Raw genomic sequence first — 144,179 nt, 5'->3', positions numbered from 1 at the left:
GATAATACTGTGCAGGAGCACATAGTCATATAATACAGGAGGAGGGATAATACTGTGCAGGAGCACATAGTCATATAATACAGGAGGAGGATAATACTGTGCAGGAGCACATAGTCATATAATACAGGAGGAGGGATAATACTGTGCAGGAGCACATAGTCATATAATACAGGAGGAGGGATAATACTGTGCAGGAGCACATAGTCATATAATACAGGAGGAGGGATAATACTGTGCAGGATCACATAGTCATATAATACAGGAGGAGAGATAATACTGTGCAGGAGCACATAGTCATATAATACAGGAGGAGGGATAATACTGTGCAGGAGCACACAGTCATATAATACAGGAGGAGGGATAATACTGTGCAGGAGCACATAGTCATATAATACAGGAGGAGAGATAATACTGTGCAGGAGCACATAGTCATATAATACAGGAGGAGGGATAATACTGTGCAGGAGCACATAGTCATATAATACAGGAGGAGGATAATACTGTGCAGGAGCACATAGTCATATAATACAGGAGGAGAGATAATACTGTGCAGGAGCACATAGTCATATAATACAGGAGGAGGATAATACTGTGCAGGAGCACATAGTCATATAATACAGGAGGAGGATAATACTGTGCAGGAGCACATAGTCATATAATACAGGAGGAGAGATAATACTGTGCAGGAGCACATAGTCATATAATACAGGAGGAGGGATAATACTGTGCAGGAGCACATAGTCATATAATACAGGAGGAGGATAATACTGTGCAGGAGCACATAGTCATATAATACAGGAGGAGGGATAATACTGTGCAGGAGCACATAGTCATATAATACAGGAGGAGGATAATACTGTGCAGGAGCACACAGTCATATAATACAGGAGGAGGGATAATACTGTGCAGGAGCACATAGTCATATAATACAGGAGGAGGATAATACTGTGCAGGAGCACATAGTCATATAATACAGGAGGAGGGATAATACTGTGCAGGAGCACATAGTCATATAATACAGGAGGAGAGATAATACTGTGCAGGAGCACATAGTCATATAATACAGGAGGAGGGATAATACTGTGCAGGAGCACATAGTCATATAATACAGGAGGAGGGATAATACTGTGCAGGAGCACATAGTCATATAATACAGGAGGAGAGATAATACTGTGCAGGAGCACATAGTCATATAATACAGGAGGAGGATAATACTGTGCAGGAGCACATAGTCATATAATACAGGAGGAGGGATAATACTGTGCAGGAGCACATAGTCATATAATACAGGAGGAGAGATAATACTGTGCAGGAGCACATAGTCATATAATACAGGAGGAGGGATAATACTGTGCAGGAGCACATAGTCATATAATACAGGAGGAGGATAATACTGTGCAGGAGCACATAGTCATATAATACAGGAGGAGAGATAATACTGTGCAGGAGCACATAGTCATATAATACAGGAGAAGGGATAATACTGTGCAGGAGCACATAGTCATATAATACAGGAGGAGGGATAATACTGTGCAGGAGCACATAGTCATATAATACAGGAGGAGAGATAATACTGTGCAGGAGCACATAGTCATATAATACAGGAGGAGAGATAATACTGTGCAGGAGCACATAGTCATATAATACAGGAGGATAGATAATACTGTGCAGGAGCACATAGTCATATAATACAGGAGGAGAGATAATACTGTGCAGGAGCACATAGTCATATAATACAGGAGGAGAGATAATACTGTGCAGGAGCACACAGTCATATAATACAGGAGGAGGATAATACTGTGCAGGAGCACATAGTCATATAATACAGGAGGAGAGATAATACTGTGCAGGAGCACATAGTCATATAATACAGGAGGAGAGATAATACTGTGCAGGAGCACACAGTCATATAATACAGGAGGAGGGATAATACTGTGCAGGAGCACATAGTCATATAATACAGGAGGAGGGATAATACTGTGCAGGAGCACATAGTCATATAATACAGGAGGAGGATAATACTGTGCAGGAGCACATAGTCATATAATACAGGAGGAGAGATAATACTGTGCAGGAGCACATAGTCATATAATACAGGAGGAGGGATAATACTGTGCAGGAGCACATAGTCATATAATACAGGAGGAGGGATAATACTGTGCAGGAGCACATAGTCATATAATACAGGAGGAGAGATAATACTGTGCAGGAGCACATAGTCATATAATACAGGAGGAGGATAATACTGTGCAGGAGCACATAGTCATATAATACAGGAGGAGGATAATACTGTACAGGAGCACATAGTCATATAATACAGGAGGAGGATAATACTGTGCAGGAGCACATAGTCATATAATACAGGAGGAGAGATAATACTGTGCAGGAGCACATAGTCATATAATACAGGAGGAGGGATAATACTGTGCAGGAGCACATAGTCATATAATACAGGAGGAGGGATAATACTGTGCAGGAGCACATAGTCATATAATACAGGAGGAGAGATAATACTGTGCAGGAGCACATAGTCATATAATACAGGAGGAGGATAATACTGTGCAGGAGCACATAGTCATATAATACAGGAGGAGGATAATACTGTGCAGGAGCACATAGTCATATAATACAGGAGGAGGGATAATACTGTGCAGGAGCACATAGTCATATAATACAGGAGGAGGATAATATTGTGCAGGAGCACATAGTCATATAATACAGGAGGAGGGATAATACTGTGCAGGAGCACATAGTCATATAATACAGGAGGAGGGATAATACTGTGCAGGAGCACATAGTCATATAATACAGGAGGAGGGATAATACTGTGCAGGAGCACATAGTCATATAATACAGGAGGAGGGATAATACTGTGCAGGAGCACATAGTCATATAATACAGGAGGAGGATAATACTGTGCAGGAGCACATAGTCATATAATACAGGAGGAGAGATAATACTGTGCAGGAGCACATAGTCATATAATACAGGAGGAGAGATAATACTGTGCAGGAGCACATAGTCATATAATACAGGAGGAGGATAATACTGTGCAGGAGAGCACATAGTCATATAATACAGGAGGAGAGATAATACTGTGCAGGAGCACATAGTCATATAATACAGGAGGAGGGATAATACTGTGCAGGAGCACATAGTCATATAATACAGGAGGAGGATAATACTGTGCAGGAGCACATAGTCATATAATACAGGAGGAGGATAATACTGTGCAGGAGCACATAGTCATATAATACAGGAGGAGGATAATACTGTACAGGAGCACATAGTCATATAATACAGGAGGAGGGATAATACTGTGCAGGAGCACATAGTCATATAATACAGGAGGAGGGATAATACTGTGCAGGAGCACATAGTCATATAATACAGGAGGAGGATAATACTGTGCAGGAGCACATAGTCATATAATACAGGAGGAGGGATAATACTGTGCAGGAGCACATAGTCATATAATACAGGAGGAGAGATAATACTGTGCAGGAGCACATAGTCATATAATACAGGAGGAGGATAATACTGTGCAGGAGCACATAGTCATATAATACAGGAGGAGGATAATACTGTGCAGGAGCACATAGTCATATAATACAGGAGGAGAGATAATACTGTGCAGGAGCACATAGTCATATAATACAGGAGGAGGGATAATACTGTGCAGGAGCACATAGTCATATAATACAGGAGGAGGATAATACTGTGCAGGAGCACATAGTCATATAATACAGGAGGAGGATAATACTGTGCAGGAGCACATAGTCATATAATACAGGAGGAGGATAATACTGTACAGGAGCACATAGTCATATAATACAGGAGGAGGGATAATACTGTGCAGGAGCACATAGTCATATAATACAGGAGGAGGGATAATACTGTGCAGGAGCACATAGTCATATAATACAGGAGGAGGATAATACTGTGCAGGAGCACATAGTCATATAATACAGGAGGAGGGATAATACTGTGCAGGAGCACATAGTCATATAATACAGGAGGAGAGATAATACTGTGCAGGAGCACATAGTCATATAATACAGGAGGAGGATAATACTGTGCAGGAGCACATAGTCATATAATACAGGAGGAGGATAATACTGTGCAGGAGCACATAGTCATATAATACAGGAGGAGAGATAATACTGTGCAGGAGCACATAGTCATATAATACAGGAGGAGGGATAATACTGTGCAGGAGCACATAGTCATATAATACAGGAGGAGGATAATACTGTGCAGGAGCACATAGTCATATAATACAGGAGGAGGGATAATACTGTGCAGGAGCACATAGTCATATAATACAGGAGGAGGATAATACTGTGCAGGAGCACACAGTCATATAATACAGGAGGAGGGATAATACTGTGCAGGAGCACATAGTCATATAATACAGGAGGAGGATAATACTGTGCAGGAGCACATAGTCATATAATACAGGAGGAGAGATAATACTGTGCAGGAGAGCACATAGTCATATAATACAGGAGGAGGGATAATACTGTGCAGGAGCACATAGTCATATAATACAGGAGGAGGATAATACTGTGCAGGAGAGCACATAGTCATATAATACAGGAGGAGGGATAATACTGTGCAGGAGCACATAGTCATATAATACAGGAGGAGGATAATACTGTGCAGGAGCACATAGTCATATAATACAGGAGGAGGGATAATACTGTGCAGGAGCACATAGTCATATAATACAGGAGGAGAGATAATACTGTGCAGGAGCACATAGTCATATAATACAGGAGGAGGGATAATACTGTGCAGGAGCACATAGTCATATAATACAGGAGGAGGGATAATACTGTGCAGGAGCACATAGTCATATAATACAGGAGGAGAGATAATACTGTGCAGGAGCACATAGTCATATAATACAGGAGGAGGATAATACTGTGCAGGAGCACATAGTCATATAATACAGGAGGAGGGATAATACTGTGCAGGAGCACATAGTCATATAATACAGGAGGAGAGATAATACTGTGCAGGAGCACATAGTCATATAATACAGGAGGAGAGATAATACTGTGCAGGAGCACATAGTCATATAATACAGGAGGAGGGATAATACTGTGCAGGAGCACATAGTCATATAATACAGGAGGAGGGATAATACTGTGCAGGAGCACATAGTCATATAATACAGGAGGAGGATAATACTGTGCAGGAGCACATAGTCATATAATACAGGAGGAGGATAATACTGTGCAGGAGCACATAGTCATATAATACAGGAGGAGGGATAATACTGTGCAGGAGCACATAGTCATATAATACAGGAGGAGGATAATACTGTGCAGGAGCACATAGTCATATAATACAGGAGGAGAGATAATACTGTGCAGGAGCACATAGTCATATAATACAGGAGAAGGGATAATACTGTGCAGGAGCACATAGTCATATAATACAGGAGGAGGGATAATACTGTGCAGGAGCACATAGTCATATAATACAGGAGGAGAGATAATACTGTGCAGGAGCACATAGTCATATAATACAGGAGGAGAGATAATACTGTGCAGGAGCACATAGTCATATAATACAGGAGGATAGATAATACTGTGCAGGAGCACATAGTCATATAATACAGGAGGAGAGATAATACTGTGCAGGAGCACATAGTCATATAATACAGGAGGAGAGATAATACTGTGCAGGAGCACACAGTCATATAATACAGGAGGAGGATAATACTGTGCAGGAGCACATAGTCATATAATACAGGAGGAGAGATAATACTGTGCAGGAGCACATAGTCATATAATACAGGGGGAGAGATAATACTGTGCAGGAGCACACAGTCATATAATACAGGAGGAGGGATAATACTGTGCAGGAGCACATAGTCATATAATACAGGAGGAGGGATAATACTGTGCAGGAGCACATAGTCATATAATACAGGAGGAGGATAATACTGTGCAGGAGCACATAGTCATATAATACAGGAGGAGAGATAATACTGTGCAGGAGCACATAGTCATATAATACAGGAGGAGGGATAATACTGTGCAGGAGCACATAGTCATATAATACAGGAGGAGGGATAATACTGTGCAGGAGCACATAGTCATATAATACAGGAGGAGAGATAATACTGTGCAGGAGCACATAGTCATATAATACAGGAGGAGGATAATACTGTGCAGGAGCACATAGTCATATAATACAGGAGGAGGATAATACTGTACAGGAGCACATAGTCATATAATACAGGAGGAGGATAATACTGTGCAGGAGCACATAGTCATATAATACAGGAGGAGAGATAATACTGTGCAGGAGCACATAGTCATATAATACAGGAGGAGGGATAATACTGTGCAGGAGCACATAGTCATATAATACAGGAGGAGGGATAATACTGTGCAGGAGCACATAGTCATATAATACAGGAGGAGAGATAATACTGTGCAGGAGCACATAGTCATATAATACAGGAGGAGGATAATACTGTGCAGGAGCACATAGTCATATAATACAGGAGGAGGATAATACTGTGCAGGAGCACATAGTCATATAATACAGGAGGAGGATAATACTGTGCAGGAGCACATAGTCATATAATACAGGAGGAGGATAATACTGTGCAGGAGCACATAGTCATATAATACAGGAGGAGGATAATACTGTGCAGGAGCTCATAGTCATATAATACAGGAGGAGGATAATACTGTGCAGGAGCACATAGTCATATAATACAGGAGGAGGGATAATACTGTGCAGGAGCACATAGTCATATAATACAGGAGGAGGATAATACTGTGCAGGAGCACATAGTCATATAATACAAGAGGAGGATAATACTGTGCAGGAGCACATAGTCATATAATACAGGAGGAGGATAATACTGTGCAGGAGCACATAGTCATATAATACAGGAGGAGAGATAATACTGTGAAGGAGCACATAGTCATATAATACAGGAGGAGGATAATACTGTGCAGGAGCACATAGTCATATAATACAGGAGGAGGATAATACTGTGCAGGAGCACATAGTCATATAATACAGGAGGAGGGATAATACTGTGCAGGAGCACATAGTCATATAATACAGGAGGAGGATAATACTGTGCAGGAGCACATAGTCATATAATACAGGAGGAGGATAATACTGTGCAGGAGCACATAGTCATATAATACAGGAGGAGGGATAATACTGTGCAGGAGAGCACATAGTCATATAATACAGGAGGAGGATAATACTGTACAGGAGCACATAGTCATATAATACAGGAGGAGGGATAATACTGTGCAGGAGCACATAGTCATATAATACAGGAGGAGGGATAATACTGTGCAGGAGCACATAGTCATATAATACAGGAGGAGAGATAATACTGTGCAGGAGCACATAGTCATATAATACAGGAGGAGGATAATACTGTGCAGGAGAGCACATAGTCATATAATACAGGAGGAGGGATAATACTGTGCAGGAGCACATAGTCATATAATACAGGAGGAGGGATAATACTGTGCAGGAGCACATAGTCATATAATACAGGAGGAGGGATAATACTGTGCAGGAGCACATAGTCATATAATACAGGAGGAGAGATAATACTGTGCAGGAGCACATAGTCATATAATACAGGAGGAGGATAATACTGTGCAGGAGCACATAGTCATATAATACAGGAGGAGAGATAATACTGTGCAGGAGCACATAGTCATATAATACAGGAGGAGGGATAATACTGTGCAGGAGCACATAGTCATATAATACAGGAGGAGGATAATACTGTGCAGGAGCACATAGTCATATAATACAGGAGGAGGATAATACTGTGCAGGAGCACATAGTCATATAATACAGGAGGAGGATAATACTGTGCAGGAGCACATAGTCATATAATACAGGAGGAGGATAATACTGTGCAGGAGCACATAGTCATATAATACAGGAGGAGAGATAATACTGTGCAGGAGCACATAGTCATATAATACAGGAGGAGAGATAATACTGTGCAGGAGCACATAGTCATATAATACAGGAGGAGGGATAATACTGTGCAGGAGTCTATAGTCATATAATACAGGAGGAGAGATAATACTGTGCAGGAGCACATAGTCATATAATACAGGAGGAGGGATAATACTGTGCAGGAGCACATAGTCATATAATACAGGAGGAGGATAATACTGTGCAGGAGCACATAGTCATATAATACAGGAGGAGAGATAATACTGTGCAGGAGCACATAGTCATATAATACAGGAGGAGGATAATACTGTGCAGGAGCACATAGTCATATAATACAGGAGGAGGATAATACTGTGCAGGAGCACATAGTCATATAATACAAGAGGAGGATAATACTGTGCAGGAGCACATAGTCATATAATACAGGAGGAGGATAATACTGTGCAGGAGCACATAGTCATATAATACAGGAGGAGAGATAATAATGTGCAGGAGCACATAGTCATATAATACAGGAGGAGGGATAATACTGTGCAGGAGCACATAGTCATATAATACAGGAGGAGGGATAATACTGTGCAGGAGCACATAGTCATATAATACAGGAGGAGGGATAATACTGTGCAGGAGCACATAGTCATATAATACAGGAGGAGGATAATACTGTGCAGGAGCACATAGTCATATAATACAGGAGGAGGGATAATACTGTGCAGGAGCACATAGTCATATAATACAGGAGGAGGGATAATACTGTGCAGGAGCACATAGTCATATAATACAGGAGGAGAGATAATACTGTGCAGGAGCACATAGTCATATAATACAGGAGGAGAGATAATACTGTGCAGGAGCACATAGTCATATAATACAGGAGGATGGATAATACTGTGCAGGAGCACATAGTCATATAATACAGGAGGAGAGATAATACTGTGCAGGAGCACATAGTCATATAATACAGGAGGAGAGATAATACTGTGCAGGAGCACATAGTCATATAATACAGGAGGAGGATAATACTGTGCAGGAGCACATAGTCATATAATACAGGAGGAGAGATAATACTGTGCAGGAGCACATAGTCATATAATACAGGAGGAGAGATAATACTGTGCAGGAGCACATAGTCATATAATACAGGAGGAGGGATAATACTGTATACATATACATAATACATACATACACATCTTATATATATGAGGCTCATACACATCTTATATATATGAGGCTCATACACATCTTATATATATGAGGAGCTCATACACATCTTATATATATGAGGAGCTCATACACATCTTATATATATGAGGCGCTCATACACATCTTATATATATGAGGAGCTCATACACATCTTATATATATGAGGAGCTCATACACATCTTATATATATGAGGCTCATACACATCTTATATATATGAGGCTCATGCACATCTTATATATATGAGGAGCTCATACACATCTTATATATATGAGGAGCTCATACACATCTTATATATATGAGGAGCTCATACACATCTTATATATATGAGGCTCATACACATCTTATATATATGAGGCTCATACACATCTTATATATATGAGGCTCATACACATCTTATATATATGAGGCTCATGCACATCTTATATATATGAGGCGCTCATACACATCTTATATATATGAGGCTCATACACATCTTATATATATGAGGCTCATACACATCTTATATATATGAGGCTCATACACATCTTATATATATGAGGCTCATACACATCTTATATATGAGGCTCATACACATCTTATATATATAAGGAGCTCATACACATCTTATATATATGAGGCTCATAAACATCTTATATATATGAGGAGCTCATACACATCTTATATATATGAGGCTCATACACATCTTATATATATGAGGCTCATACACATCTTATATATATGAGGCTCATACACATCTTATATATATGAGGCTCATACACATCTTATATATATGAGGCTCATACACATCTTATATATATGAGGCTCATACACATCTTATATATATGAGGCGCTCATACACATCTTATATATATGAGGCGCTCATACACATCTTATATATATGAGGCTCATACACATCTTATATATATGAGGCTCATACACATCTTATATATATGAGGCTCATACACATCTTATATATATGAGGAGCTCATACACATCTTATATATATAAGGAGCTCATACACATCTTATATATATGAGGCTCATACACATCTTATATATATGAGGAGCTCATACACATGTTATATATATGAGACTCATACACATCTTATATATATGAGGCCCATACACATCTTATATATATGAGGCTCATACACATCTTATATATATGAGGCTCATACACATCTTATATATATGAGGAGCTCATACACATCTTATATATATGAGGAGCTCATACACATCTTATATATATGAGGCTCATACACATCTTATATATATGAGGCTCATACACATCTTATATATATGAGGCGCTCATACACATCTTATATATATGAGGAGCTCATACACATCTTATATATATGAGGCGCTCATACACATCTTATATATATGAGGAGCTCATACACATCTTATATATATGAGGCTCATACACATCTTATATATATGAGGAGCTCATACACATCTTATATATATGAGGAGCTCATACACATCTTATATATATGAGGAGCTCATACACATCTTATATATATGAGGCTCATACACATCTTATATATATGAGGCTCATACACATCTTATATATATGAGGAGCTCATACACATCTTATATATATGAGGAGCTCATACACATCTTATATATATGAGGCTCATACACATCTTATATATATGAGGAGCTCATACACATCTTATATATATGAGGCTCATACACATCTGATATATATGAGGCTCATACACATCTTATATATATGAGGGGCTCATACACATCTTATATATATGAGGGGCTCATACACATCTTATATATATGAGGAGCTCATACACATCTTATATATATGAGGCTCATACACATCTTATATATATGAGGAGCTCATACACATCTTATATATATGAGGCTCATACACATCTTATATATATGAGGAGCTCATACACATCTTATATATATGAGGCTCATACACATCTTATATATATGAGGCTCATACACATCTTATATATATGAGGCTCATACACATCTTATATATATGAGGAGCTCATACACATCTTATATATATGAGGAGCTCATACACATCTTATATATATGAGGGGCTCATACACATCTTATATATATGAGGGGCTCATACACATCTTATATATATGAGGCTCATACACATCTTATACATGTGAGGCTCATACACATCTTATATATATGAGGCTCATACACATCTTATATATATGAGGCTCATACACATCTTATATATATGAGGCTCATACACATCTTATATATATGAGGAGCTCATACACATCTTATATATATGAGGCTCATACACATCTTATATATATGAGGCTCATACACATCTTATATATATGAGGAGCTCATACACATCTTATATATATGAGGCTCATACACATCTTATATATATGAGGCTCATACACATCTTATATATATGAGGGGCTCATACACATCTTATATATATGAGGGGCTCATACACATCTTATATATATGAGGGGCTCATACACATCTTATATATATGAGGAGCTCATACACATCTTATATATATGAGGCTCATACACATCTTATATATATGAGGAGCTCATACACATCTTATATATATATGAGGAGCTCATACACATCTTATATATATAAGGAGCTCATACACATCTTATATATATGAGGCTCATACACATCTTATATATATGAGGCTCATACACATCTTATATATATGAGGAGCTCATACACATCTTATATATATGAGGGGCTCATACACATCTTATATATATGAGGCTCATACACATCTTATATATATGAGGAGCTCATACACATCTTATATATATGAGGAGCTCATACACATCTTATATATATGAGGAGCTCATACACATCTTATATATATGAGGAGCTCATACACATCTTATATATATGAGGAGCTCATACACATCTTATATATATGAGGGGCTCATACACATCTTATATATATGAGGCTCATACACATCTTATATATATGAGGCTCATACACATCTTATATATATGAGGCTCATACACATCTTATATATATGAGGAGCTCATACACATCTTATATATATGAGGGGCTCATACACATCTTATATATATGAGGCTCATACACATCTTATATATATGAGGAGCTCATACACATCTTATATATATGAGGCTCATACACATCTTATATATATGAGGGGCTCATACACATCTTATATATATGAGGAGCTCATACACATCTTATATATATGAGGCTCATACACATCTTATATATATGAGGAGCTCATACACATCTTATATATATGAGGAGCTCATACACATCTTATATATATGAGGAGCTCATACACATCTTATATATATGAGGCGCTCATACACATCTTATATATATGAGACTCATACACATCTTATATATATGAGGGGCTCATACACATCTTATATATATGAGGAGCTCATACACATCTTATATATATGAGACTCATACACATCTTATATATATGAGGCTCATACACATCTTATATATATGAGGAGCTCATACACATCTTATATATATGAGACGCTCATACACATCTTATATATATGAGGAGCTCATACACATCTTATATATATGAGGAGCTCATACACATCTTATATATATGAGGAGCTCATACACATCTTATATATATGAGGCGCTCATACACATCTTATATATATGAGACTCATACACATCTTATATATATGAGGCTCATACACATCTTATATATATGAGGCTCATACACATCTTATATATATGAGGAGCTCATACACATCTTATATATATGAGGCTCATACACATCTTATATATATGAGGCTCATACACATCTTATATATATGAGGCTCATACACATCTTATATATATGAGGCTCATACACATCTTATATATATGAGGGGCTCATACACATCTTATATATATGAGGGGCTCATACTAGAGATGAGCGAACATGCTCGTCCGAGCTTGATGCTCGGTCGAGCATTAGGGTACTCGAAACTGCTCGTTACTCGGACGAATACTTCGCCCGCTCGAGAAAATGGCAGCTCCCGCCGTTTTGCTTTTTGGCGGCCAGAAACAGAGCCAATCACAAGCCAGGAGACTCTGCACTCCACCCAGCATGACGTGGTACCCTTACACGTCGATAGCAGTGGTTGGCTGGCCAGATCAGGTGACCCTGGGATAGACTAGCCGCTGCCCGCGCTGCTCGGATCATTCTGTCTCTGGATGCCGCTAGGGAGAGAGCTGCTGCTGGTCAGGGAAAGCGTTAGGCTGTTCTATTAGCTTACTGTTAGGCAGGAGTGATTCTCCAAGAACCCAACAGCCCTTCTTAGGGCTACAATAACGTTCTACTTTTTTTATTTTAATTTGCATCTATTACCATTTTGTGAGGAATTAGCAGGGGGACTTGCTACCGTTGTGTTTAGCTCTTAGTGGCACACATATCCATAGCAAAGACCGAAGTGGCAAAATTCAGTAGGGGTTGGATTTCTATTAGGCAATAACTCAGTGTCATCTCATCTGGCATAGTAGTGTGCTTCCTTTGATACTTGGCTAGAAAATAGCCATAGGAGAATACAAACAGCTTCTTGAAGCCTACAGTAGCGTTCTATATATTTGATTTCTGGTTGATCTGCTGGTGGCTGTAGTTTCTGCAGTGCATGTACTTGCCAATTCTGAGCAATTTGTAGTGAGACTTGCGACCGCTGTGTTCTGCGCTTAGTGGCGCACATATCCATAGCAAAGGCCGAAGTGGGAAAATTCAGTAGGGGTTGGATTTCTATTAGGCAATAACTCAGTGTCATCTCATCTGGCATAGTAGTGTGCTTCCTTTGATACTTGGCTAGAAAATAGCCATAGGAGAATACAAACAGCTTCTTGAAGCCTACAGTAGCGTTCTATATATTTGATTTCTGGTTGATCTGCTGGTGGCTGTAGTTTCTGCAGTGCATGTACTTGCCAATTCTGAGCAATTTGTAGTGAGACTTGCGACCGCTGTGTTCTGCGCTTAGTGGCGCACATATCCATAGCAAAGGCCGAAGTGGGAAAATTCAGTAGGGGTTGGATTTCTATTAGGCAATAACTCAGTGTCATCTCATCTGGCATAGTAGTGTGCTTCCTTTGATACTTGGCTAGAAAATAGCCATAGGAGAATACAAACAGCTTCTTGAAGCCTACAGTAGCGTTCTATATATTTGATTTCTGGTTGATCTGCTGGTGGCTGTAGTTTCTGCAGTGCATGTACTTGCCAATTCTGAGCAATTTGTAGTGAGACTTGCGACCGCTGTGTTCTGCGCTTAGTGGCGCACATATCCATAGCAAAGGCCGAAGTGGGAAAATTCAGTAGGGGTTGGATTTCTATTAGGCAATAACTCAGTGTCATCTCATCTGGCATAGTAGTGTGCTTCCTTTGATACTTGGCTAGAAAATAGCCATAGGAGAATACAAACAGCTTCTTGAAGCCTACAGTAGCGTTCTATATATTTGATTTCTGGTTGATCTGCTGGTGGCTGTAGTTTCTGCAGTGCATGTACTTGCCAATTCTGAGCAATTTGTAGTGAGACTTGCGACCGCTGTGTTCTGCGCTTAGTGGCGCACATATCCATAGCAAAGGCCGAAGTGGGAAAATTCAGTAGGGGTTGGATTTCTATTAGGCAATAACTCAGTGTCATCTCATCTGGCATAGTAGTGTGCTTCCTTTGATACTTGGCTAGAAAATAGCCATAGCAATAGGATAGGATTGTTTGGTTTTAAAAACTCAAAAAAAAACAAAAAACACAAAAAAAAAAAAAAAACACAAAAAAACACAAAAAAAACCAAAAAGAAGTAAAAAAAAAAAAAAAGTTATAACTCTCATTTTAAAAATGTTTAACCCGAGGGCTAGGGGTAGAGGACGAGGGCGGGGACGTGGGCGTCCAACTACTGCAGGGGTCAGAGGCCGTGGTCCTGGGCGGGGTGAGACACCACCTGCTGATGAGGGAGCAGGGGAACGCCGCAGAGCTACACTCCCTAGGTTCATGTCTGAAGTTACTGGGACTCGTGGTAGAGCACTGTTGAGGCCAGAACAGTGCGAACAGGTGATGTCGTGGATTGCTGACAATGCTTCGAGCAATTTGTCCACCACCAGTCAGTCTTCCACGCAGTCCACCCATGTCACCGAAATCCCCACTCCTCCAGCTCCTGCACCTCAGCCTCCTCCCCCCCAGTCTGCCCCCTCCCAGGAAAATTTGCCATTTGAACCGGCATACTCTGAGGAACTGTTTTCTGGACCCTTCCCACAGTCACAAACCACTTGTCCGGTTGCTGCTGAGCAATTTTCCGATGCCCAGGTTTTCCACCAGTCACAGTCTGTGGGTGATGATGACCTTCTTGACGTAGTGGAAGTGTGTAAAGAGGTGTCCGACGATGAGGAGACACGGTTGTCAGACAGTGGGGAAGTTGTTGTCAGGGCAGGAAGTCCGAGGGGGGAGCAGACTGAGGGATCGGAGGATGATGAGGTGACAGACCCAAGCTGGGTTGAGAGGCCGGGTGAACACAGTGCTTCTGAGACGGAGGAGAGTCCTCGACCTGAACAGGTTGGAAGAGGCAGTGGTGGGGCCAGACGGAGAGGTAGGGCCAGAGCTGGTGCATCAGCGCCACTGTCAACTAGTGAAGCTCCCGTGGTGAGGGCTCTTGCGGCGAGGGCTAGATCTTCAGAAGTGTGGAGGTTCTTTAAGGAAACACCGGATGACCGACGGACTGTGGTGTGCAACCTTTGCCAAACCAGGATCAGCAGGGGTTCCACCACTACTAGCTTAACTACCACCAGTATGCGCAGGCATATGAATGCTAAACACCCCACTCAGTGGCAACAAGCCCGTTCACCTCCGGCCGTGCACACCACTGCTCCTTCCCCTGTGTCAGCTGCTAGTCAGCCCCCTGCCCAGGACCCTGGCACAAAAACCCCATCGTCGCCTCCACGATCCTCCACAGCATCCACCAGCGTTCAGCTCTCCATACCCCAGACGCTGGAGCGGAAATGCAAATATAGTGCAACCCACCCGCACGCCCAAGCCCTTAATGTGCACATCTCCAGATTGCTTAGCCTGGAGATGCTGCCCTATAGGCTAGTAGAGACCGAGGCCTTTCGCAACCTCATGGCGGCGGCCGCCCCTCGGTATTCGGTCCCCAGCCGCCACTACTTTTCCCGATGTGCCGTCCCAGCCCTGCACCAGCACGTGTCAGACAACATCATCCGTGCCCTGACCAACGCCGTTTCTGACAAGGTCCACCTGACCACGGACACGTGGACGAGTGCTGCCGGGCAGGGCCACTATATATCGCTGACGGCACATTGGGTTAACTTGGTGGAGGCTGGGACCGAGTCTGACCCTGGGGCTGCTCATATACTGCCGACGCCGAGGATTGCGGGGCCTACCTCGGTCCAGGTCTCAAAGGCCTACTATACCTCCTCCCACCCCTCCTCCACCTCCTCCTCCGAACTACCATCCGTGGGCACGGCGCCATCAGTCGGTAGCTCTAGGCACAGCAGCAGTGCCGTCGCTAAGCGACAGCAGGCGGTGCTCAAACTGCTGAGCCTAGGCGACAAAAGGCACACCGCCCAAGAGCTATTACAGGGCATCACGGCGCAGACTGATCTGTGGCTGGCACCGCTGAACCTCAAGCCGGGAATGGTTGTGTGTGACAACGGCCGTAACCTGGTGGCGGCTCTGCAACTCGGCAGACTGACACATGTGCCATGCCTGGCCCATGTGTTAAATCTGATAGTGCAGCGTTTCCTCAAGACATACCCCAATCTGTCTGATTTGCTCACGAAGGTGCGCCGCATCTGTGCGCATTTCAGGAAGTCCAGCCCAGATGCTGCCACTCTCAGGGCAGCGCAGCGCCGCCTCCAACTGCCCGCTCACCGACTGTTGTGCGACGGGCCCACGAGGTGGAATTCAACACTGACCATGTTATCCAGAGTTTACCAGCAGCGCAGAGCGATTGTAGACTGCCAGATGTCAACTTCCACCAGAACTGGTAGTCAGGTCAGTCAGCTTCCTCAAGTCTACAATGAGGAGTGGACGTGGATGTCTGATATCTGTCAGGTGCTGAGTAACTTTGAGGAGTCAACACAGATGGTCAGTGGCGATGCCGCCATCATCAGCCTCACCATCCCGCTGCTTGGCCTGTTGAAAAACTCTCTGGTCAGCATGAAGTCGGAAGCTTTGCGCTCGTCACAAGAGACGGGGGAAGAATATTCCCTTGTTGATAGCCAAAGCACCCTGAGGTCTGTTTCTCAGCGCATATCGGAGGAGGTGGAGGTGGAGGAGGATGAGGAGGAAGAGGAGGAGAATGTTGGCGAGACACAAGAGGGGACCATTGTTGAGTCCTTCACTGTTCAGCGTGTATGGGCAGAAGAAGAGGAGTTGGAGGAGTTGGAGGAGGAGGAAATGGACAGTCAGGCCAGTGAGGGGAGTGAATTCTTACGCGTTGGTACTCTGGCGCATATGGCAGATTTCATGCTAGGCTGCCTATCCCGTGACCCTCGCGTTCAAAGAATTTATTCCAGCACCGATTACTGGGTGTTCACTCTCCTGGACCCACGGTACAAGCAAAATCTTTCCACTCTCATCCCTGCAGAGGAAAGGAGTGTGAGAATGCATGAATACCAGCAGGCCCTGGTGCACAAGCTGAAACAGTATTTCCCTTCTGACAGCGCTAGCGGCAGAGTGCGTAGTTCTGCGGGACAAGTAGCGAGGGAGAGTAGGCGAGCAGGCAGCTTGTCCAGCACTGGCAAGGGTACGCTTTACAAGGCTTTTGCCAGCTTTATGTCACCCCAGCAAGACACTGTCACCTGTCCCCAGTCTCGGCAGAGTAGGGCTGATCTTTACAGAAAGATGGTGAGGGAGTACGTAGCTGACCATACCATCGTCCTAAATGATCACACAGCTCCCTACAACTACTGGGTTTCAAAGCTGGACATGTGGCACGAACTGGCGCTGTACGCCTTGGAGGTTCTTGCCTGCCCTGCCGCTAGCGTCTTGTCCGAGCGGGTTTTCAGTGCAGCTGGTGGCATCATCACCGATAAGCGTACACGCCTGTCGACTGACAGCGCTGACAGGCTGACGCTTATTAAAATGAATAAAGGCTGGATTTCTCAGAATTTCCAATCTCCACCAGGTGAAGGAAGCTCAACCTGAATAATTGATCCACTCCTCCTCCTCCTCCTCATTTTCCTCCTTCTCCTCCTCTTTGTACAGTAAAGCAGAGGAAAATGGCTATTTTTTGACAGGGCCCACTGGCTCTTGCTATAGTACTTCATGCATTTAATTTTTCTGGAGGGCCACCTACCCGGTCCTCTGTTTGAAACAATTTTTGTGAGTGCCACATACAGGCACTCAATCTATTCCATTTTTCTGGAGGGCCACCTACCCGGTCCTCTGTTTTAAAAAATTTTTGGGACTGCCACATACAGGCACTCAATCTATTCCATTTTACTGGAGGGCCACCTACCTGCTCCTCTGGTTTGAAACATTTTTGGGACTGCCACATACAGGCACTCAATCTATTCCATTTTACTGGAGGGCCACCTACCTGCTCCTCTGGTTTGAAGAATTTTTGGGACTGCCACATACAGGCACTCAATCTATTCCATTTTACTGGAGGGCCACCTACCTGCTCCTCTGGTTTGAAACATTTTTGGGACTGCCACATACAGGCACTCAATCTATTCCATTTTACTGGAGGGCCACCTACCTGCTCCTCTGGTTTGAAAAATGTTTGGGACTGCCACATACAGGCACTATCCAAATTAAATTGTCTCCATAGCAGCCTCCACACGTTGTCTCCATTGCTACCTCCAAAAGTCGTCCATATAGCTGCCTCTATACATCGTCCCTTTATCAAACGAGGTGTGTCAGGCAGAAATTTGGGTTGTTTTCATGGATTCCACATCAAAGTTGTTAACTTTGTCGCCACCCTGCTGTGTTATCCACAAAATATACTGGCAAACTTTTACCATTTAGGGATATTATTTCAGCGCTTCTTGCGCATCTGTTTACATTCCCCTCACCTGGCATATCCTAAACTTATAAGAACGCTACTACACTTGATCTTATACAAAAGGTTCTTAGAAGTGCTGTTTGGGGAGTAGCCTAGAGACAGGGGCTTGGATTGGCGAAAGCTCGCCTGGCAGCGGAGCGCCAGCTCCATGCGCATCATGCGCTTCTTGCGCATCTGTTTACATTCCCCTCACCCACCATATCCCAAACTTATAAGAACGCTACTACACTTAACTTGGTGCAGGCTGGGACCGAGTCTGACCCTGGGGCTGCTCATATACTGGCGACGCAGAGAATTGCGGGGCCTACCTCGGTCCAGGTCTCAAAGGCCTACTATACCTCCTCCCACCCCTCCTCCACCTCCTCCTCCTCCGAATTACCATCCGTGGGCATGGCGCCATCAGTCGGTAGCTCTAGGCACAGCAGCAGTGCCGTCGCTAAGCGACAGCAGGCGGTGCTGAAACTGCTGAGCCTAGGCGATAAAAGGCACACCGCCCAAGAGCTATTACAGGGCATTCCACATCAAAGTTGTTAACTTTGTCGCCACCCTGCTGTGTAATCCACAAAATATACTGGCAAACTTTTACCATTTAGGGATATTATTTCAGCGCTTCTTGCGCATCTGTTTACATTCCCCTCACCCGGCATATCCTAAACTTATAAGAACGCTACTACACTTGATCTTATACAAAAGGTTCTTAGAAGTGCTGTTTGGGGAGTAGCCTAGAGACAGGGGCTTGGATTGGCGAAAGCTCGCCTGGCTGCAGAGCGCCAGCTCCATCACAAGATCCAACTAACATAGTTGCAGCACCTTTAATCTACTACTAGTTCACTGCCTCCATAATAATAATAATCTTTATTTATATAGCGTCATCATATTCTGCAGCGCTTTACAAATCATAGGAAACAAATACAAATGTAATGTAACAGAGCACAACATTTGTATGGAACAACAGGAGTGAGGTCCCTGCTCGCCAGAGCTTACGGTTTATGAAGATGATGGGGTAACACGAGGTAAAAGAATATTTAATGGTCAAGCCATTCTTCTTAGGGAATAGAAAAAAATATAATAAATGGAATTGCTGTCGCTTGAAACACTCAGCCGTCATCTTATATACCAGGTCCAGGGTGAATGGGACTGCAGAGAAGTCTGGTGCCTGTTGGTTGCTGGATAACAGATGGGAGGACGACACAGGACGGGTTAGTAGAAGAGTTAAAACTTCATGCAGTTAATGAGTGTTATAGGCTTGCCTAAAGAAATGGGTTTTAAGAGCACGTTTGAAACTTTGGAGGTTAGGTATTAGTCTGATAGTCCGGGGCAGAGCATTCCATAGAATTGGTGCAGCTCTAGAGAAGTCTTGGAGACGCGAGTGGGAGGTCCGCACTAGGGTAGAGGTTAATCTAAGATCACTGGCGGATCTAAGAGCACGGGTTGGGCGATAGACTGAGATAAGAGAGGAGAGGTAGGGGGGTGCAGCATTATACAGAGCTTTATGGATGAGGGTTATTATTATTTTAAACTATTCGAAAGGAGACTGGCAGCAAGTGCAGCGACTGGCATGAACTGTAAGCATACATGGTCCCCTTATCAAACGAGCTGTGTCAGGCAGAATTTGGGGTTGTTTTCATGGCTTCCATGTTAACTTTGTCGCCACCCTGCTGTGTAATCCACAAAATATACTGGCAAACTTTTATCATGTACCGATATTATTTGAGCACTTCTTGCTCACCTCCTTTGGTTCCTCTCTGCCACCCATTGGTTTGAAGCCTGAGTCCATTTAGGGTATGTCGCCATGCCACTCTCTAGCCTGCTGCCGCTGCCTCTGCATGCCGTCCCCTATAGTGTCAGGGTCAATTATTGGATGTTTTAGATGCTATCTAGCTTCATTCTGTCACTCTGTCATGGCCATGCTGTTGCCCATAATTTTGGCATAATGGTGCGATTAAGCAGCCTCAGAGGCATCCATGCATGCTGCCCCTGCTGTTTCCTGTCCATTTCCGTGGTGTTTCCATCCTTTTCTGAGGTTCCCAGGTGTTTGGCCAAGCTTTCCTGTGCAGAGCCTTGGTCCCCTTGAAAAATGCTCGAGTCTCCCATTGACTTCAATGGGGCTCGTTATTCGAGACGAGCACTCGAGCATCGGGAAAAGTTCGTCTCGAATAACGAGTACCCGAGCATTTTAGTGTTCGCTCATCTCTAGCTCATACACATCTTATATATATGAGGCTCATACACATCTTATATATATGAGGAGCTCATACACATCTTATATATATGAGGAGCTCATACACATCTTATATATATGAGGCGCTCATACACATCTTATATATATGAGGCGCTCATACACATCTTATATATATGAGGCTCATACACATCTTATATATATGAGGCGCTCATACACATCTTATATATATGAGGCTCATACACATCTTATATATATGAGACTCATACACATCTTATATATATGAGGCTCATACACATCTTATATATATGAGGCTCATACACATCTTATATATATGAGGAGCTCATACACATCTTATATATATGAGGCTCATACACATCTTATATATATGAGGAGCTCATACACATCTTATATATATGAGGAGCTCATACACATCTTATATATATGAGGCTCATACACATCTTATATATATGAGGAGCTCATACACATCTTATATATATGAGGCTCATACACATCTTATATATATGAGGCTCATACACATCTTATATATATGAGGCGCTCATACACATCTTATATATATGAGGCTCATACACATCTTATATATATGAGGCTCATACACATCTTATATATATGAGGCTCATACACATCTTATATATATGAGGCTCATACACATCTTATATATATGAGGCTCATACACATCTTATATATATGAGGAGCTCATACACATCTTATATATATGAGGCTCATACACATCTTATATATATGAGGAGCTCATACACATCTTATATATATATGAGGCTCATACACATCTGATATATATGAGGCTCATACACATCTTATATATATGAGGAGCTCATACACATCTTATATATATGAGGAGCTCATACACATCTTATATATATGAGGAGCTCATACACATCTTATATATATGAGGCTCATACACATCTTATATATATGAGGCTCATACACATCTTATATATATGAGGCTCATACACATCTTATATATATGAGGCTCATACACATCTTATATATATGAGGCTCATACACATCTTATATATATGAGGCTCATACACATCTTATATATATGAGGCTCATACACATCTTATATATATGAGGAGCTCATACACATCTTATATATATGAGGCTCATACACATCTTATATATATGAGGCTCATACACATCTTATATATATGAGGCTCATACACATCTTATATATATGAGGCTCATACACATCTTATATATATGAGGCTCATACACATCTTATATATATGAGGCTCATACACATCTTATATATATGAGGCTCATACACATCTTATATATATGAGGCTCATACACATCTTATATATATGAGGAGCTCATACACATCTTATATATATGAGGCGCTCATACACATCTTATATATATGAGGAGCTCATACACATCTTATATATATGAGGCTCATACACATCTTATATATATGAGGCTCATACACATCTTATATATATGAGGCTCATACACATCTTATATATATGAGGAGCTCATACACATCTTATATATATGAGGCTCATACACATCTTATATATATGAGGCTCATACACATCTTATATATATGAGGAGCTCATACACATCTTATATATATGAGGCTCATACACATCTTATATATATGAGGCTCATACACATCTTATATATATGAGGCGCTCATACACATCTTATATATATGAGGCTCATACACATCTTATATATATGAGGAGCTCATACACATCTTATATATATGAGGCGCTCATACACATCTTATATATATGAGGCTCATACACATCTTATATATATGAGGCTCATACACATCTTATATATATGAGGCTCATACACATCTTATATATATGAGGAGCTCATACACATCTTATATATATATGAGGCTCATACACATCTGATATATATGAGGCTCATACACATCTTATATATATGAGGAGCTCATACACATCTTATATATATATGAGGCTCATACACATCTTATATATATGAGGCGCTCATACACATCTTATATATATGAGGCTCATACACATCTTATATATATGAGACTCATACACATCTTATATATATGAGGCGCTCATACACATCTTATATATATGAGGAGCTCATACACATCTTATATATATGAGACTCATACACATCTTATATATATGAGGGGCTCATACACATCTTATATATATATGAGGCTCATACACATCTTATATATATGAGGCTCATACACATCTTATATATATGAGGCTCATACACATCTTATATATATGAGGCTCATACACATCTTATATATATGAGAGGCTCATACACATCTTATATATATGAGGCTCATACACATCTTATATATATGAGGCTCATACACATCTTATATATATGAGGCTCATACACATCTTATATATATGAGGGGCTCATACACATCTTATATATATGAGGCGCTCATACACATCTTATATATATGAGGGACTCATACACATCTTATATATATGAGGCGCTCATACACATCTTATATATATGAGGCTCATACACATCTTATATATATGAGGAGCTCATACACATCTTATATATATATGAGGCTCATACACATCTGATATATATGAGGCTCATACACATCTTATATATATGAGGAGCTCATACACATCTTATATATATATGAGGCTCATACACATCTGATATATATGAGGCTCATACACATCTTATATATATGAGGGACTCATACACATCTTATATATATGAGGGACTCATACACATCTTATATATATGAGGCGCTCATACACATCTTATATATATGAGGCTCATACACATCTTATATATATGAGGCTCATACACATCTTATATATATGAGGCTCATACACATCTTATATATATGAGGCTCATACACATCTTATATATATGAGGCTCATACACATCTTATATATATGAGGCTCATACACATCTTATATATATGAGGCTCATACACATCTTATATATATGAGGCTCATACACATCTTATATATATGAGGCTCATACACATCTTATATATATGAGGAGCTCATACACATCTTATATATATGAGGAGCTCATACACATCTTATATATATGAGGAGCTCATACACATCTTATATATATGAGGAGCTCATACACATCTTATATATATGAGGCTCATACACATCTTATATATATGAGGCTCATACACATCTTATATATATGAGGAGCTCATACACATCTTATATATATGAGGAGCTCATACACATCTTATATATATGAGGAGCTCATACACATCTTATATATATGAGGCTCATACACATCTTATATATATGAGGCTCATACACATCTTATATATATGAGGAGCTCATACACATCTTATATATATGAGGCTCATACACATCTTATATATATGAGGCTCATACACATCTTATATATATGAGGCTCATACACATCTTATATATATGAGGCTCATACACATCTTATATATATGAGGCTCATACACATCTTATATATATGAGGCGCTCATACACATCTTATATATATGAGGAGCTCATACACATCTTATATATATGAGGAGCTCATACACATCTTATATATATGAGGAGCTCATACACATCTTATATATATGAGGCTCATACACATCTTATATATATGAGGCTCATACACATCTTATATATATGAGGAGCTCATACACATCTTATATATATGAGGCTCATACACATCTTATATATATGAGGAGCTCATACACATCTTATATATATGAGGAGCTCATACACATCTTATATATATGAGGCTCATACACATCTTATACATATGAGGCTCATACACATCTTATATATATGAGGCTCATACACATCTTATATATATGAGGAGCTCATACACATCTTATATATATGAGGAGCTCATACACATCTTATATATATGAGGCTCATACACATCTTATATATATGAGGGGCTCATACACATCTTATATATATGAGGGGCTCATACACATCTTATATATATGAGGAGCTCATACACATCTTATATATATGAGGCTCATACACATCTTATATATATGAGGCTCATACACATCTTATACATGTGAGGCTCATACACATCTTATATATATGAGGCTCATACACATCTTATACATATGAGGCGCTCATACACATCTTATATATATGAGGCTCATACACATCTTATATATATGAGGAGCTCATACACATCTTATATATATGAGGAGCTCATACACATCTTATATATATGAGGCTCATACACATCTTATATATATGAGGCGCTCATACACATCTTATACATATGAGGCGCTCATACACATCTTATATATATGAGGAGCTCATACACATCTTATATATATGAGGCTCATACACATCTTATATATATGAGGCTCATACACATCTTATATATATGAGGCTCATACACATCTTATATATATGAGGCTCATACACATCTTATATATATGAGGCGCTCATACACATCTTATACATATGAGGCGCTCATACACATCTTATATATATGAGGAGCTCATACACATCTTATATATATGAGGCGCTCATACACATCTTATATATATGAGGAGCTCATACACATCTTATATATATGAGGCTCATACACATCTTATATATATGAGGCTCATACACATCTTATATATATGAGGCTCATACACATCTTATATATATGAGGCTCATACACATCTTATATATATGAGGCTCATACACATCTTATATATATGAGGCTCATACACATCTTATATATATGAGGAGCTCATACACATCTTATATATATGAGGAGCTCATACACATCTTATATATATGAGGCTCATACACATCTTATATATATGAGGAGCTCATACACATCTTATATATATGAGGGGCTCATACACATCTTATATATATGAGGAGCTCATACACATCTTATATATATGAGGCTCATACACATCTTATATATATGAGGCTCATACACATCTTATACATGTGAGGCTCATACACATCTTATATATATGAGGCTCATACACATCTTATACATATGAGGCGCTCATACACATCTTATATATATGAGGCTCATACACATCTTATATATATGAGGAGCTCATACACATCTTATATATATGAGGAGCTCATACACATCTTATATATATGAGGCTCATACACATCTTATATATATGAGGCGCTCATACACATCTTATACATATGAGGCGCTCATACACATCTTATATATATGAGGAGCTCATACACATCTTATATATATGAGGCTCATACACATCTTATATATATGAGGCTCATACACATCTTATATATATGAGGCTCATACACATCTTATATATATGAGGCTCATACACATCTTATATATATGAGGCGCTCATACACATCTTATACATATGAGGCGCTCATACACATCTTATATATATGAGGAGCTCATACACATCTTATATATATGAGGCGCTCATACACATCTTATATATATGAGGAGCTCATACACATCTTATATATATGAGGCTCATACACATCTTATATATATGAGGCTCATACACATCTTATATATATGAGGCTCATACACATCTTATATATATGAGGCTCATACACATCTTATATATATGAGGCTCATACACATCTTATATATATGAGGCTCATACACATCTTATATATATGAGGAGCTCATACACATCTTATATATATGAGGAGCTCATACACATCTTATATATATGAGGCTCATACACATCTTATATATATGAGGAGCTCATACACATCTTATATATATGAGGCTCATACACATCTTATATATATGAGGCTCATACACATCTTATATATATGAGGCTCATACACATCTTATATATATGAGGCTCATACACATCTTATATATATGAGGGGCTCATACACATCTTATATATATGAGGCTCATACACATCTTATATATATGAGGAGCTCATACACATCTTATATATATGAGGAGCTCATACACATCTTATACATATGAGGCGCTTATACTCTCGCCCGTCTTTTTGGTTCTTTCTCCACCTCTTGGGTTTTGGATTATCGCTTGGACCTGATGACACTACATTTATGACCCTATATATGTGACCTGTGACCTGGCGCTGGTGATGGAGATAAGTTGGGTGCTGGTGACCGGTGGGGTTGAGGTTCTCGCTGCGTTTTCTTTGTCTCAGGACGCCGTCCCGGTGCAGCGCGGTAACACGGAGGAGCCATTGCAGTCCACAGGGAGGAGATCTGGTGCGGAGGCAGGGGTGACCTGGTGTAGGACTCGTTAGGGTTAGCACGAGGGAGGTGCTGAGCGACATCCTCACCGCTGCTACAAGACAGCGAGAGATGGAGTGAGAATGGGAGGGAGAGGGGGAAAGGAGAGAAAGTGGGAGGGGGAGAGACACAGACACAGGATCCTCACCACCAGACGCACGCCAGGCGCTTTGTGTCGGGGGGCGGGCGGGTGACGGACCCCTTCTAGGGTGCACTATTCTGCGCCCCCATCCATTTCCCTAACTAACCCCAGGAGACTGCAGGAGAGGACAGAAGGAGAGAGAGGAGGTGAGACGCCCGGAGTGACGGGAGGGGCAATCGTACGCTATGGGCATGTAGCTGGGGTGCATGGGCTCTGTATTGGGGGGCTATGCTGGGGAGGGGCAGGTGTGGATATGACATGTAATCTCACAGCTCTGCATTTTTTGGGTGCATTATAATGATGTCTCCTTATATATGGGAGGGAGGGTACAGACTCCTCTGCTTACTATACAGGATTGGGAGCACATGCCGCGTAGGCACAGAGGGGCACACACGTACACGGGCAGCACCCAATTTTACACGGGAAGCGCACAAGTACACAGGCAGCACCCGCATGTACACAGGCTGCACCCACATGTACACAGGCAGCACCTACATATACAAGAGCAGCACCCTCATTTACACAGGCAGGGCACACAGGCAGCACCCACATGTACACAGACAGCACCCACATGTACACAGGCAGCACCCACATGTACACAGGCAGCACCCACATGTACACAGGCAGCACCCACATGTACACAGGCAGCACCCACATGTTACAGCGCAGACTTCACACACCTGACACATGACACCCCAGGGGTAAGACAGGGCGTCCGGCACACGCACAGTTAACATCTCATTCATCCCTTGTCCAGGTGAAGAGCTGACTCTGCTCCGCATCTTCATCGTCCCCCTCCCCCGCTCCCTGCATCTCATCTACATCCACATCTAATGGGTCCAGGAGCTGCAGAGAGGAGACAGTGCGGGCTCACCATGTGTCCGCACAGCAGCCGTCTGCTTTATACTGTGTACATACAGTATGTGCCGGGGCGGTGTATGTACAGTATGTGCCGGGGCAGTGTATGGGGTGTGTGTACAGTATGTGCCGGGGCAGTGTATGGCGTGTGTGTACAGTATGCGCCGGGGCGGTGTATGGCGTGTATGTACAGTATGCGCCGGGGCAGTGTATGCCGTGTATGTACAGTATGCGCCGGGGCGGTGTATGCCGTGTATGTACAGTATGCGCCGGGGCGGTGTATGCCGTGTATGTACAGTATGCGCCGGGGCGGTGTATGCCGTGTATGTACAGTATGCGCCGGGGCGGTGTATGCCGTGTATGTACAGTATGCGCCGGGGCGGTGTATGCTGTGTATGTACAGTATGCGCCTGGGCAGTGTATGGCGTGTATGTACAGTATGCTCCGGGGCAGTGTATGGCGTGTATGTACAGTATGCTCCGGGGCAGTGTATGTCGTGTATGTACAGTATGCGCCGGGGCGGTGTATGGCGTGTATGTACAGTATGCGCCGGGACGGTGTATGCCGTGTATGTACAGTATGCGCTGGGGCGGTGTATGCCGTGTATGTACAGTATGTGCCGGGGCGGTGTATGGCGTGTGTGCACAGTATGCGCCGGGGCGGTGTATGGCGTGTATGTACAGTATGTGCCGGGGCGGTGTATGCCGTGTATGTACAGTATGTGCCGGGGCGGTGTATGGCGTGTATGTACAGTATGCGCCGGGGCAGTGTATGCCGTGTATGTACAGTATGTGCCGGGGCGGTGTATGGCGTGTGTGCACAGTATGCGCCGGGGCGGTGTATGCCGTGTATGTACAGTATGTGCCGGGGCGGTGTATGGCGTGTGTGCACAGTATGCGCCGGGGCAGTGTATGCCGTGTATGTACAGTATGTACCGGGGCGGTGTATGTACAGTATGTGCCGGGGCAGTGTATGTACAGTATGTGCCGGGGCGGTGTATGCCGTGTATGTACAGTATGCGCCGGGGCGGTGTATGTCGTGTATGTACAGTATGCGCCGGGGCGGTGTATGGCGTGTATGTACAGTATGTGCCGGGGCGGTGTATGCCGTGTGTGTACAGTATGTGCCGGGGCGGTGTATGCCGTGTGTGTACAGTATGTGCCGGGGCAGTGTATGCCGTGTATGTACAGTATGTGCCGGGGCAGTGTATGGCGTGTATGTACAGTATGTGCCGGGGCAGTGTATCCACATACTGGATATCATATGTTGGAGGAGGAGTTTTGGAGGATGTTGTAAGATGGAGGAGGAGTTTTGGAGGATGTTATATGATGGAGGAGGGGCTATGCAGGATGTTATATGGTGGAGGAGGAGTAATGGAGGATATTATATGGTGGAGGAGGAGTTATGGAGGATGTTATATGATGAGGAGGAGTTATGGAGGATATTATATGGTGGAGGAGGAGTTATGGAGGATATTATATGGTGGAGGAGGAGTTATGGAGGATATTATATGATGGAGGAGGAGGAGTTATGGAGGATATTATATGATAAAGGAGGAGTTATGGAGGATGTTATATGATGAGGAGGAGTTATGGAGGATATTATATGGTGGAGGAGGAGTTATGGAGGATGTTATATGATGATGAGGAGTTATGGAGGATATTATATGGTGGAGGAGGAGTTATGGAGGATATTATATGATGGAGGAGGAGTTATGGAGGATATTATATGTTGGAGGAGGAGTTATGGAGGATATTATATGATGGAGGAGGAGTAATGGAGAATATTATATGGTGGAGGAGGAGTTATGGAGGATGTTATATGATGAGGAGGAGTTATGGAGGATATTATATGGTGGAGGAGGAGTTATGGAGGATATTATATGGTGGAGGAGGAGTAATGGAGGATGTTATATGATGAGGAGGAGTTATGGAGGATATTATATGGTGGAGGAGGAGTTATGGAGGATGTTATATGATGATGAGGAGTTATGGAGGATGTTATATGATGATGAGGAGTTATGGAGGATATTATATGGTGGAGGAGGAGTTATGCAGGATATTATATGGTGGAGGAGGAGTTATGGAGGATATTATATGGTGGAGGAGGAGTTATGGAGGATGTTAAATGATGAGGAGGAGTTATGCAGGATACTATATGGTGGAGGAGGAGTTATGGAGGATGTTATATGGTGGAGGAGGAGTTATGGAGGATATTATATGATGGAGGAGGAGTTATGGAGGATGTTATATGATGATGAGGAGTTATGGAGGATATTATATGGTGGAGGAGGAGTTATGCAGGATATTATATGGTGGAGGAGGAGTTATGGAGGATATTATATGGTGGAGGAGGAGTTATGGAGGATGTTATATGATGAGGAGGAGTTATGGTGGATGTTATATGGTGGAGGAGGAGTTATGGAGGATATTATATGATGGAGGAGGAGTTATGGAGGATATTATATGTTGGAGGAGGAGTTATGGAGGATATTATATGATGGAGGAGGAGTTATGGAGGATGTTATATGATGATGAGGAGTTATGGAGGATATTATATGGTGGAGGAGGAGTTATGCAGGATATTATATGGTGGAGGAGGAGTTATGCAGGATATTATATGGTGGAGGAGGAGTTATGGAGGATGTTATATGATGGAGGAGGGGCTATGCAGGATGTTATATGGTGGAGGAGGAGTAATGGAGGATATTATATGGTGGAGGAGGAGTTATGGAGGATGTTATATGATGAGGAGGAGTTATGGAGGATATTATATGGTGGAGGAGGAGTTATGGAGGATATTATATGGTGGAGGAGGAGTTATGGAGGATATTATATGATGGAGGAGGAGGAGTTATGGAGGATATTATATGATAAAGGAGGAGTTATGGAGGATGTTATATGATGAGGAGGAGTTATGGAGGATATTATATGGTGGAGGAGGAGTTATGGAGGATGTTATATGATGATGAGGAGTTATGGAGGATATTATATGGTGGAGGAGGAGTTATGGAGGATATTATATGATGGAGGAGGAGTTATGGAGGATATTATATGTTGGAGGAGGAGTTATGGAGGATATTATATGATGGAGGAGGAGTAATGGAGAATATTATATGGTGGAGGAGGAGTTATGGAGGATGTTATATGATGAGGAGGAGTTATGGAGGATATTATATGGTGGAGGAGGAGTTATGGAGGATATTATATGGTGGAGGAGGAGTAATGGAGGATGTTATATGATGAGGAGGAGTTATGGAGGATATTATATGGTGGAGGAGGAGTTATGGAGGATGTTATATGATGAGGAGGAGTTATGGAGGATGTTATATGATGATGAGGAGTTATGGAGGATGTTATATGATGATGAGGAGTTATGGAGGATATTATATGGTGGAGGAGGAGTTATGCAGGATATTATATGGTGGAGGAGGAGTTATGGAGGATATTATATGGTGGAGGAGGAGTTATGGAGGATGTTATATGATGAGGAGGAGTTATGCAGGATACTATATGGTGGAGGAGGAGTTATGGAGGATGTTATATGGTGGAGGAGGAGTTATGCAGGATGTTATATGGTGGAGGAGGAGTTATGGAGGATATTATATGATGGAGGAGGAGTTATGGAGGATGTTATATGATGATGAGGAGTTATGGAGGATATTATATGGTGGAGGAGGAGTTATGCAGGATATTATATGGTGGAGGAGGAGTTATGGAGGATATTATATGGTGGAGGAGGAGTTATGGAGGATGTTATATGATGAGGAGGAGTTATGGTGGATGTTATATGGTGGAGGAGGAGTTATGGAGGATATTATATGATGGAGGAGGAGTTATGGAGGATATTATATGTTGGAGGAGGAGTTATGGAGGATATTGTATGATGGAGGAGGAGTTATGGAGGATGTTATATGATGATGAGGAGTTATGGAGGATATTATATGGTGGAGGAGGAGTTATGCAGGATATTATATGGTGGAGGAGGAGTTATGCAGGATATTATATGGTGGAGGAGGAGTTATGGAGGATATTATATGGTGGAGGAGGAGTTATGGAGGATGTTATATGATGAGGAGGAGTTATGCAGGATACTATATGGTGGAGGAGGAGTTATGGAGGATGTTATATGGTGGAGGAGGAGTTATGCAGGATATTATATGGTGGAGGAGGAGTTATGGAGGATGTTATATGATGGAGGAGGGGCTATGCAGGATGTTATATGGTGGAGGAGGAGTAATGGAGGATATTATATGGTGGAGGAGGAGTTATGGAGGATGTTATATGATGAGGAGGAGTTATGGAGGATATTATATGGTGGAGGAGGAGTTATGGAGGATATTATATGGTGGAGGAGGAGTTATGGAGGATATTATATGATGGAGGAGGAGGAGTTATGGAGGATATTATATGATAAAGGAGGAGTTATGGAGGATGTTATATGATGAGGAGGAGTTATGGAGGATATTATATGGTGGAGGAGGAGTTATGGAGGATGTTATATGATGATGAGGAGTTATGGAGGATATTATATGGTGGAGGAGGAGTTATGGAGGATATTATATGATGGAGGAGGAGTTATGGAGGATATTATATGTTGGAGGAGGAGTTATGGAGGATATTATATGATGGAGGAGGAGTAATGGAGAATATTATATGGTGGAGGAGGAGTTATGGAGGATGTTATATGATGAGGAGGAGTTATGCAGGATACTATATGGTGGAGGAGGAGTTATGGAGGATGTTATATGGTGGAGGAGGAGTTATGCAGGATGTTATATGGTGGAGGAGGAGTTATGGAGGATGTTATATGGTGGAGGAGGAGTTATGCAGGATGTTATATGGTGGAGGAGGAGTTATGCAGGATGTTATATGGTGGAGGAGGAGTTATGGAGGATGTTATATGGTGGAGGAGGAGTTATGGAGGATGTTATATGATGGAGGAGGAGCTATGGAGGATTTTATGTGATGTTGGAGGAGTTATGGAGGATGTTATATGGTGGAGGAGGAGTTATGGAGGATGTTATATGATGGAGGAGGAGCTATGGAGGATTTTATGTGATGTTGGAGGAGTAATGGAGGATGTTATATGATGGAGGAGGAGTTATGGAGGATGTTATATGTTGGATGAATGGTTATGGAGGATGTTATATGGTGGAGAAGGAGTTATGCAGGATGTTATATGGTGGAGGAGGAGTTATGGAGGATGTTATATGATGGAGGAGGAGCTATGGAGGATTTTATGTAATGGTGGAGGAGTTATGGAGGATGTTATATGATGGAGGAGGAGTTATGCAGGATGTTATATGGTGGAGGAGGAGTTATGGAGGATGTTATATGATGGAGGAGGAGCTATGGAGGATATTATATGATGGTGGAGGAGTTATGGAGGATGTTATATGATGGAGGAGGAGTTATGGAGGATGTTATAGGTTGGATGAATGGTTATGGAGGATGTTATATGTTGGAGGAGGAGTTATGGAGGATGTTATATGATGGAGGAGGAGTTATGCAGGATGTTATATGGTGGAGGAGGAGTTATGGAGGATGTTATATGATGGAGGAGGAGCTATGGAGGATGTTATATGATGGAGGAGGAGTTATGGAGGATGTTATAGGTTGGATGAATGGTTATGGAGGATGTTATATGGTGGAGAAGGAGTTATGCAGGATGTTATATGGTGGAGGAGGAGTTATGGAGGATGTTATATGATGGAGGAGGAGCTATGGAGGATTTTATGTAATGGTGGAGGAGTTATGGAGGATGTTATATGATGGAGGAGGAGTTATGGAGGATGTTATATGATGGAGGAGGAGCTATGGAGGATATTATATGATGGTGGAGGAGTTATGGAGGATGTTATATGATGGAGGAGGAGTTATGGAGGATGTTATATGATGGAGGAGGAGCTATGGAGGATTTTATGTGATGTTGGAGGAGTTATGGAGGATGTTATATGATGGAGGAGGAGTTATGGAGGATGTTATATGTTGGATGAATGGTTATGGAGGATGTTATATGGTGGAGAAGGAGTTATGCAGGATGTTATATGGTGGAGGAGGAGTTATGGAGGATGTTATATGGTGGAGGAGGAGCTATGGAGGATTTTATGTAATGGTGGAGGAGTTATGGAGGATGTTATATGATGGAGGAGGAGTTATACAGGATGTTATATGGTGGAGGAGGAGTTATGGAGGATGTTATATGATGGAGGAGGAGCTATGGAGGATATTATATGATGGTGGAGGAGTTATGGAGGATGTTATATGATGGAGGAGGAGTTATGGAGGATGTTATAGGTTGGATGAATGGTTATGGAGGATGTTATATGTTGGAGGAGGAGTTATGGAGGATGTTATATGATGGAGGAGGAGTTATGCAGGATGTTATATGGTGGAGGAGGAGTTATGGAGGATGTTATATGATGGAGGAGGAGTAATGGAGGATGTTATATGATGGAGGAGGAGTTATGCAGGATATTATATGGTGGAGGAGTTATGGAGGATAGTATATAGTGGAGAGGGAGCGGCACGTGCCTTGGGGGTGCCTGGAGTTCTGGTAGTGCAGGTGGCTTGTCTCCTGGTGTAGTCATTGTGTGATGACACTGTGTGATGGAGGATGATGTAGATCCCCCCGTCCCCCCTTTACTTCATCATTCCTGGTGGCTATAATTAACATCTAGTAACAGATGGAATTAATTATCTGCTTCTTCACCAATCTCCCTATTAATAACTCACCTACGTGTACTTACCCACCCAGTGAGTGATGCTTCTCCTCTTTCATCCATTGTAGAATCCGGCTCTTGCTTTCCTTCTTGACATCTCTTTTCTGGGCTCATCACCCACAATCTCTAATTACCTTCTACACCGGCTCCTACATCCATGGCGACACCACCTGCAGACACGGGACCTCCACCTGAGGTGGAGACTACTCCTGCGGAGCCCGCCGAGCCAGTGTGCTCCACCACGGTGGTAGTGGTGGAGGAGCCAGAGCCGGCTCAGGAGGCCTCTGCTTCAGAAGTGGAACCATCCGTCACCATCCAATCCAAATCTTCATCACTGAATGACCTGAAGGCTCAGCCAGCAGCCAACGGAGGACCCCGGGCCCCTAGTCTGACGGGCTCAGAGGGACGCCTGGCTCAAGCCGCTTCTAATTCTCCCCGGCCAAGTCTATGCCGACAAGGCTCTACTGCCACTGCCAGCGCCATAGAGGCGGAAAAGCCAAAGGACTATCTGCTCATTGCCATCCTCTCGTGTTTCTGTCCTATGTGGCCAGTCAACATAGTTGGCTTTGTGTATTCCATCATGGTAAGTGTCTTACATGTGTCATGTCTTACGGTCCGTTACGTCATATGTGGCTCATTACTGCACGATCCACTCAGCTCATCTTCCATGAATGGTTTGTTTGCCCTCACGTTGCACACAGTCGTCTTTCAATGGAACATGCGATATGTCAGCTGGGGAACGTGTCTGCTTGTACGCAGTCAATTGTATGAGAGTGCCGGTGGTGAGAGAGCGGTGCGTGTCATGGTGGCTGGTAAATATTCCCATAAATCCTCGGGTTATGGTCAGCAGTCGGAGAACCAGGGATGTCCAAACCGGTGGCCTGAGCAGTGATGTCAACAGTTACAATCTGGGATGAGTAACCAGGCTCCTTACAATCAATTTCTGGAAAACATCCGTAATTCCAGATACATTGTCCACAGTCTTGTACGTTGTGTCTGATGTGTGAAGCCAAATGATTGGCAGAGAATGAGGTCAGCTAAGAAGACGGTGAGTGTTGGACCACAGGAGATGAGCTCCTCGTAGGGATGACATCTGCTGAGGCTTCTGCACATTATTTATGTGGTCAGCGAGATCGAAGAACAAGGGAATATGGGAACTGAATGATTGTCAGGAGAAGGTGTGAATGCGAGGAAGGATCAGACGTCCGTCCCAGCAGGGACCAGCATGAGATGGAGACGAGAAGGCGACACATCCAGAGGAAGGAATTGAGAGCAGGAGATCAATGGATATCTCTAAGACGACGCGTTAAGTTAGATGGATTGTAATAAAATGTAAGCAATGAATATTTATAGACTATTTCAGATGGAAGGATAGATGAGCGGGAGCGGTAGGTGGACCACTTCATCTTCAGGTAATACTAGGGTAGGTAATTACATCGCAGTCGAGTGAATATAGAAATAATGTAAAGAGGAGGTTTCAGTAAAAGGGAAAATTGAGTGAGGTAGAAATATAACAACATCCCCGGAGGATGTATGAGTAAAGCAGAGCAGATCCAGGCGGTTACTGTGTGAGGAACGGGGATGGCGGAAGAAGCATGAGGAGCAATAACTCAACAGGTCGATCATGTGAACACATCTGTAGAAGGATGACTGACACACAAGAAGATAAAGAGTTGGACAGATAGTTAGAGGAGTGATTAATAATGATGACATGAGGGTATGGACAGTGAAGGTAGTGATGGAAGATGGTGACATTGTAGATGGACAGTGAAGGTAGTGATGGAAGATGATGGTGTTGTAGATGGACAGTGAAGGTAGTGATGGAAGATGATGGTGTTGTAGATGGACAGTGAAGGTAGTGATGGAAGATGGTGACATTGTAGATGGACAGTGAAGGTAGTGATGGAAGATGGTGACATTGTAGATGGACAGTGAAGGTAGTGATGGAAGATGGTGACATTGTAGATGGACAGTGAAGGAGTGATGGAAGATGGTGACATTGTAGATGGACAGTGAAGGTAGTGATGGAAGATGGTGACATTGTAGATGGACAGTGAAGGTAGTGATGGAAGATGGTGACATTGTAGATGGACAGTGAAGGTAGTGATGGAAGATGATGGTGTTGTAGATGGACAGTGAAGGTAGTGATGGAAGATGGTGACATTGTAGATGGACAGTGAAGGTAGTGATGGAAGATGGTGACATTGTTGATGGACAGTGAAGGTAGTGATGGAAGATGGTGACATTGTAGATGGACAGTGAAGGTAGTGATGGAAGATGGTGACATTGTAGTTGGACAGTGAAGGTAGTGATGGAAGATGGTGACATTGTTGATGGACAGTGAAGGTAGTGATGGAAGATGGTGACATTGTAGATGGACAGTGAAGGTAGTGATGGAAGATGGTGACATTGTAGTTGGACAGTGAAGGTAGTGATGGAAGATGGTGACATTGTAGATGGACAGTGAAGGTAGTGATGGAAGATGGTGACATTGTAGATGGGCAGTGAAGGTAGTGATGGAAGATGGTGACATTGTAGATGGACAATGAACGTAGTGATGGAAGATGGTGACATTGTAGATGGACAGTGAAGGTAATGATGGAAGATGGTGACATTGTAGATGGACAGTGAAGGTAGAGATGGAAGATGGTGACATTGTAGATGGACAGTGAAGGTAGTGATGGAAGATGGTGACATTGTAGATGGACAGTGAAGGTAGTGATGGAAGATGGTGACATTGTAGATGGACAGTGAAGGTAGTGATGGAAGATGGTGACATTGTAGATGGACAGTGAAGGTAGTGATGGAAGATGGTGACATTGTTGATGGACAGTGAACGTAGTGATGGAAGATGGTGACATTGTTGATGGACAGTGAAGGTAGTGATGGAAGATGGTGACATTGTAGATGGACAGTGAAGGTAGTGATGGAAGATGGTGACATTGTAGATGGACAGTGAAGGTAGTGATGGAAGATGGTGACATTGTAGATGGACAGTGAAGGTAGTGATGGAAGATGGTGACATTGTAGATGGACAGTGAAGGTAGTGATGGAAGATGGTGACATTGTAGATGGACAGTGAAGGTAGTGATGGAAGATGGTGACATTGTAGATGGACAGTGAAGGTAGTGATGGAAGATGGTGACATTGTAGATGGACAGTGAAGGTAGTGATGGAAGATGGTGACATTGTAGATGGACAGTGAAGGTAGAGAGATGGAAGATGGTGAATACTTTTACTCTCACTAGTCCTTTGGGTTTGTTCACTCTCTATGCACATTGAGCTGTAGTGGTGTTGAAGAGGACCATCCACAGCTTTCTAAGGAATACGATCACAATAAGCCATGGGGGAACGATCGTGATCCGGTGTAGCAGGATAGATAGAGACTGATGGTCAATGAGTGATGTGAAGAGAAAGTAATGTGGGAGGTTTGGTCAAAGTGATGGAAAAGTTTGATTTTCATGGCTGGATGATGGTGTGGGCCAGTGAACACTCATTTCAATGTTTCCCTTCCATAGTGTTATGGCTCCTTCCTTATAATAATGCAGCTTTTATTCCTTGATTCTAGTCCCGTAACAGCCTCCAACAGGGAGACGTGGATGGGGCCCTCAGGCTGGGCCGTGTGGCGAAGCTGCTGAGCATTGTGGCCCTGGTGGGTGGACTCCTGATCATCACTGTGTCCTGCGTCATCAACTTTGGAAGTAAGTGCAGCAAATCGTACAATATCTGGACTTTTCCATCTCCTCTCTTGTCATATAAGTAGATTATTTATACAAGGTGGGCCATTTATATGGATACACTAAATGGGAATGGTTGGTGACATCAACTTCCTGTTTGTGGCACATTAGTAAATGGGAGGGGAAACTCTTCAAGATGGGTGTTGACTAGAGATGAGCGAGCACTAAAATGCTCGGGTACTCGTTATTCGAGACGAACTTTTCCCGATGCTCGAGTGCTCGTCTCGAATAACGAGCCCCATTGAAGTCAATGGGAGACTCGAGCATTTTTCAAGGGGACCAAGGCTCTGCACAGGGAAGCTTGGCCAAACACCTGGGAACCTCAGAAAAGGATGGAAACACCACGGAAATGGACAGGAAACAGCAGGGGCAGCATGCATGGATGCCTCTGAGGCTGCTTAATCGCACCATTATGCCAAAATTATGGGCAACAGCATGGCCATGACAGAGTGACAGAATGAAGCTAGATAGCATCTAAAACATCCAATAATTGACCCTGACTAGAGATGAGCGAACATGCTCGTCCGAGCTTGATGCTCGGTCGAGCATTAGGGTACTCGAAACTGCTCGTTACTCGGACGAATACTTCGCCCGCTCGAGAAAATGGCAGCTCCCGCCGTTTTGCTTTTTGGCGGCCAGAAACAGAGCCAATCACAAGCCAGGAGACTCTGCACTCCACCCAGCATGACTTGGTACCCTTACACGTCGATAGCAGTGGTTGGCTGGCCAGATCAGGTGACCCTGGGATAGACTAGCCGCTGCCCGCGCTGCTCGGATCATTCTGTCTCTGGATGCCGCTAGGGAGAGAGCTGCTGCTGGTCAGGGAAAGCGTTAGGCTGTTCTATTAGCTTACTGTTAGGCAGGAGTGATTCTCAAAGAACCCAACAGCCCTTCTTAGGGCTACAATAACGTTCTACTTTTTTTATTTTAATTTGCATCTATTACCATTTTGTGAGGAATTAGCAGGGGGACTTGCTACCGTTGTGTTTAGCTCTTAGTGGCACACATATCCATAGCAAAGACCGAAGTGGGAAAATTCAGTAGGGGTTGGATTTCTATTAGGCAATAACTCGGTGTCATCTCATCTGGCATAGTAGTGTGCTTCCTTTGATACTTGGCTAGAAAATAGCCATAGGAGAATACAAACAGCTTCTTGAAGCCTACAGTAGCGTTCTATATATTTGATTTCTGGTTGATCTGCTGGTGGCTGTAGTTTCTGCAGTGCATGTACTTGCCAATTCTGAGCAATTTGTAGTGAGACTTGCGACCGCTGTGTTCTGCGCTTAGTGGCGCACATATCCATAGCAAAGGCCGAAGTGGCAAAATTCAGTAGGGGTTGGATTTCTATTAGGCACTAACTCAGTGTCATCTCATCTGGCATAGTAGTGTGCTTCCTTTGATACTTGGCTAGAAAATAGCCATAGCAATAGGATAGCATCGTTTGGTTTTAAAAACTCAAAAAAAAACAAAAAACACAAAAAAAAACAAAAAGAAGTAAAAAAAAAAAAAAAGTTATAACTCTCATTTTAAAAATGTTTAACCCGAGGGCTAGGGGTAGAGGACGAGGGCGGGGACGTGGGCGTCCAACTACTGCAGGGGTCAGAGGCCGTGGTCCTGGCCGGGGTGAGACACCACCTGCTGATGAGGGAGCAGGGGAACGCCGCAGAGCTACACTCCCTAGGTTCATGTCTGAAGTTACTGGGACTCGTGGTAGAGCACTGTTGAGGCCAGAACAGTGCGAACAGGTGATGTCGTGGATTGCTGACAATGCTTCGAGCAATTTGTCCACCACCAGTCAGTCTTCCACGCAGTCCACCCATGTCACCGAAATCCCCACTCCTCCAGCTCCTGCACCTCAGCCTCCTCCCCCCCAGTCTGCCCCCTCCCAGGAAAATTTGCCATTTGAACCGGCATACTCTGAGGAACTGTTTTCTGGACCCTTCCCACAGTCACAAACCACTTGTCCGGTTGCTGCTGAGCAATTTTCCGATGCCCAGGTTTTCCACCAGTCACAGTCTGTGGGTGATGATGACCTTCTTGACGTAGTGGAAGTGTGTAAAGAGGTGTCCGACGATGAGGAGACACGGTTGTCAGACAGTGGGGAAGTTGTTGTCAGGGCAGGAAGTCCGAGGGGGGAGCAGACTGAGGGATCGGAGGATGATGAGGTGACAGACCCAAGCTGGGTTGAGAGGCCGGGTGAACACAGTGCTTCTGAGACGGAGGAGAGTCCTCGACCTGAACAGGTTGGAAGAGGCAGTGGTGGGGCCAGACGGAGAGGCAGGGCCAGAGCTGGTGCATCAGCGCCACTGTCAACTAGTGAAGCTCCCGTGGTGAGGGCTCTTGCGGCGAGGGCTAGATCTTCAGAAGTGTGGAGGTTCTTTAAGGAAACACCGGATGACCGACGGACTGTGGTGTGCAACATTTGCCAAACCAGGCTCAGCAGGGGTTCCACCACTACTAGCTTAACTACCACCAGTATGCGCAGGCATATGAATGCTAAGCACCCCACTCAGTGGCAACAAGCCCGTTCACCTCCGGCCGTGCACACCACTGCTCCTTCCCCTGTGTCAGCTGCTAGTCAGCCCCCTGCCCAGGACCCTGGCACAAAAACCCCATCGTCGCCTCCACGATCCTCCACAGCATCCACCAGGGTTCAGCTCTCCATACCCCAGACGCTGGAGCGGAAACGCAAATATAGTGCAACCCACCCGCACGCCCAAGCCCTTAATGTGCACATCTCCAGATTGCTTAGCCTGGAGATGCTGCCCTATAGGCTAGTAGAGACCGAGGCCTTTCGCAACCTCATGGCGGCGGCCGCCCCTCGGTATTCGGTCCCCAGCCGCCACTACTTTTCCCGATGTGCCGTCCCAGCCCTGCACCAGCACGTGTCAGACAACATCATCCGTGCCCTGACCAACGCCGTTTCTGACAAGGTCCACCTGACCACGGACACGTGGACGAGTGCTGCCGGGCAGGGCCACTATATATCGCTGACGGCACATTGGGTTAACTTGGTGGAGGCTGGGACCGAGTCTGACCCTGGGGCTGCTCATATACTGCCGACGCCGAGGATTGCGGGGCCTACCTCGGTCCAGGTGTTTCAGGCCTACTATGCCTCCTCCTCCTCCCACCCCTCCTCCACCTCCTCCTCCGAACTACCATCCGTGGGCACGGCGCCATCAGTCGGTAGCTCTAGGCACAGCAGCAGTGCCGTCGCTAAGCGACAGCAGGCGGTGCTCAAACTGCTGAGCCTAGGCGACAAAAGGCACACCGCCCAAGAGCTATTACAGGGCATCACGGCGCAGACTGATCTGTGGCTGGCACCGCTGAACCTCAAGCCGGGAATGGTTGTGTGTGACAACGGCCGTAACCTGGTGGCGGCTCTGCAACTCGGCAGACTGACACATGTGCCATGCCTGGCCCATGTGTTAAATCTGATAGTGCAGCGTTTCCTCAAGACATACCCCAATCTGTCTGATTTGCTCACGAAGGTGCGCCGCATCTGTGCGCATTTCAGGAAGTCCAGCCCAGATGCTGCCACTCTCAGGGCAGCGCAGCGCCGCCTCCAACTGCCCGCTCACCGACTGTTGTGCGACGTGCCCACGAGGTGGAATTCAACACTGACCATGTTATCCAGAGTTTACCAGCAGCGCAGAGCGATTGTAGACTGCCAGATGTCAACTTCCACCAGAACTGGTAGTCAGGTCAGTCAGCTTCCTCAAGTCTACAATGAGGAGTGGACGTGGATGTCTGATATCTGTCAGGTGCTGAGTAACTTTGAGGAGTCAACACAGATGGTCAGTGGCGATGCCGCCATCATCAGCCTCACCATCCCGCTGCTTGGCCTGTTGAAAAACTCTCTGGTCAGCATGAAGTCGGAAGCTTTGCGCTCGTCACAAGAGACGGGGGAAGAATATTCCCTTGTTGATAGCCAAAGCACCCTGAGGTCTGTTTCTCAGCGCATATCGGAGGAGGTGGAGGTGGAGGAGGATGAGGAGGAAGAGGAGGAGAATGTTGGCGAGACACAAGAGGGGACCATTGTTGAGTCCTTCACTGTTCAGCGTGTATGGGCAGAAGAAGAGGAGTTGGAGGAGTTGGAGGAGGAGGAAATGGACAGTCAGGCCAGTGAGGGGAGTGAATTCTTACGCGTTGGGACTCTGGCGCATATGGCAGATTTCATGCTAGGCTGCCTATCCCGTGACCCTCGCGTTCAAAGAATTTATTCCAGCACCGATTACTGGGTGTTCACTCTCCTGGACCCACGGTACAAGCAAAATCTTCCCACTCTCATCCCTGCAGAGGAAAGGAGTGTGAGAATGCATGAATACCAGCAGGCCCTGGTGCACAAGCTGAAACAGTATTTCCCTTCTGACAGCGCTAGCGGCAGAGTGCGTAGTTCTGCGGGACAAGTAGCGAGGGAGAGTAGGCGAGCAGGCAGCTTGTCCAGCACTGGCAAGGGTACGCTTTACAAGGCTTTTGCCAGCTTTATGTCACCCCAGCAAGACACTGTCACCTGTCCCCAGTCTCGGCAGAGTAGGGCTGATCTTTACAGAAAGATGGTGAGGGAGTACGTAGCTGACCATACCATCGTCCTAAATGATCACACAGCTCCCTACAACTACTGGGTTTCAAAGCTGGACATGTGGCACGAACTGGCGCTGTACGCCTTGGAGGTTCTTGCCTGCCCTGCCGCTAGCGTCTTGTCCGAGCGGGTTTTCAGTGCAGCTGGTGGCATCATCACCGATAAGCGTACACGCTTGTCGACTGACAGCGCTGACAGGCTGACGCTTATTAAGATGAATAAAGGCTGGATTTCTCAGAATTTCCAATCTCCACCAGGTGAAGGAAGCTCAACCTGAATAATTGATCCACTCCTCCTCCTCCTCATTTTCCTCCTTCTCCTCCTCTTTGTACAGTAAAGCAGAGGAAAATGGCTATTTTTTGACAGGGCCCACTGGCTCTTGCTATAGTACTTCATGCATTTAATTTTTCTGGAGGGCCACCTACCCGGTCCTCTGTTTGAAAAAATTTTTGGGACTGCCACATACAGGCACTCAATCTATTCCATTTTACTGGAGGGCCACCTACCTGCTCCTCTGGTTTGAAACATTTTTGGGACTGCCACATACAGGCACTCAATCTATTCCATTTTACTGCAGGGCCACCTACCTGCTCCTCTGGTTTGAACAATTTTTGGGACTGCCACATACAGGCACTCAATCTATTCCATTTTACTGCAGGGCCACCTACCTGCTCCTCTGGTTTGAACAATTTTTGGGACTGCCACATACAGGCACTCAATCTATTCCATTTTACTGGAGGGCCACCTACCTGCTCCTCTGGTTTGAAACATTTTTGGGACTGCCACATACAGGCACTCAATCTATTCCATTTTACTGCAGGGCCACCTACCTGCTCCTCTGGTTTGAAGAATTTTTGGGACTGCCACATACAGGCACTCAATCTATTCCATTTTACTGGAGGGCCACCTACCTGCTCCTCTGGTTTGAAGAATTTTTGGGACTGCCACATACAGGCACTCAATCTATTCCATTTTACTGGAGGGCCACCTACCTGCTCCTCTGGTTTGAAACATTTTTGGGACTGCCACATACAGGCACTCAATCTATTCCATTTTACTGCAGGGCCACCTACCTGCTCCTCTGGTTTGAAGAATTTTTGGGACTGCCACATACAGGCACTCAATCTATTCCATTTTACTGGAGGGCCACCTACCTGCTCCTCTGGTTTGAAAAATGTTTGGGACTGCCACATACAGGCACTATCCAAATTAAATTGTCTCCATAGCAGCCTCCACACGTTGTCTCCATTGCTACCTCCAAAAGTCGTCCATATAGCTGCCTCCATACATCGTCCCTTTATCAAACGAGGTGTGTCAGGCAGAAATTTGGGTTGTTTTCATGGATTCCACATCAAAGTTGTTAACTTTGTCGCCACCCTGCTGTGTTATCCACAAAATATACTGGCAAACTTTTACCATTTAGGGATATTATTTCAGCGCTTCTTGCGCATCTGTTTACATTCCCCTCACCCGGCATATCCTAAACTTATAAGAACGCTACTACACTTGATCTTATACAAAAGGTTCTTAGAAGTGCTGTTTGGGGAGTAGCCTAGAGACAGGGGCTTGGATTGGCGAAAGCTCGCCTGGCTGCAGAGCGCCAGCTCCATCACAAGATCCAACTAACATAGTTGCAGCACCTTTAATCTACTACTAGTTCACTGCCTCCATAATAATAATAATCTTTATTTATATAGCGTCATCATATTCTGCAGCGCTTTACAAATCATAGGAAACAAATACAAATGTAATGTAACAGAGCACAACATTTGTATGGAACAACAGGAGTGAGGTCCCTGCTCGCCAGAGCTTACGGTTTATGAAGATGATGGGGTAACACGAGGTAAAAGAATATTTAATGGTCAAGCCATTCTTCTTAGGGAATAGACAGCCTCAGAGGCATCCATGCATGCTGCCCCTGCTGTTTCCTGTCCATTTCCGTGGTGTTTCCATCCTTTTCTGAGGTTCCCAGGTGCTTGGCCAAGCTTCCCTGTGCAGAGCCTTGGTCCCCTTGAAAAATGCTCGAGTCTCCCATTGACTTCAATGGGGTTCGTTATTCGAGACGAGCACTCGAGCATCGGGAAAAGTTCGTCTCGAATAACGAGTACCCGAGCATTTTAGTGTTCGCTCATCTCTAACCCTGACACTATAGGGGACGGCATGCAGAGGCAGCGGCAGCAGGCTAGAGAGTGGCATGGCGACATACCCTAAATGGACTCAGGCTTCAAACCAATGGGTGGCAGAGAGGAACCAAAGGAGGTGAGCAAGAAGCGCTCAAATAATATCGGTACATGATAAAAGTTTGCCAGTATATTTTGTGGATTACACAGCAGGGTGGCGACAAAGTTAACATGGAAGCCATGAAAACAACCCAAAATTCTGCCTGACACAGCTCGTTTGATAAGGGGACCATGTATGGAGGCAGTGAACTAGTAGTAGATTAAAGGTGCTGCAGTTAAAACTATGTTAGTTGGATCTTGGCATGGAGCTGGCACTCCGCTGCCAGGCGAGCTTTCGCCAATCCAAGCCCCTGTCTCTAGGCTACTCCCCAAACAGCACTTCTAAGAACCTTTTGTATAAGATCAAGTGTAGTAGCGTTCTTATAAGTTTGGGATATGGCGGGTGAGGGGAATGTAAACAGATGCGCAAGAAGCGCTGAAATAATATCGGTAAATCATAAAAGTTTGCCAGTATATTTTGTGGATAACACAGCAGGGTGGCGACAAAGTTAACAACTTTGATGTGGAATCCATGAAAACAACCCAAATTTCTGCCTGACACACCTCGTTTGATAAAGGGACAATGTATGGAGGCAGCTATATGGACGACTTTTGGAGGTAGCAATGGAGACAACGTGTGGAGGCTGCTATGGAGACAATTTAATTTGGATAGTGCCTGTATGTGGCAGTCCAAAAAAGTTTTCAAACCAGAGGAGCAGGTAGGTGGCCCTCCAGAAAAATTGAATAGATTGAGTGCCTGTATGTGGCAGTCCAAAAAAGTTTTCAAACCAGAGGAGCAGGTAGGTGGCCCTCCAGAAAAAAATGAATAGATTGAGTGCCTGTATGTGGCAGTCCAAAAAAGTTTTCAAACCAGAGGAGCAGGTAGGTGGCCCTCCAGAAAAATTGAATAGATTGAGTGCCTGTATGTGGCAGTCCAAAAAAGTTTTCAAACCAGAGGAGCAGGTAGGTGGCCCTCCAGAAAAATTTAATAGATTGAGTGCCTGTATGTGGCAGTCCAAAAAAGTTTTCAAACCAGAGGAGCAGGTAGGTGGCCCTCCAGAAAAATTGAATAGATTGAGTGCCTGTATGTGGCACTCCCAAAAATTGTTTAAAACAGAGGACCGGGTAGGTGGCCCTCCAGAAAAATTACATGCATAAAGTACTATAGCTAGAGCCAGTGGGCCCTGTCAAAAAATAGCCAGTTTCCTCTGCTTTAGTGTACAAAGAGGAGGAGAAGGAGGAAAATGAGGAGGAGGAGTGGATAAATTATTCAGGTTGAGCTTCCTTCACCTGGTGGAGATTGGAAATTATGAGAAATCCAGGCTTTATTCATCTTAATAAGCGTCAGCCTGTCAGCGCTGTCAGTCAACAGGCGTGTACGCTTATCGGTGATGATGCCACCAGCTGCACTGAAAACCCGCTCGGACAAGACGCTAGCAGCAGGGCAGGCAAGAACCTCCAAGGCGTACAGCGCCAGTTCGTGCCACATGTCCAGCTTTGAAACCCAGTAGTTGTAGGGAGCTGTGTGATCATTTAGGACGATGGTATGGTCAGCTACGTACTCCCTCACCATCTTTCTGTAAAGATCAGCCCTACTCTGCCGAGACTGGGGACAGGTGACAGTGTCTTGCTGGGGTGACATAAAGCTGGCAAAAGCCTTGTAAAGCGTACCCTTGCCAGTGCTGGACAAGCTGCCTGCTCGCCTACTCTCCCTCGCTACTTGTCCCGCAGAACTACGCACTCTGCCGCTAGCGCTGTCAGAAGGGAAATACTGTTTCAGCTTGTGCACCAGGGCCTGCTGGTATTCATGCATTCTCACACTCCTTTCCTCTCCAGGGATGAGAGTGGAAAGATTTTGCTTGTACCGTGGGTCCAGGAGAGTGAATACCCAGTAATCGGAGATGGAATAAATTCTTTGAACGCGAGGGTCACGGGATAGCAGCCTAGCATGAAATCTGCCATATGCGCCAGAGTCCCAACGCGCAAGAATTCACTCCCCTCACTGGCCTGACTGTCCATTTCCTCCTCCTCCAACTCCTCCAACTCCTCTTCTTCTGCCTATACACGCTGAACAGTGAAGGTCTGAGCAATGGTCCCCTCTTGTGTCTCGCCAACATTCTCCTCCTCTTCCTCCTCATCCTCCTCCACCTCCACCTCCTCCGATATGCGCTGAGAAACAGACCTGAGGGTGCTTTGGCTATCAACAAGGGAATCTTCTTCCCCCGTCTCTTGTGACGAGCGCAAAGCTTCCGACTTCATGCTGATCAGAGAGTTTTTCAACAGGCCAAGCAGCGGGATGGTGAGGCTGATGATGGCGGCATCGCCACTGACCATCTGTGTTGACTCCTCAAAGTTACTCAGCACCTGACAGATATCAGACATCCACGTCCACTCCTCATTGTAGACTTGAGGAAGCTGACTGACCTGACTACCACTTCTGGTGGAAGTTGACATCTGGCAGTCTACAATCGCTCTGCGCTGCTGGTAAACTCTGGATAACATGGTTAGTGTTGAATTCCACCTCGTGGGCACGTCGCACAACAGTCGGTGAGCGGGCAGTTGGAGGCGGCGCTGCGCTACCCTGAGAGTGGCAGCATCTGTGCTGGACTTCCTGAAATGCGCACAGATGCGGCGCACCTTCGTGAGCAAATCAGACAGATTGGGGTATGTCTTGAGGAAACGCTGAACTATGAGATTTAACACATGGGCCAGGCATGGCACATGTGTCAGTCTGCCGAGTTGCAGAGCCGCCACCAGGTTACGGCCGTTGTCACACACAACCATGCCTGGCTTCAGGTTCAGCGGTGCCAGCCACAGATCAGTCTGCACCGTGATGCCCTGTAATAGCTCTTGGGCGGTGTGCCTTTTATCGCCTAGGCTCAGCAGTTTGAGCACCGCCTGCTGTCGCTTAGCGACGGCACTGCTGCTGTGCCTAGAGCTAGCGACTGATGGCGCCATGCCCACGGATGGTAGTTCGGAGGAGGAGGTGGAGGAGGGGTGGGAGAAGGAGGAGGCATAGTAGGCCTTTGAGACCTGGACCGAGGTAGGCCCCGCAATCCTCGGCGTCGGCAGTATATGACCAGCCCCAGGGTCAGACTCGGTCCCAGCCTCCACCAAGTTAACCCAATGTGCCGTCAGCGATATATAGTGGCCCTGCCCGGCAGCTCTCGTCCACGTGTCCGTGGTCAGGTGGACCTTGTCAGAAACGGCGTTGGTCAGGGCACGGATGATGTTGTCTGACACGTGCTGGTGCAGGGCTGGGACGGCACATCGGGAAAAGTAGTGGCGGCTGGGGACCGAATACCGAGGGGCGGCCGCCGCCATGAGGTTGCGAAAGGCCTCGGTCTCTACTAGCCTATAGGGCAGCATCTCCAGGCTAAGCAATCTGGAGATGTGGACATTAAGGGCTTGGGCGTGCGGGTGGGTTGCACTATATTTTCTTTTCCGCTCCAGCGTCTGGGGTATGGAGAGCTGAACGCTGGTGGATGCTGTGGAGGATCGTGGAGGCGACGATGGGGTTTTTGTGCCAGGGTCCTGGGCAGGGGGCTGACTATCAGCTGACACAGGGGAAGGAGCAGTGGTGTGCACGGCCGGAGGTGAACGGGCTTGGTGCCACTGATTCGGGTGTTTAGCATTCATATGCCTGCGCATACTGGTGGTAGTTAAGCTAGTAGTGGTGGAACCCCTGCTGATCCTGGTTTGGCAAACGTTGCACACCACAGTCCGTCGGTCATCCGGTGTTTCCTTAAAGAACCTCCAGACTTCTGAAAACCTAGCCCTCGCCGCGGGAGCCCTCGCCACGGGAGCTTCACTACGTGACACATTTGGCGCTGATGCACCTGCTCTGGCCCTGCCTCTCCGTCTGGCCCCACCACTGCCTCTTCCAACCTGTTCTGCTATAGGACTCTCCTCCGTCTCAGAAGCACTGTGTTCACCCGGCCTCTCAACCCAGCTTGGGTCTGTCACCTCATCATCCTCCGATCCCTCAGTCTGCTCCCCCCTCGGACTTCCTGCCCTGACAACAACTTCACCACTGTCTGACAACCGTGTCTCCTCATCGTCGGACACCTCTTTACACACTTCTTCCACTACGTCAAGAAGGTCATCATCACCCACAGACTGCGACTGGTGGAAAACCTGGGCATCGGAAAATTGCTCAGCAGCAACCGGACAAGTGGTTTGTGACTGTGGGAAGGGTCCAGAAAACAGTTCCTCAGAGTATGCCGGTTCAAATGCCAAATTTTCCTGGGAGGGGGCAGACTGGGGGGGAGGAGGCTGAGGTGCAGGAGCTGGAGGAGTGCCGATTTCGGTGACATGGGTGGACTGCGTGGAAGACTGACTGGTGGACAAATGGCTAGAAGCATTGTCGGCAATCCACGACATCACCTGTTCGCACTGTTCTGGCCTCAACAGTGCTCTACCACGAGTCCCAGTAACTTCAGACATGAACCTAGGGAGTGTAGCTCTGCGGCGTTCCCCTGCTCCCTCATCAGCAGGTGGTGTCTCACCCCGCCCAGGACCACGGCCTCTGACCCCTGCAGTAGTTGGACGCCCACGTCCCCGCCCTCGTCCTCTACCCCTAGCCCTCGGGTTAAACATTTTGAAAATGAAAGTTATATAACTTTAATTTTTTTTTTAACTGTTTTTTGTGTTTTTTTGTGTTTTTTAGTTTTTTTTTGTGTTTTTTAGTTTTTAAAACCAAACAATGCTATCCTATTGCTATGGCTATTTTCTAGCCAAGTATGAAAGCACACTACTATGCCAGATGAGATGACGCTGAGTTATGAAAAAATAAAAGGAAAATAAAAAGGAAAAGGCAGACTGTGCCTAATTGAAATCCAACCCCTAATAAATTTTCCCACTTCGGTCTTTGTGATGGATATGTGCGTCACTAAGCGCTAAACACAGCGGTCGCAAGTCTCACTCCAAATTCCTCACAATATGGTAGTAGATGCACTGCAGCAAGGACAGCCACCAGCAGATCAACCAGAAATCAAATACATATAACGCTATTGTAGGCGTAAGTAAGCCGTTTGGATTCTCCTTTGGGGTGGATATGTGTGTCACTAAGAGCTAAACACAACGGTAGCAAGTCCCCCTGCTAATTCCTCACAAAATGGTACTAGCTGCACTACTAGTGCCAGCAAGCCCAGCCACAAGCAAACAAAAAAAAAAAAAGTATAACGTTATTGTAGCCCTAAGAAGGGCTGTTGGGTTCTTGTAGAATCACTCCTGCCTAACAGTAAGCTAATAGAACAGCCTAACGCTTTCCCTGACCAGCAGCAGCTCTCTCCCTAGCGGCATCCAGACACAGAATGATCCGAGCAGCGCGGGCAGCGGCTAGTCTATCCCAGGGTCACCTGATCTGGCCAGCCAACCACTGCTATCGACGTGTAAGGGTACCACGTCATGCTGGGTGGAGTGCAGAGTCTCCTGGCTTGTGATTGGCTCTGTTTCTGGCCGCCAAAAAGCAAAACGGCGGGAGCTGCCATTTTCTCGAGCGGGAAAAGTATTCGTCCGAGCAACGAGCAGTTTCGAGTACGCTAATGCTCGAACGAGCATCAAGCTCGGACGAGTATGTTCGCTCATCTCTAGTGTTGACCATGGCGGCCATTTTGAAGTCGGCCATTTTGGATACAACTGGGACAAGGGTCATGTAACACATCAAACTTATTGAGAATTTCACAAGAAAACAATGTTATCATTCCAATGCTATCAGTGTGTCAGGACTGGGAGAAGTACCGACTATACAACACAATGGGCCGTACTTTGAACACATTTTATAAGTGGTCTTAAACTTAAATAAATAATGAAGTAATAAAGTTATGTAAAAAAAAATATGCACACCATTGTTTATCTTGCGAAAGTCTCAATAAAGTTTGATGTGTTACACGACCCTCTTTCCAAGTTGGATCCAAAATGGCCGCCATGGTCAATCCCCATCTTGAAGAGTTTCCCCCTCCCATATGCTAATGTGCCACAAACAGGAAGTTGATGTCACCAACCATTCCCATTTTATTTTGGTGTATCCATATAAATGCCTCCCCGTCTGTATACTGTGTTTATATAGGAGATAGATTCTCCCTGACATGATAAAGAGCCGGCTCTGAGTCGGGACACGTCAGGCTCCCGTAGGGTTGGCGTTGGCTGCCAGCAGCAGGAGGCGGTGGAGCGTGACAGACAGACACAGGGCGCGCTCGCTCTCTCGTAATTGTTCTCGCCATCAATCTCTACTTTATCTGTTCAATCTTTCGAGGCCTCTCCGTGGCATTTTGTGCTCCCACTTCATTAGAGGCGGCTGCACGTATGACAGTGGGCGGTATATTCTATTCATTACCGCTGAGTACACTGACAGCGCTCGCACCTGGACCGTAACTCATAGGACACCGACAGGTCGTGTTCCCATCATATTCATGGAGCAGGAACCCCCGAAACAACTACCTAAAAATGGGAGTCTCTGGTTGGGCTACGGTAAGGGCGCGGCTCTTGGGTCCACCTTGATTGAAAAAGATCTACAGTTTGAAACGCGTCACAAAGGAGACCTCAGAACAATGGGGGTCATTTACTAAGGGTCCGAATCACGCACTTTCGTCGGGTTTCCCGAATATTTCCGATATGTGCCGAATTCCCCCGGGATTTTGGTGGACGCGATCGGATCGGCCCCGGCTTTCACGCGACAGAAATTGGGGGGCATGGACATCGGACAACCCGACGGACTTGGACCTTAGTGAATTCTGGCAGACCCCAATCAGCGTCGGAGAACGCACCGTGGGATCATGACTGGACCGGGTAAGTAAATGAGCCCCAATGTCCTCACGCTTGCTAACCATTCTCATGCTTGAAGGACCCCAACACAGCTGTGTGCAGATGGAAGTCTCTGGACTGGATGTTGTGAAGTCATTAGAGTAAAGCGCAGGGGGATCTCCTAAAAACAAGGCCCAAATCCCGGCCTGTGCCCTTCTTGACCACGGTCATACATACCTCTAGTCCCCATCCATGTGGTCCTCCTCCTATCCCCGGATCTTCCCATCCAGTACATGGTGGAGCTTCCTTCTAGAAGTCTTGGCTTCTGGTTTTGGATTCTTCGGTGAAGGATCTTTGCCTCTTACCCTCTACGTTCTTCCTACCTAGATAATGAATTTAGTTTGGAGCAGTGTACAGACACGTGCACATCCTCTTCATCCTCCAGACACGTTTCATGATCTTCTGTAGCTATTAGGATCCTGTGGTCCTCTCTAGAGTCGTCCTCGTCGGCTTCGTGAGCTCCCGCGCTCTGATCTTGCGTTACCATGTTAGACTTGGGCTCTTGTTGGTGCAGAAGTTTGTTCTCCAGAGCTGCAATCATCTTTCATTTAGACACTTCCCTTCTCACTCCTCCCTCTAGATCTTTCAGTATCCATCAATGTGGATGAAGTTCATTACGTAGACTGCTCTGCTTCCCCTTCGGCACACATGAGGTCGCCACATTTACGCTGCGGATGGTAGGGACACACAACCGCCCTGTGAGTGACCTCGTGCTATAGAAGGAAATAGTCTATAAACTGTATCATACACACATCTGACCTGTGTAGTAGTTTTCCCCTCGGCAGCCTCCAGGTGTAATTCCCTCTGTAGTCATGTGATCAAAGCACTTGGGGTGAGATAGAAACTTACTATTAACCCCAGCAGCCTGTGATTTATGGTCTTCCAGCCCCCTCCTCCTCCATAGACTTATATGGCAGCTGTAATACGATGTTACCATTGTGACTGTAGAGAACCCCTCAATAATATAAATGGATTCCCATGAAATGTCAGACATCCGTGCCCCCTCCCATTCTCCAGTCAGAAGCAGCAGAGAGCCATTTGTTTATATGGTTAAACCTTATAGGCTCCGCCTCTCCTGAACTCAACTAAAATAAAAAAATTTTAAATTTTTTATTCCCTTATGTCTCCATGGTAACAGACTACAAAGGAGTCCGATTCCGTTCTCCATTGTTGTATTTCTTCTTACAAAAGCTCAGGAGCAGAATCAGACTACACAGGTTCTTTAGTCTGTCACCATGGAGACACATTGCTTCACATAGGAGCTGTGTACATTAGACGGCAATGTCAGAATCTTTCTCTTTAGACTCATCAGGGCGATGGTTCTGACGTTGGACATTAAATCCGTTCTGTTTAATTCAGGTTTTTTTGTATCAGAGACAATTCCTATTGACATCTTTAGGTCCCTGCACTTAATCCGTGCGGTTTCTTCCAGCTCGGAAGTGAGATATTAAATGCTTCATCGCTGCTAAATATTTAATTGGAGGATTCTCGGCTCTTCTCCTTGGTTTCCTGTTCAGCTGCGGTTCATGATGTCAGATGAATCTTGAAAGATCGTAGAAAAGCCATGAGATAATAGGGGCCCTAAATATATAGCAGGCGGGCTGGGTATATAGCGATGCCCGGTGTGTAGCAGGCTCAGTATATAGCGATACCCAGTGTGTAGCAGGCTCAGTATATAGCGATGCCCGGTGTGTAGCAGGCTCAGTATATAGTGATGTCCGGTGTGTAGCAGGCTCGGTATATAGCGATGCCCGGTGTGTAGCAGGCTCAGTATATAGCGATGCCCGGTGTGTAGCAGGCTCAGTACATAGCGATGCCAGGTGTGTAGCAGGCTCAGTATATAGTGATGCCCGGTGTGTAGCAGGCTCTGTATATAGTGATGTCCGGTGTGTGGCAGGCTCAGTATATAGTGATGCCCGGTGTGTAGCAGGCTCAGTATATAGTGATGCCCGGTGTGTAGCAGGCTCAGTATATAGTGATGCCCGGTGTGTAGCAGGCTCAGTATATAGTGATGCCCGGTGTGTAGCAGGCTCAGTATATAGTGATGCCCGGTGTGTAGCAGGCTCAGTATATAGCGATGCCCGGTGTGTAGCAGGCTCAGTATATAGCGATGCCCGGTGTGTAGCAGGCTCAGTATATAGTGATACCCGGTGTGTAGCAGGCTTGGTATATAGCGATGCCCGGTGTGTAGCAGGCTCAGTATATAGCGATGCCCGGTGTGTAGCAGGCTCGGTATATAGCGATGCCCGGTGTGTAGCAGGCTCGGTATATAGCGATGCCCGGTGTGTAGCAGGCTCAGTATATAGCGATGCCCGGTGTGTAGCAGGCTCAGTACATAGCGATGCCAGGTGTGTAGCAGGCTCAGTATATAGTGATGCCAGGTGTGTAGCAGGCTCTGTATATAGTGATGTCCGGTGTGTAGCAGGCTCAGTATATAGTGATGTCCGGTGTGTAGCAGGCTCTGTATATAGTGATGTCTGGTGTGTAGCAGGCTCAGTATATAGTGATGCCCGGTGTGTAGCAGGCTCAGTATATAGTGATGCCCGGTGTGTAGCAGGCTCAGTATATAGGGATGCCCAGTGTGTAGCAGGCTCAGTATATAGCGATGCCCGGTGTGTAGCAGGCTCAGTATATAGTGATGCCCGGTGTGTAGCAGGCTCAGTATATAGTGATGTCCGGTGTGTAGCAGGCTCAGTATATAGCGATGCCCGGTGTGTAGCAGGCTCAGTATATAGCGATGCCCGGTGTGTAGCAGGCTCAGTATATAGTGATGCTTGGTGTGTAGCAGGCTCAGTATATAGCGATGGCCGGTGTGTAGCAGGCTCAGTATATAGCGATGCCTGGTGTATAGCAGGCTCAGTATATAGCGATGGCCGATGTGTAGCAGGCTCAGTATATAGTGATGTCCGGTGTGTAGCAGGCTCAGTATATAGTGATGCCCGGTGTGTAGCAGGCTCAGTATATAGCGATGCCCGGTGTGTAGCAGGCTCAGTATATAGTGATGCTTGGTGTGTAGCAGGCTCAGTATATAGCGATGGCCGGTGTGTAGCAGGCTCAGTATATAGCGATGCCTGGTGTATAGCAGGCTCAGTATATAGCGATGGCCGATGTGTAGCAGGCTCAGTATATAGTGATGCCCGGTGTGTAGCAGGCTCGGTATATAGCGATGCCCGGTGTGGAGCAGGCTCAGTATATAGTGTTCCCCGGTGTGGAGCAGGCTCGGTATATAGCGATGCCCGGTGTGTAGCAGGCTCAGTATATAGTGATGTCCGGTGTGTAGCAGGCTCAGTATATAGTGATGCCAGGTGTGTAGCAGGCTCAGTATATAGCGATGCCCGGTGTGTAGCAGGCTCAGTATATAGGGATGCCCAGTGTGTAGCAGGCTCAGTATATAGTGATGCCAGGTGTGTAGCAGGCTCTGTATATAGTGATGTCCGGTGTGTAGCAGGCTCAGTATATAGTGATGCCAGGTGTGTAGCAGGCTCAGTATATAGTGATGTCCGGTGTGTAGCAGGCTCAGTATATAGTGATGCCAGGTGTGTAGCAGGCTCAGTATATAGCGATGCCCGGTGTGTAGCAGGCTCAGTATATAGGGATGCCCAGTGTGTAGCAGGCTCAGTATATAGTGATGCCAGGTGTGTAGCAGGCTCAGTATATAGTGATGTCCGGTGTGTAGCAGGCTCAGTATATAGTGATGCCAGGTGTGTAGCAGGCTCTGTATATAGTGATGTCCGGTGTGTAGCAGGCTCAGTATATAGTGATGCCCGGTGTGTAGCAGGCTCAGTATATAGTGATGTCCGGTGTGTAGCAGGCTCTGTATATAGTGATGTCCGGTGTGTAGCAGGCTCAGTATATAGCGATGCCCGGTGTGTAGCAGGCTCAGTATATAGCGATGCCCGGTGTGTAGCAGGCTCGGTATATAGCGATGCCCGGTGTGTAGCAGGCTCAGTATATAGTGATGCCAGGTGTGTAGCAGGCTCAGTATATAGTGATGTCCGGTGTGTAGCAGGCTCAGTATATAGTGATGCCCGGTGTGTAGCAGGCTCGGCATATAGCAGGCGGGCTGGGTATATAGCGATGCCCGGTGTGTAGCAGGCTCAGTATATAGTGATACCAGGTGTGTAGCAGGCTCAGTATATAGTGATGTCCGGTGTGTAGCAGGCTCAGTATATAGTGATGCCCGGTGTGTAGCAGGCTCAGTATATAGTGATGCCCGGTGTGTAGCAGGCTCAGTATATAGTGATGCCCGGTGTGTAGCAGGCTCAGTATATAGCGATGCCCGGTGTGTAGCAGGCTCAGTATATAGTGATGCCCGGTGTGTAGCAGGCTCTGTATATAGTGATGTCCGGTGTGTAGCAGGCTCAGTATATAGTGATGCCCGGTGTGTAGCAGGCTCAGTATATAGTGATGTCCGGTGTGTAGCAGGCTCAGTATATAGTGATGCCCGGTGTGTAGCAGGCTCTGTATATAGTGATGCCCGGTGTGTAGCAGGCTCAGTATATAGTGATGCCCGGTGTGTAGCAGGCTCTGTATATAGTGATGTCCGGTGTGTAGCAGGCTCAATATATAGTGATGTCCGGTGTGTAGCAGGCTCAATATATAGTGATGCCCGGTGTGTAGCAGGCTCTGTATATAGTGATGTCCGGTGTGTAGCAGGCTCTGTATATAGTGATGTCCGGTGTGTAGCAGGCTCAGTATATAGGGATGTCCGGTGTGTAGCAGGCTCTGTATATAGTGATGTCCGGTGTGTAGCAGGCTCAGTATATAGTGATGTCCGGTGTGTAGCAGGCTCAGTATATAGTGATGTCCGGTGTGTAGCAGGCTCTGTATATAGTGATGCCCGGTGTGTAGCAGGCTCAGTATATAGTGATGCCCGGTGTGTAGCAGGCTCAGTATATAGTGATGTCCGGTGTGTAGCAGGCTCTGTATATAGTGATGTCCGGTGTGTAGCAGGCTCAGTATATAGTGATGCCCGGTGTGTAGCAGGCTCAGTATATAGTGATGTCCGGTGTGTAGCAGGCTCAGTATATAGTGATGCCCGGTGTGTAGCAGGCTCTGTATATAGTGATGCCCGGTGTGTAGCAGGCTCAGTATATAGTGATGCCCGGTGTGTAGCAGGCTCTGTATATAGTGATGTCCGGTGTGTAGCAGGCTCAATATATAGTGATGTCCGGTGTGTAGCAGGCTCAATATATAGTGATGCCCGGTGTGTAGCAGGCTCTGTATATAGTGATGTCCGGTGTGTAGCAGGCTCTGTATATAGTGATGTCCGGTGTGTAGCAGGCTCAGTATATAGGGATGTCCGGTGTGTAGCAGGCTCTGTATATAGTGATGTCCGGTGTGTAGCAGGCTCAGTATATAGTGATGTCCGGTGTGTAGCAGGCTCAGTATATAGTGATGCCCGGTGTGTAGCAGGCTCAGTATATAGTGATGCCCGGTGTGTAGCAGGCTCAGTATATAGCGATGCCCGGTGTGTAGCAGGCTCTGTATATAGTGATGCCCGGTGTGTAGCAGGCTCTGTATATAGTGATGTCCGGTGTGTAGCAGGCTCTGTATATAGTGATGCCCGGTGTGTAGCAGGCTCAGTATATAGTGATGCCCGGTGTGTAGCAGGCTCAGTATATAGTGATGCCTGGTGTGTAGCATGCTGGTCCTTTCTTTCTTGTCTTGCTTGGGGGATACTTGGTGATACAGCCTGTGACTCACTCGTCCTCTCTTGTCTTGCTCGGATACTTTGGATACAGCCTATGACTCACTCCTCCTCTCTCCCTTGTTTAGATACTTGGTGATACAGCCTATGACTCACTCTTCCTCTCTCTCTTGCTTAGATACTTGGTGATACAGCCTATGACTCACTCCTCCTCTCTCCGTTGCTTAGATACTTGGTGATACAGCCTATGACTCACTCTTCCTCTCTCTCTTGCTTAGATACTTGGTGATACAGCCTATGACTCACTCCTTCTCTCTCCGTTGCTTAGATACTTGGTGGTACAGCCTATGACTCACTCCTCCTCTCTCTCTCTTGCTTAGATACTTGGTGATACAGCCTGTGACTCACTCGTCCTCTCTTGTCTTGCTCGGATACTTGGTGATACCGCCTATGACTCACTCCTACTCTCTCTCTTGCTTAGATACTTGGTGATACAGCCTATGACTTACTCCTCCTCTCTCTCTTGCTTAGATACTTTGGATACAGCCTATGACTCACTCCTCCTCTCTCTCTTGCTTAGATACTTGGTGATACAGCCTATGACTTACTCCTCCTCTCTCTCTTGCTTAGATACTTGGTGATACAGCCTATGACTCACTACTCCTCTCTCCGTTGCTTAGATACTATGGATACAGCCTATGACTCACTCCTCCTCTCTCTCTTGCTTAGATACTTGGTGATACAGCCTATGACTCACTCCTTCTCTCTCCGTTGCTTAGATACTTGGTGATACAGCCTATGACTCACTCCTCCTCTCTCTCTCTTGCTTAGATACTTGGTGATACAGCCTGTGACTCACTCGTCCTCTCTTGTCTTGCTCGGATACTTGGTGATACCGCCTATGACTCACTCCTACTCTCTCTCTTGCTTAGATACTTGGTGATACAGCCTATGACTCACTCCTCCTCTCTCTCTTGCTTAGATACTTGGTGATACCCTATGACTCACCCCTCCTCTCTCTCTCTTGCTTAGATACTTGGTGATACAGCCTATGACTCACTCCTCCTCTCTCCCTTGCTTAGATACTTGGTGATACAGCCTATGACTCACTCCTCCTCTCTCCTCACTCCTCCTCTCTCCCTTGCTTAGATACTTGGTGTTACAGCCTATGACTCACTCCTCCTCTCTCTCTCTTGCTTAGATACTTGGTGATACAGCCTATGACTCACTCTTCCTCTCTCTCTTGCTTAGATACTTGGTGATACAGCCTATGACTCACTCCTCCTCTCTCCCTTGCTTAGATACTTGGTGATACAGCCTATGACTCACTCCTCCTCTCTCCCTTGCTTAGGTACTTGGTGTTACAGCCTATGACTCACTCCTCCTCTCTCTCTCTTGCTTAGATACTTGGTGATACAGCCTATGACTCACTCCTCCTCTATCTCTTGCTTACATACTTGGTGATACAGCCTATGACTCACTCCTCCTCTCTCTCTTGCTTAGATACTTGGTGATACAGCCTATGACTCACTCTTCCTCTCTCCGTTGCTTAGATACTTGGTGATACAGCCTATGACTGACTCCTCCTCTCTCTCTCTTGCTTAGATACTTGGTGATACAGCCTATGACTCACTCCTCATCTCTCCCTTGCTTAGATACTTGGTGATACAGCCTATGACTCACTCCTCCTCTCTCTCTCTTGCTTAGATACTTGGTGATACAGCCTATGACTCACTCCTCCTCTCTCCTTTGCTTAGATACTTGGTGATACAGCCTATGACTCACTCCTCCTCTCTCCCTTGCTTAGATACTTGGTGTTACAGCCTATGACTCACTCCTCCTCTCTCTCTTGCTTAGATACTTGGTGATACAGCCTATGACTCACTCCTCCTCTCTCCGTTGCTTAGATACTTGGTGATACAGCCTATGACTCACTCCTCCTCTCTCTCTTGCTTAGATACTTGGTGATACAGCCTATGACTCACTCCTCCTCTATCTCTTGCTTAGATACTTGGTGATACAGCCTATGACTCACTCCTCCTCTCTCTCTTGCTTAGATACTTGGTGATACAGGCTGTGACTCACTCGTCCTCTCTTGTCTTGCTCGGATACTTTGGATACAGCCTATGACTCACCCCTCCTCTCTCTCTTGCTTAGATACTTGGTGATACAGCCTATGACTCACTCCTCCTCTCTCTCTTGCTTAGATACTTGGTGATACAGCCTATGACTCACTCCTCCTCTCTCTCTTGCTTAGATACTTGGTAATACAGCCTATGATTCACTACTCCTCTCTCTCTCTTGCTTAGATACTTGGTGATACAGCCTATGACTCACTCCTCCTCTCTCCCTTGCTTAGATACTTGGTGATACAGCCTATGACTCACTCCTCCTCTCTCCGTTGCTTAGATACTTTGGATACAGCCTATGACTCACTCCTCCTCTCTCCCTTGCTTAGATACTTGGTGATACAGCCTATGACTCACTCCTCCTCTCTCTCTTGCTTAGATACTTGGTGATACAGCCTATGACTCACTCCTCCTCTCTCTCTTGCTTAGATACTTGGTAATACAGCCTATGATTCACTACTCCTCTCTCTCTCTTGCTTAGATACTTGGTGATACAGCCTATGACTCACTCCTCCTCTCTCCCTTGCTTAGATACTTGGTGATACAGCCTATGACTCACTCCTCCTCTCTCTCTTGCTTAGATACTTGGTGATACAGCCTATGACTCACTCCTCCTCTCTCCGTTGCTTAGATACTTGGTGATACAGCCTATGACTCACTCCTCCTCTCTCTCTTGCTTAGATACTTGGTGATACAGCCTATGACTCACTCCTCCTCTCTCCGTTGCTTAGATACTTGGTGATACAGCCTATGACTCACTCCTCCTCTCTCTCTTGCTTAGATACTTGGTGATACAGCCTATGACTCACTCCTCCTCTCTCTCTTGCTTAGATACTTGGTGATACAGCCTGTGACTCACTCGTCCTCTCTTGTCTTGCTCGGATACTTTGGATACAGCCTATGACTCACTCCTCCTCTCTCTCTTGCTTAGATACTTGGTGATACAGCCTATGACTCACTCCTCCTCTCTCTCTTGCTTAGATACTTGGTGATACAGCCTATGACTCACTCCTCCTCTCTCTCTTGCTTAGATACTTGGTGATACAGCCTATGACTCACTCCTCCTCTCTCTCTTGCTTAGATACTTGGTAATACAGCCTATGATTCACTACTCCTCTCTCTCTCTTGCTTAGATACTTGGTGATACAGCCTATGACTCACTCCTCCTCTCTCCGTTGCTTAGATACTTGGTGATACAGCCTTTGACTCACTCCTCCTCTCTCTCTTGCTTAGATACTTGGTGATACAGCCTATGACTCTCTCCTCCTCTCTCTCTTGCTTAGATACTTGGTGATACAGCCTATGACTCACTCCTCCTCTCTCCGTTGCTTAGATACTTGGTGATACAGCCTATGACTCCCTCCTCCTCTCTCCCTTGCTTAGATACTTGGTGATACAGCCTATGACTCACTCCTCCTCTCTCCCTTGCTTAGATACTTGGTGATACAGCCTATGACTCACTCTTCCTCTCTCTCTTGCTTAGATACTTGGTGATACAGCCTATGACTCACACCTCCTCTCTCTCTCTTGCTTAGATACTTGGTGATACAGCCTTTGACTCACTCCTCCTCTCTCTCTTGCTTAGATACTTGGTGATACAGCCTATGACTCTCTCCTCCTCTCTCTCTTGCTTAGATACTTGGTGATACAGCCTATGACTCACTCCTCCTCTCTCCGTTGCTTAGATACTTGGTGATACAGCCTATGACTCACTCCTCCTCTCTCCCTTGCTTAGATACTTGGTGATACAGCCTATGACTCACTCCTCCTCTCTCCCTTGCTTAGATACTTGGTGATACAGCCTATGACTCACTCTTCCTCTCTCTCTTGCTTAGATACTTGGTGATACAGCCTATGACTCACTCCTCCTCTCTCTCTTGCTTAGATACTTGGTGATACAGCCTGTGACTCACTCGTCCTCTCTTGTCTTGCTCGGATACTTTGGATACAGCCTATGACTCACTCCTCCTCTCTCTCTTGCTTAGATACTTGGTGATACAGCCTATGACTCACTACTCCTCTCTCTCTCTTGCTTAGATACTTGGTGATACAGCCTATGACTCACTCCTCCTCTCTCCCTTGCTTAGATACTTGGTGATACAGCCTATGACTCACTCTTCCTCTCTCCGTTGCTTAGATACTTGGTGATACAGCCTATGACTCACTCCTCCTCTCTCCCTTGCTTAGATACTTGGTGATACAGCCTATGACTCACTCCTCCTCTCTCCCTTGCTTAGATACTTGGTGATACAGCCTATGACTCACTCCTCCTTTCTCCGTTGCTTAGATACTTGGTGATACAGCCTTTGACTCACTCCTCCTCTCTCTCTTGCTTAGATACTTGGTGATACGGCCTATGACTCTCTCCTCCTCTCTCCTTTGCTTAGATACTTGGTGATACAGCCTATGACTCACTCCTCCTCTCTCCCTTGCTTAGATACTTGGTGATACAGCCTACGACTCACTCCTCCTCTCTCCCTTGCTTAGATACTTGGTGATACAGCCTATGACTCACTACTCCTCTCTCCCTTGCTTAGATACTTGGTGATACAGCCTATGACTCACTACTCCTCTCTCTCTCTTGCTTAGATACTTGGTGATACAGCCTATGACTCACTCCTCCTCTCTCCCTTGCTTAGATACTTGGTGATACAGCCTATGACTCACTCCTCCTCTCTCCGTTGCTTAGATACTTGGTGATACAGCCTATGACTCACTACTCCTCTCTCTCTCTTGCTTAGATACTTGGTGATACAGCCTTTGACTCACTCCTCCTCTCTCTCTTGCTTAGATACTTGGTGATACAGCCTATGACTCTCTCCTCCTCTCTCTCTTGCTTAGATACTTGGTGATACAGCCTATGACTCACTCCTCCTCTCTCTCTTGCTTAGATACTTGGTGATACAGCCTATGACTCACTCCTCCTCTCTCCGTTGCTTAGATACTTGGTGATACAGCCTATGACTCACTCCTCCTCTCTCTCTTGCTTAGATACTTGGTGATACAGCCTATGACTCACTCCTCCTCTCTCTCTTGCTTAGATACTTGGTGATACAGTCTTTGACTCACTCGTCCTCTCTTGTCTTGCTCGGATACTTTGGATACAGCCTATGACTCACTCCTCCTCTCTCTCTTGCTTAGATACTTGGTGATACAGCCTATGACTCACTACTCCTCTCTCTCTCTTGCTTAGATACTTGGTGATACAGCCTATGACTCACTCCTCCTCTCTCCCTTGCTTAGATACTTGGTGATACAGCCTATGACTCACTCCTCCTTTCTCCGTTGCTTAGATACTTGGTGATACAGCCTTTGACTCACTCCTCCTCTCTCTCTTGCTTAGATACTTGGTGATACAGCCTATGACTCACTCCTCCTTTCTCCGTTGCTTAGATACTTGGTGATACAGCCTATGACTCACTCCTCCTTTCTCCGTTGCTTAGATACTTGGTGATACAGCCTATGACTCACTCCTCCTCTCTCCCTTGCTTAGATACTTGGTGATACAGCCTATGACTCACTCCTCCTCTCTCCCTTGCTTAGATACTTGGTGATACAGCCTATGACTCACTCCTCCTCTCTCTCTTGCTTAGATACTTGGTGATACAGCCTATGACTCACTCCTCCTCTCTCTCTCTTGCTTAGATACTTGGTGATACAGCCTATGACTCACTCCTCCTCTCTCCTTTGCTTAGATACTTGGTGATACAGCCTATGACTCACTCCTCCTCTCTCCCTTGCTTAGATACTTGGTGATACAGCCTATGACTCACTCCTCCTCTCTCCGTTGCTTAGATACTTGGTGATACAGCCTATGACTCACTCCTCCTCTCTCTCTTGCTTAGATACTTGGTGTTACAGCCTATGACTCACTCCTCCTCTCTCTCTTGCTTAGATACTTGGTGATACAGCCTATGACTCACTCCTCCTCTCTCCCTTGCTTAGATACTTGGTGATACAGCCTATGACTCACTCCTCCTCTCTCTCTTGCTTAGATACTTGGTGATACAGCCTATGACTCACTCCTCCTCTCTCTCTTGCTTAGATACTTGGTGATACGGCCTATGACTCTCTCCTCCTCTCTTGTCTTGCCCGGATACTTTGGATACAGCCTATGACTCACTCCTCCTCTCTCTCTTGCTTAGATACTTGGTAATACAGCCTATGACTCACTACTCCTCTCTCTCTCTTGCTTAGATACTTGGTGATACAGCCTATGACTCCTCCTCTCTCTCTCTCTTGCTTAGATACTTGGTGATACAGCCTATGACTCACTCCTCCTCTCTCTCTTGCTTAGATACTTGGTGATACAGCCTATGACTCCTCCTCTCTCTCTCTCTTGCTTAGATACTTGGTGATACAGCCTATGACTCACTCCTCCTCTCTCTCTTGCTTAGATACTTGGTGATACAGCCTATGACTCACTCTTCCTCTCTCTCTTGCTTAGATACTTGGTGATACAGCCTATGACTCACTCTTCCTCTCTCTCTTGCTTAGATACTTGGTGATACAGCCTATGACTCACTCCTCCTCTCTCTCTTGCTTAGATACTTGGTGATACAGCCTATGACTCACTCTTCCTCTCTCTGTTGCTTAGATACTTGGTGATACAGCCTATGACTCACTCCTCCTCTCTCTCTCTTGCTTAGATACTTGGTGATACAGCCTATGACTCACTCTTCCTCTCTCTCTTGCTTAGATACTTGGTGATACAGCCTATGACTCACTCCTCCTCTCTCCCTTGCTTAGATACTTGGTGATACAGCCTATGACTCACTCCTCCTCTCTCCCTTGCTTAGGTACTTGGTGTTACAGCCTATGACTCACTCCTCCTCTCTCTCTCTTGCTTAGATACTTGGTGATACAGCCTATGACTCACTCCTCCTCTATCTCTTGCTTACATACTTGGTGATACAGCCTATGACTCACTCCTCCTCTCTCTCTTGCTTAGATACTTGGTGATACAGCCTATGACTCACTCTTCCTCTCTCCGTTGCTTAGATACTTGGTGATACAGCCTATGACTGACTCCTCCTCTCTCTCTCTTGCTTAGATACTTGGTGATACAGCCTATGACTCACTCCTCATCTCTCCCTTGCTTAGATACTTGGTGATACAGCCTATGACTCACTCCTCCTCTCTCTCTCTTGCTTAGATACTTGGTGATACAGCCTATGACTCACTCCTCCTCTCTCCTTTGCTTAGATACTTGGTGATACAGCCTATGACTCACTCCTCCTCTCTCCCTTGCTTAGATACTTGGTGTTACAGCCTATGACTCACTCCTCCTCTCTCTCTTGCTTAGATACTTGGTGATACAGCCTATGACTCACTCCTCCTCTCTCCGTTGCTTAGATACTTGGTGATACAGCCTATGACTCACTCCTCCTCTCTCTCTTGCTTAGATACTTGGTGATACAGCCTATGACTCACTCCTCCTCTCTCTCTTGCTTAGATACTTGGTGATACAGCCTGTGACTCACTCGTCCTCTCTTGTCTTGCTCGGATACTTTGGATACAGCCTATGACTCACCCCTCCTCTCTCTCTTGCTTAGATACTTGGTGATACAGCCTATGACTCACTCCTCCTCTCTCTCTTGCTTAGATACTTGGTGATACAGCCTATGACTCACTCCTCCTCTCTCTCTTGCTTAGATACTTGGTAATACAGCCTATGATTCACTACTCCTCTCTCTCTCTTGCTTAGATACTTGGTGATACAGCCTATGACTCACTCCTCCTCTCTCCCTTGCTTAGATACTTGGTGATACAGCCTATGACTCACTCCTCCTCTCTCCGTTGCTTAGATACTTTGGATACAGCCTATGACTCACTCCTCCTCTCTCCCTTGCTTAGATACTTGGTGATACAGCCTATGACTCACTCCTCCTCTCTCTCTTGCTTAGATACTTGGTGATACAGCCTATGACTCACTCCTCCTCTCTTTCTTGCTTAGATACTTGGTGTTACAGCCTATGATTCACTACTCCTCTCTCTCTCTTGCTTAGATACTTGGTGATACAGCCTATGACTCACTCCTCCTCTCTCCGTTGCTTAGATACTTTGGATACAGCCTATGACTCACTCCTCCTCTCTCCTTTGCTTAGATACTTGGTGATACAGCCTATGACTCACTCCTCCTCTCTCCCTTGCTTAGATACTTGGTGATACAGCCTATGACTCACTCCTCCTCTCTCCGTTGCTTAGATACTTTGGATACAGCCTATGACTCACTCCTCCTCTCTCCCTTGCTTAGATACTTGGTGATACAGCCTATGACTCACTCCTCCTCTCTCTCTTGCTTAGATACTTGGTGATACAGCCTATGACTCACTCCTCCTCTCTCTCTTGCTTAGATACTTGGTAATACAGCCTATGATTCACTACTCCTCTCTCTCTCTTGCTTAGATACTTGGTGATACAGCCTATGACTCACTCCTCCTCTCTCTCTTGCTTAGATACTTGGTGATACAGCCTATGACTCACTCCTCCTCTCTCTCTTGCTTAGATACTTGGTGATACAGCCTATGACTCACTCCTCCTCTCTCCGTTGCTTAGATACTTTGGATACAGCCTATGACTCACTCCTCCTCTCTCCTTTGCTTAGATACTTGGTGATACAGCCTATGACTCACTCCTCCTCTCTCTCTTGCTTAGATACTTGGTGATACAGCCTATGACTCACTCCTCCTCTCTCCGTTGCTTAGATACTTGGTGATACAGCCTATGACTCACTCCTCCTCTCTCTCTTGCTTAGATACTTGGTGATACAGCCTATGACTCACTCCTCCTCTCTCTCTTGCTTAGATACTTGGTGATACAGCCTATGACTCACTCCTCCTCTCTCTCTTGCTTAGATACTTGGTAATACAGCCTATGATTCACTACTCCTCTCTCTCTCTTGCTTAGATACTTGGTGATACAGCCTATGACTCACTCCTCCTCTCTCCCTTGCTTAGATACTTGGTGATACAGCCTATGACTCACTCTTCCTCTCTCTCTTGCTTAGATACTTGGTGATACAGCCTATGACTCACTCCTCCTCTCTCTCTCTTGCTTAGATACTTGGTGATACAGCCTTTGACTCACTCCTCCTCTCTCTCTTGCTTAGATACTTGGTGATACAGCCTATGACTCTCTCCTCCTCTCTCTCTTGCTTAGATACTTGGTGATACAGCCTATGACTCAATCCTCCTCTCTCTCTTGCTTAGATACTTGGTAATACAGCCTATGATTCACTACTCCTCTCTCTCTCTTGCTTAGATACTTGGTGATACAGCCTATGACTCACTCCTCCTCTCTCCCTTGCTTAGATACTTGGTGATACAGCCTATGACTCACTCTTCCTCTCTCTCTTGCTTAGATACTTGGTGATACAGCCTATGACTCACTCCTCCTCTCTCTCTCTTGCTTAGATACTTGGTGATACAGCCTTTGACTCACTCCTCCTCTCTCTCTTGCTTAGATACTTGGTGATACAGCCTATGACTCTCTCCTCCTCTCTCTCTTGCTTAGATACTTGGTGATACAGCCTATGACTCACTCCTCCTCTCTCCGTTGCTTAGATACTTGGTGATACAGCCTATGACTCACTCCTCCTCTCTCCGTTGCTTAGATACTTGGTGATACAGCCTATGACTCACTCTTCCTCTCTCTCTTGCTTAGATACTTGGTGATACAGCCTATGACTCACTCCTCCTCTCTCTCTTGCTTAGATACTTGGTGATACAGCCTGTGACTCACTCGTCCTCTCTTGTCTTGCTCGGATACTTTGGATACAGCCTATGACTCACTCCTCCTCTCTCCCTTGCTTAGATACTTGGTGATACAGCCTATGACTCACTCCTCCTCTCTCTCTTGCTTAGATACTTGGTGATACAGCCTATGACTCACTCCTCCTCTCTCCGTTGCTTAGATACTTGGTGATACAGCCTATGACTCACTCCTCCTCTCTCTCTTGCTTAGATACTTGGTGATACAGCCTATGACTCACTCCTCCTCTCTCCGTTGCTTAGATACTTGGTGATACAGCCTATGACTCACTCCTCCTCTCTCTCTTGCTTAGATACTTGGTGATACAGCCTATGACTCACTCCTCCTCTCTCTCTTGCTTAGATACTTGGTGATACAGCCTGTGACTCACTCGTCCTCTCTTGTCTTGCTCGGATACTTTGGATACAGCCTATGACTCACTCCTCCTCTCTCTCTTGCTTAGATACTTGGTGATACAGCCTATGACTCACTCCTCCTCTCTCTCTTGCTTAGATACTTGGTGATACAGCCTATGACTCACTCCTCCTCTCTCTCTTGCTTAGATACTTGGTGATACAGCCTATGACTCACTCCTCCTCTCTCTCTTGCTTAGATACTTGGTAATACAGCCTATGATTCACTACTCCTCTCTCTCTCTTGCTTAGATACTTGGTGATACAGCCTATGACTCACTCCTCCTCTCTCCGTTGCTTAGATACTTGGTGATACAGCCTTTGACTCACTCCTCCTCTCTCTCTTGCTTAGATACTTGGTGATACAGCCTATGACTCTCTCCTCCTCTCTCTCTTGCTTAGATACTTGGTGATACAGCCTATGACTCACTCCTCCTCTCTCCGTTGCTTAGATACTTGGTGATACAGCCTATGACTCCCTCCTCCTCTCTCCCTTGCTTAGATACTTGGTGATACAGCCTATGACTCACTCCTCCTCTCTCCCTTGCTTAGATACTTGGTGATACAGCCTATGACTCACTCTTCCTCTCTCTCTTGCTTAGATACTTGGTGATACAGCCTATGACTCACACCTCCTCTCTCTCTCTTGCTTAGATACTTGGTGATACAGCCTTTGACTCACTCCTCCTCTCTCTCTTGCTTAGATACTTGGTGATACAGCCTATGACTCTCTCCTCCTCTCTCTCTTGCTTAGATACTTGGTGATACAGCCTATGACTCACTCCTCCTCTCTCCGTTGCTTAGATACTTGGTGATACAGCCTATGACTCACTCCTCCTCTCTCCCTTGCTTAGATACTTGGTGATACAGCCTATGACTCACTCTTCCTCTCTCTCTTGCTTAGATACTTGGTGATACAGCCTATGACTCACTCCTCCTCTCTCTCTTGCTTAGATACTTGGTGATACAGCCTGTGACTCACTCGTCCTCTCTTGTCTTGCTCGGATACTTTGGATACAGCCTATGACTCACTCCTCCTCTCTCTCTTGCTTAGATACTTGGTGATACAGCCTATGACTCACTACTCCTCTCTCTCTCTTGCTTAGATACTTGGTGATACAGCCTATGACTCACTCCTCCTCTCTCCCTTGCTTAGATACTTGGTGATACAGCCTATGACTCACTCTTCCTCTCTCCGTTGCTTAGATACTTGGTGATACAGCCTATGACTCACTCCTCCTCTCTCCCTTGCTTAGATACTTGGTGATACAGCCTATGACTCACTCCTCCTCTCTCCCTTGCTTAGATACTTGGTGATACAGCCTATGACTCACTCCTCCTTTCTCCGTTGCTTAGATACTTGGTGATACAGCCTTTGACTCACTCCTCCTCTCTCTCTTGCTTAGATACTTGGTGATACGGCCTATGACTCTCTCCTCCTCTCTCCTTTGCTTAGATACTTGGTGATACAGCCTATGACTCACTCCTCCTCTCTCCCTTGCTTAGATACTTGGTGATACAGCCTACGACTCACTCCTCCTCTCTCCCTTGCTTAGATACTTGGTGATACAGCCTATGACTCACTACTCCTCTCTCCCTTGCTTAGATACTTGGTGATACAGCCTATGACTCACTACTCCTCTCTCTCTCTTGCTTAGATACTTGGTGATACAGCCTATGACTCACTCCTCCTCTCTCCCTTGCTTAGATACTTGGTGATACAGCCTATGACTCACTCCTCCTCTCTCCGTTGCTTAGATACTTGGTGATACAGCCTATGACTCACTACTCCTCTCTCTCTCTTGCTTAGATACTTGGTGATACAGCCTTTGACTCACTCCTCCTCTCTCTCTTGCTTAGATACTTGGTGATACAGCCTATGACTCTCTCCTCCTCTCTCTCTTGCTTAGATACTTGGTGATACAGCCTATGACTCACTCCTCCTCTCTCTGTTGCTTAGATACTTGGTGATACAGCCTATGACTCACTCCTCCTCTCTCTCTCTTGCTTAGATACTTGGTGATACAGCCTATGACTCACTCCTCCTCTCTCTCTTGCTTAGATACTTGGTGATACAGCCTATGACTCACTCCTCCTCTCTCCGTTGCTTAGATACTTGGTGATACAGCCTATGACTCACTCCTCCTCTCTCTCTTGCTTAGATACTTGGTGATACAGCCTATGACTCACTCCTCCTCTCTCTCTTGCTTAGATACTTGGTGATACAGTCTTTGACTCACTCGTCCTCTCTTGTCTTGCTCGGATACTTTGGATACAGCCTATGACTCACTCCTCCTCTCTCTCTTGCTTAGATACTTGGTGATACAGCCTATGACTCACTACTCCTCTCTCTCTCTTGCTTAGATACTTGGTGATACAGCCTATGACTCACTCCTCCTCTCTCCCTTGCTTAGATACTTGGTGATACAGCCTATGACTCACTCCTCCTTTCTCCGTTGCTTAGATACTTGGTGATACAGCCTTTGACTCACTCCTCCTCTCTCTCTTGCTTAGATACTTGGTGATACAGCCTATGACTCACTCCTCCTTTCTCCGTTGCTTAGATACTTGGTGATACAGCCTATGACTCACTCCTCCTTTCTCCGTTGCTTAGATACTTGGTGATACAGCCTATGACTCACTCCTCCTCTCTCCCTTGCTTAGATACTTGGTGATACAGCCTATGACTCACTCCTCCTCTCTCCCTTGCTTAGATACTTGGTGATACAGCCTATGACTCACTCCTCCTCTCTCTCTTGCTTAGATACTTGGTGATACAGCCTATGACTCACTCCTCCTCTCTCTCTCTTGCTTAGATACTTGGTGATACAGCCTATGACTCACTCCTCCTCTCTCCTTTGCTTAGATACTTGGTGATACAGCCTATGACTCACTCCTCCTCTCTCCCTTGCTTAGATACTTGGTGATACAGCCTATGACTCACTCCTCCTCTCTCCGTTGCTTAGATACTTGGTGATACAGCCTATGACTCACTCCTCCTCTCTCTCTTGCTTAGATACTTGGTGTTACAGCCTATGACTCACTCCTCCTCTCTCTCTTGCTTAGATACTTGGTGATACAGCCTATGACTCACTCCTCCTCTCTCCCTTGCTTAGATACTTGGTGATACAGCCTATGACTCACTCCTCCTCTCTCTCTTGCTTAGATACTTGGTGATACAGCCTATGACTCACTCCTCCTCTCTCTCTTGCTTAGATACTTGGTGATACGGCCTATGACTCTCTCCTCCTCTCTTGTCTTGCCCGGATACTTTGGATACAGCCTATGACTCACTCCTCCTCTCTCTCTTGCTTAGATACTTGGTAATACAGCCTATGACTCACTACTCCTCTCTCTCTCTTGCTTAGATACTTGGTGATACAGCCTATGACTCCTCCTCTCTCTCTCTCTTGCTTAGATACTTGGTGATACAGCCTATGACTCACTCCTCCTCTCTCTCTTGCTTAGATACTTGGTGATACAGCCTATGACTCCTCCTCTCTCTCTCTCTTGCTTAGATACTTGGTGATACAGCCTATGACTCACTCCTCCTCTCTCTCTTGCTTAGATACTTGGTGATACAGCCTATGACTCACTCTTCCTCTCTCTCTTGCTTAGATACTTGGTGATACAGCCTATGACTCACTCTTCCTCTCTCTCTTGCTTAGATACTTGGTGATACAGCCTATGACTCACTCCTCCTCTCTCTCTTGCTTAGATACTTGGTGATACAGCCTATGACTCACTCTTCCTCTCTCTGTTGCTTAGATACTTGGTGATACAGCCTATGACTCACTCCTCCTCTCTCTCTCTTGCTTAGATACTTGGTGATACAGCCTATGACTCACTCTTCCTCTCTCTCTTGCTTAGATACTTGGTGATACAGCCTATGACTCACTCCTCCTCTCTCCCTTGCTTAGATACTTGGTGATACAGCCTATGACTCACTCCTCCTCTCTCCCTTGCTTAGGTACTTGGTGTTACAGCCTATGACTCACTCCTCCTCTCTCTCTCTTGCTTAGATACTTGGTGATACAGCCTATGACTCACTCCTCCTCTATCTCTTGCTTACATACTTGGTGATACAGCCTATGACTCACTCCTCCTCTCTCTCTTGCTTAGATACTTGGTGATACAGCCTATGACTCACTCTTCCTCTCTCCGTTGCTTAGATACTTGGTGATACAGCCTATGACTGACTCCTCCTCTCTCTCTCTTGCTTAGATACTTGGTGATACAGCCTATGACTCACTCCTCATCTCTCCCTTGCTTAGATACTTGGTGATACAGCCTATGACTCACTCCTCCTCTCTCTCTCTTGCTTAGATACTTGGTGATACAGCCTATGACTCACTCCTCCTCTCTCCTTTGCTTAGATACTTGGTGATACAGCCTATGACTCACTCCTCCTCTCTCCCTTGCTTAGATACTTGGTGTTACAGCCTATGACTCACTCCTCCTCTCTCTCTTGCTTAGATACTTGGTGATACAGCCTATGACTCACTCCTCCTCTCTCCGTTGCTTAGATACTTGGTGATACAGCCTATGACTCACTCCTCCTCTCTCTCTTGCTTAGATACTTGGTGATACAGCCTATGACTCACTCCTCCTCTCTCTCTTGCTTAGATACTTGGTGATACAGCCTGTGACTCACTCGTCCTCTCTTGTCTTGCTCGGATACTTTGGATACAGCCTATGACTCACCCCTCCTCTCTCTCTTGCTTAGATACTTGGTGATACAGCCTATGACTCACTCCTCCTCTCTCTCTTGCTTAGATACTTGGTGATACAGCCTATGACTCACTCCTCCTCTCTCTCTTGCTTAGATACTTGGTAATACAGCCTATGATTCACTACTCCTCTCTCTCTCTTGCTTAGATACTTGGTGATACAGCCTATGACTCACTCCTCCTCTCTCCCTTGCTTAGATACTTGGTGATACAGCCTATGACTCACTCCTCCTCTCTCCGTTGCTTAGATACTTTGGATACAGCCTATGACTCACTCCTCCTCTCTCCCTTGCTTAGATACTTGGTGATACAGCCTATGACTCACTCCTCCTCTCTCTCTTGCTTAGATACTTGGTGATACAGCCTATGACTCACTCCTCCTCTCTTTCTTGCTTAGATACTTGGTGTTACAGCCTATGATTCACTACTCCTCTCTCTCTCTTGCTTAGATACTTGGTGATACAGCCTATGACTCACTCCTCCTCTCTCCGTTGCTTAGATACTTTGGATACAGCCTATGACTCACTCCTCCTCTCTCCTTTGCTTAGATACTTGGTGATACAGCCTATGACTCACTCCTCCTCTCTCCCTTGCTTAGATACTTGGTGATACAGCCTATGACTCACTCCTCCTCTCTCCGTTGCTTAGATACTTTGGATACAGCCTATGACTCACTCCTCCTCTCTCCCTTGCTTAGATACTTGGTGATACAGCCTATGACTCACTCCTCCTCTCTCTCTTGCTTAGATACTTGGTGATACAGCCTATGACTCACTCCTCCTCTCTCTCTTGCTTAGATACTTGGTAATACAGCCTATGATTCACTACTCCTCTCTCTCTCTTGCTTAGATACTTGGTGATACAGCCTATGACTCACTCCTCCTCTCTCCCTTGCTTAGATACTTGGTGATACAGCCTATGACTCACTCCTCCTCTCTCTCTTGCTTAGATACTTGGTGATACAGCCTATGACTCACTCCTCCTCTCTCCGTTGCTTAGATACTTTGGATACAGCCTATGACTCACTCCTCCTCTCTCCTTTGCTTAGATACTTGGTGATACAGCCTATGACTCACTCCTCCTCTCTCTCTTGCTTAGATACTTGGTGATACAGCCTATGACTCACTCCTCCTCTCTCCGTTGCTTAGATACTTGGTGATACAGCCTATGACTCACTCCTCCTCTCTCTCTTGCTTAGATACTTGGTGATACAGCCTATGACTCACTCCTCCTCTCTCTCTTGCTTAGATACTTGGTGATACAGCCTATGACTCACTCCTCCTCTCTCTCTTGCTTAGATACTTGGTAATACAGCCTATGATTCACTACTCCTCTCTCTCTCTTGCTTAGATACTTGGTGATACAGCCTATGACTCACTCCTCCTCTCTCCCTTGCTTAGATACTTGGTGATACAGCCTATGACTCACTCTTCCTCTCTCTCTTGCTTAGATACTTGGTGATACAGCCTATGACTCACTCCTCCTCTCTCTCTCTTGCTTAGATACTTGGTGATACAGCCTTTGACTCACTCCTCCTCTCTCTCTTGCTTAGATACTTGGTGATACAGCCTATGACTCTCTCCTCCTCTCTCTCTTGCTTAGATACTTGGTGATACAGCCTATGACTCAATCCTCCTCTCTCTCTTGCTTAGATACTTGGTAATACAGCCTATGATTCACTACTCCTCTCTCTCTCTTGCTTAGATACTTGGTGATACAGCCTATGACTCACTCCTCCTCTCTCCCTTGCTTAGATACTTGGTGATACAGCCTATGACTCACTCTTCCTCTCTCTCTTGCTTAGATACTTGGTGATACAGCCTATGACTCACTCCTCCTCTCTCTCTCTTGCTTAGATACTTGGTGATACAGCCTTTGACTCACTCCTCCTCTCTCTCTTGCTTAGATACTTGGTGATACAGCCTATGACTCTCTCCTCCTCTCTCTCTTGCTTAGATACTTGGTGATACAGCCTATGACTCACTCCTCCTCTCTCCGTTGCTTAGATACTTGGTGATACAGCCTATGACTCACTCCTCCTCTCTCCGTTGCTTAGATACTTGGTGATACAGCCTATGACTCACTCTTCCTCTCTCTCTTGCTTAGATACTTGGTGATACAGCCTATGACTCACTCCTCCTCTCTCTCTTGCTTAGATACTTGGTGATACAGCCTGTGACTCACTCGTCCTCTCTTGTCTTGCTCGGATACTTTGGATACAGCCTATGACTCACTCCTCCTCTCTCTCTTGCTTAGATACTTGGTGATACAGCCTATGACTCACTACTCCTCTCTCTCTCTTGCTTAGATACTTGGTGATACAGCCTATGACTCACTCCTCCTCTCTCCCTTGCTTAGATACTTGGTGATACAGCCTATGATTCACTACTCCTCTCTCTCTCTTGCTTAGATACTTGGTGATACAGCCTATGACTCACTCCTCCTCTCTCCCTTGCTTAGATACTTGGTGATACAGCCTATGACTCACTCCTCCTCTCTCCGTTGCTTAGATACTTTGGATACAGCCTATGACTCACTCCTCCTCTCTCCCTTGCTTAGATACTTGGTGATACAGCCTATGACTCACTCCTCCTCTCTCTCTTGCTTAGATACTTGGTGATACAGCCTATGACTCACTCCTCCTCTCTCTCTTGCTTAGATACTTGGTAATACAGCCTATGACTCACTCCTCCTCTCTCTCTTGCTTAGATACTTGGTGATACAGCCTATGACTCACTCCTCCTCTCTCCGTTGCTTAGATACTTTGGATACAGCCTATGACTCACTCCTCCTCTCTCCTTTGCTTAGATACTTGGTGATACAGCCTATGACTCACTCCTCCTCTCTCCCTTGCTTAGATACTTGGTGATACAGCCTATGACTCACTCCTCCTCTCTCCGTTGCTTAGATACTTTGGATACAGCCTATGACTCACTCCTCCTCTCTCCCTTGCTTAGATACTTGGTGATACAGCCTATGACTCACTCCTCCTCTCTCTCTTGCTTAGATACTTGGTGATACAGCCTATGACTCACTCCTCCTCTCTCTCTTGCTTAGATACTTGGTAATACAGCCTATGATTCACTACTCCTCTCTCTCTCTTGCTTAGATACTTGGTGATACAGCCTATGACTCACTCCTCCTCTCTCCCTTGCTTAGATACTTGGTGATACAGCCTATGACTCACTCCTCCTCTCTCTCTTGCTTAGATACTTGGTGATACAGCCTATGACTCACTCCTCCTCTCTCCGTTGCTTAGATACTTTGGATACAGCCTATGACTCACTCCTCCTCTCTCCTTTGCTTAGATACTTGGTGATACAGCCTATGACTCACTCCTCCTCTCTCTCTTGCTTAGATACTTGGTGATACAGCCTATGACTCACTCCTCCTCTCTCCGTTGCTTAGATACTTGGTGATACAGCCTATGACTCACTCCTCCTCTCTCTCTTGCTTAGATACTTGGTGATACAGCCTATGACTCACTCCTCCTCTCTCTCTTGCTTAGATACTTGGTGATACAGCCTATGACTCACTCCTCCTCTCTCTCTTGCTTAGATACTTGGTAATACAGCCTATGATTCACTACTCCTCTCTCTCTCTTGCTTAGATACTTGGTGATACAGCCTATGACTCACTCCTCCTCTCTCCCTTGCTTAGATACTTGGTGATACAGCCTATGACTCACTCTTCCTCTCTCTCTTGCTTAGATACTTGGTGATACAGCCTATGACTCACTCCTCCTCTCTCTCTCTTGCTTAGATACTTGGTGATACAGCCTTTGACTCACTCCTCCTCTCTCTCTTGCTTAGATACTTGGTGATACAGCCTATGACTCTCTCCTCCTCTCTCTCTTGCTTAGATACTTGGTGATACAGCCTATGACTCAATCCTCCTCTCTCTCTTGCTTAGATACTTGGTAATACAGCCTATGATTCACTACTCCTCTCTCTCTCTTGCTTAGATACTTGGTGATACAGCCTATGACTCACTCCTCCTCTCTCCCTTGCTTAGATACTTGGTGATACAGCCTATGACTCACTCTTCCTCTCTCTCTTGCTTAGATACTTGGTGATACAGCCTATGACTCACTCCTCCTCTCTCTCTCTTGCTTAGATACTTGGTGATACAGCCTTTGACTCACTCCTCCTCTCTCTCTTGCTTAGATACTTGGTGATACAGCCTATGACTCTCTCCTCCTCTCTCTCTTGCTTAGATACTTGGTGATACAGCCTATGACTCACTCCTCCTCTCTCCGTTGCTTAGATACTTGGTGATACAGCCTATGACTCACTCCTCCTCTCTCCGTTGCTTAGATACTTGGTGATACAGCCTATGACTCACTCTTCCTCTCTCTCTTGCTTAGATACTTGGTGATACAGCCTATGACTCACTCCTCCTCTCTCTCTTGCTTAGATACTTGGTGATACAGCCTGTGACTCACTCGTCCTCTCTTGTCTTGCTCGGATACTTTGGATACAGCCTATGACTCACTCCTCCTCTCTCTCTTGCTTAGATACTTGGTGATACAGCCTATGACTTACTACTCCTCTCTCTCTCTTGCTTAGATACTTGGTGATACAGCCTATGACTCACTCCTCCTCTCTCCCTTGCTTAGATACTTGGTGATACAGCCTATGACTCACTCTTCCTCTCTCCGTTGCTTAGATACTTGGTGATACAGCCTATGACTCACTCCTCCTTTCTCCGTTGCTTAGATACTTGGTGATACAGCCTTTGACTCACTCCTCCTCTCTCTCTTGCTTAGATACTTGGTGATACGGCCTATGACTCACTCCTCCTCTCTCCTTTGCTTAGATACTTGGTGATACAGCCTATGACTCACTCCTCCTCTCTCCCTTGCTTAGATACTTGGTGATACAGCCTATGACTCACTCCTCCTCTCTCCGTTGCTTAGATACTTGGTGATACAGCCTATGACTCACTCCTCCTCTCTCTCTTGCTTAGATACTTGGTGTTACAGCCTATGACTCACTCCTCCTCTCTCTCTTGCTTAGATACCTGGTGATACAGCCTATGACTCACTCCTCCTCTCTCCCTTGCTTAGATACTTGGTGATACAGCCTATGACTCACTCCTCCTCTCTCTCTTGCTTAGATACTTGGTGATACAGCCTATGACTCACTCCTCCTCTCTCTCTTGCTTAAATACTTGGTGATACAGCCTATGACTCACTACTCCTCTCTCTCTCTTGCTTAGATACTTGGTGATACAGCCTATGACTCACTACTCCTCTCTCTCTCTTGCTTAGATACTTGGTGATACAGCCTATGACTCACTCCTCCTCTCTCCGTTGCTTAGATACTTGGTGATACAGCCTTTGACTCACTCCTCCTCTCTCTCTTGCTTAGATACTTGGTGATACAGCCTATGACTCTCTCCTCCTCTCTCTCTTGCTTAGATACTTGGTGATACAGCCTATGACTCACTCCTCCTCTCTCTGTTGCTTAGATACTTGGTGATACAGCCTATGACTCACTCCTCCTCTCTCTCTCTTGCTTAGATACTTGGTGATACAGCCTATGACTCACTCCTCCTCTCTCTCTTGCTTAGATACTTGGTGATACAGCCTATGACTCACTCCTCCTCTCTCCCTTGCTTAGATACTTGGTGATACAGCCTATGACTCACTCTTCCTCTCTCCGTTGCTTAGATACTTGGTGATACAGCCTATGACTCACTCCTCCTTTCTCCGTTGCTTAGATACTTGGTGATACAGCCTTTGACTCACTCCTCCTCTCTCTCTTGCTTAGATACTTGGTGATACGGCCTATGACTCTCTCCTCCTCTCTCCTTTGCTTAGATACTTGGTGATACAGCCTATGACTCACTCCTCCTCTCTCCCTTGCTTAGATACTTGGTGATACAGCCTACGACTCACTCCTCCTCTCTCCCTTGCTTAGATACTTGGTGATACAGCCTATGACTCACTACTCCTCTCTCTCTCTTGCTTAGATACTTGGTGATACAGCCTATGACTCACTCCTACTCTCTCCTTTGCTTAGATACTTGGTGATACAGCCTATGACTCACTCCTCCTCTCTCCCTTGCTTAGATACTTGGTGATACAGCCTATGACTCACTCCTCCTCTCTCTCTTGCTTAGATACTTGGTGTTACAGCCTATGACTCACTCCTCCTCTCTCTCTTGCTTAGATACCTGGTGATACAGCCTATGACTCACTCCTCCTCTCTCCCTTGCTTAGATACTTGGTGATACAGCCTATGACTCACTCCTCCTCTCTCTCTTGCTTAGATACTTGGTGATACAGCCTATGACTCACTCCTCCTCTCTCTCTTGCTTAAATACTTGGTGATACAGCCTATGACTCACTACTCCTCTCTCTCTCTTGCTTAGATACTTGGTGATACAGCCTATGACTCACTACTCCTCTCTCTCTCTTGCTTAGATACTTGGTGATACAGCCTATGACTCACTCCTCCTCTCTCCGTTGCTTAGATACTTGGTGATACAGCCTTTGACTCACTCCTCCTCTCTCTCTTGCTTAGATACTTGGTGATACAGCCTATGACTCTCTCCTCCTCTCTCTCTTGCTTAGATACTTGGTGATACAGCCTATGACTCACTCCTCCTCTCTCTGTTGCTTAGATACTTGGTGATACAGCCTATGACTCACTCCTCCTCTCTCTCTCTTGCTTAGATACTTGGTGATACAGCCTATGACTCACTCCTCCTCTCTCTCTTGCTTAGATACTTGGTGATACAGCCTATGACTCACTCCTCCTCTCTCCGTTGCTTAGATACTTGGTGATACAGCCTATGACTCACTCCTCCTCTCTCTCTTGCTTAGATACTTGGTGATACAGCCTATGACTCACTCCTCCTCTCTCTCTTGCTTAGATACTTGGTGATACAGCCTATGGCTCACTCCTCCTCTCTCCGTTGCTTAGATACTTGGTGATATAGCCTATGACTCACTCCTCCTCTCTCCCTTGCTTAGATACTTGGTGATACAGCCTATGACTCACTCCTCCTCTCTCCCTTGCTTAGATACTTGGTGATACAGCCTATGACTCACTCGTCCTCTCTTGTCTTGCTCGGATACTTGGTGATACAGCCTATGACTCACTCCTACTCTCTCTCTCTTGCTTAGATACTTGGTGATACAGCCTATGACTTACTCCTCCTCTCTCTCTTGCTTAGATACTTTGGATACAGCCTATGACTCACTCCTCCTCTCTCCCTTGCTTAGATACTTGGTGATACAGCCTATGACTCACTCTTCCTCTCTCCCTTGCTTAGATACTTGGTGATACAGCCCATGACTCACTCTTCCTCTCTCTCTTGCTTAGATACTTGGTGATACAGCCTATGACTCACTCCTCCTCTCTCTCTTGCTTAGATACTTGGTGATACAGCCTATGACTCACTCCTCCTCTCTCCGTTGCTTAGATACTTGGTGATACAGCCTATGACTCACTCCTCCTCTCTCTCTTGCTTAGATACTTGGTGATACAGCCTATGACTCACTCCTCCTCTCTCCCTTGCTTAGATACTTGGTGATACAGCCTATGACTCACTCCTCCTCTCTCTCTTGCTTAGATACTTGGTGATACAGCCTATGACTCACTCCTCCTCTCTCTCTTGCTTAGATACTTGGTGATACAGCCTATGACTCACTCCTCCTCTCTCCGTAGCTTAGATACTTGGTGATACAGCCTATGACTCACTCCTCCTCTCTCCCTTGCTTAGATACTTGGTGATACAGCCTATGACTCACTCCTCCTCTCTCCCTTGCTTAGATACTTGGTGATACAGCCTATGACTCACTCCTCCTCTCTCTCTTGCTTAGATACTTGGTGATACAGCCTATGACTCACTCCTCCTCTCTCCGTTGCTTAGATACTTGGTGATACAGCCTATGACTCACTCCTCCTCTCTCCGTAGCTTAGATACTTGGTGATACAGCCTATGACTCACTCCTCCTCTCTCCCTTGCTTAGATACTTGGTGATACAGCCTATGACTCACTCCTCCTCTCTCTCTTGCTTAGATACTTGGTGATACAGCCTATGACTCACTCCTCCTCTCTCTCTTGCTTAGATACTTGGTGATACAGCCTATGACTCACTCTTCCTCTCTCTGTTGCTTAGATATTTGGTGATACAGCCTATGACTCACTCTTCCTCTCTCTCTTGCTTAGATACTTGGTGATACAGCCTATGACTCACTCCTCCTCTCTCCGTTGCTTAGATACTTGGTGATACAGCCTATGACTCACTCCTCCTCTCTCTCTTGCTTAGATACTTGGTGATACAGCCTATGACTCACTCCTCCTCTCTCTCTCTTGCTTAGATACTTGGTGATACAGCCTATGACTCACTCCTCTCTCTCTTGCTTAGATACTTTGGGTACAGCCTATGACTCCTCCTCTCTCTCTCTCTTGCTTAGATACTTGGTGATACAGCCTATGACTCACTCCTCCTCTCTCTCTTGCTTAGATACTTGGTGATACAGCCTATGACTCACTCCTCCTCTCTCCGTTGCTCAGATACTTGGTGATACAGCCTATGACTCACTCCTCCTCTCTCTCTTGCTTAGATACTTGGTGATACAGCCTATGACTCACTCCTCCTCTCTCCGTTGCTTAGATACTTGGTGATACAGCCTATGACTCACTCCTCCTCTCTCCCTTGCTTAGATACTTGGTGATACAGCCTATGACTCACTCCTCCTCTCTCCCTTGCTTAGATACTTGGTGATACAGCCTATGACTCACTCCTCCTCTCTCTCTTGCTTAGATACTTGGTGATACAGCCTATGACTCACTCCTCCTCTCTCCCTTGCTTAGATACTTGGTGATACAGCCTATGACTCACTCCTCCTCTCTCCCTTGCTTAGATACTTGGTGATACAGCCTATGACTCACTCCTCCTCTCTCTCTTGCTTAGATACTTGGTGATACAGCCTATGACTCACTCCTCTCTCTCTTGCTTAGATACTTTGGGTACAGCCTATGACTCCTCCTCTCTCTCTCTCTTGCTTAGATACTTGGTGATACAGCCTATGACTCACTCCTCCTCTCTCTCTTGCTTAGATACTTGGTGATACAGCCTATGACTCACTCCTCCTCTCTCCGTTGCTTAGATACTTGGTGATACAGCCTATGACTCACTCCTCCTCTCTCTCTTGCTTAGATACTTGGTGATACAGCCTATGACTCACTCCTCCTCTCTCCGTTGCTTAGATACTTGGTGATACAGCCTATGACTCACTCCTCCTCTCTCCCTTGCTTAGATACTTGGTGATACAGCCTATGACTCACTCCTCCTCTCTCTCTTGCTTAGATACTTGGTGATACAGCCTATGACTCACTCCTCTCTCTCTTGCTTAGATACTTTGGGTACAGCCTATGACTCCTCCTCTCTCTCTCTCTTGCTTAGATACTTGGTGATACAGCCTATGACTCACTCCTCCTCTCTCTCTCTTGCTTAGATACTTGGTGATACAGCCTATGACTCACTCCTCTCTCTCTTGCTTAGATACTTTGGGTACAGCCTATGACTCCTCCTCTCTCTCTCTCTTGCTTAGATACTTGGTGATACAGCCTATGACTCACTCCTCCTCTCTCTCTTGCTTAGATACTTGGTGATACAGCCTATGACTCACTCCTCCTCTCTCCGTTGCTCAGATACTTGGTGATACAGCCTATGACTCACTCCTCCTCTCTCTCTTGCTTAGATACTTGGTGATACAGCCTATGACTCACTCCTCCTCTCTCCGTTGCTTAGATACTTGGTGATACAGCCTATGACTCACTCCTCCTCTCTCCCTTGCTTAGATACTTGGTGATACAGCCTATGACTCACTCCTCCTCTCTCCCTTGCTTAGATACTTGGTGATACAGCCTATGACTCACTCCTCCTCTCTCTCTTGCTTAGATACTTGGTGATACAGCCTATGACTCACTCCTCCTCTCTCCCTTGCTTAGATACTTGGTGATACAGCCTATGACTCACTCCTCCTCTCTCTCTTGCTTAGATACTTGGTGATACAGCCTATGACTCACTCCTCTCTCTCTTGCTTAGATACTTTGGGTACAGCCTATGACTCCTCCTCTCTCTCTCTCTTGCTTAGATACTTGGTGATACAGCCTATGACTCACTCCTCCTCTCTCTCTTGCTTAGATACTTGGTGATACAGCCTATGACTCACTCCTCCTCTCTCCGTTGCTTAGATACTTGGTGATACAGCCTATGACTCACTCCTCCTCTCTCTCTTGCTTAGATACTTGGTGATACAGCCTATGACTCACTCCTCCTCTCTCCGTTGCTTAGATACTTGGTGATACAGCCTATGACTCACTCCTCCTCTCTCCCTTGCTTAGATACTTGGTGATACAGCCTATGACTCACTCCTCCTCTCTCTCTTGCTTAGATACTTGGTGATACAGCCTATGACTCACTCCTCTCTCTCTTGCTTAGATACTTTGGGTACAGCCTATGACTCCTCCTCTCTCTCTCTCTTGCTTAGATACTTGGTGATACAGCCTATGACTCACTCCTCCTCTCTCTCTTGCTTAGATACTTGGTGATACAGCCTATGACTCACTCCTCCTCTCTTCGTTGCTTAGATACTTGGTGATACAGCCTATGACTCACTCCTCCTCTCTCTCTTGCTTAGATACTTGGTGATACAGCCTATGACTCACTCCTCCTCTCTCCGTTGCTTAGATACTTGGTGATACAGCCTATGACTCACTCCTCCTCTCTCCCTTGCTTAGATACTTGGTGATACAGCCTATGACTCACTCCTCCTCTCTCCCTTGCTTAGATACTTGGTGATACAGCCTATGACTCACTCCTCCTCTCTCTCTTGCTTAGATACTTGGTGATACAGCCTATGACTCACTCCTCCTCTCTCCCTTGCTTAGATACTTGGTGATACAGCCTATGACTCCCTCCTCCTCTCTCCCTTGCTTAGATACTTGGTGATACAGCCTATGACTCACTCCTCCTCTCTCTCTTGCTTAGATACTTGGTGATACAGCCTATGGCTCACTCCTCCTCTCTCCGTTGCTTAGATACTTGGTGATATAGCCTATGACTCACTCCTCCTCTCTCCCTTGCTTAGATACTTGGTGATACAGCCTATGACTCACTCCTCCTCTCTCCCTTGCTTAGATACTTGGTGATACAGCCTATGACTCACTCGTCCTCTCTTGTCTTGCTCGGATACTTGGTGATACAGCCTATGACTCACTCCTACTCTCTCTCTCTTGCTTAGATACTTGGTGATACAGCCTATGACTTACTCCTCCTCTCTCTCTTGCTTAGATACTTTGGATACAGCCTATGACTCACTCCTCCTCTCTCCCTTGCTTAGATACTTGGTGATACAGCCTATGACTCACTCTTCCTCTCTCCCTTGCTTAGATACTTGGTGATACAGCCCATGACTCACTCTTCCTCTCTCTCTTGCTTAGATACTTGGTGATACAGCCTATGACTCACTCCTCCTCTCTCTCTTGCTTAGATACTTGGTGATACAGCCTATGACTCACTCGTCCTCTCTCTCTTGCTTAGATACTTGGTGATACAGCCTATGACTCACTCCTCCTCTCTCCGTTGCTTAGATACTTGGTGATACAGCCTATGACTCACTCCTCCTCTCTCTCTTGCTTAGATACTTGGTGATACAGCCTATGACTCACTCCTCCTCTCTCTCTTGCTTAGATACTTGGTGATACAGCCTATGACTCACTCCTCCTCTCTCCCTTGCTTAGATACTTGGTGATACAGCCTATGACTCACTCCTCCTCTCTCCGTAGCTTAGATACTTGGTGATACAGCCTATGACTCACTCCTCCTCTCTCCGTAGCTTAGATACTTGGTGATACAGCCTATGACTCACTCCTCCTCTCTCCCTTGCTTAGATACTTGGTGATACAGCCTATGACTCACTCCTCCTCTCTCCCTTGCTTAGATACTTGGTGATACAGCCTATGACTCACTCCTCCTCTCTCTCTTGCTTAGATACTTGGTGATACAGCCTATGACTCACTCCTCCTCTCTCCGTTGCTTAGATACTTGGTGATACAGCCTATGACTCACTCTTCCTCTCTCTCTCTTGCTTAGATACTTGGTGATACAGCCTATGACTCACTCCTCCTCTCTCTCTTGCTTAGATACTTGGTGATACAGCCTATTACTCACTCCTCCTCTCTCCGTTGCTTAGATACTTGGTGATACAGCCTATGACTCACTCCTCCTCTCTCCCTTGCTTCGATACTTGGTGATACAGCCCTCTCTCTCTTGCTTAGATACTTGGTGATACAGCCTATGACTCACTCTTCCTCTCTCTGTTGCTTAGATATTTGGTGATACAGCCTATGACTCACTCTTCCTCTCTCTCTTGCTTAGAGACTTGGTGATACAGCCTATGACTCACTCCTCCTCTCTCTGTTGCTTAGATATTTGGTGATACAGCCTATGACTCACTCCTCCTCTCTCTCTTGCTTAGATACTTGGTGATACAGCCTATGACTCACTCCTCCTCTCTCTCTCTTGCTTAGATACTTGGTGATACAGCCTATGACTCACTCCTCTCTCTCTTGCTTAGATACTTTGGGTACAGCCTATGACTCCTCCTCTCTCTCTCTCTTGCTTAGATACTTGGTGATACAGCCTATGACTCACTCCTCCTCTCTCTCTTGCTTAGATACTTGGTGATACAGCCTATGACTCACTCCTCCTCTCTCCGTTGCTTAGATACTTGGTGATACAGCCTATGACTCACTCCTCCTCTCTCCCTTGCTTAGATACTTGGTGATACAGCCTATGACTCACTCTTCCTCTCTCCGTTGCTTAGATACTTGGTGATACAGCCTATGACTCACTCCTCCTCTCTCTCTTGCTTAGATACTTGGTGATACAGCCTATGACTCACTCCTCCTCTCTCTCTCTTGCTTAGATACTTGGTGATACAGCCTATGACTCACTCCTCTCTCTCTTGCTTAGATACTTTGGGTACAGCCTATGACTCCTCCTCTCTCTCTCTCTTGCTTAGATACTTGGTGATACAGCCTATGACTCACTCCTCCTCTCTCTCTTGCTTAGATACTTGGTGATACAGCCTATGACTCACTCCTCCTCTCTCCGTTGCTTAGATACTTGGTGATACAGCCTATGACTCACTCCTCCTCTCTCCCTTGCTTAGATACTTGGTGATACAGCCTATGACTCACTCCTCCTCTCTCTCTTGCTTAGATACTTGGTGATACAGCCTATGACTCACTCTTCCTCTCTCTGTTGCTTAGATATTTGGTGATACAGCCTATGACTCTCTCTTCCTCTCTCTCTTGCTTAGATACTTGGTGATACAGCCTATGACTCACTCTTCCTCTCTCTGTTGCTTAGATATTTGGTGATACAGCCTATGACTCACTCTTCCTCTCTCTCTTGCTTAGATACTTGGTGTTACAGCCTATGACTCACTCCTCCTCTCTCTCTTGCTTAGATACTTGGTGATACAGCCTATGACTCACTCCTCCTCTCTCTCTCTTGCTTAGATACTTGGTGATACAGCCTATGACTCACTCCTCTCTCTCTTGCTTAGATACTTTGGGTACAGCCTATGACTCCTCCTCTCTCTCTCTCTTGCTTAGATACTTGGTGATACAGCCTATGACTCCTCCTCTCTCTCTCTCTTGCTTAGATACTTGGTGATACAGCCTATGACTCACTCCTCCTCTCTCTCTTGCTTAGATACTTGGTGATACAGCCTATGACTCCTCCTCTCTCTCTCTCTCTTGCTTAGATACTTGGTGATACAGCCTATGACTCACTCCTCCTCTCTCTCTTGCTTAGATACTTGGTGATACAGCCTATGACTCCTCCTCTCTCTCTCTTGCTTAGATACTTGGTGATACAGCCTATGACTCCTCCTCTCTCTCTCTCTTGCTTAGATACTTGGTGATACAGCCTATGACTCACTCCTCCTCTCTCTCTTGCTTAGATACTTGGTGATACAGCCTATGACTCCTCCTCTCTCTCTCTCTCTTGCTTAGATACTTGGTGATACAGCCTATGACTCACTCCTCCTCTCTCTTGCTTAGATACTTGGTGATACAGCCTATGACTCCTCCTCTCTCTCTCTCTTGCTTAGATACTTGGTGATACAGCCTATGACTCCTCCTCTCTCTCTCTCTTGCTTAGATACTTGGTGATACAGCCTATGACTCACTCCTCCTCTCTCTCTTGCTTAGATACTTGGTGATACAGCCTATGACTCCTCCTCTCTCTCTCTCTTGCTTAGATACTTGGTGATACAGCCTATGACTCACTCCTCCTCTCTCTCTTGCTTAGATACTTGGTGATACAGCCTATGACTCACTCTTCCTCTCTCTCTTGCTTAGATACTTGGTGATACAGCCTATGACTCACTCCTCATCTCTCCCTTGCTTAGATACTTGGTGATACAGCCTATGACTCACTCCTCCTCTCTCTCTCTTGCTTAGATACTTGGTGATACAGCCTATGACTCACTCCTCCTCTCTCCTTTGCTTAGATACTTGGTGATACAGCCTATGACTCACTCCTCCTCTCTCCCTTGCTTAGATACTTGGTGTTACAGCCTATGACTCACTCCTCCTCTCTCTCTTGCTTAGATACTTGGTGATACAGCCTATGACTCACTCCTCCTCTCTCCGTTGCTTAGATACTTGGTGATACAGCCTATGACTCACTCCTCCTCTCTCTCTTGCTTAGATACTTGGTGATACAGCCTATGACTCACTCCTCCTCTATCTCTTGCTTAGATACTTGGTGATACAGCCTATGACTCACTCCTCCTCTCTCTCTTGCTTAGATACTTGGTGATACAGGCTGTGACTCACTCGTCCTCTCTTGTCTTGCTCGGATACTTTGGATACAGCCTATGACTCACCCCTCCTCTCTCTCTTGCTTAGATACTTGGTGATACAGCCTATGACTCACTCCTCCTCTCTCTCTTGCTTAGATACTTGGTGATACAGCCTATGACTCACTCCTCCTCTCTCTCTTGCTTAGATACTTGGTAATACAGCCTATGATTCACTACTCCTCTCTCTCTCTTGCTTAGATACTTGGTGATACAGCCTATGACTCACTCCTCCTCTCTCCCTTGCTTAGATACTTGGTGATACAGCCTATGACTCACTCCTCCTCTCTCCGTTGCTTAGATACTTTGGATACAGCCTATGACTCACTCCTCCTCTCTCCCTTGCTTAGATACTTGGTGATACAGCCTATGACTCACTCCTCCTCTCTCTCTTGCTTAGATACTTGGTGATACAGCCTATGACTCACTCCTCCTCTCTCTCTTGCTTAGATACTTGGTAATACAGCCTATGATTCACTACTCCTCTCTCTCTCTTGCTTAGATACTTGGTGATACAGCCTATGACTCACTCCTCCTCTCTCCCTTGCTTAGATACTTGGTGATACAGCCTATGACTCACTCCTCCTCTCTCTCTTGCTTAGATACTTGGTGATACAGCCTATGACTCACTCCTCCTCTCTCCGTTGCTTAGATACTTGGTGATACAGCCTATGACTCACTCCTCCTCTCTCTCTTGCTTAGATACTTGGTGATACAGCCTATGACTCACTCCTCCTCTCTCTCTTGCTTAGATACTTGGTGATACAGCCTGTGACTCACTCGTCCTCTCTTGTCTTGCTCGGATACTTTGGATACAGCCTATGACTCACTCCTCCTCTCTCTCTTGCTTAGATACTTGGTGATACAGCCTATGACTCACTCTTCCTCTCTCTCTTGCTTAGATACTTGGTGATACAGCCTATGACTCACTCCTCCTCTCTCTCTTGCTTAGATACTTGGTGATACAGCCTTTGACTCACTCCTCCTCTCTCTCTTGCTTAGATACTTGGTGATACAGCCTATGACTCACTCCTCCTCTCTCTCTTGCTTAGATACTTGGTAATACAGCCTATGATTCACTACTCCTCTCTCTCTCTTGCTTAGATACTTGGTGATACAGCCTATGACTCACTCCTCCTCTCTCCGTTGCTTAGATACTTGGTGATACAGCCTTTGACTCACTCCTCCTCTCTCTCTTGCTTAGATACTTGGTGATACAGCCTATGACTCTCTCCTCCTCTCTCTCTTGCTTAGATACTTGGTGATACAGCCTATGACTCACTCCTCCTCTCTCCGTTGCTTAGATACTTGGTGATACAGCCTATGACTCCCTCCTCCTCTCTCCCTTGCTTAGATACTTGGTGATACAGCCTATGACTCACTCCTCCTCTCTCCCTTGCTTAGATACTTGGTGATACAGCCTATGACTCACTCTTCCTCTCTCTCTTGCTTAGATACTTGGTGATACAGCCTATGACTCACTCCTCCTCTCTCTCTCTTGCTTAGATACTTGGTGATACAGCCTTTGACTCACTCCTCCTCTCTCTCTTGCTTAGATACTTGGTGATACAGCCTATGACTCTCCTCCTCTCTCTCTTGCTTAGATACTTGGTGATACAGCCTATGACTCACTCCTCCTCTCTCCGTTGCTTAGATACTTGGTGATACAGCCTATGACTCACTCCTCCTCTCTCCCTTGCTTAGATACTTGGTGATACAGCCTATGACTCACTCCTCCTCTCTCCCTTGCTTAGATACTTGGTGATACAGCCTATGACTCACTCTTCCTCTCTCTCTTGCTTAGATACTTGGTGATACAGCCTATGACTCACTCCTCCTCTCTCTCTTGCTTAGATACTTGGTGATACAGCCTGTGACTCACTCGTCCTCTCTTGTCTTGCTCGGATACTTTGGATACAGCCTATGACTCACTCCTCCTCTCTCTCTTGCTTAGAAACTTGGTGATACAGCCTATGACTCACTACTCCTCTCTCTCTCTTGCTTAGATACTTGGTGATACAGCCTATGACTCACTCCTCCTCTCTCCCTTGCTTAGATACTTGGTGATACAGCCTATGACTCACTCTTCCTCTCTCCGTTGCTTAGATACTTGGTGATACAGCCTATGACTCACTCCTCCTCTCTCCCTTGCTTAGATACTTGGTGATACAGCCTATGACTCACTCCTCCTTTCTCCGTTGCTTAGATACTTGGTGATACAGCCTTTGACTCACTCCTCCTCTCTCTCTTGCTTAGATACTTGGTGATACGGCCTATGACTCTCTCCTCCTCTCTCCTTTGCTTAGATACTTGGTGATACAGCCTATGACTCACTCCTCCTCTCTCCCTTGCTTAGATACTTGGTGATACAGCCTACGACTCACTCCTCCTCTCTCCCTTGCTTAGATACTTGGTGATACAGCCTATGACTCACTACTCCTCTCTCTCTCTTGCTTAGATACTTGGTGATACAGCCTATGACTCACTCCTCCTCTCTCCCTTGCTTAGATACTTGGTGATACAGCCTATGACTCACTCCTCCTCTCTCCGTTGCTTAGATACTTGGTGATACAGCCTATGACTCACTCCTCCTCTCTCTCTTGCTTAGATACTTGGTGTTACAGCCTATGACTCACTCCTCCTCTCTCTCTTGCTTAGATACCTGGTGATACAGCCTATGACTCACTCCTCCTCTCTCCCTTGCTTAGATACTTGGTGATACAGCCTATGACTCACTCCTCCTCTCTCCGTTGCTTAGATACTTGGTGATACAGCCTATGACTCACTCCTCCTCTCTCTCTTGCTTAGATACTTGGTGTTACAGCCTATGACTCACTCCTCCTCTCTCTCTTGCTTAGATACCTGGTGATACAGCCTATGACTCACTCCTCCTCTCTCCCTTGCTTAGATACTTGGTGATACAGCCTATGACTCACTCCTCCTCTCTCTCTTGCTTAGATACTTGGTGATACAGCCTATGACTCACTCCTCCTCTCTCTCTTGCTTAAATACTTGGTGATACAGCCTATGACTCACTACTCCTCTCTCTCTCTTGCTTAGATACTTGGTGATACAGCCTATGACTCACTCCTCCTCTCTCCCTTGCTTAGATACTTGGTGATACAGCCTATGACTCACTCCTCCTTTCTCCGTTGCTTAGATACTTGGTGATACAGCCTTTGACTCACTCCTCCTCTCTCTCTTGCTTAGATACTTGGTGATACAGCCTATGACTCACTCCTCCTCTCTCTCTCTTGCTTAGATACTTGGTGATACAGCCTATGACTCACTCCTCCTCTCTCTCTTGCTTAGATACTTGGTGATACAGCCTATGACTCACTCCTCCTCTCTCCGTTGCTTAGATACTTGGTGATACAGCCTATGACTCACTCCTCCTCTCTCTCTTGCTTAGATACTTGGTGATACAGCCTATGACTCACTCCTCCTCTCTCTCTTGCTTAGATACTTGGTGATACAGCCTTTGACTCACTCGTCCTCTCTTGTCTTGCTCGGATACTTTGGATACAGCCTATGACTCACTCCTCCTCTCTCTCTTGCTTAGATACTTGGTGATACAGCCTATGACTCACTACTCCTCTCTCTCTCTTGCTTAGATACTTGGTGATACAGCCTATGACTCACTCCTCCTCTCTCCCTTGCTTAGATACTTGGTGATACAGCCTATGACTCACTCCTCCTTTCTCCGTTGCTTAGATACTTGGTGATACAGCCTTTGACTCACTCCTCCTCTCTCTCTTGCTTAGATACTTGGTGATACAGCCTATGACTCACTCCTCCTTTCTCCGTTGCTTAGATACTTGGTGATACAGCCTATGACTCACTCCTCCTTTCTCCGTTGCTTAGATACTTGGTGATACAGCCTATGACTCACTCCTCCTCTCTCCCTTGCTTAGATACTTGGTGATACAACCTATGACTCACTCCTCCTCTCTCCCTTGCTTAGATACTTGGTGATACAGCCTATGACTCACTCCTCCTCTCTCTCTTGCTTAGATACTTGGTGATACAGCCTATGACTCACTCCTCCTCTCTCTCTCTTGCTTAGATACTTGGTGATACAGCCTATGACTCACTCCTCCTCTCTCCTTTGCTTAGATACTTGGTGATACAGCCTATGACTCACTCCTCCTCTCTCCCTTGCTTAGATACTTGGTGATACAGCCTATGACTCACTCCTCCTCTCTCCGTTGCTTAGATACTTGGTGATACAGCCTATGACTCACTCCTCCTCTCTCTCTTGCTTAGATACTTGGTGTTACAGCCTATGACTCACTCCTCCTCTCTCTCTTGCTTAGATACTTGGTGATACAGCCTATGACTCACTCCTCCTCTCTCCCTTGCTTAGATACTTGGTGATACAGCCTATGACTCACTCCTCCTCTCTCTCTTGCTTAGATACTTGGTGATACAGCCTATGACTCACTCCTCCTCTCTCTCTTGCTTAGATACTTGGTGATACGGCCTATGACTCTCTCCTCCTCTCTTGTCTTGCCCGGATACTTTGGATACAGCCTATGACTCACTCCTCCTCTCTCTCTTGCTTAGATACTTGGTAATACAGCCTATGACTCACTACTCCTCTCTCTCTCTTGCTTAGATACTTGGTGATACAGCCTATGACTCCTCCTCTCTCTCTCTCTCTTGCTTAGATACTTGGTGATACAGCCTATGACTCACTCCTCCTCTCTCTCTTGCTTAGATACTTGGTGATACAGCCTATGACTCCTCCTCTCTCTCTCTCTTGCTTAGATACTTGGTGATACAGCCTATGACTCCTCCTCCTCTCTCTCTCTTGCTTAGATACTTGGTGATACAGCCTATGACTCACTCTTCCTCTCTCTCTTGCTTAGATACTTGGTGATACAGCCTATGACTCACTCTTCCTCTCTCTTGCTTAGATACTTGGTGATACAGCCTATGACTCACTCCTCCTCTCTCTCTTGCTTAGATACTTGGTGATACAGCCTATGACTCACTCTTCCTCTCTCTGTTGCTTAGATACTTGGTGATACAGCCTATGACTCACTCCTCCTCTCTCTCTCTTGCTTAGATACTTGGTGATACAGCCTATGACTCACTCTTCCTCTCTCTCTTGCTTAGATACTTGGTGATACAGCCTATGACTCACTCCTCCTCTCTCCCTTGCTTAGATACTTGGTGATACAGCCTATGACTCACTCCTCCTCTCTCCCTTGCTTAGGTACTTGGTGTTACAGCCTATGACTCACTCCTCCTCTCTCTCTCTTGCTTAGATACTTGGTGATACAGCCTATGACTCACTCCTCCTCTATCTCTTGCTTACATACTTGGTGATACAGCCTATGACTCACTCCTCCTCTCTCTCTTGCTTAGATACTTGGTGATACAGCCTATGACTCACTCTTCCTCTCTCCGTTGCTTAGATACTTGGTGATACAGCCTATGACTGACTCCTCCTCTCTCTCTCTTGCTTAGATACTTGGTGATACAGCCTATGACTCACTCCTCATCTCTCCCTTGCTTAGATACTTGGTGATACAGCCTATGACTCACTCCTCCTCTCTCTCTCTTGCTTAGATACTTGGTGATACAGCCTATGACTCACTCCTCCTCTCTCCTTTGCTTAGATACTTGGTGATACAGCCTATGACTCACTCCTCCTCTCTCCCTTGCTTAGATACTTGGTGTTACAGCCTATGACTCACTCCTCCTCTCTCTCTTGCTTAGATACTTGGTGATACAGCCTATGACTCACTCCTCCTCTCTCTCTTGCTTAGATACTTGGTGATACAGCCTATGACTCACTCCTCCTCTCTCTCTTGCTTAGATACTTGGTGATACAGCCTATGACTCACTCCTCCTCTCTCTCTTGCTTAGATACTTGGTGATACAGCCTGTGACTCACTCGTCCTCTCTTGTCTTGCTCGGATACTTTGGATACAGCCTATGACTCACCCCTCCTCTCTCTCTTGCTTAGATACTTGGTGATACAGCCTATGACTCACTCCTCCTCTCTCCGTTGCTCAGATACTTGGTGATACAGCCTATGACTCACTCCTCCTCTCTCTCTTGCTTAGATACTTGGTGATACAGCCTATGACTCACTCCTCCTCTCTCCGTTGCTTAGATACTTGGTGATACAGCCTATGACTCACTCCTCCTCTCTCCCTTGCTTAGATACTTGGTGATACAGCCTATGACTCACTCCTCCTCTCTCCCTTGCTTAGATACTTGGTGATACAGCCTATGACTCACTCCTCCTCTCTCTCTTGCTTAGATACTTGGTGATACAGCCTATGACTCACTCCTCCTCTCTCCCTTGCTTAGATACTTGGTGATACAGCCTATGACTCACTCCTCCTCTCTCTCTTGCTTAGATACTTGGTGATACAGCCTATGACTCACTCCTCTCTCTCTTGCTTAGATACTTTGGGTACAGCCTATGACTCCTCCTCTCTCTCTCTCTTGCTTAGATACTTGGTGATACAGCCTATGACTCACTCCTCCTCTCTCTCTTGCTTAGATACTTGGTGATACAGCCTATGACTCACTCCTCCTCTCTCCGTTGCTTAGATACTTGGTGATACAGCCTATGACTCACTCCTCCTCTCTCTCTTGCTTAGATACTTGGTGATACAGCCTATGACTCACTCCTCCTCTCTCCGTTGCTTAGATACTTGGTGATACAGCCTATGACTCACTCCTCCTCTCTCCCTTGCTTAGATACTTGGTGATACAGCCTATGACTCACTCCTCCTCTCTCTCTTGCTTAGATACTTGGTGATACAGCCTATGACTCACTCCTCTCTCTCTTGCTTAGATACTTTGGGTACAGCCTATGACTCCTCCTCTCTCTCTCTCTTGCTTAGATACTTGGTGATACAGCCTATGACTCACTCCTCCTCTCTCTCTTGCTTAGATACTTGGTGATACAGCCTATGACTCACTCCTCCTCTCTTCGTTGCTTAGATACTTGGTGATACAGCCTATGACTCACTCCTCCTCTCTCTCTTGCTTAGATACTTGGTGATACAGCCTATGACTCACTCCTCCTCTCTCCGTTGCTTAGATACTTGGTGATACAGCCTATGACTCACTCCTCCTCTCTCCCTTGCTTAGATACTTGGTGATACAGCCTATGACTCACTCCTCCTCTCTCCGTTGCTTAGATACTTGGTGATATAGCCTATGACTCACTCCTCCTCTCTCCCTTGCTTAGATACTTGGTGATACAGCCTATGACTCACTCCTCCTCTCTCCCTTGCTTAGATACTTGGTGATACAGCCTATGACTCACTCGTCCTCTCTTGTCTTGCTCGGATACTTGGTGATACAGCCTATGACTCACTCCTACTCTCTCTCTCTTGCTTAGATACTTGGTGATACAGCCTATGACTTACTCCTCCTCTCTCTCTTGCTTAGATACTTTGGATACAGCCTATGACTCACTCCTCCTCTCTCCCTTGCTTAGATACTTGGTGATACAGCCTATGACTCACTCTTCCTCTCTCCCTTGCTTAGATACTTGGTGATACAGCCCATGACTCACTCTTCCTCTCTCTCTTGCTTAGATACTTGGTGATACAGCCTATGACTCACTCCTCCTCTCTCTCTTGCTTAGATACTTGGTGATACAGCCTATGACTCACTCGTCCTCTCTCTCTTGCTTAGATACTTGGTGATACAGCCTATGACTCACTCCTCCTCTCTCCGTTGCTTAGATACTTGGTGATACAGCCTATGACTCACTCCTCCTCTCTCTCTTGCTTAGATACTTGGTGATACAGCCTATGACTCACTCCTCCTCTCTCCCTTGCTTAGATACTTGGTGATACAGCCTATGACTCACTCCTCCTCTCTCTCTTGCTTAGATACTTGGTGATACAGCCTATGACTCACTCCTCCTCTCTCCGTAGCTTAGATACTTGGTGATACAGCCTATGACTCACTCCTCCTCTCTCCGTAGCTTAGATACTTGGTGATACAGCCTATGACTCACTCCTCCTCTCTCCCTTGCTTAGATACTTGGTGATACAGCCTATGACTCACTCCTCCTCTCTCCCTTGCTTAGATACTTGGTGATACAGCCTATGACTCACTCCTCCTCTCTCTCTTGCTTAGATACTTGGTGATACAGCCTATGACTCACTCCTCCTCTCTCCGTTGCTTAGATACTTGGTGATACAGCCTATGACTCACTCTTCCTCTCTCTCTCTTGCTTAGATACTTGGTGATACAGCCTATGACTCACTCCTCCTCTCTCTCTTGCTTAGATACTTGGTGATACAGCCTATTACTCACTCCTCCTCTCTCCGTTGCTTAGATACTTGGTGATACAGCCTATGACTCACTCCTCCTCTCTCCCTTGCTTCGATACTTGGTGATACAGCCCTCTCTCTCTTGCTTAGATACTTGGTGATACAGCCTATGACTCACTCTTCCTCTCTCTGTTGCTTAGATATTTGGTGATACAGCCTATGACTCACTCTTCCTCTCTCTCTTGCTTAGAGACTTGGTGATACAGCCTATGACTCACTCCTCCTCTCTCTGTTGCTTAGATATTTGGTGATACAGCCTATGACTCACTCCTCCTCTCTCTCTTGCTTAGATACTTGGTGATACAGCCTATGACTCACTCCTCCTCTCTCTCTCTTGCTTAGATACTTGGTGATACAGCCTATGACTCACTCCTCTCTCTCTTGCTTAGATACTTTGGGTACAGCCTATGACTCCTCCTCTCTCTCTCTCTTGCTTAGATACTTGGTGATACAGCCTATGACTCACTCCTCCTCTCTCTCTTGCTTAGATACTTGGTGATACAGCCTATGACTCACTCCTCCTCTCTCCGTTGCTTAGATACTTGGTGATACAGCCTATGACTCACTCCTCCTCTCTCCCTTGCTTAGATACTTGGTGATACAGCCTATGACTCACTCTTCCTCTCTCCGTTGCTTAGATACTTGGTGATACAGCCTATGACTCACTCCTCCTCTCTCTCTTGCTTAGATACTTGGTGATACAGCCTATGACTCACTCCTCCTCTCTCTCTCTTGCTTAGATACTTGGTGATACAGCCTATGACTCACTCCTCTCTCTCTTGCTTAGATACTTTGGGTACAGCCTATGACTCCTCCTCTCTCTCTCTCTTGCTTAGATACTTGGTGATACAGCCTATGACTCACTCCTCCTCTCTCTCTTGCTTAGATACTTGGTGATACAGCCTATGACTCACTCCTCCTCTCTCCGTTGCTTAGATACTTGGTGATACAGCCTATGACTCACTCCTCCTCTCTCCCTTGCTTAGATACTTGGTGATACAGCCTATGACTCACTCCTCCTCTCTCTCTTGCTTAGATACTTGGTGATACAGCCTATGACTCACTCTTCCTCTCTCTGTTGCTTAGATATTTGGTGATACAGCCTATGACTCTCTCTTCCTCTCTCTCTTGCTTAGATACTTGGTGATACAGCCTATGACTCACTCTTCCTCTCTCTGTTGCTTAGATATTTGGTGATACAGCCTATGACTCACTCTTCCTCTCTCTCTTGCTTAGATACTTGGTGCTACAGCCTATGACTCACTCCTCCTCTCTCTCTTGCTTAGATACTTGGTGATACAGCCTATGACTCACTCCTCCTCTCTCTCTCTTGCTTAGATACTTGGTGATACAGCCTATGACTCACTCCTCTCTCTCTTGCTTAGATACTTTGGGTACAGCCTATGACTCCTCCTCTCTCTCTCTCTTGCTTAGATACTTGGTGATACAGCCTATGACTCCTCCTCTCTCTCTCTCTTGCTTAGATACTTGGTGATACAGCCTATGACTCACTCCTCCTCTCTCTCTTGCTTAGATACTTGGTGATACAGCCTATGACTCCTCCTCTCTCTCTCTCTCTTGCTTAGATACTTGGTGATACAGCCTATGACTCACTCCTCCTCTCTCTCTTGCTTAGATACTTGGTGATACAGCCTATGACTCCTCCTCTCTCTCTCTTGCTTAGATACTTGGTGATACAGCCTATGACTCCTCCTCTCTCTCTCTCTTGCTTAGATACTTGGTGATACAGCCTATGACTCACTCCTCCTCTCTCTCTTGCTTAGATACTTGGTGATACAGCCTATGACTCCTCCTCTCTCTCTCTCTCTTGCTTAGATACTTGGTGATACAGCCTATGACTCACTCCTCCTCTCTCTTGCTTAGATACTTGGTGATACAGCCTATGACTCCTCCTCTCTCTCTCTCTTGCTTAGATACTTGGTGATACAGCCTATGACTCCTCCTCTCTCTCTCTCTTGCTTAGATACTTGGTGATACAGCCTATGACTCACTCCTCCTCTCTCTCTTGCTTAGATACTTGGTGATACAGCCTATGACTCCTCCTCTCTCTCTCTCTTGCTTAGATACTTGGTGATACAGCCTATGACTCACTCCTCCTCTCTCTCTTGCTTAGATACTTGGTGATACAGCCTATGACTCACTCTTCCTCTCTCTCTTGCTTAGATACTTGGTGATACAGCCTATGACTCACTCCTCATCTCTCCCTTGCTTAGATACTTGGTGATACAGCCTATGACTCACTCCTCCTCTCTCTCTCTTGCTTAGATACTTGGTGATACAGCCTATGACTCACTCCTCCTCTCTCCTTTGCTTAGATACTTGGTGATACAGCCTATGACTCACTCCTCCTCTCTCCCTTGCTTAGATACTTGGTGTTACAGCCTATGACTCACTCCTCCTCTCTCTCTTGCTTAGATACTTGGTGATACAGCCTATGACTCACTCCTCCTCTCTCCGTTGCTTAGATACTTGGTGATACAGCCTATGACTCACTCCTCCTCTCTCTCTTGCTTAGATACTTGGTGATACAGCCTATGACTCACTCCTCCTCTATCTCTTGCTTAGATACTTGGTGATACAGCCTATGACTCACTCCTCCTCTCTCTCTTGCTTAGATACTTGGTGATACAGGCTGTGACTCACTCGTCCTCTCTTGTCTTGCTCGGATACTTTGGATACAGCCTATGACTCACCCCTCCTCTCTCTCTTGCTTAGATACTTGGTGATACAGCCTATGACTCACTCCTCCTCTCTCTCTTGCTTAGATACTTGGTGATACAGCCTATGACTCACTCCTCCTCTCTCTCTTGCTTAGATACTTGGTAATACAGCCTATGATTCACTACTCCTCTCTCTCTCTTGCTTAGATACTTGGTGATACAGCCTATGACTCACTCCTCCTCTCTCCCTTGCTTAGATACTTGGTGATACAGCCTATGACTCACTCCTCCTCTCTCCGTTGCTTAGATACTTTGGATACAGCCTATGACTCACTCCTCCTCTCTCCCTTGCTTAGATACTTGGTGATACAGCCTATGACTCACTCCTCCTCTCTCTCTTGCTTAGATACTTGGTGATACAGCCTATGACTCACTCCTCCTCTCTCTCTTGCTTAGATACTTGGTAATACAGCCTATGATTCACTACTCCTCTCTCTCTCTTGCTTAGATACTTGGTGATACAGCCTATGACTCACTCCTCCTCTCTCCCTTGCTTAGATACTTGGTGATACAGCCTATGACTCACTCCTCCTCTCTCTCTTGCTTAGATACTTGGTGATACAGCCTATGACTCACTCCTCCTCTCTCCGTTGCTTAGATACTTGGTGATACAGCCTATGACTCACTCCTCCTCTCTCTCTTGCTTAGATACTTGGTGATACAGCCTATGACTCACTCCTCCTCTCTCTCTTGCTTAGATACTTGGTGATACAGCCTGTGACTCACTCGTCCTCTCTTGTCTTGCTCGGATACTTTGGATACAGCCTATGACTCACTCCTCCTCTCTCTCTTGCTTAGATACTTGGTGATACAGCCTATGACTCACTCTTCCTCTCTCTCTTGCTTAGATACTTGGTGATACAGCCTATGACTCACTCCTCCTCTCTCTCTTGCTTAGATACTTGGTGATACAGCCTTTGACTCACTCCTCCTCTCTCTCTTGCTTAGATACTTGGTGATACAGCCTATGACTCACTCCTCCTCTCTCTCTTGCTTAGATACTTGGTAATACAGCCTATGATTCACTACTCCTCTCTCTCTCTTGCTTAGATACTTGGTGATACAGCCTATGACTCACTCCTCCTCTCTCCGTTGCTTAGATACTTGGTGATACAGCCTTTGACTCACTCCTCCTCTCTCTCTTGCTTAGATACTTGGTGATACAGCCTATGACTCTCTCCTCCTCTCTCTCTTGCTTAGATACTTGGTGATACAGCCTATGACTCACTCCTCCTCTCTCCGTTGCTTAGATACTTGGTGATACAGCCTATGACTCCCTCCTCCTCTCTCCCTTGCTTAGATACTTGGTGATACAGCCTATGACTCACTCCTCCTCTCTCCCTTGCTTAGATACTTGGTGATACAGCCTATGACTCACTCTTCCTCTCTCTCTTGCTTAGATACTTGGTGATACAGCCTATGACTCACTCCTCCTCTCTCTCTCTTGCTTAGATACTTGGTGATACAGCCTTTGACTCACTCCTCCTCTCTCTCTTGCTTAGATACTTGGTGATACAGCCTATGACTCTCCTCCTCTCTCTCTTGCTTAGATACTTGGTGATACAGCCTATGACTCACTCCTCCTCTCTCCGTTGCTTAGATACTTGGTGATACAGCCTATGACTCACTCCTCCTCTCTCCCTTGCTTAGATACTTGGTGATACAGCCTATGACTCACTCCTCCTCTCTCCCTTGCTTAGATACTTGGTGATACAGCCTATGACTCACTCTTCCTCTCTCTCTTGCTTAGATACTTGGTGATACAGCCTATGACTCACTCCTCCTCTCTCTCTTGCTTAGATACTTGGTGATACAGCCTGTGACTCACTCGTCCTCTCTTGTCTTGCTCGGATACTTTGGATACAGCCTATGACTCACTCCTCCTCTCTCTCTTGCTTAGATACTTGGTGATACAGCCTATGACTCACTACTCCTCTCTCTCTCTTGCTTAGATACTTGGTGATACAGCCTATGACTCACTCCTCCTCTCTCCCTTGCTTAGATACTTGGTGATACAGCCTATGACTCACTCTTCCTCTCTCCGTTGCTTAGATACTTGGTGATACAGCCTATGACTCACTCCTCCTCTCTCCCTTGCTTAGATACTTGGTGATACAGCCTATGACTCACTCCTCCTTTCTCCGTTGCTTAGATACTTGGTGATACAGCCTTTGACTCACTCCTCCTCTCTCTCTTGCTTAGATACTTGGTGATACGGCCTATGACTCTCTCCTCCTCTCTCCTTTGCTTAGATACTTGGTGATACAGCCTATGACTCACTCCTCCTCTCTCCCTTGCTTAGATACTTGGTGATACAGCCTACGACTCACTCCTCCTCTCTCCCTTGCTTAGATACTTGGTGATACAGCCTATGACTCACTACTCCTCTCTCTCTCTTGCTTAGATACTTGGTGATACAGCCTATGACTCACTCCTCCTCTCTCCCTTGCTTAGATACTTGGTGATACAGCCTATGACTCACTCCTCCTCTCTCCGTTGCTTAGATACTTGGTGATACAGCCTATGACTCACTCCTCCTCTCTCTCTTGCTTAGATACTTGGTGTTACAGCCTATGACTCACTCCTCCTCTCTCTCTTGCTTAGATACCTGGTGATACAGCCTATGACTCACTCCTCCTCTCTCCCTTGCTTAGATACTTGGTGATACAGCCTATGACTCACTCCTCCTCTCTCCGTTGCTTAGATACTTGGTGATACAGCCTATGACTCACTCCTCCTCTCTCTCTTGCTTAGATACTTGGTGTTACAGCCTATGACTCACTCCTCCTCTCTCTCTTGCTTAGATACCTGGTGATACAGCCTATGACTCACTCCTCCTCTCTCCCTTGCTTAGATACTTGGTGATACAGCCTATGACTCACTCCTCCTCTCTCTCTTGCTTAGATACTTGGTGATACAGCCTATGACTCACTCCTCCTCTCTCTCTTGCTTAAATACTTGGTGATACAGCCTATGACTCACTCCTCCTCTCTCCCTTGCTTAGATACTTGGTGATACAGCCTATGACTCACTCCTCCTTTCTCCGTTGCTTAGATACTTGGTGATACAGCCTTTGACTCACTCCTCCTCTCTCTCTTGCTTAGATACTTGGTGATACAGCCTATGACTCACTCCTCCTCTCTCTCTCTTGCTTAGATACTTGGTGATACAGCCTATGACTCACTCCTCCTCTCTCTCTTGCTTAGATACTTGGTGATACAGCCTATGACTCACTCCTCCTCTCTCCGTTGCTTAGATACTTGGTGATACAGCCTATGACTCACTCCTCCTCTCTCTCTTGCTTAGATACTTGGTGATACAGCCTATGACTCACTCCTCCTCTCTCTCTTGCTTAGATACTTGGTGATACAGCCTTTGACTCACTCGTCCTCTCTTGTCTTGCTCGGATACTTTGGATACAGCCTATGACTCACTCCTCCTCTCTCTCTTGCTTAGATACTTGGTGATACAGCCTATGACTCACTACTCCTCTCTCTCTCTTGCTTAGATACTTGGTGATACAGCCTATGACTCACTCCTCCTCTCTCCCTTGCTTAGATACTTGGTGATACAGCCTATGACTCACTCCTCCTTTCTCCGTTGCTTAGATACTTGGTGATACAGCCTTTGACTCACTCCTCCTCTCTCTCTTGCTTAGATACTTGGTGATACAGCCTATGACTCACTCCTCCTTTCTCCGTTGCTTAGATACTTGGTGATACAGCCTATGACTCACTCCTCCTTTCTCCGTTGCTTAGATACTTGGTGATACAGCCTATGACTCACTCCTCCTCTCTCCCTTGCTTAGATACTTGGTGATACAGCCTATGACTCACTCCTCCTCTCTCCCTTGCTTAGATACTTGGTGATACAGCCTATGACTCACTCCTCCTCTCTCTCTTGCTTAGATACTTGGTGATACAGCCTATGACTCACTCCTCCTCTCTCTCTCTTGCTTAGATACTTGGTGATACAGCCTATGACTCACTCCTCCTCTCTCCTTTGCTTAGATACTTGGTGATACAGCCTATGACTCACTCCTCCTCTCTCCCTTGCTTAGATACTTGGTGATACAGCCTATGACTCACTCCTCCTCTCTCCGTTGCTTAGATACTTGGTGATACAGCCTATGACTCACTCCTCCTCTCTCTCTTGCTTAGATACTTGGTGTTACAGCCTATGACTCACTCCTCCTCTCTCTCTTGCTTAGATACTTGGTGATACAGCCTATGACTCACTCCTCCTCTCTCCCTTGCTTAGATACTTGGTGATACAGCCTATGACTCACTCCTCCTCTCTCTCTTGCTTAGATACTTGGTGATACAGCCTATGACTCACTCCTCCTCTCTCTCTTGCTTAGATACTTGGTGATACGGCCTATGACTCTCTCCTCCTCTCTTGTCTTGCCCGGATACTTTGGATACAGCCTATGACTCACTCCTCCTCTCTCTCTTGCTTAGATACTTGGTAATACAGCCTATGACTCACTACTCCTCTCTCTCTCTTGCTTAGATACTTGGTGATACAGCCTATGACTCCTCCTCTCTCTCTCTCTCTTGCTTAGATACTTGGTGATACAGCCTATGACTCACTCCTCCTCTCTCTCTTGCTTAGATACTTGGTGATACAGCCTATGACTCCTCCTCTCTCTCTCTCTTGCTTAGATACTTGGTGATACAGCCTATGACTCCTCCTCCTCTCTCTCTCTTGCTTAGATACTTGGTGATACAGCCTATGACTCACTCTTCCTCTCTCTCTTGCTTAGATACTTGGTGATACAGCCTATGACTCACTCTTCCTCTCTCTTGCTTAGATACTTGGTGATACAGCCTATGACTCACTCCTCCTCTCTCTCTTGCTTAGATACTTGGTGATACAGCCTATGACTCACTCTTCCTCTCTCTGTTGCTTAGATACTTGGTGATACAGCCTATGACTCACTCCTCCTCTCTCTCTCTTGCTTAGATACTTGGTGATACAGCCTATGACTCACTCTTCCTCTCTCTCTTGCTTAGATACTTGGTGATACAGCCTATGACTCACTCCTCCTCTCTCCCTTGCTTAGATACTTGGTGATACAGCCTATGACTCACTCCTCCTCTCTCCCTTGCTTAGGTACTTGGTGTTACAGCCTATGACTCACTCCTCCTCTCTCTCTCTTGCTTAGATACTTGGTGATACAGCCTATGACTCACTCCTCCTCTATCTCTTGCTTACATACTTGGTGATACAGCCTATGACTCACTCCTCCTCTCTCTCTTGCTTAGATACTTGGTGATACAGCCTATGACTCACTCTTCCTCTCTCCGTTGCTTAGATACTTGGTGATACAGCCTATGACTGACTCCTCCTCTCTCTCTCTTGCTTAGATACTTGGTGATACAGCCTATGACTCACTCCTCATCTCTCCCTTGCTTAGATACTTGGTGATACAGCCTATGACTCACTCCTCCTCTCTCTCTCTTGCTTAGATACTTGGTGATACAGCCTATGACTCACTCCTCCTCTCTCCTTTGCTTAGATACTTGGTGATACAGCCTATGACTCACTCCTCCTCTCTCCCTTGCTTAGATACTTGGTGTTACAGCCTATGACTCACTCCTCCTCTCTCTCTTGCTTAGATACTTGGTGATACAGCCTATGACTCACTCCTCCTCTCTCTCTTGCTTAGATACTTGGTGATACAGCCTATGACTCACTCCTCCTCTCTCTCTTGCTTAGATACTTGGTGATACAGCCTATGACTCACTCCTCCTCTCTCTCTTGCTTAGATACTTGGTGATACAGCCTGTGACTCACTCGTCCTCTCTTGTCTTGCTCGGATACTTTGGATACAGCCTATGACTCACCCCTCCTCTCTCTCTTGCTTAGATACTTGGTGATACAGCCTATGACTCACTCCTCCTCTCTCTCTTGCTTAGATACTTGGTGATACAGCCTATGACTCACTCCTCCTCTCTCTCTTGCTTAGATACTTGGTAATACAGCCTATGATTCACTACTCCTCTCTCTCTCTTGCTTAGATACTTGGTGATACAGCCTATGACTCACTCCTCCTCTCTCCCTTGCTTAGATACTTGGTGATACAGCCTATGACTCACTCCTCCTCTCTCCGTTGCTTAGATACTTTGGATACAGCCTATGACTCACTCCTCCTCTCTCCCTTGCTTAGATACTTGGTGATACAGCCTATGACTCACTCCTCCTCTCTCTCTTGCTTAGATACTTGGTGATACAGCCTATGACTCACTCCTCCTCTCTCTCTTGCTTAGATACTTGGTGATACAGCCTATGACTCACTCCTCCTCTCTCCCTTGCTTAGATACTTGGTGATACAGCCTATGACTCACTCCTCCTCTCTCTCTTGCTTAGATACTTGGTGATACAGCCTATGACTCACTCCTCCTCTCTCCGTTGCTTAGATACTTTGGATACAGCCTATGACTCACTCCTCCTCTCTCCTTTGCTTAGATACTTGGTGATACAGCCTATGACTCACTCCTCCTCTCTCCCTTGCTTAGATACTTGGTGATACAGCCTATGACTCACTCCTCCTCTCTCCGTTGCTTAGATACTTTGGATACAGCCTATGACTCACTCCTCCTCTCTCCCTTGCTTAGATACTTGGTGATACAGCCTATGACTCACTCCTCCTCTCTCTCTTGCTTAGATACTTGGTGATACAGCCTATGACTCACTCCTCCTCTCTCTCTTGCTTAGATACTTGGTAATACAGCCTATGATTCACTACTCCTCTCTCTCTCTTGCTTAGATACTTGGTGATACAGCCTATGACTCACTCCTCCTCTCTCCCTTGCTTAGATACTTGGTGATACAGCCTATGACTCACTCCTCCTCTCTCTCTTGCTTAGATACTTGGTGATACAGCCTATGACTCACTCCTCCTCTCTCCGTTGCTTAGATACTTGGTGATACAGCCTATGACTCACTCCTCCTCTCTCTCTTGCTTAGATACTTGGTGATACAGCCTATGACTCACTCCTCCTCTCTCTCTTGCTTAGATACTTGGTGATACAGCCTATGACTCACTCCTCCTCTCTCTCTTGCTTAGATACTTGGTAATACAGCCTATGATTCACTACTCCTCTCTCTCTCTTGCTTAGATACTTGGTGATACAGCCTATGACTCACTCCTCCTCTCTCCCTTGCTTAGATACTTGGTGATACAGCCTATGACTCACTCTTCCTCTCTCTCTTGCTTAGATACTTGGTGATACAGCCTATGACTCACTCCTCCTCTCTCTCTCTTGCTTAGATACTTGGTGATACAGCCTTTGACTCACTCCTCCTCTCTCTCTTGCTTAGATACTTGGTGATACAGCCTATGACTCTCTCCTCCTCTCTCTCTTGCTTAGATACTTGGTGATACAGCCTATGACTCACTCCTCCTCTCTCCGTTGCTTAGATACTTGGTGATACAGCCTATGACTCACTCCTCCTCTCTCCGTTGCTTAGATACTTGGTGATACAGCCTATGACTCACTCTTCCTCTCTCTCTTGCTTAGATACTTGGTGATACAGCCTATGACTCACTCCTCCTCTCTCTCTCTTGCTTAGATACTTGGTGATACAGCCTTTGACTCACTCCTCCTCTCTCTCTTGCTTAGATACTTGGTGATACAGCCTATGACTCTCTCCTCCTCTCTCTCTTGCTTAGATACTTGGTGATACAGCCTATGACTCACTCCTCCTCTCTCCGTTGCTTAGATACTTGGTGATACAGCCTATGAATCACTCCTCCTCTCTCCGTTGCTTAGATACTTGGTGATACAGCCTATGACTCACTCTTCCTCTCTCTCTTGCTTAGATACTTGGTGATACAGCCTATGACTCACTCCTCCTCTCTCTCTTGCTTAGATACTTGGTGATACAGCCTGTGACTCACTCGTCCTCTCTTGTCTTGCTCGGATACTTTGGATACAGCCTATGACTCACTCCTCCTCTCTCTCTTGCTTAGATACTTGGTGATACAGCCTATGACTCACTACTCCTCTCTCTCTCTTGCTTAGATACTTGGTGATACAGCCTATGACTCACTCCTCCTCTCTCCCTTGCTTAGATACTTGGTGATACAGCCTATGACTCACTCTTCCTCTCTCCGTTGCTTAGATACTTGGTGATACAGCCTATGACTCACTCCTCCTCTCTCCCTTGCTTAGATACTTGGTGATACAGCCTATGACTCACTCCTCCTTTCTCCGTTGCTTAGATACTTGGTGATACAGCCTTTGACTCACTCCTCCTCTCTCTCTTGCTTAGATACTTGGTGATACGGCCTATGACTCTCTCCTCCTCTCTCCTTTGCTTAGATACTTGGTGATACAGCCTATGACTCACTCCTCCTCTCTCCCTTGCTTAGATACTTGGTGATACAGCCTACGACTCACTCCTCCTCTCTCCCTTGCTTAGATACTTGGTGATACAGCCTATGACTCACTACTCCTCTCTCTCTCTTGCTTAGATACTTGGTGATACAGCCTATGACTCACTCCTCCTCTCTCCTTTGCTTAGATACTTGGTGATACAGCCTATGACTCACTCCTCCTCTCTCCCTTGCTTAGATACTTGGTGATACAGCCTATGACTCACTCCTCCTCTCTCCGTTGCTTAGATACTTGGTGATACAGCCTATGACTCACTCCTCCTCTCTCTCTTGCTTAGATACTTGGTGTTACAGCCTATGACTCACTCCTCCTCTCTCTCTTGCTTAGATACTTGGTGTTACAGCCTATGACTCACTCCTCCTCTCTCTCTTGCTTAGATACCTGGTGATACAGCCTATGACTCACTCCTCCTCTCTCCCTTGCTTAGATACTTGGTGATACAGCCTATGACTCACTCCTCCTCTCTCTCTTGCTTAGATACTTGGTGATACAGCCTATGACTCACTCCTCCTCTCTCTCTTGCTTAAATACTTGGTGATACAGCCTATGACTCACTACTCCTCTCTCTCTCTTGCTTAGATACTTGGTGATACAGCCTATGACTCACTACTCCTCTCTCTCTCTTGCTTAGATACTTGGTGATACAGCCTATGACTCACTCCTCCTCTCTCCGTTGCTTAGATACTTGGTGATACAGCCTTTGACTCACTCCTCCTCTCTCTCTTGCTTAGATACTTGGTGATACAGCCTATGACTCTCTCCTCCTCTCTCTCTTGCTTAGATACTTGGTGATACAGCCTATGACTCACTCCTCCTCTCTCTGTTGCTTAGATACTTGGTGATACAGCCTATGACTCACTCCTCCTCTCTCTCTCTTGCTTAGATACTTGGTGATACAGCCTTTGACTCACTCCTCCTCTCTCTCTTGCTTAGATACTTGGTGATACAGCCTATGACTCTCTCCTCCTCTCTCTCTTGCTTAGATACTTGGTGATACAGCCTATGACTCACTCCTCCTCTCTCCGTTGCTTAGATACTTGGTGATACAGCCTATGACTCACTCCTCCTCTCTCCGTTGCTTAGATACTTGGTGATACAGCCTATGACTCACTCTTCCTCTCTCTCTTGCTTAGATACTTGGTGATACAGCCTATGACTCACTCCTCCTCTCTCTCTTGCTTAGATACTTGGTGATACAGCCTGTGACTCACTCGTCCTCTCTTGTCTTGCTCGGATACTTTGGATACAGCCTATGACTCACTCCTCCTCTCTCTCTTGCTTAGATACTTGGTGATACAGCCTATGACTCACTACTCCTCTCTCTCTCTTGCTTAGATACTTGGTGATACAGCCTATGACTCACTCCTCCTCTCTCCCTTGCTTAGATACTTGGTGATACAGCATATGACTCACTCTTCCTCTCTCCGTTGCTTAGATACTTGGTGATACAGCCTATGACTCACTCCTCCTCTCTCCCTTGCTTAGATACTTGGTGATACAGCCTATGACTCACTCCTCCTTTCTCCGTTGCTTAGATACTTGGTGATACAGCCTTTGACTCACTCCTCCTCTCTCTCTTGCTTAGATACTTGGTGATACGGCCTATGACTCTCTCCTCCTCTCTCCTTTGCTTAGATACTTGGTGATACAGCCTATGACTCACTCCTCCTCTCTCCCTTGCTTAGATACTTGGTGATACAGCCTACGACTCACTCCTCCTCTCTCCCTTGCGTAGATACTTGGTGATACAGCCTATGACTCACTACTCCTCTCTCTCTCTTGCTTAGATACTTGGTGATACAGCCTATGACTCACTCCTCCTCTCTCCTTTGCTTAGATACTTGGTGATACAGCCTATGACTCACTCCTCCTCTCTCCCTTGCTTAGATACTTGGTGATACAGCCTATGACTCACTCCTCCTCTCTCCGTTGCTTAGATACTTGGTGATACAGCCTATGACTCACTCCTCCTCTCTCTCTTGCTTAGATACTTGGTGTTACAGCCTATGACTCACTCCTCCTCTCTCTCTTGCTTAGATACCTGGTGATACAGCCTATGACTCACTCCTCCTCTCTCCCTTGCTTAGATACTTGGTGATACAGCCTATGACTCACTCCTCCTCTCTCTCTTGCTTAGATACTTGGTGATACAGCCTATGACTCACTCCTCCTCTCTCTCTTGCTTAAATACTTGGTGATACAGCCTATGACTCACTACTCCTCTCTCTCTCTTGCTTAGATACTTGGTGATACAGCCTATGACTCACTACTCCTCTCTCTCTCTTGCTTAGATACTTGGTGATACAGCCTATGACTCACTCCTCCTCTCTCCGTTGCTTAGATACTTGGTGATACAGCCTTTGACTCACTCCTCCTCTCTCTCTTGCTTAGATACTTGGTGATACAGCCTATGACTCTCTCCTCCTCTCTCTCTTGCTTAGATACTTGGTGATACAGCCTATGACTCACTCCTCCTCTCTCTGTTGCTTAGATACTTGGTGATACAGCCTATGACTCACTCCTCCTCTCTCTCTCTTGCTTAGATACTTGGTGATACAGCCTATGACTCACTCCTCCTCTCTCTCTTGCTTAGATACTTGGTGATACAGCCTATGACTCACTCCTCCTCTCTCCGTTGCTTAGATACTTGGTGATACAGCCTATGACTCACTCCTCCTCTCTCTCTTGCTTAGATACTTGGTGATACAGCCTATGACTCACTCCTCCTCTCTCTCTTGCTTAGATACTTGGTGATACAGCCTTTGACTCACTCGTCCTCTCTTGTCTTGCTCGGATACTTTGGATACAGCCTATGACTCACTCCTCCTCTCTCTCTTGCTTAGATACTTGGTGATACAGCCTATGACTCACTACTCCTCTCTCTCTCTTGCTTAGATACTTGGTGATACAGCCTATGACTCACTCCTCCTCTCTCCCTTGCTTAGATACTTGGTGATACAGCCTATGACTCACTCCTCCTTTCTCCGTTGCTTAGATACTTGGTGATACAGCCTTTGACTCACTCCTCCTCTCTCTCTTGCTTAGATACTTGGTGATACAGCCTATGACTCACTCCTCCTTTCTCCGTTGCTTAGATACTTGGTGATACAGCCTATGACTCACTCCTCCTTTCTCCGTTGCTTAGATACTTGGTGATACAGCCTATGACTCACTCCTCCTCTCTCCTTTGCTTAGATACTTGGTGATACAGCCTATGACTCACTCCTCCTCTCTCCCTTGCTTAGATACTTGGTGATACAGCCTATGACTCACTCCTCCTCTCTCCGTTGCTTAGATACTTGGTGATACAGCCTATGACTCACTCCTCCTCTCTCTCTTGCTTAGATACTTGGTGTTACAGCCTATGACTCACTCCTCCTCTCTCTCTTGCTTAGATACTTGGTGATACAGCCTATGACTCACTCCTCCTCTCTCCGTTGCTTAGATACTTGGTGATACAGCCTATGACTCACTCCTCCTCTCTCTCTTGCTTAGATACTTGGTGTTACAGCCTATGACTCACTCCTCCTCTCTCTCTTGCTTAGATACTTGGTGATACAGCCTATGACTCACTCCTCCTCTCTCCCTTGCTTAGATACTTGGTGATACAGCCTATGACTCACTCCTCCTCTCTCTCTTGCTTAGATACTTGGTGATACAGCCTATGACTCACTCGTCCTCTCTCCCTTGCTTAGATACTTGGTGATACAGCCTATGACTCACTCCTCCTCTCTCCCTTGCTTAGATACTTGGTGATACAGCCTATGACTCACTCCTCCTCTCTCTCTTGCTTAGATACTTGGTGATACAGCCTATGGCTCACTCCTCCTCTCTCCGTTGCTTAGATACTTGGTGATATAGCCTATGACTCACTCCTCCTCTCTCCCTTGCTTAGATACTTGGTGATACAGCCTATGACTCACTCCTCCTCTCTCCCTTGCTTAGATACTTGGTGATACAGCCTATGACTCACTCGTCCTCTCTTGTCTTGCTCGGATACTTGGTGATACAGCCTATGACTCACTCCTACTCTCTCTCTCTTGCTTAGATACTTGGTGATACAGCCTATGACTTACTCCTCCTCTCTCTCTTGCTTAGATACTTTGGATACAGCCTATGACTCACTCCTCCTCTCTCCCTTGCTTAGATACTTGGTGATACAGCCTATGACTCACTCTTCCTCTCTCCCTTGCTTAGATACTTGGTGATACAGCCCATGACTCACTCTTCCTCTCTCTCTTGCTTAGATACTTGGTGATACAGCCTATGACTCACTCCTCCTCTCTCTCTTGCTTAGATACTTGGTGATACAGCCTATGACTCACTCCTCCTCTCTCCGTTGCTTAGATACTTGGTGATACAGCCTATGACTCACTCCTCCTCTCTCTCTTGCTTAGATACTTGGTGATACAGCCTATGACTCACTCCTCCTCTCTCCCTTGCTTAGATACTTGGTGATACAGCCTATGACTCACTCCTCCTCTCTCTCTTGCTTAGATACTTGGTGATACAGCCTATGACTCACTCCTCCTCTCTCTCTTGCTTAGATACTTGGTGATACAGCCTATGACTCACTCCTCCTCTCTCCGTAGCTTAGATACTTGGTGATACAGCCTATGACTCACTCCTCCTCTCTCTCTTGCTTAGATACTTGGTGATACAGCCTATGACTCACTCCTCCTCTCTCCGTTGCTTAGATACTTGGTGATACAGCCTATGACTCACTCCTCCTCTCTCCGTAGCTTAGATACTTGGTGATACAGCCTATGACTCACTCCTCCTCTCTCCCTTGCTTAGATACTTGGTGATACAGCCTATGACTCACTCCTCCTCTCTCTCTTGCTTAGATACTTGGTGATACAGCCTATGACTCACTCCTCCTCTCTCTCTTGCTTAGATACTTGGTGATACAGCCTATGACTCACTCTTCCTCTCTCTGTTGCTTAGATATTTGGTGATACAGCCTATGACTCACTCTTCCTCTCTCTCTTGCTTAGATACTTGGTGATACAGCCTATGACTCACTCCTCCTCTCTCCGTTGCTTAGATACTTGGTGATACAGCCTATGACTCACTCCTCCTCTCTCTCTTGCTTAGATACTTGGTGATACAGCCTATGACTCACTCCTCCTCTCTCTTGCTTAGATACTTGGTGATACAGCCTATGACTCACTCCTCTCTCTCTTGCTTAGATACTTTGGGTACAGCCTATGACTCCTCCTCTCTCTCTCTCTTGCTTAGATACTTGGTGATACAGCCTATGACTCACTCCTCCTCTCTCTCTTGCTTAGATACTTGGTGATACAGCCTATGACTCACTCCTCCTCTCTCCGTTGCTCAGATACTTGGTGATACAGCCTATGACTCACTCCTCCTCTCTCTCTTGCTTAGATACTTGGTGATACAGCCTATGACTCACTCCTCCTCTCTCCGTTGCTTAGATACTTGGTGATACAGCCTATGACTCACTCCTCCTCTCTCCCTTGCTTAGATACTTGGTGATACAGCCTATGACTCACTCCTCCTCTCTCCCTTGCTTAGATACTTGGTGATACAGCCTATGACTCACTCCTCCTCTCTCTCTTGCTTAGATACTTGGTGATACAGCCTATGACTCACTCCTCCTCTCTCCCTTGCTTAGATACTTGGTGATACAGCCTATGACTCACTCCTCCTCTCTCCCTTGCTTAGATACTTGGTGATACAGCCTATGACTCACTCCTCCTCTCTCCCTTGCTTAGATACTTGGTGATACAGCCTATGACTCACTCCTCCTCTCTCTCTTGCTTAGATACTTGGTGATACAGCCTATGACTCACTCCTCCTCTCTCCCTTGCTTAGATACTTGGTGATACAGCCTATGACTCACTCCTCCTCTCTCCCTTGCTTAGATACTTGGTGATACAGCCTATGACTCACTCCTCCTCTCTCTCTTGCTTAGATACTTGGTGATACAGCCTATGACTCACTCCTCTCTCTCTTGCTTAGATACTTTGGGTACAGCCTATGACTCCTCCTCTCTCTCTCTCTTGCTTAGATACTTGGTGATACAGCCTATGACTCACTCCTCCTCTCTCTCTTGCTTAGATACTTGGTGATACAGCCTATGACTCACTCCTCCTCTCTCCGTTGCTTAGATACTTGGTGATACAGCCTATGACTCACTCCTCCTCTCTCTCTTGCTTAGATACTTGGTGATACAGCCTATGACTCACTCCTCCTCTCTCCGTTGCTTAGATACTTGGTGATACAGCCTATGACTCACTCCTCCTCTCTCCCTTGCTTAGATACTTGGTGATACAGCCTATGACTCACTCCTCCTCTCTCCCTTGCTTAGATACTTGGTGATACAGCCTATGACTCACTCCTCCTCTCTCTCTTGCTTAGATACTTGGTGATACAGCCTATGACTCACTCCTCCTCTCTCCCTTGCTTAGATACTTGGTGATACAGCCTATGACTCCCTCCTCCTCTCTCCCTTGCTTAGATACTTGGTGATACAGCCTATGACTTACTCCTCCTCTCTCTCTTGCTTAGATACTTTGGATACAGCCTATGACTCACTCCTCCTCTCTCCCTTGCTTAGATACTTGGTGATACAGCCTATGACTCACTCTTCCTCTCTCCCTTGCTTAGATACTTGGTGATACAGCCCATGACTCACTCTTCCTCTCTCTCTTGCTTAGATACTTGGTGATACAGCCTATGACTCACTCCTCCTCTCTCTCTTGCTTAGATACTTGGTGATACAGCCTATGACTCACTCCTCCTCTCTCCCTTGCTTAGATACTTGGTGATACAGCCTATGACTCACTCCTCCTCTCTCTCTTGCTTAGATACTTGGTGATACAGCCTATGACTCACTCCTCCTCTCTCCGTAGCTTAGATACTTGGTGATACAGCCTATGACTCACTCCTCCTCTCTCCGTAGCTTAGATACTTGGTGATACAGCCTATGACTCACTCCTCCTCTCTCCCTTGCTTAGATACTTGGTGATACAGCCTATGACTCACTCCTCCTCTCTCCCTTGCTTAGATACTTGGTGATACAGCCTATGACTCACTCCTCCTCTCTCCCTTGCTTAGATACTTGGTGATACAGCCTATGACTCACTCCTCCTCTCTCCGTTGCTTAGATACTTGGTGATACAGCCTATGACTCACTCTTCCTCTCTCTCTCTTGCTTAGATACTTGGTGATACAGCCTATGACTCACTCCTCCTCTCTCTCTTGCTTAGATACTTGGTGATACAGCCTATTACTCACTCCTCCTCTCTCCGTTGCTTAGATACTTGGTGATACAGCCTATGACTCACTCCTCCTCTCTCCCTTGCTTCGATACTTGGTGATACAGCCCTCTCTCTCTTGCTTAGATACTTGGTGATACAGCCTATGACTCACTCTTCCTCTCTCTGTTGCTTAGATATTTGGTGATACAGCCTATGACTCACTCTTCCTCTCTCTCTTGCTTAGAGACTTGGTGATACAGCCTATGACTCACTCCTCCTCTCTCCGTTGCTTAGATACTTGGTGATACAGCCTATGACTCACTCCTCCTCTCTCTCTTGCTTAGATACTTGGTGATACAGCCTATGACTCACTCCTCCTCTCTCTCTCTTGCTTAGATACTTGGTGATACAGCCTATGACTCACTCCTCTCTCTCTTGCTTAGATACTTTGGGTACAGCCTATGACTCCTCCTCTCTCTCTCTCTTGCTTAGATACTTGGTGATACAGCCTATGACTCACTCCTCCTCTCTCTCTTGCTTAGATACTTGGTGATACAGCCTATGACTCACTCCTCCTCTCTCCGTTGCTTAGATACTTGGTGATACAGCCTATGACTCACTCCTCCTCTCTCCCTTGCTTAGATACTTGGTGATACAGCCTATGACTCACTCCTCCTCTCTCTCTTGCTTAGATACTTGGTGATACAGCCTATGACTCACTCTTCCTCTCTCTGTTGCTTAGATATTTGGTGATACAGCCTATGACTCTCTCTTCCTCTCTCTCTTGCTTAGATACTTGGTGATACAGCCTATGACTCACTCTTCCTCTCTCTGTTGCTTAGATATTTGGTGATACAGCCTATGACTCACTCTTCCTCTCTCTCTTGCTTAGATACTTGGTGCTACAGCCTATGACTCACTCCTCCTCTCTCTCTTGCTTAGATACTTGGTGATACAGCCTATGACTCACTCCTCCTCTCTCTCTCTTGCTTAGATACTTGGTGATACAGCCTATGACTCACTCCTCTCTCTCTTGCTTAGATACTTTGGGTACAGCCTATGACTCCTCCTCTCTCTCTCTCTTGCTTAGATACTTGGTGATACAGCCTATGACTCCTCCTCTCTCTCTCTCTTGCTTAGATACTTGGTGATACAGCCTATGACTCACTCCTCCTCTCTCTCTTGCTTAGATACTTGGTGATACAGCCTATGACTCCTCCTCTCTCTCTCTCTCTTGCTTAGATACTTGGTGATACAGCCTATGACTCACTCCTCCTCTCTCTCTTGCTTAGATACTTGGTGATACAGCCTATGACTCCTCCTCTCTCTCTCTTGCTTAGATACTTGGTGATACAGCCTATGACTCCTCCTCTCTCTCTCTCTTGCTTAGATACTTGGTGATACAGCCTATGACTCACTCCTCCTCTCTCTCTTGCTTAGATACTTGGTGATACAGCCTATGACTCCTCCTCTCTCTCTCTCTCTTGCTTAGATACTTGGTGATACAGCCTATGACTCACTCCTCCTCTCTCTTGCTTAGATACTTGGTGATACAGCCTATGACTCCTCCTCTCTCTCTCTCTCTTGCTTAGATACTTGGTGATACAGCCTATGACTCCTCCTCTCTCTCTCTCTTGCTTAGATACTTGGTGATACAGCCTATGACTCACTCCTCCTCTCTCTCTTGCTTAGATACTTGGTGATACAGCCTATGACTCCTCCTCTCTCTCTCTCTTGCTTAGATACTTGGTGATACAGCCTATGACTCACTCCTCCTCTCTCTCTTGCTTAGATACTTGGTGATACAGCCTATGACTCACTCTTCCTCTCTCTCTTGCTTAGATACTTGGTGATACAGCCTATGACTCACTCTTCCTCTCTCTCTTGCTTAGATACTTGGTGATACAGCCTATGACTCACTCCTCCTCTCTCTCTTGCTTAGATACTTGGTGATACAGCCTATGGCTCACTCCTCCTCTCTCTCTTGCTTAGATACTTGGTGATACAGCCTATGACTCACTCTTCCTCTCTCTCTTGCTTAGATACTTGGTGATACAGCCTATGACTCCTCCTCTCTCTCTTCTCTTTCAGTCTTGTGAGAAGCCGCCGTTCCTTTCCCCTCTTTGGACATCGAGGGACGAGGGGACCCCGAAAACCTCCATAGAGAACCCCTTCACATTCCCACAGAGACACCAGCCAGGGCAATGAGGAGTGAGTGTGAGTGTGGCCGAGTGAGTGAGAGCTGAGGTTTCGTGTCTGTGTGTCTCCTCATCACCCGTCATTAACCCTCCATGTCCTGTTCTGCTAATAATGACAGGAGATAAAAGCACATCCACCCGAGTGCGGACGCCCCATCACCCATCAGCACACCCCAATATCTACTGGTGCAGCGGTGCCCCCCAGTGGTCAGTGTGTGTATAGCAGGTGCATGTATGTTCACCTCCTGGGGCACCATCCTATTAACCCTTCATCACCCCCTCATCTACACGACGGAGACCTGCCCCATCACCAGTCATCACTAACTGTTTACCGAAAGCTCTGCAGATCCTCACTCCCTGCTCTGCAGAGCATTACACCCCTGCCATTAACCCTTAGTGCAGGTCTTCCCTTCCCCTCTGTACACTGGTGACCCGGAGGAGCCGGCTGAAGCCTTCCTGTGTGCAGAGCATCGCACCTGCGCGGACTCCTCCGGCCTATGTATCTGATGACTGTTACCTGTGGTCCTGCATGCTGCTTGTTACATGCACGCAGGGGAGGGCTCGGCACCCCCTCTTCTTCTATATGGGGGGAGGAGAGGGGCCGAAACTAGAGGTGAAATTATTTTCCTAGAGGAGAGAGAGACACTTGCACTTTGCCTCCCTCTGGGTCGTATTGGGGTCTATGTGATTGCAAGCTCCTGGGCCCAGACGCCTGTCAGACAGGGGGTCCTATAAAGTTTACATAACTTATACTGGTTCCGCACTTAGATCTGGAGCATCCTGAGTGATGGGCCTTCTACCCCTCGCTGCAGCTTCGTCACACTTGCATCTGCCTCTCTCTCCTGCCTCCTCTTTATATTCCTGTTGTGGGGGGGGGGGGGTGAGAATGTATTTTTATTATATCATGTTCTTGCAGGAAATCTGACTATTATACAAGGAGCATGTCACGTGACCAGCGATGTTTCTATATTCTGCACATTTTTGTATGAACTCAGCATGAAATAAACTATTTATGCATGAAAATCCGCGCGTCCTGGTGTCTGTGCCGCGAGTCCGACACGGAAAGGTCAAAGGGTACAGACACAGAGCCCATAGGACAAGAACCTCCCGGGGGCCTGGAGGGAGGAGACGCAGGGGCAGAACGAGGGCACCAGAAATATACAAAAACATGAGAAATGCAAAGAGTTTACAAGCTGTGCACTAGATGGCGCTGTCTCATCACTGATATAAAGCTGTGCACTAGATGGCGCTGTCTCATCACTGATATAAAGCTGTGCAGTAGATGGCGCTGTCTCATCACTGATATAAAGCTGTGCACTAGATGGCGCTGTCTCATCACTGATATAAAGCTGTGCACTAGATGGCGCTGTCTCATCACTGATATAAAGCTGTGCACTAGATGGCGCTGTCTCATCACTGATATAAAGCTGTACACTAGATGGCCCTGTCTCATCACTGATATAAAGCTGTGCACTAGATGGCGCTGTCTCATCACTGATATAAAGCTGTGCACTAGATGGCGCTGTCTCATCACTGATATAAAGCTGTGCACTAGATGGCGCTGTCTCATCACTGATATAAAGCTGTGCACTAGATGGCGCTGTCTCATCACTGATATAAAGCTGTGCACTAGATGGCGCTGTCTCATCACTGATATAAAGCTGTGCACTAGATGGCGCTGTCTCATCACTGATATAAAGCTGTGCACTAGTTGGCGCTGTCTCATCACTGATATAAAGCTGTGCACTAGATGGCGCTGTCTCATCACTGATATAAAGCTGTGCACTAGATGGCGCTGTCTCATCACTGATATAAAGCTGTGCACTAGTTGGCGCTGTCTCATCACTGATATAAAGCTGTGCACTAGATGGCGCTGTCTCATCACTGATATAAAGCTGTGCACTAGATGGCGCTGTCTCATCACTGATATAAAGCTGTGCACTAGATGGCGCTGTCTCATCACTGATATAAAGCTGTGCACTAGATGGCGCTGTCTCATCACTGATATAAAGCTGTGCACTAGATGGCGCTGTCTCATCACTGATATAAAGCTGTGCACTAGATGGCGCTGTCTCATCACTGATATAAAGCTGTGCACTAGATGGCGCTGTCTCATCACTGATATAAAGCTGTGCACTAGATGGCGCCTCCTCATCACTGATATAAAGCTGTGCACTAGATGGCGCTGTCTCATCACTGATATAGAGCTGTGCACTAGATGGCGCTGTCTCATCACTGATATAAAGCTGTGCACTAGATGGCGCTGTCTCATCACTGATATAAAGCTGTGCACTAGATGGCGCTGTCTCATCACTGATATAAAGCTGTGCACTAGATGGCGCTGTCTCATCACTGATATAAAGCTGTGCACTAGATGGCGCTGTCTCATCACTGATATAAAGCTGTGCACTAGATGGCGCTGTCTCATCACTGATATAAAGCTGTGCACTAGATGGCGCTGTCTCATCACTGATATAAAGCTGTGCACTAGATGGCGCTGTCTCATCACTGATATCAAGCTGTGCACTAGATGGCGCCTCTTCATCACTGATATAAAGCTGTGCACTAGATGGCGCTGTCTCATCACTGATATAAAGCTGTGCACTAGATGGCGCCTCCTCATCACTGATATAAAGCTGTGCACTAGATGGCGCCTCCTCATCACTGATATAAAGCTGTGCACTAGATGGCGCTGTCTCATCACTGATATAAAGCTGTGCACTAGATGGCGCCTCCTCATCACTGATATAAAGCTGTGCACTAGATGGCGCTGTCTCATCACTGATATAAAGCTGTGCACTAGATGGCGCCTCCTCATCACTGATATAAAGCTGTGCACTAGATGGCGCTGTCTCATCACTGATATAAAGCTGTGCACTAGATGGCGCTGTCTCATCACTGATATAAAGCTGTGCACTAGATGGCGCTGTCTCATCACTGATATAAAGCTGTGCACTAGATGGCGCTGTCTCATCACTGATATAAAGCTGTGCGATAGATGGCGCTGTCTCATCACTGATATAAAGCTGTGCACTAGATGGCGCTGTCTCATCACTGATATAAAGCTGTGCACTAGATGGCGCCTCCTCATCACTGATATAAAGCTGTGCAATAGATGGCCCCGTCTCATCACTGATATAAAGCTGTGCACTAGATGGCGCTGTCTCATCACTGATATAAAGCTGTGCACTAGATGGCGCCTCTTCATCACTGATATCAAGCTGTGCACTAGATGGCGCTGTCTCATCACTGATATAAAGCTGTGCACTAGATGGCGCTGTCTCATCACTGATATAAAGCTGTGCACTAGATGGCGCTGTCTCATCACTGATATAAAGCTGTGCACTAGATGGCGCTGTCTCATCACTGATATAAAGCTGTGCACTAGATGGCGCTGTCTCATCACTGATATAAAGCTGTGCACTAGATGGCGCTGTCTCATCACTGATATAAAGCTGTGCACTAGATGGCGCCTCCTCATCACTGATATAGAGCTGTGCACTAGATGGCGCTGTCTCATCACTGATATAGAGCTGTGCACTAGATGGCGCTGTCTCATCACTGATATAAAGCTGTGCACTAGATGGCGCTGTCTCATCACTGATATAAAGCTGTGCACTAGATGGCGCTGTCTCATCACTGATATAAAGCTGTGCACTAGATGGCGCTGTCTCATCACTGATATAAAGCTGTGCACTAGATGGCGCTGTCTCATCACTGATATAAAGCTGTGCACTAGATGGCGCTGTCTCATCACTGATATAAAGCTGTGCACTAGATGGCGCCTCCTCATCACTGATATAAAGCTATGCACTAGATGGCGCCTCCTCATCACTGATATAAAGCTGTGCACTAGATGGCGCTGTCTCATCACTGATATAAAGCTGTGCACTAGATGGCGCCTCCTCATCACTGATATAAAGCTGTGCACTAGATGGCGCTGTCTCATCACTGATATAAAGCTGTGCACTATAGATGGCGCTGTCTCATCACTGATATAAAGCTGTGCACTAGATGGCGCCTCCTCATCACTGATATAAAGCTGTGCACTAGATGGCGCTGTCTCATCACTGATATAAAGCTGTGCACTAGATGGCGCTGTCTCATCACTGATATAAAGCTGTGCACTAGATGGCGATGTCTCATCACTGATATAAAGCTGTGCACTAGATGGCGCTGTCTCATCACTGATATAAAGCTGTGCACTAGATGGCGCCTCCTCATCACTGATATAAAGCTGTGCACTAGATGGCGCCTCCTCATCACTGATATAAAGCTGTGCACTAGATGGCGCTGTCTCATCACTGATATAAAGCTGTGCACTAGATGGCGCTGTCTCATCACTGATATAAAGCTGTGCACTAGATGGCGCTGTCTCATCACTGATATAAAGCTGTGCACTAGATGGCGCTGTCTCATCACTGATATAAAGCTGTGCACTAGATGGCGCTGTCTCATCACTGATATAAAGCTGTGCACTAGATGGCGCCTCCTCATCACTGATATAAAGCTGTGCACTAGATGGCGCCTCCTCATCACTGATATAAAGCTGTGCACTAGATGGCGCTGTCTCATCACTGATATAAAGCTGTGCACTAGATGGCGCCTCCTCATCACTGATATAAAGCTGTGCACTAGATGGCGCCTCCTCATCACTGATATAAAGCTGTGCACTAGATGGCGCTGCCCCATCACTGATATAAAGCTGTGCACTAGATGGCGCTGTCTCATCACTGATATAAAGCTGTGCACTAGATGGCGCTGTCTCATCACTGATATAAAGCTGTGCACTAGATGGCGCTGTCTCATCACTGATATAAAGCTGTGCACTAGATGGCGCTGTCTCATCACTGATATAAAGCTGTGCACTAGATGGCGCTGTCTCATCACTGATATAAAGCTGTGCACTAGATGGCGCTGTCTAATCACTGATATAAAGCTGTGCACTAGATGGCGCTGTCTCATCACTGATATAAAGCTGTGCACTAGATGGCGCTGTCTCATCACTGATATAAAGCTGTGCACTAGATGGCGCTGTCTCATCACTGATATAAAGCTGTGCACTAGATGGCGCTGTCTCATCACTGATATAAAGCTGTGCACTAGATGGCGCTGTCTCATCACTGATATAAAGCTGTGCACTAGATGGCGCCTCCTCATCACTGATATAAAGCTGTGCACTAGATGGCGCTGTCTCATCACTGATATAAAGCTGTGCACTAGATGGCGCTGTCTCATCACTGATATAAAGCTGTGCACTAGATGGCGCTATCACATCACTGATATAAAGCTGTGCACTAGATGGCGCTATCACATCACTGATATAAAGCTGTGCACTAGATGGCGCTGTCTCATCACTGATATAAAGCTGTGCACTAGATGGCGCTGTCTCATCACTGATATAAAGCTGTGCACTAGATGGCGCTGTCTCATCACTGATATAAAGCTGTGCACTAGATGGCGCTGCCCCATCACTGATATAAAGCTGTGCACTAGATGGCGCTGTCTCATCACTGATATAAAGCTGTGCACTAGATGGCGCTGTCTCATCACTGATATAAAGCTGTGCACTAGATGGCGCTGTCTCATCACTGATATAAAGCTGTGCACTAGATGGCGCTGTCTCATCACTGATATAAAGCTGTGCACTAGATGGCGCCTCCTCATCACTGATATAAAGCTGTGCACTAGATGGCGATGTCTCATCACTGATATAAAGCTGTGCACTAGATGGCGCTGTCTCATCACTGATATAAAGCTGTGCACTACATGGCGCTGTCTCATCACTGATATAAAGCTGTGCACTAGATGGCGCTGTCTCATCACTGATATAAAGCTGTGCACTAGATGGCGCTGTCTCATCACTGATATAAAGCTGTGCACTAGATGGCGCTGTCTCATCACTGATATAAAGCTGTGCACTAGATGGCGCTGTCTCATCACTGATATAAAGCTGTGCACTAGATGGCGCCTCCTCATCACTGATATAAAGCTGTGCACTAGATGGCGCTGTCTCATCACTGATATAAAGCTGTGCACTAGATGGCGCCTCCTCATCACTGATATAAAGCTGTGCACTAGATGGCGCCTCCTCATCACTGATATAAAGCTGTGCACTAGATGGCGCCTCCTCATCACTGATATAAAGCTGTGCACTAGATGGCGCTGCCCCATCACTGATATAAAGCTGTGCACTAGATGGCGCTGTCTCATCACTGATATAAAGCTGTGCACTAGATGGCGCTGTCTCATCACTGATATAAAGCTGTGCACTAGATGGCGCTGTCTCATCACTGATATAAAGCTGTGCACTAGATGGCGCTGTCTCATCACTGATATAAAGCTGTGCACTAGATGGCGCTGTCTCATCACTGATATAAAGCTGTGCACTAGATGGCGCTGTCTCATCACTGATATAAAGCTGTGCACTAGATGGCGATGTCTCATCACTGATATAGAGCTGTGCACTAGATGGCGCTGTCTCATCACTGATATAAAGCTGTGCACTAGATGGCGCTGTCTCATCACTGATATAAAGCTGTGCACTAGATGGCGCTGTCTCATCACTGATATAAAGCTGTGCACTAGATGGCGCTGTCTCATCACTGATATAAAGCTGTGCACTAGATGGCGATGTCTCATCACTGATATAAAGCTGTGCACTAGATGGCGCTGTCTCATCACTGATATAAAGCTGTGCACTAGATGGCGCTGTCTCATCACTGATATAAAGCTGTGCACTAGATGGCGCTGTCTCATCACTGATATCAAGCTGTGCACTAGATGGCGCTGTCTCATCACTGATATAAAGCTGTGCACTAGATGGCGCTGTCTCATCACTGATATAAAGCTGTGCACTAGATGGCGCTGTCTCATCACTGATATAAAGCTGTGCACTAGATGGCGCTGTCTCATCACTGATATAAAGCTGTGCACTAGATGGCGCTGTCTCATCACTGATATAAAGCTGTGCACTAGATGGCGCTGTCTCATCACTGATATAAAGCTGTGCATTAGATGGCGCTGTCTCATCACTGATATAAAGCTGTGCACTAGATGGCGCTGTCTCATCACTGATATAAAGCTGTGCACTAGATGGCGCCTCCTCATCACTGATATAAAGCTGTGCACTAGATGGCGATGTCTCATCACTGATATAAAGCTGTGCACTAGATGGCGCTGTCTCATCACTGATATAAAGCTGTGCACTAGATGGCGCTGTCTCATCACTGATATAAAGCTGTGCACTAGATGGCACTGTCTCATCACTGATATAAAGCTGTGCACTAGATGGCGCTGTCTCATCACTGATATAAAGCTGTGCACTAGATGGCGCTGTCTCATCACTGATATAAAGCTGTGCACTAGATGGCGCTGTCTCATCACTGATATAAAGCTGTGCACTAGATGGCGCTGTCTCATCACTGATATAAAGCTGTGCACTAGATGGCGCTGTCTCATCACTGATATAAAGCTGTGCACTAGATGGCGCTGTCTCATCACTGATATAAAGCTGTGCACTAGATGGCGCTGTCTCATCACTGATATAAAGCTGTGCACTAGATGGCGCCTCCTCATCACTGATATAAAGCTGTGCACTAGATGGCGCTGTCTCATCACTGATATAAAGCTGTGCACTAGATGGCGCTGTCTCATCACTGATATAAAGCTGTGCACTAGATGGCGCTGTCTCATCACTGATATAAAGCTGTGCACTAGATGGCGCCTCCTCATCACTGATATAAAGCTGTGCACTAGATGGCGCCTCCTCATCACTGATATAAAGCTGTGCACTAGATGGCGCTGCCCCATCACTGATATAAAGCTGTGCACTAGATGGCGCTGTCTCATCACTGATATAAAGCTGTGCACTAGATGGCGCTGTCTCATCACTGATATAAAGCTGTGCACTAGATGGCGCTGTCTCATCACTGATATAAAGCTGTGCACTAGATGGCGCTGTCTCATCACTGATATCAAGCTGTGCACTAGATGGCGCTGTCTCATCACTGATATAAAGCTGTGCACTAGATGGCGCTGTCTCATCACTGATATAAAGCTGTGCACTAGATGGCGCTGTCTCATCACTGATATAAAGCTGTGCACTAGATGGCGCTGTCTCATCACTGATATAAAGCTGTGCACTAGATGGCGATGTCTCATCACTGATATAAAGCTGTGCACTAGATGGCGCTGTCTCATCACTGATATAAAGCTGTGCACTAGATGGCGCTGTCTCATCACTGATATAAAGCTGTGCACTAGATGGCGCTGTCTCATCACTGATATAAAGCTGTGCACTAGATGGCGATGTCTCATCACTGATATAAAGCTGTGCACTAGATGGCGCTGTCTCATCACTGATATAGAGCTGTGCACTAGATGGCGCTGTCTCATCACTGATATAAAGCTGTGCACTAGATGGCGCTGTCTCATCACTGATATAAAGCTGTACACTAGATGGCGATGTCTCATCACAGATATAAAGCTGTGCACTAGATGGCGCTGTCTCATCACTGATATAAAGCTGTGCACTAGATGGCGCTGTCTCATCACTGATATAAAGCTGTGCACTAGATGGCGCTGTCTCATCTCTGATATAAAGCTGTGCACTAGATGGCGCTGTCTCATCACTGATATAAAGCTGTGCACTAGATGGCGCTATCACATCACTGATATAAAGCTGTGCACTAGATGGCGCTGTCTCATCACTGATATAAAGCTGTGCACTAGATGGCGCTGTCTCATCACTGATATATAGCTGTGCAATAGATGGCGCTGTCTCATCACTGATATATAGCTGTGCAATAGATGGCGATGTCTCATCACTGATATAAAGCTGTGCACTAGATGGCGCTGTCTCATCACTGATATAAAGCTGTGCACTAGATGGCGCTGTCTCATCACTGATATAAAGCTGTGCACTAGATGGCGCTGTCTCATCACTGATATAAAGCTGTGCACTAGATGGCGCTGCCCCATCACTGATATAAAGCTGTGCACTATATGGCGCTGTCTCATCACTGATATAAAGCTGTGCACTAGATGGCGCTGTCTCATCACTGATATAAAGCTGTGCACTAGATGGCGCTGTCTCATCACTGATATAAAGCTGTGCACTAGATGGCGCTGTCTCATCACTGATATAAAGCTGTGCACTAGATGGCGCTGTCTCATCACTGATATCAAGCTGTGCACTAGATGGCGCTGTCTCATCACTGATATCAAGCTGTGCACTAGATGGCGCTGTCTCATCACTGATATAAAGCTGTGCACTAGATGGCGCTGTCTCATCACTGATATATAGCTGTGCACTAGATGGCGCTGTCTCATCACTGATATAAAGCTGTGCACTAAATGGCGCTGTCTCATCACTGATATAAAGCTGTGCACTAGATGGCGCTGTCTCATCACTGATATAAAGCTGTGCACTAGATGGCGCTGTCTCATCACTGATATAAAGCTGTGCACTAGATGGCGATGTCTCATCACTGATATAGAGCTGTGCACTAGATGGCGCTGTCTCATCACTGATATAAAGCTGTGCACTAGATGGCGCTGTCTCATCACTGATATAAAGCTGTGCACTAGATGGCGATGTCTCATCACTGATATAAAGCTGTGCACTAGATGGCGCTGTCTCATCACTGATATAAAGCTGTGCACTAGATGGCACTGTCTCATCACTGATATAAAGCTGTGCACTAGATGGCGCTGTCTCATCACTGATATAAAGCTGTGCACTAGATGGCGCTTTCACATCACTGATATAAAGCTGTGCACTAGATGGCGCTGTCTCATCACTGATATAAAGCTGTGCACTAGATGGCGCTGTCTCATCACTGATATAAAGCTGTGCACTAGATGGCACTGTCTCATCACTGATATAAAGCTGTGCACTAGATGGCGCTGTCTCATCACTGATATAAAGCTGTGCACTAGATGGCGATGTCTCATCACTGATATAAAGCTGTGCACTAGATGGCGCTGTCTCATCACTGATATAAAGCTGTGCACTAGATGGCGCTGTCTCATCACTGATATAAAGCTGTGCACTAGATGGCGCTGTCTCATCACTGATATAAAGCTGTGCACTAGATGGCGATGTCTCATCACTGATATAAAGCTGTGCACTAGATGGCGCTGTCTCATCACTGATATAAAGCTGTGCACTAGATGGCACTGTCTCATCACTGATATAAAGCTGTGCACTAGATGGCGCTGTCTCATCACTGATATAAAGCTGTGCACTAGATGGCGCTATCACATCACTGATATAAAGCTGTGCACTAGATGGCGCTGTCTCATCACTGATATAAAGCTGTGCACTAGATGGCGCTGTCTCATCACTGATATAGAGCTGTGCACTAGATGGCGCTGTCTCATCACTGATATAAAGCTGTGCACTAGATGGCGCCTCCTCATCACTGATATAAAGCTGTGCACTAGATGGCGCTGTCTCATCACTGATATAAAGCTGTGCACTATAGATGGCGCTGTCTCATCACTGATATAAAGCTGTGCACTAGATGGCGCTGTCTCATCACTGATATAAAGCTGTGCACTAGATGGCGCTGTCTCATCACTGATATAAAGCTGTGCACTAGATGGCGCTGTCTCATCACTGATATAAAGCTGTGCACTAGATGGCGCTGTCTCATCACTGATATAAAGCTGTGCACTAGATGGCGATGTCTCATCACTGATATAGAGCTGTGCACTAGATGGCGCTGTCTCATCACTGATATAAAGCTGTGCACTAGATGGCGCCTCCTCATCACTGATATAAAGCTGTGCACTAGATGGCGCTGTCTCATCACTGATATAAAGCTGTGCACTAGATGGCGATGTCTCATCACTGATATAAAGCTGTGCACTAGATGGCGCCTCCTCATCACTGATATAAAGCTGTGCACTAGATGGCGCTGTCTCATCACTGATATAAAGCTGTGCAATAGATGGCGCTGTCTCATCACTGATATATAGCTGTGCAATAGATGGCCCCGTCTCATCACTGATATAAAGCTGTGCACTAGATGGCGCTGTCTCATCACTGATATAAAGCTGTGCACTAGATGGCGCTGTCTCATCACTGATATAAAGCTGTGCACTAGATGGCGCTGTCTCATCACTGATATAAAGCTGTGCACTAGATGGCGCTGTCTCATCACTGATATATAGCTGTGCACTAGATGGCGCTGTCTCATCACTGATATATAGCTGTGCACTAGATGGCGCTGTCTCATCACTGATATAAAGCTGTGCACTAGATGGCGCTGTCTCATCACTGATATAAAGCTGTGCACTAGATGGCGCTGCCCCATCACTGATATAAAGCTGTGCAGTAGATGGCGCTGTCTCATCACTGATATAAAGCTGTGCACTAGATGGCGCTGTCTCATCACTGATATAAAGCTGTGCACTAGATGGCGCTGTCTCATCACTGATATAAAGCTGTGCACTAGATGGCGCTGTCTCATCACTGATATAAAGCTGTGCACTAGATGGCGCTGTCTCATCACTGATATAAAGCTGTGCACTAGATGGCGCTGCCCCATCACTGATATAAAGCTGTGCACTAGATGGCGCTGTCTCATCACTGATATAAAGCTGTGCACTAGATGGCGCTGTCTCATCACTGATATAAAGCTGTGCACTAGATGGCGCTGTCTCATCACTGATATAAAGCTGTGCACTAGATGGCGCTGTCTCATCACTGATATAAAGCTGTGCACTAGATGGCGCTGTCTCATCACTGATATAAAGCTGTGCACTAGATGGCGCTGTCTCATCACTGATATCAAGCTGTGCACTAGATGGCGCTGTCTCATCACTGATATAAAGCTGTGCACTAGATGGCGCTGTCTCATCACTGATATAAAGCTGTGCACTAGATGGCGCTGTCTCATCACTGATATAAAGCTGTGCACTAGATGGCGCTGTCTCATCACTGATATAAAGCTGTGCACTAGATGGCGATGTCTCATCACTGATATAAAGCTGTGCACTAGATGGCGCTGTCTCATCACTGATATAAAGCTGTGCACTAGATGGCGCTGTCTCATCACTGATATAAAGCTGTGCACTAGATGGCGCTGTCTCATCACTGATATAAAGCTGTGCACTAGATGGCGATGTCTCATCACTGATATAAAGCTGTGCACTAGATGGCGCTGTCTCATCACTGATATAAAGCTGTGCACTAGATGGCGCTGTCTCATCACTGATATAAAGCTGTGCACTAGATGGCGCTGTCTCATCACTGATATAAAGCTGTGCACTAGATGGCGCTGTCTCATCACTGATATAAAGCTGTGCACTAGATGGCGATGTCTCATCACTGATATAAAGCTGTGCACTAGATGGCGCTGTCTCATCACTGATATAAAGCTGTGCACTATATGGCGCTGTCTCATCACTGATATAAAGCTGTGCACTAGATGGCACTGTCTCATCACTGATATAAAGCTGTGCAGTAGATGGCGCTGTCTCATCACTGATATAAAGCTGTGCAGTAGATGGCGCTGTCTCATCACTGATATAAAGCTGTGCAGTAGATGGCGCTGTCTCATCACTGATATAAAGCTGTGCACTAGATGGCGCTGTCTCATCACTGATATAAAGCTGTGCACTAGATGGCGCTGTCTCATCACTGATATAAAGCTGTGCACTAGATGGCGATGTCTCATCACTGATATAGAGCTGTGCACTAGATGGCGCTGTCTCATCACTGATATAAAGCTGTGCACTAGATGGCGCTGTCTCATCACTGATATAAAGCTGTGCACTAGATGGCACTGTCTCATCACTGATATAAAGCTGTGCACTAGATGGCGCTGTCTCATCACTGATATAAAGCTGTGCACTAGATGGCGCTATCACATCACTGATATAAAGCTGTGCACTAGATGGCGCTGTCTCATCACTGATATAAAGCTGTGCACTAGATGGCGCTGTCGTATCACTGATATAAAGCTGTGCACTAGATGGCACTGTCTCATCACTGATATAAAGCTGTGCACTAGATGGCGCTGTCTCATCACTGATATAAAGCTGTGCACTAGATGGCGATGTCTCATCACTGATATAAAGCTGTGCACTAGATGGCGCTGTCTCATCACTGATATAAAGCTGTGCACTAGATGGCGCTGTCTCATCACTGATATAAAGCTGTGCACTAGATGGCGCTGTCTCATCACTGATATAAAGCTGTGCACTAGATGGCGATGTCTCATCACTGATATAAAGCTGTGCACTAGATGGCGCTGTCTCATCACTGATATAAAGCTGTGCACTAGATGGCACTGTCTCATCACTGATATAAAGCTGTGCACTAGATGGCGCTGTCTCATCACTGATATAAAGCTGTGCACTAGATGGCGCTATCACATCACTGATATAAAGCTGTGCACTAGATGGCGCTGTCTCATCACTGATATAAAGCTGTGCACTAGATGGCGCTGTCTCATCACTGATATAAAGCTGTGCACTAGATGGCGATGTCTCATCACTGATATAGAGCTGTGCACTAGATGGCGCTGTCTCATCACTGATATAAAGCTGTGCACTAGATGGCGATGTCTCATCACTGATATAGAGCTGTGCACTAGATGGCGCTGTCTCATCACTGATATAAAGCTGTGCACTAGATGGCGATGTCTCATCACTGATATAAAGCTGTGCACTAGATGGCGCCTCCTCATCACTGATATAAAGCTGTGCACTAGATGGCGCTGTCTCATCACTGATATAAAGCTGTGCACTAGATGGCGCTGTCTCATCACTGATATAAAGCTGTGCACTAGATGGCACTGTCTCATCACTGATATAAAGCTGTGCACTAGATGGCGCTGTCTCATCACTGATATAAAGCTGTGCACTAGATGGCCCCGTCTCATCACTGATATAAAGCTGTGCACTAGATGGCGCTGTCTCATCACTGATATAAAGCTGTGCACTAGATGGCGATGTCTCATCACTGATATAAAGCTGTGCACTAGATGGCGCTGTCTCATCACTGATATAAAGCTGTGCAATAGATGGCCCCGTCTCATCACTGATATAAAGCTGTGCACTAGATGGCGCTGTCTCATCACTGATATAAAGCTGTGCACTAGATGGCGCTGTCTCATCACTGATATAAAGCTGTGCACTAGATGGCCCCGTCTCATCACTGATATAAAGCTGTGCACTAGATGGCGCTGTCTCATCACTGATATAAAGCTGTGCACTAGATGGCGCTGTCTCATCACTGATATAAAGCTGTGCACTAGATGGCGCTGTCTCATCACTGATATAAAGCTGTGCACTAGATGGCGCTGTCTCATCACTGATATATAGCTGTGCACTAGATGGCGCTGTCTCATCACTGATATATAGCTGTGCACTAGATGGCGCTGTCTAATCACTGATATAAAGCTGTGCACTAGATGGCGCTGTCTCATCACTGATATAAAGCTGTGCACTAGATGGCGCTGCCCCATCACTGATATAAAGCTGTGCAGTAGATGGCGCTGTCTCATCACTGATATAAAGCTGTGCACTAGATGGCGCTGTCTCATCACTGATATAAAGCTGTGCACTAGATGGCGCTGTCTCATCACTGATATAAAGCTGTGCACTAGATGGCGCTGTCTCATCACTGATATAAAGCTGTGCACTAGATGGCGATGTCTCATCACTGATATAAAGCTGTGCACTAGATGGCGCCTCCTCATCACTGATATAAAGCTGTGCACTAGATGGCGCTGCCCCATCACTGATATAAAGCTGTGCACTAGATGGCGCTGTCTCATCACTGATATAAAGCTGTGCACTAGATGGCGCTGTCTCATCACTGATATAAAGCTGTGCACTAGATGGCGCTGTCTCATCACTGATATAAAGCTGTGCACTAGATGGCACTGTCTCATCACTGATATAAAGCTGTGCACTAGATGGCGCTTTCTCATCACTGATATAAAGCTGTGCACTAGATGGCGCTGTCTCATCACTGATATAAAGCTGTGCACTAGATGGCGATGTCTCATCACTGATATAAAGCTGTGCACTAGATGGCGCTGTCTCATCACTGATATAAAGCTGTGCACTAGATGGCGCTGTCTCATCACTGATATAAAGCTGTGCACTAGATGGCGCTGTCTCATCACTGATATCAAGCTGTGCACTAGATGGCGCTGTCTCATCACTGATATAAAGCTGTGCACTAGATGGCGCTGTCTCATCACTGATATAAAGCTGTACACTAGATGGCGCTGTCTCATCACTGATATAAAGCTGTGCACTAGATGGCGCTGTCTCATCACTGATATAAAGCTGTGCACTAGATGGCGCTGTCTCATCACTGATATCAAGCTGTGCACTAGATGGCGCTGTCTCATCACTGATATAAAGCTGTGCACTAGATGGCGCTGTCTCATCACTGATATAAAGCTGTGCACTAGATGGCGCTGTCTCATCACTGATATAAAGCTGTGCACTAGATGGCGCTGTCTCATCACTGATATAAAGCTGTGCACTAGATGGCGCTGTCTCATCACTGATATAAAGCTGTGCACTAGATGGCGATGTCTCATCACAGATATAAAGCTGTGCACTAGATGGCGCTGTCTCATCACTGATATAAAGCTGTGCACTAGATGGCGCTGTCTCATCACTGATATAAAGCTGTGCACTAGATGGCGCCTCCTCATCACTGATATAAAGCTGTGCACTAGATGGCGCCTCTTCATCACTGATATAAAGCTGTGCACTAGATGGCGCTGTCTCATCACTGATATAAAGCTGTGCACTAGATGGCGCTGTCTCATCACTGATATAAAGCTGTGCACTAGATGGCGCTGTCTCATCACTGATTTAAAGCTGTGCACTAGATGGCGCTGTCTCATCACTGATATAAAGCTGTGCACTAGATGGCCCCGTCTCATCACTGATATAAAGCTGTGCACTAGATGGCGCTGTCTCATCACTGATATAAAGCTGTGCACTAGATGGCGCTGTCTCATCACTGATATAAAGCTGTGCACTAGATGGCGCTGTCTCATCACTGATATAAAGCTGTACACTAGATGGCGCTGTCTCATCACTGATATAAAGCTGTGCACTAGATGGCGCTGTCTCATCACTGATATAAAGCTGTGCACTAGATGGCGCTGTCTCATCACTTATATAAAGCTGTGCACTAGATGGCGATGTCTCATCACTGATATAGAGCTGTGCACTAGATGGCGCTGCCCCATCACTGATATCAAGCTGTGCACTAGATGGCGCTGTCTCATCACTGATATAAAGCTGTGCACTAGATGGCGCTGTCTCATCACTGATATAGAGCTGTGCACTAGATGGTGCTGCCCCATCACTGATATAAAGCTGTGCACTAGATGGCGCTGTCTCATCACTGATATAAAGCTGTGCACTAGATGGCGCTGTCTCATCACTGATATAAAGCTGTGCACTAGATGGCGCTGTCTCATCTCTGATATAAAGCTGTGCACTAGATGGCGCTGTCTCATCACTGATATAAAGCTGTGCACTAGATGGCGCTGCCCCATCACTGATATAGAGCTGTGCACTAGATGGCGCCTCCTCATCACTGATATAAAGCTGTGCACTAGATGGCGCTGTCTCATCACTGATATAAAGCTGTGCACTAGATGGCGCTGTCTCATCACTGATATAAAGCTGTGCACTAGATGGCGCTGTCTCATCACTGATATAAAGCTGTGCACTAGATGGCGCTGTCTCATCACTGATATAAAGCTGTGCACTAGATGGCGCTGTCTCATCACTGATATAAAGCTGTGCACTAGATGGCGCTGTCTCATCACTGATATAAAGCTGTACACTAGATGGCGCTGTCTCATCACTGATATAAAGCTGTGCACTAGATGGCGCTGTCTCATCACTGATATAAAGCTGTGCACTAGATGGCGCCTCCTCATCACTGATATAAAGCTGTGCACTAGATGGCGCCTCCTCATCACTGATATAAAGCTGTGCACTAGATGGCGCTGCCCCATCACTGATATAAAGCTGTGCACTAGATGGCGCTGTCTCATCACTGATATAAAGCTGTGCACTAGATGGCGCTGTCTCATCACTGATATAAAGCTGTGCACTAGATGGCGCTGTCTCATCACTGATATAAAGCTGTGCACTAGATGGCGCTGTCTCATCACTGATATAAAGCTGTGCACTAGATGGCGCTGTCTCATCACTGATATAAAGCTGTGCACTAGATGGCGCTGTCTCATCACTGATATAAAGCTGTGCACTAGATGGCACTGTCTCATCACTGATATAAAGCTGTGCACTAGATGGCGCTGTCTCATCACTGATATAAAGCTGTGCACTAGATGGCGCTGTCTCATCACTGATATAAAGCTGTGCACTAGATGGCGCTGTCTCATCACTGATATAAAGCTGTGCACTAGATGGCGCTGTCTCATCACTGATATAAAGCTGTGCACTAGATGGCGCTGTCTCATCACTGATATAAAGCTGTGCACTAGATGGCGCTGTCTCATCACTGATATAAAGCTGTGCACTAGATGGCGCTGTCTCATCACTGATATAAAGCTGTGCACTAGATGGCGCCTCCTCATCACTGATATAAAGCTGTGCACTAGATGGCGCTGTCTCATCACTGATATAAAGCTGTGCACTAGATGGCGCTGTCTCATCACTGATATAAAGCTGTGCACTAGATGGCGCTGTCTCATCACTGATATAAAGCTGTGCACTAGATGGCGCTGTCTCATCACTGATATAAAGCTGTGCACTAGATGGCGCTGTCTCATCACTGATATAAAGCTGTGCACTAGATGGCGCTGTCTCATCACTGATATAAAGCTGTGCACTAGATGGCGCCTCCTCATCACTGATATAAAGCTGTGCACTAGATGGCGATGTCTCATCACTGATATAAAGCTGTGCACTAGATGGCGCTGTCTCATCACTGATATAAAGCTGTGCACTACATGGCGCTGTCTCATCACTGATATAAAGCTGTGCACTAGATGGCACTGTCTCATCACTGATATAAAGCTGTGCACTAGATGGCGCTGTCTCATCACTGATATAAAGCTGTGCACTAGATGGCGCTGTCTCATCACTGATATAAAGCTGTGCACTAGATGGCGCTGTCTCATCACTGATATAAAGCTGTGCACTAGATGGCGCCTCCTCATCACTGATATAAAGCTGTGCACTAGATGGCGCTGTCTCATCACTGATATAAAGCTGTGCACTAGATGGCGCTGTCTCATCTCTGATATAAAGCTGTGCACTAGATGGCGCTGTCTCATCACTGATATAAAGCTGTGCACTAGATGGCGCTGTCTCATCACTGATATAAAGCTGTGCACTAGATGGCGCCTCCTCATCACTGATATAAAGCTGTGCACTAGATGGCGCTGTCTCATCACTGATATAAAGCTGTGCACTAGATGGCGCTGTCTCATCTCTGATATAAAGCTGTGCACTAGATGGCGCTGTCTCATCACTGATATAAAGCTGTGCACTAGATGGCGCTGTCTCATCACTGATATAAAGCTGTGCACTAGATGGCGCTGTCTCATCACTGATATAAAGCTGTGCACTAGATGGCGCTGTCTCATCACTGATATAAAGCTGTGCACTAGATGGCGCCTCCTCATCACTGATATAAAGCTGTGCACTAGATGGCGCTGTCTCATCACTGATATAAAGCTGTGCACTAGATGGCGCCTCCTCATCACTGATATAAAGCTGTGCACTAGATGGCGCCTCCTCATCACTGATATAAAGCTGTGCACTAGATGGCGCCTCCTCATCACTGATATAAAGCTGTGCACTAGATGGCGCTGCCCCATCACTGATATAAAGCTGTGCACTAGATGGCGCTGTCTCATCACTGATATAAAGCTGTGCACTAGATGGCGCTGTCTCATCACTGATATAAAGCTGTGCACTAGATGGCGCTGTCTCATCACTGATATAAAGCTGTGCACTAGATGGCGCTGTCTCATCACTGATATAAAGCTGTGCACTAGATGGCGCTGTCTCATCACTGATATAAAGCTGTGCACTAGATGGCGCTGTCTCATCACTGATATAAAGCTGTGCACTAGATGGCGATGTCTCATCACTGATATAGAGCTGTGCACTAGATGGCGCTGTCTCATCACTGATATAAAGCTGTGCACTAGATGGCGCTGTCTCATCACTGATATAAAGCTGTGCACTAGATGGCGCTGTCTCATCACTGATATAAAGCTGTGCACTAGATGGCGCTGTCTCATCACTGATATAAAGCTGTGCACTAGATGGCGCTGTCTCATCACTGATATAAAGCTGTGCACTAGATGGCGCTGTCTCATCACTGATATAAAGCTGTGCACTAGATGGCGCTGCCCCATCACTGATATAAAGCTGTGCACTAGATGGCACTGTCTCATCACTGATATAAAGCTGTGCACTAGATGGCGCTGTCTCATCACTGATATATAGCTGTGCACTAGATGGCGATGTCTCATCACTGATATAAAGCTGTGCACTAGATGGCGCTGTCTCATCACTGATATAAAGCTGTGCACTAGATGGCGCTGTCTCATCACTGATATAAAGCTGTGCACTAGATGGCACTGTCTCATCACTGATATAAAGCTGTGCACTAGATGGCGCTGTCTCATCACTGATATAAAGCTGTGCACTAGATGGCGCTGTCTCATCACTGATATAAAGCTGTGCACTAGATGGCGCTGTCTCATCACTGATATAAAGCTGTGCACTAGATGGCGCTGTCTCATCACTGATATAAAGCTGTGCACTAGATGGCGCTGTCTCATCACTGATATAAAGCTGTGCACTAGATGGCGCTGTCTCATCACTGATATAAAGCTGTGCACTAGATGGCGCTGTCTCATCACTGATATAAAGCTGTGCACTAGATGGCGCCTCCTCATCACTGATATAAAGCTGTGCACTAGATGGCGCTGTCTCATCACTGATATAAAGCTGTGCACTAGATGGCGCTGTCTCATCACTGATATAAAGCTGTGCACTAGATGGCGCTGTCTCATCACTGATATAAAGCTGTGCACTAGATGGCGCTGTCTCATCACTGATATAAAGCTGTGCACTAGATGGCGCTGTCTCATCACTGATATAAAGCTGTGCACTAGATGGCGCTGTCTCATCACTGATATAAAGCTGTGCACTAGATGGCGCTGTCTCATCACTGATATAAAGCTGTGCACTAGATGGCGCTGTCTCATCACTGATATAAAGCTGTGCACTAGATGGCGCTGTCTCATCACTGATATAAAGCTGTGCACTAGATGGCGCTGTCTCATCACTGATATAAAGCTGTGCACTAGATGGCGCTGTCTCATCACTGATATAAAGCTGTGCACTAGATGGCGCTGTCTCATCACTGATATAAAGCTGTGCACTAGATGGCGCTGTCTCATCACTGATATAAAGCTGTGCACTAGATGGCGCCTCCTCATCACTGATATAAAGCTGTGCACTAGATGGCGCCTCCTCATCACTGATATAAAGCTGTGCACTAGATGGCGCTGCCCCATCACTGATATAAAGCTGTGCACTAGATGGCGCTGTCTCATCACTGATATAAAGCTGTGCACTAGATGGCGCTGTCTCATCACTGATATAAAGCTGTGCACTAGATGGCGCTGTCTCATCACTGATATAAAGCTGTGCACTAGATGGCGCTGTCTCATCACTGATATAAAGCTGTGCACTAGATGGCGCTGTCTCATCACTGATATAAAGCTGTGCACTAGATGGCGCTGTCTCATCACTGATATAAAGCTGTGCACTAGATGGCGCTGCCCCATCACTGATATAAAGCTGTGCACTATATGGCGCTGTCTCATCACTGATATAAAGCTGTGCACTAGATGGCGCTGTCTCATCACTGATATAGAGCTGTGCACTAGATGGCGATGTCTCATCACTGATATAAAGCTGTGCACTAGATGGCGCTGTCTCATCACTGATATAGAGCTGTGCACTAGATGGCGATGTCTCATCACTGATATAAAGCTGTGCACTAGATGGCGCCTCCTCATCACTGATATAGAGCTGTGCACTAGATGGCGCTGTCTCATCACTGATATCAAGCTGTGCACTAGATGGCGCTGTCTCATCACTGATATAAAGCTGTGCACTAGATGGCGCTGTCTCATCACTGATATAAAGCTGTGCACTAGATGGCGCTGTCTCATCACTGATATAAAGCTGTGCACTAGATGGCGCTGTCTCATCACTGATATAAAGCTGTGCACTAGATGGCGATGTCTCATCACTGATATAAAGCTGTGCACTAGATGGCGCTGTCTCATCACTGATATAAAGCTGTGCACTAGATGGCGCTGTCTCATCACTGATATAAAGCTGTGCACTAGATGGCGATGTCTCATCACTGATATAAAGCTGTGCACTAGATGGCGATGTCTTATCACTGATATAAAGCTGTGCACTAGATGGCGCTGTCTCATCACTGATATAAAGCTGTGCACTAGATGGCGCTGTCTCATCACTGATATAAAGCTGTGCACTAGATGGCGATGTCTCATCACTGATATAAAGCTGTGCACTAGATGGCGCTGTCTCATCACTGATATAAAGCTGTGCACTAGATGGCGCTGTCTCATCACTGATATAAAGCTGTGCACTAGATGGCGCTGTCTCATCACTGATATAAAGCTGTGCACTAGATGGCGATGTCTCATCACTGATATAAAGCTGTGCACTAGATGGCGCTGTCTCATCACTGATATAAAGCTGTACACTAGATGGCGATGTCTCATCACAGATATAAAGCTGTGCACTAGATGGCGCTGTCTCATCACTGATATAAAGCTGTGCACTAGATGGCGCTGTCTCATCACTGATATAAAGCTGTGCACTAGATGGCGCTGTCTCATCTCTGATATAAAGCTGTGCACTAGATGGCGCTGTCTCATCACTGATATAAAGCTGTGCACTAGATGGCGCTATCACATCACTGATATAAAGCTGTGCACTAGATGGCGCTGTCTCATCACTGATATAAAGCTGTGCACTAGATGGCGCTGTCTCATCACTGATATATAGCTGTGCAATAGATGGCGCTGTCTCATCACTGATATAAAGCTGTGCAATAGATGGCGCTGTCTCATCACTGATATAAAGCTGTGCACTAGATGGCCCCGTCTCATCACTGATATAAAGCTGTGCACTAGATGGCGCTGTCTCATCACTGATATAAAGCTGTGCACTAGATGGCGCCTCCTCATCACTGATATAAAGCTGTGCACTAGATGGCGCTGCCCCATCACTGATATAAAGCTGTGCACTAGATGGCGCTGTCTCATCACTGATATAAAGCTGTGCACTAGATGGCGCTGTCTCATCACTGATATAAAGCTGTGCACTAGATGGCGCTGTCTCATCACTGATATAAAGCTGTGCACTAGATGGCGCTGTCTCATCACTGATATAAAGCTGTGCACTAGATGGCGCTGTCTCATCACTGATATAAAGCTGTGCACTAGATGGCGCTGTCTCATCACTGATATAAAGCTGTGCAATAGATGGCGCTGTCTCATCACTGATATAAAGCTGTGCACTAGATGGCCCCGTCTCATCACTGATATAAAGCTGTGCACTAGATGGCGCTGTCTCATCACTGATATAAAGCTGTGCACTAGATGGCGCTGTCTCATCACTGATATAAAGCTGTGCACTAGATGGCGCTGTCTCATCACTGATATAAAGCTGTGCACTAGATGGCGCTGCCCCATCACTGATATAAAGCTGTGCACTATATGGCGCTGTCTCATCACTGATATAAAGCTGTGCACTAGATGGCGCTGTCTCATCACTGATATAGAGCTGTGCACTAGATGGCGCTGTCTCATCACTGATATAAAGCTGTGCACTAGATGGCGCTGTCTCATCACTGATATAAAGCTGTGCACTAGATGGCGCTGTCTCATCACTGATATAAAGCTGTGCACTAGATGGCGCTGTCTCATCACTGATATAAAGCTGTGCACTAGATGGCGCTGTCTCATCACTGATATCAAGCTGTGCACTAGATGGCGCTGTCTCATCACTGATATAAAGCTGTGCACTAGATGGCGCTGTCTCATCACTGATATAAAGCTGTGCACTAGATGGCGCTGTCTCATCACTGATATAAAGCTGTGCACTAGATGGCGCTGTCTCATCACTGATATAAAGCTGTGCACTAGATGGCGCTGTCTCATCACTGATATAAAGCTGTGCACTAGTTGGCGCTGTCTCATCACTGATATAAAGCTGTGCACTAGATGGCGCTGTCTCATCACTGATATAAAGCTGTGCACTAGATGGCGATGTCTCATCACTGATATAAAGCTGTGCACTAGATGGCGCTGTCTCATCACTGATATAAAGCTGTGCACTAGATGGCGATGTCTCATCACTGATATAAAGCTGTGCACTAGATGGCGCTGTCTCATCACTGATATAAAGCTGTGCACTAGATGGCGCTGTCTCATCACTGATATAAAGCTGTGCACTAGATGGCGCTGTCTCATCACTGATATAAAGCTGTGCACTAGATGGCGATGTCTCATCACTGATATAAAGCTGTGCACTAGATGGCGCTGTCTCATCACTGATATAAAGCTGTGCACTAGATGGCACTGTCTCATCACTGATATAAAGCTGTGCACTAGATGGCGCTGTCTCATCACTGATATAAAGCTGTGCACTAGATGGCGCTATCACATCACTGATATAAAGCTGTGCACTAGATGGCGCTGTCTCATCACTGATATAAAGCTGTGCACTAGATGGCGCTGTCTCATCACTGATATAAAGCTGTGCACTAGATGGCGCTGTCTCATCACTGATATAAAGCTGTGCACTAGATGGCGCTGTCTCATCACTGATATAAAGCTGTGCACTAGATGGCGATGTCTCATCACTGATATAAAGCTGTGCACTAGATGGCGCTGTCTCATCACTGATATAAAGCTGTGCACTAGATGGCGCTGTCTCATCACTGATATAAAGCTGTGCACTAGATGGCGCTGTCTCATCACTGATATAAAGCTGTGCACTAGATGGCGCTGTCTCATCACTGATATAAAGCTGTGCACTAGATGGCGATGTCTCATCACTGATATAAAGCTGTGCACTAGATGGCGCTGTCTCATCACTGATATAAAGCTGTGCACTAGATGGCACTGTCTCATCACTGATATAAAGCTGTGCACTAGATGGCGCTGTCTCATCACTGATATAAAGCTGTGCACTAGATGGCGCTATCACATCACTGATATAAAGCTGTGCACTAGATGGCGCTGTCTCATCACTGATATAAAGCTGTGCGATAGATGGCGCTGTCTCATCACTGATATAAAGCTGTGCACTAGATGGCGATGTCTCATCACTGATATAGAGCTGTGCACTAGATGGCGCTGTCTCATCACTGATATAAAGCTGTGCACTAGATGGCGCTGTCTCATCACTGATATAAAGCTGTGCACTAGATGGCCCCGTCTCATCACTGATATAAAGCTGTGCACTAGATGGCGCTGTCTCATCACTGATATAAAGCTGTGCACTAGATGGCGCTGTCTCATCACTGATATAAAGCTGTGCACTAGATGGCGCTGTCTCATCACTGATATAAAGCTGTACACTAGATGGCGCTGTCTCATCACTGATATAAAGCTGTGCACTAGATGGCGCTGTCTCATCACTGATATAAAGCTGTGCACTAGATGGCGCTGTCTCATCACTGATATAAAGCTGTGCACTAGATGGCGATGTCTCATCACTGATATAGAGCTGTGCACTAGATGGCGCTGCCCCATCACTGATATCAAGCTGTGCACTAGATGGCGCTGTCTCATCACTGATATAAAGCTGTGCACTAGATGGCGCTGTCTCATCACTGATATAGAGCTGTGCACTAGATGGCGCTGCCCCATCACTGATATAAAGCTGTGCACTAGATGGCGCTGTCTCATCACTGATATAAAGCTGTGCACTAGATGGCGCTGTCTCATCACTGATATAAAGCTGTGCACTAGATGGCGCTGTCTCATCTCTGATATAAAGCTGTGCACTAGATGGCGCTGTCTCATCACTGATATAAAGCTGTGCACTAGATGGCGCTGCCCCATCACTGATATAGAGCTGTGCACTAGATGGCGCCTCCTCATCACTGATATAAAGCTGTGCACTAGATGGCGCTGTCTCATCACTGATATAAAGCTGTGCACTAGATGGCGCTGTCTCATCACTGATATAAAGCTGTGCACTAGATGGCGCTGTCTCATCACTGATATAAAGCTGTGCACTAGATGGCGCTGTCTCATCACTGATATAAAGCTGTGCACTAGATGGCGCTGTCTCATCACTGATATAAAGCTGTGCACTAGATGGCGCTGTCTCATCACTGATATAAAGCTGTGCACTAGATGGCGCTGTCTCATCACTGATATAAAGCTGTGCACTAGATGGCGCTGTCTCATCACTGATATAAAGCTGTACACTAGATGGCGCTGTCTCATCACTGATATAAAGCTGTGCACTAGATGGCGCTGTCTCATCACTGATATAAAGCTGTGCACTAGATGGCGCTGTCTCATCACTGATATAAAGCTGTGCACTAGATGGCGCTGTCTCATCACTGATATAAAGCTGTGCACTAGATGGCGATGTCTCATCACTGATATATAGCTGTGCACTAGATGGCGCCTCCTCATCACTGATATAAAGCTGTGCACTAGATGGCGCTGTCTCATCACTGATATAAAGCTGTGCACTAGATGGCGCTGTCTCATCACTGATATAAAGCTGTGCACTAGATGGCGCTGTCTCATCACTGATATAAAGCTGTGCACTAGATGGCGCTGTCTCATCACTGATATAGAGCTGTGCACTAGATGGCACTGTCTCATCACTGATATAAAGCTGTGCACTAGATGGCGCTGTCTCATCACTGATATAAAGCTGTGCACTAGATGGCGCTGTCTCATCACTGATATAAAGCTGTGCACTAGATGGCGCTGTCTCATCTCTGATATAAAGCTGTGCACTAGATGGCGCTGTCTCATCACTGATATAAAGCTGTGCACTAGATGGCGCTGCCCCATCACTGATATAGAGCTGTGCACTAGATGGCGCCTCCTCATCACTGATATAAAGCTGTGCACTAGATGGCGCTGTCTCATCACTGATATAAAGCTGTGCACTAGATGGCGCTGTCTCATCACTGATATAAAGCTGTGCACTAGATGGCGCTGTCTCATCACTGATATAAAGCTGTGCACTAGTTGGCGCTGTCTCATCACTGATATAAAGCTGTGCACTAGATGGCGCTGTCTCATCACTGATATAAAGCTGTGCACTAGATGGCGCTGTCTCATCACTGATATAGAGCTGTGCACTAGATGGCGATGTCTCATCACTGATATAAAGCTGTGCACTAGATGGCGCTGTCTCATCACTGATATAAAGCTGTGCACTAGATGGCGCTGTCTCATCACTGATATAAAGCTGTGAACTAGATGGCGCTGTCTCATCACTGATATAAAGCTGTGCACTAGATGGCGCTGTCTCATCACTGATATAAAGCTGTGCACTAGATGGCGCCTCCTCATCACTGATATAAAGCTGTGCACTAGATGGCGCTGTCTCATCACTGATATAAAGCTGTGCACTAGATGGCGCTGTCTCATCACTGATATAAAGCTGTGCACTAGATGGCGCTGTCTCATCACTGATATAAAGCTGTGCACTAGATGGCGATGTCTCATCACTGATATAAAGCTGTGCACTAGATGGCGCCTCCTCATCACTGATATAAAGCTGTGCACTAGATGGCGCTGTCTCATCACTGATATAAAGCTGTGCACTAGATGGCGCTGTCTCATCACTGATATAAAGCTGTGCACTAGATGGCGCTGTCTCATCACTGATATAAAGCTGTGCACTAGATGGCGCTGTCTCATCACTGATATCAAGCTGTGCACTAGATGGCGCCTCCTCATCACTGATATAAAGCTGTGCACTAGATGGCGCTGTCTCATCACTGATATAAAGCTGTGCAC

General features: G+C 45.9%; 1 protein-coding gene across 1 annotated transcript; it reads left to right on the top strand.

Moving 5' to 3' along the window:
- The first annotated feature begins 27,656 nt into the window (after positions 1–27,656).
- PRRT2 (proline rich transmembrane protein 2) lies at positions 27,657–118,085 on the top strand. The gene is made up of 4 exons (XM_072119488.1): positions 27,657–27,835; positions 35,340–35,854; positions 38,840–38,972; positions 116,972–118,085. The coding sequence occupies exons 2-4, from the start codon at positions 35,429–35,431 to the stop codon at positions 116,977–116,979; spliced, it is 567 nt and encodes a 188-aa protein (XP_071975589.1). The 5' UTR covers positions 27,657–27,835; positions 35,340–35,428; the 3' UTR covers positions 116,980–118,085.
- The last annotated feature ends 26,094 nt before the right edge of the window (positions 118,086–144,179 follow it).

Source organism: Engystomops pustulosus, chromosome 8, assembly GCF_040894005.1.
Source record: "Engystomops pustulosus chromosome 8, aEngPut4.maternal, whole genome shotgun sequence".
In the NCBI taxonomy this organism is placed as follows: Eukaryota; Metazoa; Chordata; class Amphibia; order Anura; family Leptodactylidae; genus Engystomops; species Engystomops pustulosus.
Note: the sequence above shows the minus strand (reverse complement) of the source record. Positions and strands in the feature narration are given on the sequence as shown.

Bases quoted from the DNA above. Each gene is read 5' to 3' on its own strand.
- PRRT2 (XM_072119488.1), top strand. From the start codon at position 35,429: ATGGCGACACCACCTGCAGACACGGGACCTCCACCTGAGGTGGAGACT. The intron at 35,855-38,839 runs GTAAGTGTCTTA...CCTTGATTCTAG, and splicing joins GCTTTGTGTATTCCATCATG to TCCCGTAACAGCCTCCAACA.